This window comes from Pongo abelii, chromosome 8 (genome assembly GCF_028885655.2).
Source record: "Pongo abelii isolate AG06213 chromosome 8, NHGRI_mPonAbe1-v2.0_pri, whole genome shotgun sequence".
Lineage (NCBI taxonomy): Eukaryota > Metazoa > Chordata > Mammalia > Primates > Hominidae > Pongo > Pongo abelii.
Genome location: NC_071993.2, coordinates 4281438 through 4405168, shown reverse-complemented (window position 1 = coordinate 4405168; position 123731 = coordinate 4281438). Strand labels below are relative to the sequence as shown.

At 39.1% G+C, this 123731-nt stretch overlaps 6 long non-coding RNA genes across 8 annotated transcripts; 2 read left to right on the top strand and 4 right to left on the bottom strand.

Moving 5' to 3' along the window:
* Positions 1-13653: 13653 nt before the first annotated feature.
* LOC134762025 (uncharacterized) lies at positions 13654-16304 on the bottom strand. The gene is made up of 3 exons (XR_010141461.1): positions 15948-16304; positions 15096-15395; positions 13654-13887 (listed from the first exon to the last, which is right to left on the bottom strand). It is a non-coding gene; the product is annotated as an uncharacterized LOC134762025 (long non-coding RNA).
* LOC129048151 (uncharacterized) lies at positions 13840-26977 on the top strand. 2 transcript variants are annotated; one of them, XR_008510253.1, is made up of 4 exons: positions 13840-15458; positions 15570-15753; positions 17466-17686; positions 26846-26977. It is a non-coding gene; the product is annotated as an uncharacterized LOC129048151 (long non-coding RNA). The 2 variants fall into 2 exon arrangements; XR_008510252.1 differs by lacking the exon at positions 26846-26977 and adding an exon at positions 20149-20327.
* Positions 22700-34991, bottom strand: LOC129048150 (uncharacterized). Of its 2 annotated transcripts, XR_008510250.2 has the most exons (4): positions 33967-34991; positions 33730-33887; positions 31946-32096; positions 22700-24398 (listed from the first exon to the last, which is right to left on the bottom strand). It is a non-coding gene; the product is annotated as an uncharacterized LOC129048150 (long non-coding RNA). The 2 variants fall into 2 exon arrangements; XR_008510249.2 differs by lacking the exon at positions 33730-33887 and having other exon boundaries at positions 33967-34422.
* Positions 34992-35037: 46 nt separating this feature from the next.
* On the top strand, positions 35038-56816 carry LOC129048149 (uncharacterized). Its single transcript, XR_008510248.1, has 3 exons — positions 35038-35182; positions 48464-48571; positions 56320-56816. It is a non-coding gene; the product is annotated as an uncharacterized LOC129048149 (long non-coding RNA).
* On the bottom strand, positions 51688-72382 carry LOC129048152 (uncharacterized). The gene is made up of 3 exons (XR_008510254.1): positions 72078-72382; positions 54956-55062; positions 51688-52106 (listed from the first exon to the last, which is right to left on the bottom strand). It is a non-coding gene; the product is annotated as an uncharacterized LOC129048152 (long non-coding RNA).
* A 35623-nt stretch (positions 72383-108005) lies between these two features.
* Positions 108006-120842, bottom strand: LOC103891569 (uncharacterized). Its single transcript, XR_655823.3, has 3 exons — positions 120670-120842; positions 116326-116476; positions 108006-108139 (listed from the first exon to the last, which is right to left on the bottom strand). It is a non-coding gene; the product is annotated as an uncharacterized LOC103891569 (long non-coding RNA).
* Positions 120843-123731: the final 2889 nt, after the last annotated feature.

Genomic DNA, 123731 nt, shown 5'->3' with positions numbered 1-123731 from the left:
TAAAATTGGCCTAAGTTATCCTCAAAATCTATTAGAGGCTGGGCATGGTGGCTCATGCCTGTAATCCCAGCACTTTTGGAGACCAAGGTGGGAGATTTGCTTAAGTCCAGGAGTTTGAGACCAGCTTGAGCAACATAGACCCCATCTCCATAAAAAACTAAACAACAATAGCCACCACTGAGGAAGACTTGGTGTTGCTTGATTTTTTTTAAGTCCCAAGCTAGAGCTTGTAATATTATTGTATTTTGGGGGCATTATATTTGAATTTCATTGACTATTAATTATCCCAAGACTCTTAGTAAGAGGTCCATTTGTTTTTTAACCCATTTTTGTTTTTCTATAAAATTTCTCTTCTGGCCTTCTGCATCCTTTTCTACTAGGTTATTCTGTTTTTGTTTTCTAAAAGTGTAAAAACGTGTTCTTCATAGTCATGTCTTTAGTAGATCCAGAATTGATTTTTTTGGCAAGGTGTAAAATAGATGTCTAATACTCTCTACATTCAGGTAAGCAATCACCAGCTATTGTTGAATAGCTCATGTTTGCCTGGTGATCTTCAGGGCCAACAGGCCCAGGCCTCCCTTTATGCATTGGTCTGTTTCTGGCCTCTCTGTTTTTTATCATGGTGTATTTTTCTATCCTTTCATCCTTTCACTTTTCTAATATTGACAGCTTTCTTACAATTCTCCATACCTGATTTGATGAAGTACCCCCTCCCAATACCCCAACCTGATTCTTCTTCAAGGCTACTTTGACCTTTGTTTCCCACACAAATTGATAAACAGGTTATAAAATTCATTTTTAAATAGCTAGAATTTTAGTCAAAATTACATTGATTTTATGGGACAATTCGGAAATAACTGAAATTTATACAGAAATAAATTTATATAAGACCAGGATTAACTTATCCATAGACTGGGTATTTTCAAGGATTATTTTTTATTTAAAATAATTTTATAGTATCCTCCATAAATACCTCACACTTCTTTTAAAATAATTTACTTTTAAATATCTAATATATTTAGACTTTACTAAAGATACATTCTTAAAATTTTTATTTTGTATTTTTTGTTGTCCACATTGTTAATTGTTCATTTCCATGACTTAAAACACTGTTCCTGTGATTTACTAATTCTAATTATATGTTTGCATTTTAGGTTAAAACTATCATTTTATTCACAAGTAATGATCTATTTGTATTTTCCTTTATAGACCTTATAATTTTGATTTTTATAATAATCTTATGCTAGTTAAGACATCCAGGAAAATGTTGCATAGAAAAGCAAACACCCTTGTCTTGTTCCTGATTTAAAGGAAACATTTACATTTTCACCATCAAGCATGAAGATTGCTATAAATTTTGTTTTGTAAACAGTATTCACTGGATTAAAGAAGCTCTCTTCCATTCTCAATTTGCAAATATCTTTAACATGTATTCAATTCTATCCCATATTTTTCTGCATTAATAAGATGATCATTTCACTTATTTTTATCAGTTTATGGACATTGTAAATTATATTGATCATTTTTATGCCAGAAAACTTGCTGGGGTGATCCTGCATTTTCTTGATACATTTGTGAGATTAGACATCCATTTCCCTTCCTTACATTTATTTCTTCTGTTTGTGATAGCAAAGCATAATTTGTCTATAAAATATTTTTAAAATAATTTCTTTCTTCACATCTTCTCGAAAGAGTTCTGTAAGAGAAATTATATTTACTATATGTTGGGTAGACTTTGCAAAACTCCCTGAGTTTTTTTTTTTTTTTTTAGTGCAAATATTGTGAATGACTGAGATAATCTTTTAATGATCCTGGATTATCCATGCTTTTATTTCTTTCTTGAGATAGCATTTTGTCAGAATAATTTTTAATGTCCAATTGTTTGCTTATTTATATTCTTATTACTTCCTAACTACATTGTTTTTGTGTTCTGTAAGACGCAATTTTTTTCTAATTTATTTTAGAAGTGTCTATTGTTAAAGAGCATATGGCTGGGAATTTTTAATCCAGCTTGATAATCTTTGTTTTTAACTGAATGAATTCATTCTTTCCTCTTTATTGTGGTTACTGTATGTTTAGATTTATTTCTGCCATCTCCTGACGGCTTTTTCTACATTTTGCTTTCCTTTATCCAGCCATTGTATGAATCAGTTGAGTTCCTTTCTCAACCTGGTTCCATTTTTTTCTCTAATATTTTAAAAGTTATAAATTCTATTTGTGTAAGGTCACCACAGAAATTTTAACATGGCATTTTACTTAATGAAATTCAAACCTAAGCACAATTATTACCACACTCTCGAATAAGATGAGAACCTTAAGTTACTTTAACTGTGATCACTGTTTTGAAGCTATATATTTTCAACTAGTTTGGTTTTATCATTGTAACATCATAAATTAGACATCACTGTATTGCTGTTATACTAGCAATGCATTTTTTAATGATTTACATACATTCTCAACCTCTCCTTGCATTCATATTTGGAATGATTTTGCTTTTTCCTGAAGTGTATTCTCTAAAATATTCTTTAGTGAGGGTGTGTTGGTAGGAAACTGAGTTTGTGTTTGAAGGACAATGCATTTATTTTGTTCTCGGTCTTGAATATAAAACTCTAAGTTAATGGTTTTTGTTTTTTAGCATTTTGAAGAGACGATTCCACTGCATACTGGCCTTGGCTGTCATTGATGAGAGGTCTTCTACGTGGCTCATTGCCAGTCCTCTGTGGGCAACTGGTCTTCAGAATATTCTGCAATGTTGCATGCCATCATAGGCTTTGGTGCTGGCTGGTCTCACTGTGAGGTTTTATAGATAGTTCATCAGGCTCACTGAATTTGCATTTCAAAAATGTTTTGCAGTGGTGTCTTTGAATCTTGCAGCTTCCTCATGCTCTTGATTCCCTCCTTTTGATGTCCAATTTGACGTACGTTAAATATTCTCAGTGTATCATGCATGTCTCTGCATCTTGTTTTTATAATTTCTGCCTCTTTGTTTTTATGGTCTACACTCTAGGAAGTTTTTTTTCAGATATAGTCACCAGTTTACTAACGTTGCTTAAATTTATACAAACACTTGGTTTTAAAGTCAACTGATACAGTCCATTTTTAAACTCAGTGATTTCCTATTTGTAAAATTTTTCTAAGTTCTTTTTCAAGTCTGTTTGATCATTTTAGTAGCATCTTACTCTTTGCTCACATTTTTATTTTTTAGCATTTATTTATTTATTTATTTATTTTTGTTTTTTGAGACATAGTCTCTCTCTGTCACCTGGGCTGGAGTGCAATGGCCTGATCTCAGCTCACTGCAACCTCCGCCTCCCAGGTTCAACCGGTTCTCCTACCTCAGCCCCCTGATTATCTGAGATTACAGGTGTGTGCCATCACACCCGGCTAATTTTTTTCGAATTTTTAGTAGAGACGAGGTTTCACCATGTGGCCAGGCTGGTCTTGAACTCCTGACCTCAAGTGATCTGCCTGCCTCGACCTCCCAAAGTACTGAGATTACAGGCATGAGTCCCCTCGCCTGGCCTTGCCCACATTTTTAACATCCACATTTTCATGCCTTCTGATGTGCCTTTAGTATATTTATATCACAAATTTAAAATATTCTCAGTTTTTGGATGACTGATACTTTGCATCTCTTCATGTAGCTTGGAGGTCCTTCCATCAGGATTGAATTTGTGACTGCTGTTTTGAGGTGTCTATGCTATACACAGTTCTAAACCAGAACTATATTGCCTTGCATTTTCCATTTATCCACACATATGATGTGAATTCTAGCTCCTCCCGCAACTGAATCCCAGCTTGAGGTCATGGGCTTTTCCTCTGCGCCACTCAGAGCCAAGACTAAGAGAAGCAAACCTCCCAAAAGTCTCCATTTTCATTTCCCATGTTGTTTATCCACTCAAGATGTCACTTTTCAGGTGTCTCATATGTAATTGCTATGGGGGATGGTGGCGGGGTGGCACTGAATTCACTCCCCCTGGATATAAACCCTGGGCCATGTCTCTTGCCCTGGCCTGTCCCGTGCTGCTCTGGGTGACTGATGGCACTTTCATCAGCAGCTCTTGGCCTCAGTGCCTTCTACCTCTTGAAATTCATGGTCTGTCAACATTGTTGAGAGGACTGAAGACTGTTCTTAGTACCTGCTAACAGCGTGATACCTTAGAAGAGATTCTTTTTAAAAACACAATTCATTATATTCACCTTTCTTTTTCAAAAACATTTCTTCCTCCCTCCCATCCTGCCTTTCTTTTTCTCATTTATACATATACATAATGCACATCTATATACTCAATATTTAAGTATGTACTTCCTTTGAATCTTTCAGTGAACTTAAAATAAATTCAGCACATTTCAATAACATCCAGTGACATTTTTTTTAAATTCTCCTAAATATGATTTTTGCAGACCATAGTTATTGTGTAAAACAATATATTCATTACACACATCTGGATTTCATATTTCCTTATTCAGTTTTCAAAAAAATTTCTCCGGCACAAAATAGAAATGACAGTAGCTATTGCATGTGTTGAAACTACTACATGAACAGTCAGAGATCTTTGCAATTGCTATCACAGTAGATTATGATTTTACATTAAATTTACATCAAAATAATCTAGAAACTGTGTTCTAGATTATATTAGATAATAGCACCAGAGTATATATTAATAATAATATTAATATCAATAATCAGCACCAGAGTATATATTCTATTGCATGTGTTTCTCCATTACATGCACGTACAAGCTTATGTTTTATCTAATGTACTTATGTTATTCTACACTATATGGATATAAACCTTTCAGTTTTTTTTTTACAATTGCTGAAGCATTCTAAACATGCCAAAATTGCAGAAAATAATATCATCATGCTTATGTGTCACCCACTAAGATTGAACACTTGCCAACAGTTTGTGTCATTTCTCTCATGTGTGTGAAAACAGCCTCTTTCTGTCCATCTGTGTTTCTCTGTCTTTACGTCTTTTAACAAATAAACCTGAAAATATACAATTAAAGCTTTACTTGATCTTTTCATTCCTCATAATACCCCAAATAACTACCATTTTGAATTATACTTTTACCCCTACTCTATTTGTTTCTATACTTCTAAAACACAAATAAGCATCCATAGCTAATACACAATGCAGTTTCAAAACATTTGTATACATTGTGTTATCCTGTTATACTATGTTGCAGCTTTGTTTTCCTCACTAAACTTCACATTTCTGAGACTTAGATATGTAAATATCGGCTCAGTTCACTCATTTTAGCTGCTGTATGATATACCGCTATAAGAATAAACCAGGTAATTATGTATTCACCAACTGACAGTTAAATAAACCAGGTAATTATGTATTCACCAAGTGACAGTTAAATAAACCAGGTAATTATGTATTCACATTCTAAGTGACAGTTATGTTTTTCCAGTTTCCCACTACTTCAAACACCGCTACAAAAAAAAAATTTGTACACGTAAATCTGTGAACATGTATGAGATTATTCTCAAGGGTCTACAATTAGCCTGAAGAATGACTGATTTAGAATATATGCATTTCAGCTTTAGCTAGGTATTGCTAAATTTCTGTCCAAAGTTATTATACCAATTTACACTCCCTCAAACAATATACAACCCTATTTTCTCTATTTATGCCAATGTGTTGTTATCAGACTTATTCATCTGTGCCTATACGTTGGGTACTAAATTGTTTTTCATTATGGAAGCATTTGTACTTCTGTGATTGCTAATGAAGCTGACCGTCTTTTATGAGTTTACTAGAAATTTCATATTTTATTTTGTGAATTTCTTTTTCATCTATTTACCTGTTAATCAATAGTTGTGTCCCCTGTATATTTGTAGAAGTTCAATACATTCTGCAAAATAACATTTTCTTGCTTACATGAACTATAGGCATCTTTTCCTAGTATGTGATTTATTTTACTCAATTGTTCTGTTATACCTATATTTTCATGGAGAAGTTTTGATTTATAAAGAAATCAAATTTATCGAATTTGTTTTCTCCATAGAATTTGATTTTTAAGATTTGCCTGAAAAAAACAATTCTTCTTCCCTAAATGTCAAAGATGTTTTCCTACTTTTACCTCAAAATCATTAGAATTATGTTTGTATTGCAACCTTCAATCTACATAGATTTTATTTTTCTCTGCATTGTGGAGTACAGAGCATATTTGCCATGAATAGTCAGTTTTCTCTGACCACTGGTGAACAGTGGCTCTTTCAACCCCAACACACACTTCAGTGTTCATGCCAGGCAGGTTCCCAGTATTCATGCCAGGCAGGTTCCCAGGTTCGCCAGGTTGGAGTGCAGTGGCGCCATCTTGGCTCACTGCAATCTCTGCCTTCCAGGTTCAAGCTATTCCCAAGTAGCTGGAACTACTGGGATTTCATTCCTTAAACTTTTCAAGGGTTTGTCCATTTTTATTTAGCTCTATAAAGAAAAAAACTCTATTTTTTAATCTCTCTATTGATGTGTTTTCTATTTCATTACTTTTTTTGTATGTTAAACTTTCTGGGTTTAGGGGCTAATAGTAATTTTAAAACTATTTTGGAGGGAATTTGGTTTAATAATTTTTATTCCTACTTTCTAATATATGCATTTATGCCAATATTTTTTTATCTAAAACCAAATTTTATAGAATACACAAGAGTTTTTGAATGTAGTATTTACATAGCTTTGTAATATTATTTAATTATTGTTATGCTATACCATTTGGTCAACAAATTATTTAGAATTACGTTGCTTCTAAAAGATTATCACTTTTTTATTTCTTCTGTTAAGAAATGTATTTTTAGACTAGTAATTGTCCTTCTCTGGGTAATATGTTATTTTCTTTATCATTTTACTTTCCGTGAATAAATTCCCTTTGGCCTTGATGTTTGTTCCTATGATGACTTATTAAGAGTCATGGAGATGAATATGCTCAAATCTCATCGGTTCCGGAAATTCAGTAATTAGCGCTTCAAATTTTTCTTATTGCATTCTCTTCATTTAGTTTTCCAGAACTCCCACTGATTTATAAGTTGAATATTTTCACTGTATCCCAACTGCCCATCAACTCTTCTACTTGTGAGCTTCTAGGTTTTTTTTTTTTTTTTTGGAGTGTGTTTGTGTGTGTGTGTGTGTGTGTGTATGTGTACGTGTGGTGCGATTCTGTGCTGTTTTCCCTGGATATCTTTTTCTAATCTGTTTTTTAAATTTCATTGTGTTTATACTTGCTGTTAAATCCATCCACTAATTTTATAGTAGAGATTACATTTTTTATTTCTTTAAGTTCCACTGGGTTTCATTTATTCACTTTTTCAACATGTCTTATTGTTTTCTTAGGGATTTGATTATATTTATCCCTGGAAACATTGTAAATTTTTTAAAAAATACTTTTTCAGATTGCCATTTTATTATTTCAAATTGTTGGGCTGAGGATTAATTTTCATGGTAGATGCCAGCTCTCGTGAATGTTGTGTTGTGTAACTCCTGAGTGTGAGGCTCTTGTTTGGAGGATCCCTTGTGGTCTGGCTTGTGATCGCACCCCATGGAGGGTTTTTGTTTACTTCTGCTAAGAGCCTCTGACAAGTAATTGGCCTGGGAATAATTCCTTAGTTCATGGCTTAGCTTGCTGGTTCCTGGATCATGTAAGTAGTGCAAATACAAGTTCTCAAAATATATTCCAGGTGCACACTTATAGTTTCAAATTCTATCAACTTTCATTTCTATTTTTGCTCAGAGCTCAGGCTGAGACGGGCTTCAGTGTTACCTTCTATGTATACATTTCATATTATTTTAAATAAGTTAAATGTGTTCTCCTACATTTGTCCCTAATTTCATATTTCTTGCAAGCTGGTTTTCCCCTTATCAATATATCCACACTGCTGGACTTGGAGGCTGCATATGCATTTCTAACTAAATTAGAAGCTATAATTATTAAAACTACTAAAATAGCTGAAATGTTAATGATTTGCTTATCTCTACTATGTCCCTAATGACTAATGAAATTCTAAAAAGTTTTATGTTATTACACTCTTATTTCATTTACATTAGCATAATTGGTTAGCAAAATCTGTTGATTACCCTAACAATAATGTAATGTTTGGGGGTGCCTCATTTTATGCAATTATATATGCATGTCAGAGGCAGTAAGAACTAGTGAAAGACTTAACTACTCTACAGATACAAAGGATCATTTTATATTTAATTATTCATGCAATACTAGGATGCCCAAAACCTTTATTAAGATAAGCTAGAACAGAATTAATATATCATTACATATTTTAATTATTATATATGCAGCATATGAAAGTCAGGGTATACAACCACCAAATCCTAAAAAGACTGAATTTAGAAAATTACCTGTTTTCCTCATTCAACAAGCTATATTTTCACAACTGTATTACAGTATAGTGATATATAAAATAATACACTAGTTCACGTGCCTGAAAATACAAAAAAAAAATGGAGTGTATTTTTTTAAAATCCTGAGACCCATGCATTTTGGAAAGTGATGAAATCTTACTTATTAAGAAATGGATAGCTTTCTAAGTAAATATCTCCTTTCATCACCTTGAGATGTTATTTCTTGCCTTTGGCCAAGTCGGCCCTTACAATTTCTCCTTCAAATTTTTTGAGCTTGAAACCACACTAAGAAACATGTCTCAGAACTGGTGAAAGCTTAGCTTATATATCAGATTAAGTCTTAAGTGAGAATATGGTGCTGGGAAGAAGGAAGTGGTGTGTGGGAAACCTGCACAGCCCTGAAGCAGGCAGGGCAGGTGCCTGCTCTGCATGGGAGGATGTGTTGCCTGGAGAGGGCCACAGGCTCAGTGTGGCTTTGCCTCCACTTGTCTTTGCTAGTTTATCTCTTCCTTCTTTTTATTTTATTTTTCTAATTACCACAAAACTGTCTATATTTATGGGGTACATAGTGAGGTTTCCGTACATACAATGTATAGTGATCAGAGTAATCAGTCTATCATCTCAAACATTTATCATTTGTCTGTGTTGGGAACATTTAGCATCCTCCTTCTAGTGATCTGAAGCTATATACTATATTATTGTTAACTATAGTTATCCTACAATGCTATAGGATACCGAAGAATACTGGATACCTTGCTCATATCTTGCCCTTTTAGGATAAAGAAGGCTAGTAAGTCAGCTAAGGTTGGGGGGGGTCACTAAATTGTTGTCCATATTAGTATCTAGAAATAAATGGGTGGAAAAACAGCCCCAGGGTAGGCAGTGAGATCCAGGAAATTTTCTGTTATACTCTACTGAGCCTCTTTTTTAAAATTATTATTATACTTTAAGTTTTAGGGTACAAGCGCACAATGTGCAGGTTAGTTACATATGTATACATGTGCCATGTTGGTGTGCTACACCCATTAACTCATCATTTAGCATTAGGTATATCTCCTAATGTTATCCCTCCCCCCTCCCCTCTCCCCCCACCCCACAACAGTCCCCAGAGTGTGATGTTCCCTTTCCTGTGTCCATGTGTTCTCATTGTTCAATTCCCATCTATGAGTGAGAACATGTGGTGTTTGGTTTTTTGTCCTTGCGATAGTTTACTGAGAATGATGATTTCCAATTTCATCCATGTCCCTACAAAGGACATGAACTCATCATTTTTTATGGCTGCATAGTATTCCATGGTGTATATGTGCCACATTTTCTTAATCCAGTCTATCATTGTTGGACATTTGGGTTGGTTCCAAGTCTTTGGTATTGTGAATAGTGCCGCAATAAACATACATGTGCATGTGTCTTTATAGCAGCCTGATTTATAGTCCTTTGGGTATATACCCAGTAATGGGATGGTTGGGTCAAATGATATTTCTAGTTCTAGATCCCTGAGGAATCGCCACACTGACTTCCACAATGGTTGAACTAGTTTACAGTCCCACCAACAGTGTAAAAGTGTTCCTATTTCTCCACATCCTCTCCAGCACCTGTTGTTTTCTGACTTTTTAATGATTGCCATTCTAACTGGTGTGAGATGGTATCTCATTGTGGTTTTGATTTGCATTTCTCTGATGGCCAGTGATGATGAGCATTTTTTCATGTGTCTTTTGGCTGCATAAATGTCTTATCCACCATGATCAAGTGGGCTTCATCCCTGGGATGCAAGGCTGGTTCAATATACGCAAATCAATAAATGTAATCCAGCATATAAACAGAACCAAAGACAAAAACCACATGATTATCTCAATAGATGCAGAAAAGGCCTTTGACAAAATTCAACAACACTTCATGCTAAAAACTCTCAATAAATTAGGTATTGATGGGGCATATCTCAAAATAATAAGAGCTATCTATGACAAACCCACAGCCAATATTATACTGAATGGGCAAAAACTGGAAGCATTCCTTTTGAAAACTGGCACAAGACAGGGATGCCCTCTCTCACCACTCCTATTCAACATAGTGTTGGAAGTTCTGGCCAGGGCAGTCAGGCAGGAGAAAGAAATAGAAGGTATTCAATTAGGAAAAGAGGAAATCAAATTGTCCCTGTTTGCAGACGACATGATTGTATATCTAGAAAACCCCATTGTCTCAGCCCAAAATCTCCTTAAGCTGATAAGCAACTTCAGCAAAGTCTCAGGATACAAAATCAATGTACAAAAATCATAAGCATTCTTATACACCAATAGTAGACAAACAGAGAGCCAAATCATGAGTGAACTCCCATTCACAATTGCTTCAAAGAGAATAGAATACCTAGGAATCCAACTTACAAGGGACGTGAAGGACCTCTTCAAGGAGAACTATAAACCACTGCTCAATGAAATAAAAGAGGATACAAAGAAATGGAAGAACATTCCATGCTCATGGGTAGGAAGAATCAATATCATGAAAATGTCCATACTGCCCAAGGTAATTTATAGATTCAATGCCATCCCCATCAAGCTACCAATGACTTTCTTCACAGAATTGGAAAAAACTACTTTAAAGTTCATATGGAACCAAAAAACAGCCCGCATCACCAAGTCAATCTTAAGCCTACTGAGCCTTTTTAGTCCTTGCTATGCTATGTTTTCCTACTTCTTCTTCTTCTTTTTTTTTTTTTTTTTTTTGAGATGAAGTCTCACTCTGTCACCCAGGCTGGAGTGCAGTGGCACAATCTCTGCTCTCTGCAATCTCCGCTTCCCAAGTTCAAGTGATTCTCCTGCTTCAGCTTCTGAGTAGCTGGGACTACAGGCCCCTGCCACCATGCTCAGCTAATTTTTGTATCTTTAGTAGAGATGGGCTTTCACCACATTGGCCAAGATTGTCTCAAACTCTTGACCTCAAGTGATCCATCCACCTCAGCCTCCCAAAGTGCTTGGATTACAGGCGTGAGCCACCATACCCAGACTGTTTTCCTGCTTCTTTAAAGGTCTACTTTTGTACTTGAGCTTGATGTCTACTTCCTATCCAAAATCCAACATTGTAAAGTTCCCGTGACTCCAAGAGCTTCCACCTTTATGTGCATTAACTTCTAAAATCATGCTTCTTCTTTCATCATAAAAATGTGAATTATTGGTTTTCAATAAATGCTTTGATGTACCCAAAAGATTGTTCAACTTTTTCCCAACTTTCGTTAACTCCAATGACCAAGCACTTATCATTAAAAAATGTCCAAATCCTTGCTTCTCAATCACTAATTATGGTGGCCCATGAAAGAGATAGTCAAGGATCCACTGACCCAAGAACAAGGGTGGATACCAAGCCCAAGTACTCCACAAAATAACAAATTCTGTAAAAGCAATGCCAACATCTAATGAATTAGAGTTAGAGAATGAATAGAGTCCATGTATATATGTGTTTTGAGCCAACAAGATAAGGGCAATGAGAAGTGAGGGTAGAGTCCATGAGGGTTATTGCCGGATGGAAGAGTGTTGAGTCACTGAAGAAAGACAATAATGTACTGCATATTTCCATCCAATAATTTTGAGCCCAAAAGATAATATGCAGAGGGGAATTGGCCAATTTTTGAGACAAATATAGTTGAACCAGTTTGTGTTTTCAGACACAGCCCAAAATAAAATGCATTGTCACATTTAGCCAATACTGAAAATAAATTAAAATAATGAAATTTCCACAAATGATTGGTTTGAACACACGGTACAAGGCTGCCCTTTTTTCCTTCTGGTTTAACACAGATGTATATGATTTACTCATAATCCCTTCATGCATACATTTCCAGCTATGGTTTATTTGTTCATTGTAGTAACAATGAACAGTGTTTCTTCTGTTTCCAAGTTAGTGTTTCCTCAGTCCCATCCAATTTCCTTTACATGGAATTTAACCTCTCCTCTTATCCCCAAAGCAAAGTTTACTGGAATTGACAGTCCAATTCAATGAAAAAGAAAATTGCATGTCCTCAAATATGTAGCCAACCCATACTCAAAGAGCTACATCAAAATAAAGACTACAAACTTGTTTTTACTAAGTGGTTAGCTTGGTAAAATTTGTGAACTTGAGTAAGATAGGCAAATTATTTTGGCCTTCTTGTTAGTGTTTAAGACACTTCTAGTGTTTGGTGAACTTGGCATCTCACACACAGATACACAGAAAGTCACCAAAATAACTGTGGCCACTTTTTCGATTGTGAAATATAAGTCAAGTTAATAAAATGGACTTAATTCTTGATGATCCATGTTCATAGAGTTGATACTTCAAACGTTTGTAGGGTATAGGAACTGAAAACCTAGATTTGAGGTCTCTCCCAGTTACGGGGAGTATAGTGCTGACCTCACTTCATTTCAATGACCTGGTTAATAAAATGAGGATAGTAATGAAATCTTCCTCAATGATTGTTGGGAAACTTTCCCCAGATGAATGTACTGAGAGCTGAACTGAGATAGTCAGAAGCCACAACACACATACCGAATTCGACTTCTCTGTAGCCCTTATCAGAGGAGGACTCATTTAAGGTTCTTAAGAATTGTGAATGACATTGAGTTAACTTCCAATAAATATTAGTTGTAATTGCTGACTCACTGAAATAGAATGCCACCTGGTATTCCTTGAGTTTATGCTTCTTGTTCCTTGAATAAATGCATAATATGAATCATTAACAAAAAAGAGAAAAAAGTTGCTGTTTTGGTTTGAGTTCCCTGGAAAACATCCTGAGAAAAGGGTTGGATTGTAACCCAAGAGATGGGCTCTTCCTGACGTTCAGTTCTTGCTTGGAAAGTGGAGTTAATAAACGATTTCATTTTATTTTGTTTTCCATCCTGTATCATGAAAGAGTTGGAATAAGAATGTAATAGTACACAAAGACAGCGCTATTATCTTACAAATTACTTCATTAGACAGAGAAAGTATGCATGTTGGTGAGAATTTAAAAATGCAATTTGCCTGGATAGTGTACAATTCATAACAGGGACTTAATGTAAAGCATACAAAACAGGAACAAATATTGTAAAAATCACCTTTACTAATGCATATGAATTCTATCAGCTGCCAAGCATACTGTGAGCACAATTTACAAGTATTAATACATTTACTTCTCATTCAATGCTGTCAGGGAGCTACTAGAAATTCTCCCATTTTACAATTAGGGAAATTCAGGCTCAGAAACTTCTGCATCCTGCTTAGGATCATCTCCTGTCGTCTTGAATCAGTATTTGAAGGGGAATAGCCTGAGCTCATACTCCACACATGTGGCCACTACTCCATGCCACCTGTTCATTTATCTTTTGGGATGCCTTGTAATGATTGGCTTCATGTCCTCTCTACCTTCTCAGCTAACAGCTCAGTGACAGCAGGGTCCTTTGTACCTTATTCACCCTTACGCTGCCTGTGCCTCACACAGCGCCAGATACCAAGGAGGTGGAGAATAGATACTCGTCGATTGATTTGTCATAACATAGAGCTGCTCATTTCCACCTGTATTTCTGGTGAAAGAAAGAAAAGCTGAGGTCAGTTTTATGGGCCATTAAATGTTTTATGCTCCCGGCAAAGCTGACTCAGTCCCCAGGCAGGTTGTGTTCTGTGCTGCTATGTTTCGTCCACAAGAGCTGGGCTTATACTTCAAATAATACATCCATTCTAATCACAGAAAATGCCTTTTCAGTTCTAAATCAGTAACTGGTGTTATATTTGAGATATACTTTCCAAGTTCAAGCACATTTCCCTGTCACGGACAGGTTTGTATTTAAAAGAATCCAGATTCCCTTTGTTTCCACTGTGCTTTCTGCTAAAGAATTTGAGAACTCTTGTTAAACATAATGCTTTTGTTGGAGGTTAGAGGTTGTTTTGATTAGAAAATGTAAACAATATAGATTCACATTGTCCACAGAATCTGGAAATTACACCTTTACCAGTTATGGTGTTTATGCTGTTTTCTAGCCTTTTAGATAAAATTTATCAGAGGAAATAACTCAGCAATGAAAATATTATGTTGTCCAGGTGCCAGTGTTCTACAGGCTGGTGGTAGTGAAAACATTAGGTTGAGAGTAAATGTCCTTTAAATAAATTGTGTGTAACCTTGCCTATTCAGGAACAAAAATGAAAATCAAGAAGAAGAAGGAGGAACAAGAGGTGAGAGAAAGGGATAGTTGGTAGCGTATGTTGGAGTTTTATTTATAGTAACTAGCTAGTAAACCGTTAACATATCAGCATATTGATGGGTTTTTCCCCCTGTGTTTTCTTTGAAATCTCTCACTAGATTTTGTGATTAAGAGCCACTCTGTAGATGATAAAGTAAATGAGACTTCATAGTGAATATTAATATTGAAAAAATTGAAAACAGGATTATAAAAGGTTTGCTTTTTGTACAGCAACAAAGCAAATAGGATCTGTTTATAGACGTAGACATTAAAAGCAGTCTCCTACTAGCACCTTCTGAGAGATCTACAACCCTTACTTAACAGTTTATCTGTTTTCGTTTCTAACAGTGACTCCTAATTTGTCCATGTATTAAATATTTTCCTGGAAGGGTATGGCATAAACCTGCAAACATCCCAGTGGTTGGAGAGATGCTTAACAAACACAATTGGCTGCTGGTGATATCATAATTACCAGACCCGAGAAGCATCATTTTACATTTCTCAATCAGCCACTTATCTAAAGAGAATTCATATCTTTCCCCGATCCTCCCTACCTCCTCCTAGAAATCTCAGCCCTAGCCACGGACATGAGTTGAAGGTCTTTTCTTTCTCTTTGGCATTGTTATAGGAGGACAGTGTGAGCGCTGCAGCAGGTCTGAAGTGAGAGGAGAAACGAGAGACCTTTGCTCCATGGCTGGGCAGAGGCAATGCAGTCCACGCAGATGTCCCTGCTGGGCTATTGTGTTCTGAGATATGGAACTCGGCAGTGGTCGTGATGCCCCCAATCACAGTGGAATTTAATCGTTTCTTATCAAAGCATTGTCTCTTCCAGATATTTTTCTCATTCTAAACAGCTGGCAGGAAAAAAAGAAAATAAAAATAAGAGGAAGAAGGAAGCTGAGAATCTTTTGTGAAAGGTGAGGAGGTGAGACGGTGAGGAGGCACCAGCCACACTGAGGAAGGAAGGGCTGTTGCCAAGAAAAATGCTTCTCCGTCAGAACTTGTCTTTTCCTCTGCTTTTCCTCCAGCTCTTTTCCTCCTGAACACCACTTAGTGATTGGCACGAAGCACATTTTACCCCTCCCCAGAGGCAGCCGACCTGCAAGACCTGCAATAGTCACACTGTGATAAAGAGCATCTACGCGGGAGGTAGTGCTAACCTCAAGGGATTTTCAGAGGATCCAAGTCTGTGTGCATTTGGCAGGAACGCAGGTCTGTAAAGTGACAGCATAGCCATTTCATATTTACCCATCTGTAAGACATTTATCAAGAGCCTGGAAGCCTGATAACTTATCTCCCCTCTTGAAAGGGGTATCCTAGTCCAGAGGATCCCAAGACTTCTTGGCTCGCCAACCTCTTAATTCGGTCCCCAGGATGATTTCTTGATGTTTAGCAAAGCTACTCACCAGGCTCTGTGAGTGGAAAACTCTGGGAAGTGTTCCCTGAAAGTGCTCAGACCCTGGCAGAGAACAGGGTCTTTGTGCTGTGAACTCTGATCCTGTCCTGTGGGCCTGAACCTAACACATCCTATAGTGCCCACCAAGATTTGCATCAACCATGTCCAGGTCTTCTGCTGATCATCCTTGGGAATGCTCAGGCCTTTGGATGTGCTTTCATGTCTGGTCTTTGCTTTCTTCTTGTCTCTGGGTCTCCAGAGGGACTCCACTCTCTTGCTCAGCTCTCTAAGCCCAGAGTCTGCACAGTGCCTGAAAGAGAGCATGTGCTTAGTGAATATTTATTGTGTGGATAAATTGATGACTTACATGAATTAGAAACAACCACTCAGGCTTATAGGGTAGCTGTATGTGGTAGGCAGAATAATGTGCCTCCTCCCAAAGACATTGTAGCAGAGGAAAAAATATCTTTTTCTTACTCCAATCTTAAGTTCACTGATTGAGACCCTGCAAATTAGACTGATAAAATATAGATTAACAAGACAAAAACAATCAGGAGTTTACTAACACTCACATCCTACATACACACAAGAAAACCCAATGATGAGTCACTCTACTGGGTGGTTAGAACTTGGGCTTCTATAGCATCTTAACAAAAGAACAATTAATTATCAGAGTGATGACAAGAGAAAGAAAACGGACATTTAGTTTCCAGAGCAGCAAACTGGGAGATGGTAAACATATGAGGCAACAAGGCAAGGGCTAGTGAGTGAGGTTAGGTCGACTTCTGTGGCTCCTACAGGATGATAAGGGGCTAGAGTTTTTTCGGTGATTAACTCCTGTCCTTCTGGGTAGAAAGGGAGATACCTTTACAAATGATTCCCTGCCTTAGGCATATGGGGAGGGTTTGAAAGCTTTTCTTTTATTAGCATATTCTCAATTGTCTTTAGCCCAAAAGAATCCTTATGTCAAAGTGGCATATTTTGGGGTAGCATGTTCTGCACCTCCAAAGCTTGAATTGATTTTATTTCTTCTCTGGCTGTGCAAAGGCACTAAAATGCAAAGATGCAAATCAAACCTCAGGCTGTCTCTAAGACACAGGCCAAGGGACAGCTTTCTGAATAGTGAACTAAGGGGACATGTTAATAAAACAAACTGATACAAAAATGTATGTTCACAGATAATTTATGTGGTAGTTACATGACAGCCTCACAACACAAGATTAAGATAGAGAAACCAAACCAGGAACTAATAAGAAAATCAACAATTTTCAGGTTCAACCATTAACTCCAACAAGGATAAAATTGCCAAACAAGTTATTTAGCATTGTGTGAGTGAAATATGTAGATTTCCATATATCTTGTTATCTGCCTGACTGACTTGAAGTCATTTTAAATGAGTCAAGCCTAATCCATGCAGTTTTTTGGAAGTAGAATCCAATAGCCAGGGTAATGCTAGTTGCTATGACAAGCATCCATTCAACTATACAATGGCTCAGAAAAAAAAATGAGGTCTGTTTCTCATTCCAAGGTGATGGAGGTCTATTTATCATTCAAAGAATGTGCAGAAATTGGTGTTCCTAGTCAATGGATGGCTCTTTTTAAGGAAGTGACTCAGAGACCTAGGTGCTTACATCTTATGGTTCCACCAGCTTCAACACTTTCAAGGCTGCCATGCTCCTGTGCATTAAGGTGGTGAAGAAGAAGATAGCATTGGGAATTGTACATGACAGAGTTTTATGCCTGAAAATGGTGAGTGCCGCTTCAGTTCTCATTTTATAGGATAGATATATGTCACATTACCATTTAACTGCAAGAAACCCTAAGAAATATGGTTCTGCCATTTTTCCGGAATGAAGGGAAAATGAGTGAGTAGTTACCTGGTGTCTGGCACTAGAAATCAGGGAAGTATCTGTGATATACCATATCTGTGATATGCCCTGGGTGTTACCACCTCTCACAGTTGATTGCAGCCTTGAGCAATCGCATATCAGGAATATTTACAACTAAATGAATAATTGAAGTTTACCTATTTCAAACCTTCCTTCGCAGATAAAAACAAAGTCTAGAAAAGTGAAATTCGTCTTTGAAGACCATGCAACTTAGCTAATGACAAAACTAAAACAATTTTCAAGTCATAAATTTGTACCTAAATATTCTTTCAACCACAATTCATAATCCAGTATTTGATTTTTTATTCACAAGCTCTCTCTCTGAGAATTATTAAAGTGAGTAATCATAAATCACTAGAAGTTTGGGAAAAATGATAAAAACTTAGGGATTATGTCTATTAAAATATATTACAGGATAATGCCCATCAATCAACAAGTGAAAAAAGAAAAGGTGGTATATATTTATACCGTGGAATACTACTCAGCCATAAAAAGAAACAAAATAATAGCATTCACAGCAACCTGGTTAGGATTGGAGACTATTATTCTAAGTGAAGTAACTCAGGAATGGGAAACCAAACATCGTATATTCTCACTCTTAAGTGGGCGTTAAGCTATGAGGAAACAAAGGCATAAGAATGATATATTGGACTTTGGGGACTGAGGGGAAAGGGTGGGGGGTGGTGAAGAATAAAAGACTACACATTGGGTACACAGTACACTGCTCAGGTGATGGGCATGCTAAAATCTCAGAAATCACCACTACAGAATGTATTCATGTAACCAAACACCACCTGCTCCCTAAAAACCTATTGAAATTAAAAAAAATAAAAAACAAGAAAATTCCATATACATAATATAAATTCAAACATTTTTAAGTACACAGTGTTAAGTACATTCACATTCTTGTGCAAAAAAAAAACAGAAGTAATTAGATAATAACAAGTGTTGGTGAAGATGTGGAGCAATTCGTATCCTCATATACTGCTGTTGGGAAGGTGAAATGGTGTAGTAACTTTGGAAAACAGTCCAGCAGTTTCTCAAAAAATTAAATAAAGCAGTACCATATGACCCAGAAATTTCACTCCCAGGTATGTAGCCAAGATAAATGAAAACACGTGTCTACACAAAAACTCATACAAAAATGTCCTTAGCAGCATTGTTAATAATAGCCAAAAGATATGAACAAGCCAAATGTGCATCCACTAATGAATGGATAAATAAAATGTGATATTTTGATATAATGAAATATTATTCAACCATATAAAGGAACAAAAAACTAATACATGCTACAACATGAATGAATCTCTAAAATATTATACTAAGTAAAAGAAGTCAAACACAAAAGACCACATGTTATATGATTACATTTATATGAAATGTCCAGAGCAGGCAAAACTATTGGAGTCAGCAAGTAGACTAGTGGTTGCCTAGGGCTGCTGGGATTAGAGAAAAATGGGAGGGTAACTGCTAAAAGGTACTGGGTTTCTTTTTAAGTGATAATAATATTATTAAATTGATTGTGGTGATGATTGCACAACCTTGTGAATATAGTAAAACCACTGAATTGTATATTTTTTAAAAGGGTGAATTTGACATTTTAATTATATCTCAATAAAGCTGTTACCAAAAAGAATGTATTGCAGAAAATAAGTGAGCTGGTGAATAATTGTTATTTAAACAGCTTTGATTCTTTGGAAGGAGATTACTGTGGAGTACAGACAATCGTAATCTTAGCTTACTCACATTTTCAACACTTTGCAAAACTCATAGCAATGCCATTTATAAACATAAGAAACGAGAAGATAAGGACTTTTTTATGCAGTTAATATGGCCTTTTGATTCTGTATAAAGCATGCCTACAAGAAGTAAATGAAGTTAATGACCACTTATTGTCAGCAGGAAGTGTTCAATACTAATTATGTTAAAATAACAATGTCATTTTTTTTGGCAGACAATATTAGCATGGAAACAGAGAATATGAACCTCTATTTACCAGATTAAATCATTCAGTTAGCTTAGTTAAACTTTATAGCTAACATCCTATTAGATTCACTGGGATTTGGTACTATTTATTGATTGAAAAATATTTATTTTTTTAATATTTTATTTTATTTTATTTCAACAGTTTTTAGGAAACAGGTGGGTTTTGGGTACACAGATAAGTTCTTTGGTGGTGATTTCTGAGATTTTGTTGCACCCATCACCCTGAGACCCAATAATGTGTCAGAGAAAATAGTAAACACAAAGTTTAGGTTCAAAAGACTCGTGCTCTTCTGGAAATGTATTTTACTGTTTATTTGCTTCCTTGTTACATGTCAGAGGAGGAAGATTGATAATTCTTCCCACCTAATGAACTCAGAGCCAGTAAAGCATTGTTGCTTACATGGAATTACGTTGGAACATTTAACTGAAGACAAGCCACTTTCTTGGAAACATAGAACGTTTGTCTGGCTGCTGGAGGACCTGTAGTCTACTTGATAAAAAGTAAAGGTGACTGTCCCTGGAGGCAAATATATGGACCAGGAGGTGTCTATGTTTACAGCAAAATGCAAATACTACCAAGACTCTCTTCCTTTTTGTGGAATGTAGCTTGATCTCATTATGAAAGATAAAATGTGATTTTATGAAACTATAATATATTCCCACTTTGGTAAATGAAAAGTAAATTTGACAAGAAGAAAATCTTCCACAATCCACAATATTAAAAGTTGTGATATAGGAGTAGCAGAATTACAGGTGATTTTAAAATCCGTATAGCAGATTTTAGTTACTTTTCACATCCTCCCTTCTCTAGAACAATACCTGGGGAAGAGGAGGGAGGACATTTTCAAAGCCCCAGAGTTTCTCATTCATTCATTTATACATTGGCGCTTTTTGAGCAGGTTCTGCACCATGCACAATGACAGGCCCCAGACAGGCCACGGGGGGCACACTGGACATCAGTCTTCCTGTCACTTAATTTGGAGATTCTTTAATACACAGACTTCACCATTTTTACCTTATACAAAGTTCCAGCCACACAAGTGTGTTCTTGTCCTTGATTGCTCTGTGATAGGTGTGTGTGGGGCGGGAAAGGCAGAGTTGTCCAGGGGTTGAGAATCATTGAGTTCAGAAACACTTGAAACAGTAAGTTTCATGTTGTTCTTGACTTAAGGTATCATCGACTTACACAAGTATATTTAAAGATTTTCCTTCACATGCTTTCATTTACATGCAAAACCAACTTATCACATTGAATGCTATATTTTATGTATAAGATAAATATACATATTATATGTAATATGTATATATAAAGTATATGTATTACATATATACATTTACTCACATATGTAAATATATATGTTTTCTGTAATCATGAGCTGAAGAGTAGTAACTGGGAGAAAAATGTACATATCACACACTGACCATTCTGACAGTATGGCAAAATACCTTTTGTGTGTGTGTGTGTATATATGTGTGTGTGTGTGTACACACACACAGACACACACACAGAAGGGTGTATATATATACACACACACACACACACACTCTGCAGAAATATATATTTAATGGGAATTTTGAGTCAAAGAGATAGTGACTAAATTAAGCACACTGACAGTTTGAAAATAACACCTATGGCTGGGTGCGTTGACTCAAGCCTGTAATCCCAGCACTTTAGGAGGCCAAGGCGGTTGATCACCTGAGGTCAGGAGTTCAAGACCAGCCTGGCCAACACGGTGAAACCCCATCTCTACTAAAAATACAAAAACTAACTGGGCATAGTGGTGGGTGCCTGTAATCCCAGCTACTTGGGAGATTGAAGCAGGAGAATCACTTGAACCCAGGAGGTGGAGGTTACAGTGAGCCGATATCTGGCCACTGCACTCCAGCCTGGGTGACAAGAGCAAAACTCCATCTCAAAAAGTAATAATAATAATAACACCTATGAAAATTAAGAGTAAATATCCTTAAAGTTTATTTTATTCTTATACTGTTTGCATTTACATGTGAGCATCTGACTGTAACTTGAACATCAAAATCATGTTTGGAGAATTCACTTTACTAATGAATAGTTCTTAACGAATGACCATGTGGGACTCAACTCTAGCTCCAGCCTCCAGCTGCTTCTTCGCCAAATAGTTTTGAGTCTGGAAAGATGACTGGAAATTACATCAAAACAAGATTTTGCATGGATTATCTGATACATCCTTATTTTTGGCCAGACCAAAAATACTGTCAAAAGAGACTGCTATTTCTTCTTTTCACCCTGACAGAAACATGAAAACTATGATCAAAGTTTTCACTGAAGAGTCCTATGTAATGTTTTGTGCTTTGTTTTTCAGCAAAAGACTGCTTTATAGTAGTTTGAATTTAGGTTAACATTTGAGATCTGGTTCTCTTTCTTGGCTGAGATAGTTCAGCTATCCTTTGTTTGTTTAAAAGGAAACATCAACTTTCCAATTTACTCTCTAAAATTGGTTTTTGCAGCTCCCTGCTGGACTGGAAAGGCACCATCTGTTTTAATAATACTGAAGTGAAAGGGGGAAAGTTTGTGAAATGGAAGTCAACTGGGAGTGCTCTTAGTCATCACGGCTCCACTTGGAGAAGAATCCACTCTTAAGTTCATGAATTTACATTAAACCCTGGTCAACCCAGGTAGTGTAACAATCAACACAGACTTCCATGTTCTGGCAAGGGACAGTCAGTGAGAAAATTTTACATACCGGCAAACCAACAGCAAAAATAATCTAAATATCAGGCAGGGGGAAAAAAAAAACGTAAACATGTACGAAAAAAGCTTCAGCTGTGAAAGAAATACGATGTTTAAGTTGACTAAAATCTTTCTTTTTTCCTTTCTTTAATTCATAAACTTCACCATTTTTGCCCCTCCCTCCCTCACCCCCTCCCTTCCTTTCTTCCTTCCTCCCTTCCTTCCTTTCTTCATTCTTCCTTCCTCCTTCCTTTCTTCCTTCCTTCCTCCTTTCCTTCTTCCTTTCTCTCTTTTTTTGGACATTTACATATTATTAGATTTGTTCGGGTTTTGATCATTACTGGAAGATGAGAAATTCTTGCCACCAAGCCCAAGTAATGCTAACCATTATTCTCTGGACATTTGATAGCAGAATTTCCTTATCCTGACACTGAAACAAAGATTCTATTTCTCAGCATTGAAAGGTCTGCATACAACTCATCTGTTCATTAGTTGATGGATGGACTGATTTGTTCTTACCTGGAATTGATTATTTAGTAACTAAACTACACACATACAAACACACACACACAACAAATGCACATACATACAAACAAAAATAAAAAACCACACACACTTAAACACATACAACACACATGCATACATAACACACACAAATATACACACACGTATCTGGGAGGTCCCAACCTTCCAGGGGGAAACTGTCTCATGCTGCTTAAACCTTCCACAGGCCACACCTGCTGTTCCAATTTGCCCCTCTCTCCAGTGCTTTGAAAGGTAAGCTGCAAATAAATGAGCACTATGTGTAGCTGACCTTGCTTACAGTGGCATTTTAATGCATTTGACTACACCTGCCTCTAATTTCAGTGCTGACATTTTAATGCAATCCAACACATTTCTAGGATTGACTTTGCGAAATTTAACCAAGTATTGCAAGATGAGCTGGGAACAAGCAGGTGCTCTTCTGTAAAAATATACATGGGGCCGCTGCTGGCATTGATTTCCTTAGCATGTTATCAAATGCCCTGCTGTAGCAACAGTCTTTTTCTGTTTTCTTCTGCTGCTTAACTGGAGAATGATTCAATCGTAGACCAAGAAACCGTGGTTCAATTACAACATTCAAAACAGCCCGTGTGTAATGGCTCAGAGCTCCTTTGGATGGATCTTGCATCTCTAAGCTAAATGCAAGTTCACAGATTCCTAAAAATACCCCCTGATGTGAGTCATCCTGTTCCAAAGAGCTCTGAAGAATGTTTTCCACAGAAGTGGCGAGGCACAGCCCCAGGGTGTGGAGCTCTCGTCTGAGTTATGTAGGCAACTTGCGTCAGCCACATAGTATGTTATAGTCTCCATATTCCCTGGTGCTAAGCGTGGATAGCTGGAATGATTTGTTGAAATACAAACCTCTGCAGCAGCTTCAACTCTGCCTCCTATGCCGCTTCCCCAAACAAAATGGATCTGTGTCAAAGGAGAGTAGCACAGGTCACTCAAGATGTGCTTTCTATCAAAGGGTTTTTTTCAAGAAAGAAACCCAAAGCCAGAAATAAACATGGTAGCCTTGGGCTTTAAGGAAAAAACAAAACAGACAAACAAACAAACAAAAAAACCTGTCTTTCTTAAAGCGTCCCCATTTTCAGACTCTCACACTGAAAGTTGAGAGATAGTTTTGCCTCCTCCGTGAGGTAGGTGGAGGGTGCTGTGAGAGAGGGAAACTCAAGCTGGCCCAGATCAGCTGTGGAATAGATGCACTGAGAAGATGCTGAGGTTTCCACGTAGACGCCCACTTCTGTCACAAGTGCAGACTCTGAAGACGCAGTTGGCCTGGGCCCCATTGCTCTGCTGTCTCCAGGAATCATTAGTTGCACTTTATCAGAGGATCCTGGATGAAAGGAGAAATCAAGTCATTTTCTAAGAGTGGGACTTCAGGCATGTGAGCCTCTGTTTTAAGAGACAATAACTCTTTTAATGCTCCTGAAACCGCACAGCTAGAAGACTGCGGCTCAACGTACACATGCGGATAGCATAGTTGCCTTGGGTCTTTCTTCAAAATAATAGGATATAAATTATACACGAGGAAAACAAGAGAGGGTTGGTCCTGATTATCGGCTTGGACAATCAATCATACACTTTAAATTTGAAAATTTAATATTTAGAGGCACATGGCTTCATTGATTCTCTAATAAAAGTATTTTATCCTCTGATTCTCACAGAAAAAATAATCTCTAGAATCTTGCTCTTTTAAGAATTCATTATTCCCTTGTTTCCAAATAGGAGCTTACCAACTATATGATAATTTTTTAAAAACAATTTAAAAGTCATATGTAATTTAGAAATTTGTCAGATTACTACCTCTTAGTCTAAGCAGCAGTTACAAGGTTATCTAGAGACTGTTTCAGAATCTTTAGTTTTTGAGCCCTATTCAAAGAAACATATTCCTTACTTTATAAAGACATAAATGGTCAAGTAATTTTAAAAAGCAACCGATACTTTATTAAAATTCATACAAAAATTTGTCATCTTAACCATTTAAAGTGAACAACTCAGTGCCATTTAATGCAAGCACAGTGCCACACCAATGTCATCACTCTGGTTCCCGAATGTTTTCATCACTCCAGAAGGAAACTCCACACACATTAAGCTGTCACTCCCCATTCTCTCCTCTCTGCAGACTCTAGCAACTCTCAATTTGCTTTCTGTCTGTGTGGATTTGCCTATTCCTGCGATTTCATCTAAATGGAGTCAGACAGTGTGTGACTTCGTTTACTTAGCATGACGTTTTCCAAGTTCATCCATGTGGGAGCGCATGTTAGTGTTTTTCTCCTTTTTATGCCTAAATCATATTGCATTGTATGGGTGGACCATGTTGGGTTTATCCATTCAATCGTTGATGGGTATTTGGTTTATTTCTACCTTTTGGCTATTATGAATAATGCCGCTATGATGATTCATACACAAGCTTTTGTTTGAACACCTGTTTTCAGTTTTGGGGGGGGTATATACCTAGGGGTGGAATTGCTTCGTCATAGGGTAATTCTACCTTTAGCTTTCTGAGAAACCAACAATCGTTTTTTCACAGTGGATACAGTGGTTTCACCATATTCCTTTCCCACCAGCAATGTGTGAGGGTTCCAATTTTTCCTCATTTCCAGCAATATTTGTTATGTTCATTAAAAAAAATAGTTATTGTAGCCACCCTAGTGGTTATGGGGTGGAATCTCATTGTGGTAACTCATTGTTAAAATGCAATCTGAAGCAGCACCGGAATTACTGTGCACAGAGTGAGGTAAACAAGCAGGCTCATTCTATTTTCTATTTTTCTTTTTGTCCCATAAGAATATTTAGGCCTATTCTAACAAAATGGCCCGACTCTCCACTTTTTGCAGAGGCAGATGACATTTAATCTATAGCCATGTGTGTCTGATTGAAAACACCATCTCCCACTACTCTTGTAATGGCAGATTTCTTGGAAGGAGTGCTTATTTACATTCTGGTCCTCCCCATTCCCACCCCTGGCTATTTCTTGACTAACCCTGAAGGTCTACTTTATCTACACCAGAGAGACATTTCTTGCAAACGTCCTCATGCGACCTTGGTCTCTCCATCTAGTCTCCTATGTTGAGTCCTTTTGCTCCTTGGCCTGCACCGGGCTGACCCTGCTGGCCTCCAGTTCTCAGAACATGCACTTCTCTTAGCATTCATGGCCTGCTACTCTTCTGATTCTTGGGCGTTTTTTTCTTCTGATCCTTATGTGCCCATCCTGACCACTTATCAGATGTCCCTGCTACCCAGTGTCATCTTTCCTTCCCCTTCCCTAAGTGCAGGGATGATTGTTCTCCTTAATGCACACTCTCCTTAAAGAATCTTGTAGGCTTTTTTTGCTTTGTTGCTTTGGAGGTGTGTGTGTGCATATGTGTTTGTATGAGTGTGCACCCGTGTGTGTGCATGTTTGTGTGTACATGAGCATGAGTATGTGCATGTGTGTGCATGTGCATGTTTATGTGTGTACATGCATGTGGGTGTGGTGCATGTATGTATGTGTATATGTGTGTGTGTATGTGGTGCATGTATGTGTATATATGAGCATGATAAGTGTGTACATATATGTATGTGTGTGCATGAGCATGTTTATGTATGTACATTCATGGTGTGTGGGTGTGGCACATGTATGTATGAGTGTGTATATGTGTGTGAGTGTGTTTATGGGGTGTGTGTGATTAGTAATTCATCTACTTCTCAATATTGAGAAATTAGTGTCATCCTTTAGGCCTTTGTTTCCATCCCCAAATCTAATCAGTTTTCAAATTTTCTGATTCTGTTGCCTTTCAGATTCCAATTCTGCCTTTTCTGATTCTAAATGCCTCTCAGATCCTAGGAAATAGGAGGGAATCAAGTGATGGGGTGAAAAGAGTCAAGACATATTGAAAAAGATGTTAGGAAACAACAGGTAAGTTTTGTTACTCCCAGCGTTGTCAGTGGTCAGCATTTCTGTTCAGTGTGGTTGCGTGTTTGTAAAAATGACTGAAAATGTCTGTCTAGAATAAGAAAGTCAAGATTCCATACAATATTCGCAGTAAACATGATCTGTTTTATAAAACTATAGCTCACTCATTCCAGAAATTATTCATTCTTAGAGATTTATTTGCCTCCTAGATTTGTCTAAATGACAGAGAAATGTTGACTTGAAATTGTGAGATCATCAGGTCCAGGAAAGTTCCGAAAAGTGGGGCAGTTTCCACTACCTCATGCAGCAGTCTATTTCTCCTTCTACAAAATGAAAGAGATTAGAATAAAAGATCTCTAAGATATCAAAAAAGTGTAGTTCTTGAATGCAACCAAAAGAATCATAATCCCATTGCCCTAAGCAGAAAAGGAATTTGTTGAATGAATATTAACAGTTTACAGAAATGACAAGAAGTGTGGGGAATGAGGCTGGGGAAGAATGAGGACCCAGAGGAGGCCGGGCTTTGGGGAACGTGGCAGAGGCCACCAAGGGCCTGTCTGCCAGGCCAGAGGTTGTCTGCCTCAGCACCCGATCCCACCCCTCTGCCCCCACCCCCAGTGGGGGTGTAACCTGCATCACCTTCCCAAGCAACCGTCGACTGTCTCTGAGGCTCATGTCACTTCTTCAAAATTAAATTAAAAAATAATTTGACTTCAAGCATCCAATGGCCTAACACAGATCACATCCTCCTATTACATTGACTTGGGGGAAGAAGGAGGAAATACCTGCCCCTTTGGTTTCTAAGCAGTGGGGTGGGGATCCTGAGTCCTACAAAGTCTCACTTTTAGGGGAGATCCCCTACAACGGTAAGGGTTTTCATAAAGCTGGAAGAAAGAAGATAAATATTCACCATGTTATGACTGTGATGTTTGCAAAAGAGATTTTTCAACTTAGATTGCTCCAGGCTGTACTGAAAACCTGAATTACTGGGCTCCTTAAGATGCTGAAAGGCAGGAAAAAGGAGGGAGGAGGAGGAAGGAAGTCAGGAAAGCAAGCAGTGGGAAAGCTGGAAGAAATATAGTATACAGAGCAAGGACAAAAAGTTCTGGAGGAAAATATTAACTTTTCTCATTTGGAACTACATCAGGTTTTGTGGAACCTAAACTTTATACAATTCCTAGAACCATAAAAACAAAAAAAGAGCAGAATTATTAATACAAAAAATGATACAAAAGTAAATATTTGTTTAGGGAAGGAGAGGCATCCTAACGCATCACTGCAGCTCTGAAGACTCAGGCCTTGCCTAAAAAGATTTTGTGGCAGAGGTTAGATATGGGCAGAGATTAGTCTTTCTGGGCGACTTACAAGACAAGCTCACATGGAAAGGCTTCCTTACTCTCAACCTGGCCTCGCTCCATCAACAGCACTGTACAGCCCCCATCAACACCTTCTCTCACAGGTGTGGGAAGCTTCAAGGGATGCTCAGTGAATCTGCCTGGGCTCCTCTCTCTCCTCCCATCTGAGGGGTGGAAGCTGGCTGGTGGTGTATCCCTCCACACATTAACTCACAACACAGTTGCTGAGGATGTGCCTTGGGTCAGGTCTGGTGCTAAGATGGGGATCCATTTACAACCGAGCAAGACATGCGCATTGCCCTTGTGGTAATTAACACACAAGTAAAGAGAAAGAAATGTAAGAAAATTAAAAAGCTTCTGAAGTCATAAGTAATCCACCACCCGAGCAGAAAACAAACATGTCTTCCTGTTGCAGGCTTTGCTAGAATCAGGTGCACAGTTGTATATGAACCTTAAATACTTCAGACTTATAAACACTATTTTTGTATAATATTGATTCTCTTTATTAAATAAAGTGAAATTACAAATTGGAAGCTAACATGTAAGTTACTCTCTCTGTGTGAACATGGAGGAGGGAAAGTGGGAGGGACATGAGGGCAGGGTGAGGGCCAGGCAATGGTGTCAAAGGTCAGAGTGCAGTTTCAGAGAGAGTGATGATGCCCAAGGGAGACTTTGAGAATCGCTGGAATACCAGCATGCCACATAAGCTGGAACCTGCCAGAGCACCCCAAGGTCTATAAAGTCAATGACTTTTTGCAATACAACAACACAACTGAGAAAGCTCTCTTTAATTAACACCCAGGATAGGACACATGGCTTGAGATGTGTCACATGGCAGAGGAATGCAAGTCAATACAGAAATCAAATTCATGACCCTACAGTAAATGCCATTGGCAGGCAGGTGCCACTGACTGGAACAGCTTTTTCCCCAAACCACGTAGGCCATCTTCCTTGCTGCTGGAGATAAAGCATCCTTCACGAAAACTCAGAAATATGAATGTTCTGTGCAGCATGTGGGGGCTGGAGCCTCCATATGATGTATAGAGGCATAGAAATACATATACATAGAGATGTGTGTATCTCTCTATGTGTAGGTGAAAACGTGTAAGCATACTTTGTCATTCTTGGATTATGAATGAATAGCTGACCATGAGTACAAGGTTTGCTCACTCTCATTTCTGATGTCATCTTAAAATCTCAGATTGTGCATCACATGTGGTTTTGAGCTACATCTCAGACAAAGAAGCTCTTGAAAATTGCCACTTTTCTGAAATGTGGGCACAATTGTAAGTGAATTGAGCATGATGGGTAACTGGCTCCAGGGTGGACCAAGAGCTGAGAAACCTACTTGGTTGAGAAACGCAGAAGACAGAGGGTACTATGTAGCACTATCCTACTGGTCCCTTCTTTTAACCTTGAACACAGCGGCATTAACATTAATTTAAAATTAATCTGTTATGCAACCTTAAATCAGCTAATTGGAAAGGGCAGAACACTAATTACTTGACCAAATTGGCTTCAACTCATTCTTAACAACAAAATCTGCACAATTGCTGCCAGATATGAATCTGCAAAAAGTGATATACACAGAAATCTACACACAAGCACGCGCGCATGTGCGCACACACACACGCTACACTTTCCTAGTGAGTTTAGTGCATAGATTATGAAGCTCGGGTCTTCACAGTAGCTTTGTTTGTCCTGTGCTGCAAAGGGAATGGCAGCCCTTCTCAAATGACCCTACTGCCAAAATGTGATTTTAGAAACACATGAATATCAGTTGTTTCTGCAGCAGCCTGCCTATAGGTGCTTCATCTGAAAAATTTATGACGATAGGGATGGAGTCCAGAGAGCTTTTAGGGAAATAATTTGTATTCGTCCATGACACCATTTTAAGTGTTTAAAGGCTTTCCATCCTTTGAAACCTTATTTCCACTTAGACCCACCCCATCTGGACCCAGCTTCAGCTGTGCTCCATTGACCTGAACCTGCTCTCTGTCTGTGTCTGGCAGGTACTGACCTAAGTGTGCCTTCACATGTTTAGCTGCTTCATTATTTGATCCACATGCATGGGGATATTGCATTGTATTCATGCTCCAACCTGAGGAACAGAAGCTGCAACAAGGTACCACTGTCTCAAATACCACCTGCTTGCTGGGGGTCACCTTTAAGATGTGACAGTTTTAGTTTCACCATAAACAGAATAGAAATCAGTAGAAATATCTGTGGACGCCTGTGGGAACTTTATGGTGCCTTTGAACCTCACAGGGTAAAGTTCTTATGGCACACTGCTCAGTAATATGATCTTCCTTTTGGCCTCAGGGATCTCAGAAAGGGAAATCCTCTATTTTCAGTGGCCCAGCTACACAAACAGTGCAAGGAGGCAAGTTCCATATGAAGAATCCAGACACCCACCAGACCTGGCTGCCCTGGTTCCTGTTTTTTCCCCATCACCACCACATTGCTATGCTGTCAGCAGGACTCAAAAGGCAAATTGATTTAGCTCATTACAATTAGGATGAATTAAAAGCAATATTTTTACTTCACTCAAAAAGTCAGCAGGTCACAAAATATATTGCTCTGCATATATAGTAGGTAATGCCTCACATATGATTTACTGGAGAATGAGCTTGTTCATTTCCAGGAATCTTCTAGATAAATGAAGTTCACCACTAATATGTTAGAACTTTTTTTAAAAGTTAACTTTTATTTTCCTAGTAGCCATTTAAAAATATATTAATCTCCCCTCCCTGCCTTCTCCCTTAATCATGGCATTTATTGCTCAGGTTATTCCAAAATTTCTGCCGTAACATTAGCAATGAGAAGTTAATACATTAAGAAATCATAAAAATTCACAATCAAGCTAATTGAAGTTTATTGTTTTGCTAAGGCCTTTGAGATTTTATACCAAATGATAAAAGCTAGATGACATTTATGTCTGCAAAATCCAATATTGAGAAATTACTGTGTGTGTACATATACCTTCCCTTCATCCTCTTATTCACCCCACACTCATTCCAGGCTCTTACAGGAAAATATGCACCTGGCTGAATTCCATCTCCTACACCCAACACACACCTAGGTCATCAATGCATTGTATATTGACCTGCATAATTGCTTCTTTTGTTCTTACTGAGAACTTCCTAACCCCTTCCCATGTCTAACCCAGGCCACAAAAACTTTTCAGGATGGTTAGAATTGTAAGGTAAAATTTTATTTTCTTGTCTTTTCTTTTTTAAGCAAAAGGTATAGAGATTACCTGAATTTGAAAAAAAATTAGAGAAGGGGTGGTGGTGGTGAGTACCAGGAACTCTATATTTATTGATTTCATGATTTATCCATAATCAAGTTTATTGTTACCTACAAAAATTTTGTGTGGTTTAATGAAAGTGCCCTTGGAGTGACTGGCGTGTGCAGGAGAGTTTCCACTCTACCATAGTTGATGCATAAGTTACTACTGGACTGGCAGCTCTGACCCAATGGTAGTCCATGGCTAGAGTACTGTGTTGAGGGTTCTATCAGTGCATCTAGGCTTTTTAAATAGAGCAGGGTCTTCTTAGCAATGCCTACTTTGTGCACAGGATTGGGATTTGCAGTATACATCGCATGGATTTAACATGCTTATCTTACATGCAGCAGCTTCAACCGCTAAGACTGTTGAGCTCGTCTTCCTCTTTGTACCTGTCGAGTAACATCAAGTTTCAAGGTTGTCAATGCACCAAGATCTGTTAGGCATCTTACTTAGACTCTTTCCTCCTCCAAATTAATTGCTTCTAAATTTCTGTTGATGGAAAGTAAGATAAATCGACTGATTAAAACTGTATTTATAATAGATTGATTTCTAGACAGAAGAATGAAATAAGATAAATATGAAACAAAACAGATAATAAATGTTAATAATAAAATCCTGGTGGAGTGTACACAAGTGTTCACTCTGCAATTATTTCAGCTTTTATGTTAGAAATATTTTATGATAAGATTTTGGGAAGAATTGTGCTTATGGAAATCATTAATAATCAGTGATTGAGTACATAAGAGTATTGCCTAAAAATAAAAGTATGGACTTTCATGGAAATAATTTAAAACACTGTCATTGTTCCTCAGGTTCCATTTTTGTTCATTTCTACATTTCTACATTTTGTTTTCTGTTTAAAATAGTCAAGTAAATGGCATAGAGTGGGTCACTATTTCACATTTTTAAGATCCTTTGAATAATAGTATGGGGTGTTTTGCTACCTTGTTTGTTTTGTCTTGGCTTTATTCATTTTTAAATTTTGATTATATTGAGAAGGGAGAGACAAAATAGCAAGTATTATTTTTCCCTTAAAATACCAATCCAACATAAACCACTCTCCTCTTTGTCATCTAATCTGCTTGGCAGCAGTGTTGTGCCACCCACAATATATTACTCTAAAAAGCAAAGCTAGGCTAATTAATGTTGTATAAACCTAGGAGAAAATGTAAAATCGATGGGAGGCAGCTGGTAGGTATTTGAAGTTCCAACCTATCTCTAATGGTTGAATCATATTTTTAAAAAGGAATGCACTGCCCTCAAAACCCATGGTTACAACAGCTCCTAAAAAGCCCATCAAAGACATAGCATGTATAGAATCATGAGAAATCGATGGGTCAGTTTCCTTCTCCTTACTTGAAAGATCGTATGAGTTTCTCCAGCTTTCTTCATTTATTTACTTTGGAACAGAAGGAAATATTCTCACTAAATTTAAGTGGTTCACAGAAAATCAATCTTTATGAAAATATTCATAAATTAACTAAACTGAAATAAGCAGTGTAAGTCATTTGCTCTCTTATTTTGGGGCTCTGGAAACTTCCTGCTTGTGTCAGAAAGGAAAACAAAGAGAACATCTATATCAGCATAAGAGAGTGGATTAAAAATTGGCCACTGATGGAAACGGCAAGTACAGTTTGGCATGAGCTATCACAGCAGCTTACACCCAACAATGCCCAGATACCTGGCAACATTAACTGTGTGAAAACATGCCAGGAGAATTATGGGCCTTCAACTCCTTAAAATAACAGAATTCTGCTTAATAGATTGTTCTGCACTGCTCAGCAGACAATGACCACAGGCTGTCTTCAGTGGTTCGTGTTCTGACCACAAAATAAATGGAAGTTGCGACTACCATGAGGAGGAGCTCAGATGAGAGATTCACTGAAAAGAAAGCAAATGCCTGTGGACAGTCAAGGTTTTGAAAGAACATCAGGCCCTAATTCCCAAGCTTTCCTGGCTTACAGCAATGTGATGGAAAGCATAGCCTTGGCTTCTGTGATTTTTAATAGTTGAAGAAATCTAAGTCTAGTTTCTTAAGATCTAAAAATAAATCACCGCAGAGTGTCCCACAATCTGTACACTACAAGGTATTATGAAAAGATGAAAGTAAAAGCACACTAACAAAATATAGCAGGTAAAGGAGCTGGTCAGCCATGGGATGTTGAAGAGCAGATGCCAGCATTCTCATTGGGAATCTGTCAACCCAAACTTCATCTCTGCTAGTGGAGAACCAGCAGACTCTGTGTGACTTTCAACCTGTCCCCCAGAGGCACCTGATTGCTGGAGAGAAGTTGCAGAGTTGAGAACAAGACTGATGGTTTTATCTCTGTCTGAAGATAATCATGAGAACAGCACTTACTATTGATGAAGCCACAAGCACACTTGATGAGGCCTGCAAAGAAAGCTTGAACTCCAGGCAAGGTGGGGACCATTGAGGAAGTGAGATACAGAAAACGGAAGTGAGGTATAGAAAACAGAAGTAAGTCACAGGAAATGGAAGTGAGTTATGAAAAACAGAAGTGAGGTACAGAGGATAAAAATGAGGTAAGGGAAATGGAAGTGAAGTTCAGAAAATGGAAGTGAGGTACAGAAAACGGAAGTAAGTTAAGATCAACAGAAGTGAGGTAGTGAAAACATAAGGTACAGAAAACGTAAATGAGGTACAGAAAACAGAAATGAGGTAGAGAAAATGAAAGTAAGTCACAGGAAAAGGAAGTGAGTTATGAAAAACAGAAGTGAGGTAGTGAAAATGTAAGTAGGGTACAGAAGACTGAAGTAAGCTATAAAAAACAGAAGTGAGGTAGTAAAAACTGAAGTAAAATATAGAAAACGGAGGTGAGCTAGAGAAAACGGAAATGAGGTAGAGAAAATGGAAGTGAGGTACAGGAAACGGCAGTGAGTCATGAAAAACAGAAGTGAGGTAGTGAAAATGTAAGGTACAGAAAACGGAAATGAGGTACAGAAAACGGAAGTAAGTTACAGGACACGGAAATGAGTTATGAAAAACAGAAGTGAAGTAGAGAAAAAGATACAGAAGACAGAAATAAGGTATAAAAACGGAAGTGAAGTAGTGAAAACGGAAGTAAGGTACAGAAAACAGAAGTGAGGTAGAAAAAACGGAAGTGAGGTAGAGAAAATGGAAGTAAGTCACAAAAAACAGAAGTGAGTTATGAAAAACAGAAGTGAGGTACAGAAGATGCAAATGATGTTAGGAAAACAGAAGAGAGGTACGGAAAACGGAAGTGAAGTAGAGAAAACAAACGGAAGTGAGTCATGAAAACCGGAAGTGAGGTATGAAAAAGTAAGATATAGAAGACAAAAATAAGGTATAAAAAACGGAATTGAGGTAGTGAAAACGGACGTTACAGAAAACAGAAGTGAGGTACAGCAAACGGAAGTGAGGTAGAGAAAACGGAAGTAGTCACAGAAAGCGGAAGTCAGTTATAAAAAACAGAAGTGAGGTACAGAAGATGCTAATGATGTTAGGGAAACAGAAGTGAAGTACAGAAAACAGAAGTCACAGGAAACAGAAGAGTCATGAAAAACAGAAGTGATGTACAGAAGATGAAAATGAGGTAAGAAAACGGAAGGGAGGTCTAATAACCAGAAGTGAGGTAGGGAAAACAGAAATAAGTCACAGGAAATGGAAGTGAGATAGGAAAAACAGAAGTGAGGGAGTGAAAAGTAAGATACAGAAGACGGAAATAAGGTATAAAAAACGGAAGTGAGTCACTGAAAATTGAAGTAGGTACAGAAAACAGAAGTCAGGTAGAAAAAACGGAAGTGAGGTAGACAAAACGGAAGTGAGGTAGAGAAAACGGAAGTGAGTCACAGAAAACAGAAGTGAGTTATGAAAAACAAGTGAGGTACAGAAGATGGAAATGAGGTAAGGGAAACAGAAGTGAGACACAGAAAACGGAAATGAGGTAAGGAAAACAGAAGTGAAACAGAAAACGGAAGTGAGGTAGAGAAAACAAGGAAGCCACAGGAAACAGAATTGGTTTAGAAAAACAGAAATGAGGTAATGAAAACATAAGGTACAGAAATCACAAGTGAAGTACAGAAAATGGAAGTGAGCTACAGAAATCGCAAATAAGTCATAGAAAATGGAAGTGAGTCATGAAAAACAGAAGTAAGGTACAGAAGATGAAAATGAGGTAATGAAAACGGAAGTGAGGTATAGTAAATGGAAGTGAGGTAGAGAGAACCGAAGTACATCATAAGAAATGAAAGTGAGTTACGAAAAACAGAAGTGAGGTAGTGAAAAAGATACAGAAGATGCAAATAAGGTAGAACAAACGGAAGTGAGGTTGTGAAAATCGATGGGACAGAAAACGGAAGTGAGGTAGAGGAAACAGAAGTAAGTCTCAGGAAATGGAAGTGAGTTATGGAAAACATTAGTGAGGTACAGAAGATGGAAATCAGTTAAGGAAAACAGAAGTGAGGTACAGAAAACGAATGTGATGTGGAGAAAACGGAAGTAAGTTACAGGTAACGGAAGTCATCTATGAAATACAGAAGTGAGGTATAAAGATGAAAATAAGGTAAGGAAAATGGAAGTGAGGCATGGAAGACTGAAGAAGGCCTAGAAGATGACGGGGTACAGAAGATAGAGGTGAAGTACAGAAGGTGGAAATGAGTTAGAGAACATGGAAGTGATAGAAAACGGAAGTGTGATAGAGAAGAGGGAACAAGGTTCAGAAGTTTGTCATGAGGTACAGAAGACAGAAGTGAAGTACTGAAAATAGAAATGAGTTAAAGAAGATGGAAGTAAGGTACAGAAGACGGAAGTGACATGTAAAAACACCCAATTGGTTACAGCTCTGCGTTTGCTTTATTTGAGCCTGGTCTGGACAGTTGGCCACCTCTGATTGGCAGAAACTGATTGCTACAAGAGGAGGTGACAGTTGGTTCACATATCCAGTTAGGTTACAGCCCACTATGTATGGAGAAACCTTTCGGGCAAACTTAAAATATGTAAGGAGAACACTTTATTCCATGCTTAATTTAACAAAATCATAAAGAGTATTTATTAGCATCCTCTTTACAGAGAAGACAACCAAAGCTCTGAGAAGTGGCTTTGCCGGAGGTTTCCAGGCTGGTAAAAATGCAGAGCCTTTATTTGACGCCAGTGAGGCTGGCAGCCGAAGCGACCAGCTATCCTGGAGCTCTCCCTGTACATCCAGGATTAGGGAAATTCTTCCATCCTGGGCAAATGGGAGCAGTCTAGTTGGTCACCCTAGTTCTGCTTTCAACCTTGTTGCTTCCCACTACACCATGGCGGACATTATTCTCTCCATTGTTTTCATCGTTTTCTTCTATTTTGTGCCATGTAAAATAATTCATGATACAAAAGGTACAAAAATGCTTTGGGACAAAGCCGTATTAAAACATATACATTCAAGTTCCTGGTAGACTTCCTTTAACACACAGTTTTAACAAAGAGAGCCTCAGAACTACGCCATTCAGGACTACACAACCCTGCTTTTTTTAATTAAAAAATTCTTTATTTTTATTCATATATTGGGGAGGGGGATAAAAACTTACTGCCATGTATTTTTATGGCAAAAAAATCCTGAGTAATAAGAATATATGTTATTAAAAGTTACATCACTAAGAGTTGAGCTTGTCAGCTATTCAAAAGCTGCAGTTGGGGGTATGAATCATTAGGAAATGGCACAAAGGTTAGAGATACAACCTGTGACTATTTAAAGACATCACAGCCTGGTTCCCACCCTCAGGGCACAGGGAGCAGAAACAATGTGTTCATTTTGTCTTAAAAGTCCCATCAGGAGGTCGACAGGGCCAGTCAACACAGACATGTTCTAAATATTTGCCTTACGGGTGGACAAAATTACTTAAAATACAAATTTAGGCTGCTAAAAATTTCAGTATACTATTATCCTGAGTTCTAGCTTCAACCTGTACCTGTATATATGGCTGCAGAATAAGGTTTTGATAGCTCACTTCTACAAAAAAGGAGAACAACATCTGTGAAAACACACAAAAGCCTAACGAGGTTATGCTTTCATTCCATGGAAAAAATGTGGCATTGATTCATTCTCAAGCTGGAATATATTTCCACAATAAAATAAAATTTGCCTTCAATTTTAGAGGGAGTTTTTATTATGAGATAAACACAGTCAAAAGGGAAAAAAAAAATTTTTCACTAGGCATGTGAAAAGCCATCAAGCGGCGTAACAGATATTGGGCAAAATGCCACAATCTCTGGCGGAAAGTGCTGTCTTGGAAATAGTGTCCATTTTGACCGACACCAATGAAACCTAATGATGACCCCTATCTGACAATGATTTAGTGTGTTAACAAACTTAAATAGAATTTGACTAGCGCTAGGAAAATATAATGTGTTTCCTATATATTATTATGAGAAAAATAAACACATATATGATAAACTATCAAAGTGAAGAATGGAAAGTTATGAAATGGTATTATTTCTGTCATCTTCTCTTGATAACAAATCAACTTTTTAAAAGCAAAGGAAAAATTGTAGCATGTATTAAATGCTTCCTGGCTTTCATTCTCTGGGTTTATCATGTCATGTCAAATCTTGTTGATTCTCCAAACAGTACCTGAGTTGTGAGCAACACCACTCTCGTTTGCCAGTGAGGAATCCAGGCTTAGAGAGTAATTGTACTCCCTGAACAACCAGCCTTGACATTACCCGGGCACTCATTAAAATGCTCAGTGTCAGACTCTATTTTGTCCTGCTAATTATCTGCCTGAAACAAGATCTGAGACAATTAAAGTTGGAGATTCTCTGCCCTGTGCCATATGACTACAATAGGCCTTATTTCACCTCTTGAGGCTTTAAGGCAGAAAGGTGTTATACCATCCCCTACCTATTAGAAGGGTGACAGTGAATGCTCCTGTAACAAAAGACAGGTAAACAAGAGAAAAGTATAACAAAATTATTAATCAAACTTTACATGACACAGAATAATGCAGAAATGAAGAGCCAAAGTCTCAAGGAAAATTATTTTTATGCCTACATTCTATAAAGAATGGACAGCTGTGTAGAAATGTGATTGGACAAAAGGCTGTGATCTAATAGTGATAGAGTGAGGGGGAATTCCAGCAAGTCCTGCCTGTTCAGGTTCTTCTTGGATTCTCTGTATGCATTCCTTCCTTCCAGGTATAGGGCAGGACTCCTGTGGAACAAGGATCTTCAAGGGAGAAGAGAGAGAATGACCTTTCCAGGTTTCATGGCTTGCTTTGGAAGAGAAGGGTTCTAGTGTCTATGACCTGTGTTGGGGAAGAGGAATTCTCTTTCCTATGAATTGGTTAGGGAGTTGGAAGATGAGGGTTGAGGAAAGACACCAGGATGGGAGAAAGCCAGAGAGACCTTGCTTCTGAGCCTTTCCATCCCCTCAGCCTGGCAGAGCACCATATGTGGGGGTGTAGTGTTCGGAACCCCAGCTAAGTGTTTTATCAAGTACTCAAGATTGTATTCAATCTTCTGGAATGTGCCTGGAGTCTGGGAACCAGTGTCAGAAAGGTGCAGGTCTGTAAGGCCTTTTATTTTAAAAACTGAGCAAATCACTGGGCTGCTCCTGTATCTACGTACTATAAATATTCACTCAAATGTAGAGACCCAGCCAAAATCTCAGCTGTTCTAAAGTTCACTGAAAGTTAATGAAAGTACAACCTTGCCTCAGACATGATTCTAATAGCTGGATAGTAGCAAATATTCTTTGCTTGATCAAACTGTACTGCAGCTCCCTGAACCTTTTCCAAGGCCTCTCTGCATGCTTTCTTGTAAAATCCCTGCAAAGTCAGTTTAGCAAGAACCCCCCACCTCCAATATTTGATCATCTTGAATATCTGTTCAGGTTCCTTTTCCTCCACCATCCACCAAGGTGGTAACTGATCACCTTGGCCTGTCTTCAGCAAGAAACCATTAGGTCTGTGTAGCCAGCATTCCCTTGGCCTTGACACTCACCCCCACCCTGCTCCTTGGCTATGAATTCCCACTTGCCCGCACTGCATTCAAAGTGGAGCCCAATCTCTACCCCACTGCCACACCCCAGAGCAGTGTCTCTGTGCCTATTTAAATGGTCCTGAATAAAGTCTTCCTGATCATACTTTAGCAAGTCTCCTCGCATACGTTTTTTTTTTAATAGTAGGCATGGAAGTGTTTGTTGTTTCTATTCAGCACAAGAGGATTCAGCATATAGAGGGTAACATCAGCCCTTTTAACTTCTTATGATAGAAAGAATAATAAAATAAAAGTTACAACATCTTTCCTAGATTAGTCCTTTATAGGAGGTGTGAATAATATAAGTAGCTTCCTATTTAATTATTCTATATCAGAATCACTACCTTCATATTTCTTTACTTTGCAGGGTTGGGCTTTTCCTTCTTGACTTAGAAAGTTGGCCTCTAATGTATTTTATTTTATTTTTTTGAGATGGAGTCTCGCTCTGTCACCCAGGCTAGAGTGTGGTAGTGTCTACACAGCTCACTGTATCCTCAAACTCCTGGGCTCAAGCAATCCTCTGGCCTCAATCTCCCGAGTAGCTGGGAATACAGGTGTGCCACCAAACCTGGCTAATTTTTAATTTTTTTTGCGGGGGGACAGACTATCTGTATGTTGCCTAGGCTATAGGGTACTTTTTAATAAACAGTTTTGGGGCACAGATGAAGGTTTATATAATCAGAAACAACTAATTAAGTCAGTTAGTATTTAAAACATTGCTTTAATCTTTAAAAATTTATATTGAATTTAATACAATACAATTTAAAATGCATATTCACTGAATAAATTTTAATTATTAAAATTGGTTTGGGTAGAATTTGTTCTTTTTCTAGTCTTTACTTTCTAAACTGTGCTATAACTTTATTTCTTTTTTTTTCTTTTTTCCTTTTATCTTTTTTTTTTTTTGAGACAGAGTCTTGCTCTGTCGCCCAGGCTGGAGGGCAGTGGCACTATCTCAGCTCACTGCAACCTCTGCCTCCTGGGTTCATGCCATTCTCCAGCCTCAGCCTCCTGAGTAGCTGGGACTACAGGCACCTGTCACCATGCCTGGCTATTTTTTTATATTTTTAATAGAGACAGGGTTTCACCGTGTTAGCCAGGATGGTCTCGATCTACTGACCTCGTGATCTGCCCACCTCAGCCTCCCAAAGTGCTGGGATTACAGGCGTGAGCCATCGTGCCTGGCCTATAACTTTATTTCTAATACAAAATGACCTAATAAAATATTCCCAAACTGTGATAAACTATTTCTAGTTTCTGGTATGTTATTATGAAAGCATTAATTATTGCTGAGAAGTTTTCTTGTGATCAAAATCCATAATACATTCAAATACAAGCATTATCTTAACCACCAAATTTGTATGAGGGTTTTTCTTTCTGTTACTGGAGAGTAAATAAAGCATATATCTTTTCCTAGGAATGCAATAAAATCAGTCACTCTCTCATCTAGCAGTTCTGACATCTTAATACTTAAAATCCATCAGATTATGGCATGAAAATACATTAAAGTCAAACTATGTGATCACATGTTCTTAGAAAGGTTCAAAAAAAGTACAAAAAGAAAAAGAGCACCTGTGGTCAATTATCACACTTAATCCTGGAGCTGCAGAATCACTATGTGCCTTTTCTCTCTGTTGGACATACATAGCTATGTTGTGATACTATAGGAGATTAGAAAATACAATCTGCATTTTTTTCGGCTGTTAATGGATATTTGATTTAAACTATGTTCCAAAGAGATCAGATGTCTAGGGGAGGCCAGGTATCTATGGAAGAATTTTAATAGACAATGAGCTATCCTTTCCCTATTTTCTGTTATCAAATACTTAAAAATTTTCACATTATCTCAGAAAAACTTATAATAAAATATCAATAAATGGCTGAAAATCAACAGTCATTCTTAACTTTTATGGAGGCACTAAGTATTAATTTATCATAAAGAACAGAATTTAACAGAGCCAAGAGCAGTGTTCAAGTTGGGGGTATGGTCTTCCCATTGCAAACTCCCAGTGAAAAGAGGTAGAAAGCAGTTCTTTTTGGCAAATCATGGCCTTGATTCTCCTAATGGACCACTACTTCCCAGCCACAGGAATTCACAGTGGACTTCAAAGCCCTTTGGGTCCCAGAGCTGCAAGACCCTCTAGCAGTGCAGCACCTGGGGTGACTTTGATCCTGCAGTGTAGTCACAAATGCTTTGAAGTAAGAAGAGGAAGCAAGTTAGAAAGTGGGTCCCTTTGTTTTCCCAGCTAGGGGATCTTCTGCAGATCACAGCCCTGGGCACTCATCAGCAGCTCTCACGTCAGCAGCTCTCACGTCAGCAGCTGGTCATAATCTCCTGGGCAGAGTCCAAAGCATGCTGGCCCCCACTAATGTAATTTTCTAGGGTTCTGCAATTTTTTAAAAAGCCCTCAAATGATGCTTATGAGCAGCTAGGGTTCAGAATCCTTGTGCTGGAGCTTCTTGTTTGGAATAATACGCATCTCCAAGGGCCTCATAAATAGTAAACATCTCCAAGGGCCTTATTTATTTATCCATTTGGGGGAAATTGATATTAATCCATTTGGAGAAATAGATATCCATTTTGGGGAAAAATAAGGAGAGGAATTCACTACATCTCATGATGAGGTGTTAAAATCCAAACAATAAAAAAAAAAAACATCAAAATCACTCTGTCATGAGAGAGAGAGAGAGAGACAGATGCGGGGGTGGGGGAGGTGAAGGGAGAGAAAGGAGAGAGAAACGGAGGCCTTTTATGGTTTAATTTTGAGATGGAAAACTCTGACATGTTAGTGATATTATTAAGTAGACCAGACAAATGGAGTGAGTTAATCCTGCTAGAGCACTCACACCAGAGCCATTTCCACCAAAGACATGGCTGTCCACCAAAAAGCGACAACAAGGACTTTGAGGAATGACTTCTTCAAACCTATCCTAAAATGAACAAGAGGAATGGATGTAACATGGTCTAGAGAAACACCAACATTCCCTAAAGGAATAGCTGGAAGAAAACTATGAAAAGCAGACACTTTATCCATGTAATTATCGGTGTACACATCACAATTTGATTCTTAGAAATCTGTGTAACATCATGTTGTTGCAAGTTGATGCAGTTGCTTGAAATAATAACTATGTGTTGAAAGTTCCCATAGAAAAGCCCTACCCAATATTATTTTTAAAATATGTTATCTCAGACAAATCCTAATGACCTTCAAGTCATTCTTGAGGTATTTCTGAGAGGTGGCTACTTGGCTGGCATTCCTAAAAGAATGGCTTTACGCCATTCTTGGGTGTAGTGGAAATCACACCCAAATGGACACCATTGCAAAATCAGAAAACCAAGCTCATCGATGTACTATACAAACCTATACAATTGGTAAATTTCCTTAAAACAAACAAAAATACCCACATTAGTGTGCCATAAGTGTCATCACTTATGGCATACTAATGTGCCATCACTATTTCCAGACAAAGGTAACCAGAGAACTTCCACTCTGATTGTTAATACTCATTGTCATTTAGCTCTCAAATTCTATCTTGCATGAGGACCTTCATTATTACCCTATTGAGTGGGACAGGGAGATGACTTCAATTGATTTCTGTAATTCAAATTTATAGACAACTAGACAAGCAGAACTATTTTTGGACATCTGATATCAATGGGTACAACAAAAGAGATACCAAAAACCAAAACTAAAACATGTATGCAATTCTTCCTTGTTTACTATCTACCTTAATTTTTTTGTTTTGCATTTGTAAATTGCATCCCTTCAGCCAATCTGGAAAAGTAGGCCACTCCAGAGAAGCCCACCATAGATCCCCGGGAGCCAGATTCACCATAGACACAGTGGCACGTGCTTCCATTGCAAGTGGGAACTTGAACACTTGCAGGAGGTGAAGTAGAAACGAGGCAGGGCAGTGCCCTCAGTCTCACAAAGAATGCACAAGCTGTCCTAGAAATCACATGGTCAGAGATTGCCAAGGCTGCTTATATTTGCTTAGGACAGAAACAGTCCTTTCTCTCTACATTCCCCTTGCTCTTTAAATAACCCACAGAGTTGATGCTGATGAGGGGCAGAGGACACTTAGTGTTTCTCAAATCATAGTGGTAAAACAGATTAGAGCAAGTTATCTAGGTGTGTTGAGAGGCCTTTTTGATTTCAAGGAAGAGGAACTTTCTCAAGACATCATTGAAGAAATGGTGGTAAATTATAATAAAAGGGAATTCAAAATCTCTGGAGTCAGAAGCAGCCGGAATGGCAGACCACCCTCCACCTCACTCCCTCTCAAGAGCATCTCCGCTTGTCCCTGCCTTCTTCCTCTTCATGCTCCCTGGCTCCCTCAGTCATTCCCATCTTGGGCCCCTGCCGATATCACGCCCTCTTATGGTAAATAAGATCCCACTTTCAGGGACATAAGCCACAATCTATGGAGAAAATGAATCAGTGCTGTGGCGTGACATATTGGCTTTATATTCTCTACCCAATGTGTTTGGCTACAGGAATATCACACTCTGGAGAATGTGGCTTACAGGATATGCTCCCAGTGATGGAGTCTACTCCTTAGTTTCACAACTTCTCTGATTTCATACTTTTCCTTCTCCTTCTCTACATTAAAACTTTTTGATTTCTTAAGATATCTTGGAGTGCTTACCAAAGTTAGGGTCACAGATAAAAGCTTCCCAATCTAATGTTATAATCTTACTCAGTTCTGTAAAATAACCTGAGAAGAGAAAACGTTTTGGGTCAAATTCAAAATAAATATCATCTCATTTTGAATTCCCATTCAGTGCTAAATACAGAACAAAGGTGAAAAATATAAGAAATATGCATAGGCACCAATCTACCACTAACTCTATGTGTTTTGCCCCTTTATTGCTTTCAGAAGGATCTCCACATTGTTTTCGGTTGTCTCTTGACTTATTTGCTTATTTCCAGACCTTGCTTTTGCCTATGGTCCCTGGCTCAATCACTATCTCATGTCTCTACCAATCTAGGAAAATAATCCCACTTCCCATAGGATGACCACAAGTCCAGACCCTTTTAGAAAGCCATTATTAACTGTTCTGGACAACCCAAAAACTGCCTTCTCCACTGCTCTTTGTTACTTATTTTCTCAAAGAATCGTACACTATTTGCATTAGCAGTTAAACAACTCTCAGGAGCATATTTTGTAAATTACTGGATGATGTTTTACCATATAACTAACAGTATGGGGCATATACAAATCACTTAATAAAAGTATGTCAAATAAATTTATATTTGCTGTTAAAATGTGTGTGTGTGTGTGTGTGTGTGTGTGTGTGTGTCATTGCCAAGTAAAAACAAAACTAAAGCGAGGAGAGAATTATTTGGAAGGGCTACTAGAAAAGGAGGACCCTTCTACCTCAGTATCTTCAAGCATCTCAAAATCAAACAAGAAAAGGCTTCATTATCTTAGGGAGGAGCAGGCATGGCTACCAGGATTTTGTGGGGCAGTCTAATAAGACTCCATGGAAACAAACACTCTATTTTAAAATAACATAGCAAAACAACTTGATAAACAGCATGTGGTTCCATATACCAACCCATCATTCAGCCAAAGCCTGTCACAATGTTATTTCAAAATCCTTAATAACATGTGGATAATTTTTAATATGTTATGATATATTTCTAAATTATTATAAATATTTAAGATAATCTAATTTATATATCTGTATAATACAATCTATTTTAGTGTTATAATTATGCTTAGTATTTTTGAAGCATTAGCAAATTTTTCAATGTTAAATTATGGGCAAGTGACTTCTAAAAAATTAATCTATGTCTATATAGAATATTAAGTCATTTTAGTAACTCTCACTACAATAGATTTAGTCAGCATGAAAATACATGTTGTAGAAAAGACCATTGTTTGTGTTACTCATCAACCTCCTCCATCCTCCTATCAAAAGTAACTGACTTTTGGTTGGGCTTGGTGGCTCACGCCTGTAATCCCAGCACTTTGGGAGGTCGAGGCGGGTGGATCACCTGAGGTCAGGAGTTCGAGACCAGCCTGGCCAACATGGTGAAACCCTGTCTCTACTAAAAAAAAATAAAAATTAGCCAGGTATGGTGGCGTGCACCTGTAGTCCCAGCTACTCGGGAGACTGAGACAGGAGAATCGCTTGAACCCAGGAGGCAGAGGTTGCAGTGAGCCAAGATCATGCCACTGCACTCCAGCCTGGGAGACAGAGCAAGAATCCATCTCAAAAAAAAAAAAAATGTAACTGACTTTTTTTTTTTTTTTTGCATTTTTTGTAGAGATAGGATCTTTGCTATGTTGCACAGGCTGGTCTCAAACTCCTCACTTCAAGTCATCCTCCTGCTTCAGCCTCCCAAAGTGTTGGGACTATAGGTATGACCCACCATGCCTGGCTTGCAGCTGATCTTTTGAATAAAATATTTTTCCTTTAACATTACCCAGTGTTTTGAACTATAGACTTGGCCTGAAAGAAATAGAAGATATAGTATGTAAAACTATGCATTTATACGAATATTTGTATATTTACTTTAAGAAAAGGACATCATCAGGCCCTGGATGACAATTATTCTTAAAAAGTATGCCAATCTGTTCTGCTTTTCTGAATACATTAGCTTCTCTGTCGTTTCAAATAAGTTTCTTTTCTATGTAGATAGAATTCAGCTCGTGCCAGTGTTTCTTAAGCTATGCTTTATGTTAGCAAAATGTTGAAAGTGGTTTTAATCAGATATCTAAAATAGTTTTTTATGTTAAAAATCGCTTCAAAGATAAAAAGGCCCATGGTCAAATATGTTTTAGTTTCTAAACTCCAATTTAGAAAAAGTTCACTGCCCCTGCTGTTCTACAACACATGGAGAAGCTGTGGTATGATGAATTATACAATTATTTCAAAAAATTATTTAATTTTGCCAAATGTAGTAAGTGTGAGAACTTAATAATCTTTTATAATGAGCCTGAATTACTACACTTACAATTGAGAAAACCCCAAAATATAATTAAAAGTAACTTTAGGACATTATTTCAAACCATCTTATGAGTAGATGAGTATAAATATAAGCTGAGTTTCAATAATATGCAACAAATATTTCTTATCAATAATGTCCAAATCAAAGTTAGGCAGCTCTTCAAAAAGAACAAGGAGCCGGGTGTGGTGGCTTACGCCTAATCCCAGCACTTTGGGAGGCCGAGACGGGCAGATCACGAGGTCAGGAGATCGAGACCATCCTGGCTAACACGGTGAAACCCCATCTCTACTAGAAATACAAAAAAATTAGCCGGGTGTGGTGGTGGGAGCCTGTAGGGCCAGCTACTCAGGAGGCTGAGGCAGGAGAATGGCATGAACCCGGGAGGTGGAGCTTGCAGTGAGCCGAGATAGCGCCACTGCCCTCCAGCCTGGGCAACAGAGCAAGACACTGTCTCAACAACAACAAAAAAAGTGAACAAGGAATTTTCAAAGAACAGAAAATTTCCTCAGGTATAGAAACCTAGATGCCTCCAGGATCTTAAAAGAGCAGCTTTCTGGACACATATTCCCCCTGTGCCTGAGTGTCACCTTGTCCAGGAATCATTCTGGTTCTCACTCCCAGTACTACAGCCACCTTGCTCCCCAAAGCACAGGTTAACATGAAAGAGACTTCGGATGCCATGATCTGTTATTTCTTTCCAATTCTCTCTACCATAAAACTTTTATTGTAAGAAGAGAAGCCTGTTTTTTGCTGGGAGCACAGAAGCCTGCAGTGTTTTAGGAGCCCTAGTGAGAATGAGTGAAGCCCTCTAGAGTAGTTCCGAAACTGCGTGATGCAGTCCTGAGCGGAACTTCCAGCAAAGGGACTCTGCCTTTCCTCCTGCAACCCCTCCCAAGACCCCACTCGAGAGTGCTGGAACACAGAAAAAGGAACTGGGGATGAGGCAGTCATCTCAGCCCCCTACAATGGGCTGAATTTTGTCCTCCAAAATTTATATTGGGATTCTAATCCCCAGGACCTCAGCATGTGACTGCATTTGGAGGCGGGGTCGTTACAGAGAAAATCAAGCTAAAATAAGGCCATCAAGGAGCCCTAATCCAATAGAACTAGTTTCCTTATAAGAAGAGATCAGGACACAGACACGCACAGAGGGACCACCCCATGAGGACACAGAGAGAAGACGCCTTCTACATGCCAAAGAAAGAAGCCTCAGGAGGAACCAACCCAGCCGGCACTTTGACCTTGACTTTGAACAGTGAGAGAAAAAATCTTTGCCGTTTAGGCAGCCTGGTCTGGTTTGTGGTCCTTACTACAGTATCCCTGAGGATTCATGCACCTGCCCCACCCCTGGACTCCCCAGTGCTAGGGCAGGCAGAGGAGGGAAATGGGAGCAGCTACTCTTCTCCTGAAACTCTTGGGCATGTCTTCCCTGTGTTCCAGGAAGATGAGAGGGTGGCAAGGGGAGTGAGGTGAAAATCACATCTGACATAGGATCTTGCAAATCAAACCTTTTAGCATTACCAGGAAACTGCTTAAGAGTGCTAAAAAAAATGATTTAGCAAAATATAGTAGAAAACCGTCATTGGAAAAATTATAGCTATCTGTGGTCCAAGACTGCAAAATAAACCATACTAATAGGTTATTTTAATACATCAAAGAAAAGATTAAAAATGAAAACGTGTGATGATTTGTGTGCTTCTTAGGGCCTGAACTATCAGAGGTGCAGGGTCTACACACCAGACTCTAATCCTAAATCCTAATCCTGGAGGACTTGTGTCCATCAAGAGAATCCCATTGGATTTCTTATTGTAAGGTCCTCAGTCTTTTCATGCATACTGAGGTTTGATTTGCTTAGGTTTTTCTTTTGTTTTTAAGGTTTTTGGTGTTTTTGTTTTCAGCATGTACAGGATGTGGGCCAGCTCACTCCTGCAGGTTCTTCTCCGGCTCCTCTTGTGGCTGTTACAGCTCAGATGTTCTGGAAGTGAAAATATAGTGGCCTGAGTCAGGTGGGTAGCGCTGTCTGTGTCCAGGGCCCTGGAAGACCGGCCTTCGCTGCATCCTTCCTCCTGCACTCCCTGTTCCTCGGAGTCCTTGCTCTCCTTGCCTCTGTAGGGCACCCGCCCTTTGTTCTGTTTTCACAGTGCTCTTTCTTAATTAGACCTAACATGATATTAAAACATCGTTCACAACTATGCTCCCTGCGCTCACTCACATGATGAGTTGGCCCTTCCTTCAGTAATCTGTTTGTGTTCTGTGTTTCTTTTCTTTTATCCTCTCTACATAGTTAGTCAACAGCTTGTTTACTCCATTACAAATTTTTAGAATTCAATTGATTTATTGTCAAATTCATCAGTGGTTCAGGGTAGAAGAAAGTATATACTCTCCACCGTAGATGTGTTGCTATGCTGCTCAGTGTGTGCAGTGAGGGTTGCTTTGGACATTCTAAGATATTGCTAATCATTCAGCCCTCAGACACTGTTTCTACACCACCTATTTTTCCAAGGAGCCTTCATGGGTATTTTCCTGAAAAAAAAAATGCATAAGGGGTGTTCATAGGGGCACTGGTGGCTTGTGGAGCAATTTGTTTCTTTTCAGGGGAAACTCTGTATATCCCCCTCTGCTTGTAGGCCTGAGCAGGGCTCTCTGACCCAACCTTTCTATACAAGTTTTGCCAAATTCAATTTGTTGTAGAGTCATTTACTATTCTAAGCATACATATTAGCAAATTGTGGGGTAAAGGTACACTTTCATCACATTTGCCAAGAATATGTTTATAACATGAAGTTTCTGTCTTCATCTCCACCAAGAAAGGCCTTCAGGTAAAACCTACCTTTTGTATCTGGAACCAATTTAATACTAAATGTGGAACTGAAACTCACATCTCTTAGTTTACCCAGTTAGCTTTTCATTCTAACAACATAAATCTATTATTATCCTAATTTAAGACCAAAATGAATTCTCAAGTGGTATCTGATGACTACTAATCCCTTAAAGACATAACTATGTTTTTGCCAAATTTTAGGTCAAACAAATACACTTAGCCATGTAAACAATTAAAAAAAGCAATGCTGGGGAAGTCTGTAATTGGAGCAGATTCAAGGATTTTTTAAACAAACTCATATTCATGGGGAAAAGTTAAAATATACTGAGGAAATACAGGGTCCGAGCAATTGATAGTAGGGAGGAAAAAATATCTTTTGTGAATAAATGCATTTTGAAAATAATCTGCTATTCTACGCCTTTTACTTGGTGTTTCTTCTAATAAAGAGACTTAGGATACGAGAAGCAAGAAACACAAATTTTACATCATTTTCTTCCTTTCTTTGGAAGAATTTTTTAAGACATAAAAACAGATAAACACTCATTCTTCTCTTTTCCCTGTTTATATTTTTATCTGGCTCTTTACTGTTCCATTGCACAAGTAAATTCTGCGTCACAGAACAAGATACTCTAACTATCCATGGTTTTCCTGCTGATAATTTGGAATTTAGCCTCTGCCTCTTTTTAAGCATAAATGCCTCTTTTTAAGCATAAATGTGGAGTCTTGAGTGCACTCACTGATTTGGAGGGAGAAATTTATTGATAGTAAACAAAAGGGAAACTTAATATAGGGAAACAATATCATTATTCAGCTCACAAAGTATCAGCTTCATACATAGATATCTAACAATTGTCTTCTCGGGATTAATTCTTTTATTGTTGAATTACATATCTTATATGACTTGAATCCAAAATCAGAATTATGCAATCACCATCAGGTCCAACCCCTTTTAATGGTTCCCAGGTTGCATCGTAATGGATACATCAAGAATCAGAAGTTGATGGAGGCTGCCTAAGCTTTATGTTTGGGGCTGGTCTGAAAAAACGAAAATTTCTCTGATGTTTAAATCATAGAGAATGACTTTATGGAGTGGGATGAGCTAAAATTTAGTGAACTACTTGTTGACATATGTTTATTGCTTTAAAATTGTTAAATAATTTGTGTTTGCATCTTCCTGTTTGCTTTGTTTGTGGCATTTCTCGAGTTAATTTTATTAAATCAGTTTCAACACAAAATTTCTAGGAGAGATCTAATCTTGGGCTCAATATTTTACCATTAGAGATCAATTTATTTTAGGCAGGATATTAGAAGGTAAATCACCATTGACTCACTGACAAGAATGGCAAATATAGAAAAAGTAGACAATACCAAGTGTGGGCAAAGTTGTGGAGCTCCTGGCATTCTCATATATGGGTGGTAGGACTGTAGAAAGTTATTTAGCCATATGTACCGAGGTGACTTAAGTGTAACATTCCACTTTTAGGTGTAGATTTGTGTGCAACTGAAATGTGTGCATTTGTTCACCATAAAACAACCATGAGAATGTGCATAGCTACACTATAATATTCAAAGACAGTAAACAGCCCAAATGTATTATATTCATATAATACTCTATAACCATGAGAATGAATAAACACAGACCACAACACAGAGAACTTTATGAACATTCTGTTGAGAAAAGAAAGCCAGGCGCAAAAGAGTACATGGGCTAGATAGGATTCCACTCATGTGAAGTTCAAAAGCAAGCAGAATCAATCCATGGTAGTGAAGTCAGGATACAGCCTGGAGTTAATGACTGGGAGGGAAACAAAAGGGCTTCGAAAGTGTTGTTAATATTTTATATCTTAACATGGGTGCTAATTAATGCTGTGTGTTTACTTCGCAAAAATTTATTCAACCATGACCTATATTGTATTTCCTTTCAGGGTGTACCTCATAACCTCAATGAAAATTTTCATTTTAAAAAAGTGTTTCTTGGGGAACATATGTATTAAGCAAATTCTGTATTGTGTAGAAGTATAACTGTGAAGGCTCTGAAGATTTGATGTATAAATGAGGAAAGCTTTGAAATGGGTATAAAAGGGAAAGGAGAGGCACTGGAGAAAGTATATTCAACGGAACATGCCAGAGCTTTAGATGCAGCCATAGTTATCTCTCTGAGAACCACCTGGTTGTCTGAACGAGGAGAGATGGCGCTTAGGCAGAGGAAAAGCTCTAAAGGGAAATGTGACTTTTATTTCTAGGCTCCTCTCTTTGGGCATTAATAGCTTTCCCCAACAAATACCTGTCCACAATTCTATATTCACAGCAAGATGGAGTCCCCCTCTAGTTTTGTGTAATTCCTATGCTAATATTGGCAGCCAAGAAAAACAAAAGGACAGCACTCTTAAAGTTATTCACAAAAAAGGCATCAGGGTCTCTAAAAGTGTCATCCTACCACCCACTTATTATTTCAATGCTATTATTTTTTAAGCCCTGAAATAAATGCCCAATTTTGAGGCTCCTGTTGGAAATCAAACAAATCTTTTTGCGGGCTACTCTCTGGCCCATTCCTTCCCTTCAGGCCTGCTGAGGGTGATGTCATCTGGACACATGGAAACTTGCTGTTCCAATAAGACTCTCTGAAGTGCCCTTTGTTCTGCCAGGCCCACTGACTCAGAAGCACAGGGTGATCAGATGACGATGGCATTCCGCGGCTGGACCACTTCCCCCAGTGCCTGCTTTGATAGAAACACATCCACAGAACACTGTTGGTCAGGAGCCTCCTGCATGACACGGAGTCACTAGTTTCTGTTTGGTTCTATTCCCATCAATATTACATGCACCAATATTATAACAAATATCTTTTTTTTTTTTTCCTTCGCCCACTCACCCTTTCCAAATAGCCACGTACTGGCTGCACTATCTAATCCTCTGAGAACAAAGAGAGTCTGTTTGGGTGCAGACATAGCTTAGGTCCTTTCCACGACACACTTTCATCAGCTGCCCGATAGATGCCGCCTTCTCTTAGATTGACCGCAGCTGTTTAAAGATTTTTGCAAAGACATAATGTGTTTCTTACAAAATTCTCCTTAGATTCAGAAAGATAGTGTTCTGATAATTCTCTTTTAGCAGGGGTCACAGAAAAGAGAAACCTATAGATCTTAAGTATAATAACTGCAGACAAAATATTTTATATTTTCAAGGAACATAAGAAATAATGACAGACATTGAGAGATAGGTGTTAATATCCTTCAATGAGGTACAAAAAGTTAAGTGGCTTACAGAGATTAAAGCATCTCCTGCTAACCCATCACTCAAAACACTCACACGATAAAATGACGGCACACAAAACCTTCAGATGTAAAAGGGATTTTCATTGTTTCTCATTATGATTGTTTTTGCTTTTATTCTTTCAACTAGAAAATTATTCCCATGAAAATTTTCAATCATTGCACATAAAAAGATGTTTATCAAGGACTGTTCGGTACTTGGAAGCTGTGAAAATCTACTTATGCTCTCAAAACATCTGTAGCCTCCAGTGGAGTTTTGGCTCTCTCCACTGTACTTGCCTTCCAGTAAAAACACAGGAGAGTGGCAATTTCCCTTCAATGCTGCAGTGAAAAGCTATAATCTTGGGAAGCAATGAGTAAACACATTACTGAACAGCGGTGTGGAAGAAGAGACACAACTGCCTGATTGTTTCAGTAAAAGACACAGGGATTAGTTGACTGTGTTCTTGTAGATGTCAGTTTATGCACCCCCTATGCACACTCTTTCTCTCTTTCTCTTAGTCTCTTTTTCCCCCTCTTTCTCTCTCAACTGTCTCCCCCATATCTCTGTTTGTCTCACACACATACTACACACATTATCAAGGCCCAACTATAGAGTGGCTCTAAGCATCTGATCAATAGATAGAAACAAACCAAACAAAAGCACACTTTAGACTTTATGATAATCATGATTAGTGCATACATCCTAAACTTCCCATTAACTTGTTAGAAATAATGGAGCTAAAGAGAAAATAATATTTATCAAGCTTGTAATGTACCAGACACAAAGATTATCTCTTTTAACGCTTTAGTCTCTACAGACATGCACAGATAGTAATTGTATTGGTATCTCTGGGTTTGTTTTTGTTTTTCTTTTGAGGCATGGTCTTACTCTGTTGCCTGGGCTAGAATGCAGTGGCCTGATCCTAGCTCACTGCAGCTGTGAACTCTTGGGCTCAAGTGATCCTCCTAACTCAGCCTCCTAAGTAGCTGGAACTGCAGGCATAAGCCATTGTGCCTAGCTATGTAATTTTTTTTTTTTTTGTAGAGACAGGGTCTCACTGTGGTGTCCAGGCAGGTGTATAACTCCTGGACTCAAGTGATTCTCCTGCCGCAGCCTCCCAAAGTGCTGGATTACAAGTGTGAGCCACAGCCCTAGCCAGTATCTTTGTTTTTATGGAGGAAAAATTGTTAGTCTGAAAGAAGTGAAGAAGGGAGTAACTTGTCCAAGGTTTTACACATTTATGTATGTATGCATATGTATGTGTGTGTGTGTGCATGCATGTGTGTGTATATATTATATATGTGTCGTGTGTGTATACATATGTTACATATATATATAAAATATTGTTATATTGGTATATCTACATTTAGTACATCTTTATGAGATGGACAGAGATTCAAATTCAGGCATGTCTTATTGCTAAATTTACATATTTTATGTCTCAAAGCACTAATAACATTTGGCTCTCATATGATGACTATCCAACCTTCCGTTCTTTTTTTTTTTTGCTTCCATTCCTTATAATTTACCAGTCAGTACATTCAATGAAAAATACTATTTTAATAAGCCCTGTCATATTTAAAATACTATATTTTCTAGATGTTTTACTGTAGCCATGTATTTATAATTTTAAAATATTTTAAAACATCACTTGTTAGATAATGGCTATTCATCTTATATCTACTAATTTGACATCTTTTCATTAATAAGGTACTTCTGCAGTTAGCTCATTTTATGACCTTTTACGCTTGGAAAAATCTTAATTTTACCACATAATAAGGGTGAAGCTCATATACTATCCTTGTTCAGGAATGAGTAACACAAGGATTAAAAAGGGCTAATTGCAGGTTGAGATCACATACATTTGATTACCCTTTTAATAATCTGCCTAAACAAAAACTTAATATTGGTTCAATCTCATGGTTTTGTATGCTATGACTAAAGCCAATCACTGCTTCAAGGTTTCAACAAACGAAGAGATCCTGGGCTGAACTGTACTGAAAGAGACAACTGTGAATCTCTCAGATTCTGTGTACTCTGACAGATTAAATTATTAAAAAGGAGATTCCTTCAAGGGCATCTGAAATCTATACTGTGGAAACATTCAGAACTCATCATAAGGGAAATGTTTCTTGTGAGGAAACATTGGGAACTCATAGCAAAGGAAAGGTTTCATGTGATGATATAAGGAGCCGTGGAAGACTGGAGGGAGGATAAAGAGAAAGGAGGGTGAGCTGACATACAACGCATGGAAGGAAACTGTCCCCTCGTCCCAGGAGCTGGAAACTGTGATGACGAGGAACAGTCATCCTACCTGTCCCGTGGCTTTTTTGTCAATTCTCTTTCTCATCTTCTATCTGGGGCCATCACGCTGCAACCAGGTCCTTCTTCTCAACAAAATGGTCCAGGGGTCTAATTGACCTTGGGATGAAACAGGAGAGAATACACACGTACTCACTGGCGGCCCCTTTGGTAGCAGACATTTTCATATATATCATCACATTTAGCAACAAAACACACCTGTGATATTCCATCTCCCTACTTTACAAAGGAGCCAGCTAAGACAGATGCCTTTTGAAAACTTCCTTTAAATTTCCATCAAGTAGGCACTAGGAAAAAGCTTTTGGAACAGACTCTATCTTTCCTCTAATGTTTCAGCTCCTTCCACCATAGCACCCAATTAAAGACAAATAATTTAATTCAGAATGGTTTAGCAAGAGTCAGCTGGAGAGAACAATTCTGAACCAGATGAAAAGCATTTTTCAGAATGAAATTTCAGTCTTTATGACAACCATCTGGTTTGGAAGAACTTCTTGGACATCAAAGATTTCAAAGCACTTCTCATATATACCATATGGCTATCGTCTCCTTGGCATATGCCAACAGTTCTCAAAATACGTGAACTTGAAATTCCTTTACATGCTTTAAACTTATGGAGGACCCCCCAAAATGTTTTGTTAATATGAGTTACACTTATCTTTGTGTAATCTGTTAGAAATTAAAACTGAGGATTTAAAAATATTTGATATTTTAAAGTAACCATTATAAAAATATTACAGATTAATGTAAATGATATTTTCAATAAAAATAGTTATTTTCCAACACGTGCATGCATTATTAAGAATAACACTTGTATGCTTGCAAAACTCTTGATTAATGAAAGACTGCTGGAGTTTCATGTATGCATCAGCATTCAACCTGTTCGATGCTTTGTTTCTGTTGAAGTATCCGAAGAAAATCCTGACCCCCAAGACATGTAGTTGGAAATGCAAGAAGTATTTTAATAGCTAATACATACAGTTGTGGATATTCTTCTCTGATACTACACCAGAACTCAACAACTGGTCATTTCTTTAAGACTAGTTGTGATGCAAAACTGAAATTATATTAATGAATCAATGAACTTTTTTTATAATCTTGGTTGCATGATATCATGCTTTTGTCATCTACAAAATATCTGTCCTTTGACTTATAAAGATCTTTCAAATATTGAAATGTTTAATTTTATAGTTTCAAAAAGATTATGTTTGTTAATATAAACATTGACTTTGTCAAAAAGTCTTTAAGTATCAGAAATCTCTCAAGTTCATGATAGCAGATATAAGTTTTTAAAAATTTAATTTTCACTTTAAAGTTCCGATTATGTCACTGCCAGTTTTGTTGTGTTTTGTTTTGTAGTGAAAGGCTCACTTTCAAAAAAATGTCTACCAAATACCCAAGCCTGGATATCTGCACTTTTGACTGTTAGTTGTTCTTCAAGTAAAAACAAGTTCCCATGGAAAGAGAGCTGGTTGACTTTGGAACTCTGCCCAATAGGTGATTTTCCTCAGGATATTGTGTCTTAGTAAAGCTGAAATACTTGACTGCACTTCCTATTTTGTCACTCAAAATAATGAAAAGAAATGTACTCAAGGGTCAAGACTTAATAAAATCATTTTTACTGCTTCATCAGGGCCATCCTTAGCAGGCATTTCCCCCTTTCTCTGAGTGCAGAGCAGAGGGGAATCCAGTGGCTGCCAGCTGCTGTGTAGAGCCACTGCCTTGGTTTGTACTAAGAGGCCAGCAGGTTTACTGACTATAGCTTTTGAATTTTGGTGACAACTTATAAAACACACTGTGGCCAGTGTGGTCAAAAATCACTATTTGTTTAAGTGAATAAAAGAATGAATGAATAGAAACCACTTCTGCAGGTATTTCTTCCCGTGGTCTCACAGAGCTGGAACATTGAGTAAAACATCTATTTATACATGGCAAAACCATACACAAGCATGAAATCAAAAGCATCTAGTCCATTTCAGTCTTCTTTCAGTGATATTTGAAAAACACTTGGAGTCTAAAGTATTCCATCGGATGCCCTCTATTGGCTTTCTACTTGCTCCCTTATGCCCTCTGCAGTTTCATCCTGGCCCGTCAAGTTGAAGTAGCTACTGATGCCATAACTTGTTTTGGGCACTGAATGAATTTACAACTAGGAAGGGTCTCTTGCGATGCCACACTATACAAGTCCTTCTGGATTCATTCATGGAATGCAAAATATTGTGTGATCTTAATGGTGATGAAGAATGAAGTTCAAGTTAAAAAAGTTGGATAAAAGGACTCATGAAAGACAAGGTGTTTGAACTGAGAGTTCAAGAATGATACTAACAAAGGCACAGAGGTGTGCTCCTATCATATAGTGAGTAGCACTGTAGGATGTAGGTTTTTATGGGTGAGTACACCTAGGTAGTGTGAATCAATAGAAAACTTACATTGAGAAGTATAGGCAGATTTTACATGGCATTTGCTGTGGAGCGGTTATGAAGAGGTGATAATATGATCCAACCTCTCTGTCATAATGCTTATTCCAGTGGCAGTGGGGATGAGAGATTAGAGACATTTGACCAGAGGGGATTACAGAAAGTATTTCTCTTAAGGCCTAAGTAACTTTTAAAAAAATTGAAGTATTTTAGGCAGAAAAATGATTATTGTAGACCATTTAAAAAAAGAAATACTGCCTGGGCACAGTGGCTCACTCCCGTAATCCCAGCACTTTGGGAGGCCGAAGTGGGTGCATCACCTGAGGTCAGGAGTTTGAGACCAGCCCGGCCAACATGTCGAAACCCCGTCTTTACTAAAAATAACAAAAATTAGCTGGGCGTGGTGGCAGGTGCCTGTAATCCCAGCGACTAGGGAGGCTGAGGCAGGAGAATCGCTTGAACCCAGGAGGCGGAGGTTGCACTGAGCTGAGATTGCACCATTGCACTCCAGCCTGGGCAACAAAAGTGAAACTCCATCTGAAAAAAAAAAAAAGAAGAAGAAAAGGAAAAAAATATTACCATAATATCATTTTTAGTGATATAATAACTAGTACCTTTAGGGTATTATTGGACTTTTGGGGCCACTCTACACATTTGGACACAGCTCGGATGGTCTTTTTCAGGAGGGAAGCCGAGGAAACAGAAGTGAACAGTTTCTGGTCACAGAGGACAGATTTTCCTACCAGGCCAATGATCTGGAAACCCTGTTTCTTTTTCAGCAGTCACTTCAATTTTATCCACCAGCAACTGAGACATGCATCCCACCCCTGTTCTAAACTACCACAAATAGCAGCAACAATAATTTCAAGATGTGAGGCTACATACTGTGGGCTCTTAATTCATGCTTGTTGTTAGCCTAAAGTGATATCTCATTGGACTGAGAGCTCTCCTGATTAGCATAACCCTGCACTGCAAGTCTTCAGAGCACCGTCAGGTTCAGAGTAATTGCAGCAGCTATTTTTAGAGTGCTATAATTAAAAATAGTCTTGCAATAGAGCTACTGATTGTTCTAATGCTTTTCCTTTTTAAGGATCCATCAATATTGCTGTTAAGATCACATATATAGTGCACTCATGATTATAATATTTGAAATATCTAATTTTTATTATTTGGTAGGCATCAAGCACTGGGGTAAAGAGTTTAAACCCATTATCTTAAAACATTTTGATTTTCATACGAACCCTAGGAGGCCACAGATGAGAAAAGTATTATATATAGGGAGATTTGATAGCGTACCTGACGTGACAACTACACTCAGATTTCTGTGATTACAGCGATCATGTGTGCCCTTCTTAAAGGACATTTCTACCATCTATAACCATGGACATTGCAGATTAAATGATGTTTAAATTTCAAGAGTATGGAATAGATATTTTAACATAATTTTATCATAAAATTAATAATTGCACTTACTTTTATTTACCGGTCTAGGTCAGTACCATTGATAATAAAAAGAGATTAGACAGTTATGAGGACATGCCCTGTACTAGGCACAGTGAGAAGTGACTACTTTGTCCTCTTCCATTTCACTCAATACATTTACAGTAGAAATCATTGTCAATAGTTTGTAAAGAAGACGATCTGTGTGACCCTAGTTAGTGCACAAGGCACTTGTTAATAACACCTGTTATTCTGTGCATGACCAGCATGACAAGAAGAGTAAGAATTATTGGAGTCCCCATCAGTGATGCAGCAATGATGATTGACATGTTCCTTCCTGGATCCTGAGAAATAAAAATACAATCCGAAGCCCCCAGCTAACTGAACAGACCCCCTCTTGGCCAAGGGGACTCCAGAAAACCTTAAAAATGGAGATACCAGCTCTGATGGGATGGGAAGTGGGAAATGCCTTGTCATACCCCCTCCCTCGTTGAACGTCTTTAGGCTTTTTTTCAATAGGCCCTTTGCAAAGAGTTGACCAGAAACCAGCCCTTTGCAAAGACTCCACTACTGATTTCAACAACTCAGGAGTGCCTTTTGTGGCTTCTACACAACTGCCCAGCACACCTTCCTGATGAGAGAGCACTGATGACAGGGAGTTCTTGTGTCCTCTGTTTCACCCTTTAGAAATCGGTGGGCTGAAAACTCTACCCTCAGCTCATGTTAATGCTGCCATGTTTTGAACATATGACCCATGAAGAGGCACGAAGCTCAATTGTTCATGCATGTTTCTCCTTTCATAAATATTCATGCTCTTCCCATGGCTTACTGAAGATGGATATTGGGCCACCCTGTTCAACATAAAACCCTGTCTTATTCTTCCTACCCTGGATGTGCCTGTTTCTGGCTTCTGACCCAAGGCTACTCTTCTCAGCCTTATAGGCTGCCCTGTAAGATGAAAGCCTTCATGGGAAATAAAGCTCTCCTCTCTAAATTTATGAACCTCATCATTTTTCCCTTGACAATCCGTGTAACTTCCAGAGCCTGGTTGTTGTCTCTTTTCACCCAATCTTAGGGCTTCCTTATGTCCCTCTAACAAAATATCTGCTTGTAGATGTGAACTGGTGTGCTGTGTGCCAGGCAGAATTTTTTATTTTCTCTTTCTTCAGAGACAGGGTCTCACTCCATCTCCCAGGCTGCAGTGCAACAGCAAGATCCTAACTTACTGTAGCCTCAAACTCCTGGGCTCAGTGATCCTCCTGCCTCAGCCTCCCAAGTAGCTAGTACTACAGGCATCCACTACCATGCCAGGCTGATTTTTTATTTTTTGTAGATATAGGGTCTTGCTTGTTGCTCAAGCTGTTGTGGAACTCCTGGGCTCAAGTGCTCCTCTTGTCTCAATCTCCTAAAGTACTGGGATTACAGGCATGAACCACTGCACACAGCCAAATGCAGTATTCTAAAGATGACCCAACCCCAGGTAAAGATTCTGTCTGCTGGTTATTCAATCAAACACCAATCTGCATCCTGCTAGGCTTGGGGGGTGGTTTAAAGGTCCTAGAAAGTCCCACATCAAGTACCTTGAGATAAGGAGAGCCAGTAGGTGGGGATGGCCTAATTACAGAAGAAGTAGAGAGGTTTCCCTGGCTGGCAGCAGGCATACAGGAAGCAATTGACAGCATAAGGGGACTCCCTTGATGAAGGGGGCCATGTGCCAAGGAATGTGGAGTGGGAGGGGGGCACCAGGAGCTGAGCACAGCCTCCTTCTGGCAACCAGCAAAAAAAAAAAAAAAAAAAAAAAAAAAAATACAAGAGCTCAGTCCAACAACCACAAGGACCTGAATCCTGCCAACAACAGAATGCATTTGGAAATGGATCTTCCCCTGGGCTGTAAGGGAAGAGCCCAGTCTGGCCAACACATTGAGCTCAGCTTTGTAAAATCCTGTGTAGATAACTCGGTAGACTCCACCCAGATTTCTAATCTATACAACTGAGAATTAATAAATGGTTATCTTGTTTAGCTGCCATGTTTGTGGTATTTTGTTACGGGGCAATAGGAAGCCAATAGGAATAGTTTTCAATCCTACCATAATGAATGTTGAATTCAACAGTTAAAGCATTGCTTTCACAGCTAACTTTTAAAAAGTTACCATATTACAATTCAATATACTAATATTCTAATTTATTTAGGGATAAATAGCCAGTGGCCTGAACATAACACTTACCTATAGGGTCTCTTTAATATCCCAAAGTTTCAGTCCAATAAGGTTTGTGTTGTGACCATTTAGACTATCTATTATGCTAATTTCTCAAGAACTCGAATCCAAAGCATGAAAGACTGCGCACGAGGCCAGTGTTTGTGGCGTGGGATCTGTTTATGGTGCTTGACTTTAACAGACAGATCTCCATAAAAAATGAAAACTTGAGGAGCTGGGGGCTCATATCAGTATCCTGAAATCCTTCCACTGCAAATTCATTCAATGCTAATGTTGTTTATTTTGCATTCTAATCCTTAATAATGTGGTTCCTCTTTACAATAAAATAATTATTTTCCCAACTGTTTGAGTAAAGTTAATGTTCTCGAACAAAGCACCTTTTTATTCTGTGATTTATCATATTCCTGCCTCACCAATTCCTTTCTTACCTGTTTGTACTTGCAAGGAGAATGTTGCCCAAGTTGGGAAAACACAGAAAAGTGATTTGCCAGGCATGGTCTGGACTGTTCTCAGGCTGGGTTATGAGCACAGGTAAGCACAGAGGCCCCGCCTTTCTGGAACTTACTGTGCAGCGGCTGTTTTTAGCTCTATTTCATGGAATAAGGCACTGCCCCAGTACATGTTACCATGCTACCAGATTTGCTGAAGGTCATACTTGATAAAAAATCAACAGAAAAATCTTGTGGGGATGAGGCTTTTAGACTCATTTTTTTCCCTCTTCTCTCTAGGGCTTTTAAGAATGTTCTCAGAGCATTATCAGAGGAAATTCATATTTTTTTTCCAAAAGAGAAAATGTTTATGCAGAAAGTCAGGAATCTACAAAGACATATGTTCTCATTCTCAAAGCTAAGCAAAGGAATAGATTCATATTTTCAAGGATGTTTGTTATTATCAAACACTTCATGCAATATGCTAACATCCTATTTTTTTCTGACACCTTCAGGGTAAAGCAGGAACTTTACAACTCCAAAAAGAGCTGAATGAATCCACTTTGTTTTCTATGTAAATCTTCCAATGGGCAGATTATGCTGGCTCTCTATAGGCAGTATAATCAGTCCTTATTTCTGGAACCATCTTAATCTGCCTCAAAAATTGTGACCATATAGACTTGGCTGTGTACACTATCAGAACTGAAGAACTTCCTTTCTAAACATAAAAAAGTTTATTGATGAGAAAGTCAATTGTGTAAAAGAGAAGAGTCCTTTTAAGGCCAGGGCAGGAGACACAGTAGGATTCTCCCGTGGGTTTGTACAGCTGGACTTTACCAATGTGGTTCAAATGATCCATGTCTTTGGTAGGGGGAAATAGTAGCTAACTTTAATGATCACTATATGCATGGAATAAGCATTCCTAACTATAATCTTCTGTAGTAAATAAATAATTTCGTCCAATTTTCAGTTGAGAAAAAGCTAACAAATTAAGACTAAGTAACTCACTGGGCACCCAGTGATAGGAGACCCCTGAAATGACAAAAAGATACTGAAAATGGACCCCATGATTTTCTTTGCAGATGCTTCCCATTTGATTCACCAGAATATAAAAAGTTAACATTAAATATTACAAATAAGTGAAGTGCACTGAGCTTTTCAGGAAGAAGGCCAAGAATGAGAGATCTCTTCCCATTGGTTAAATTATAAGTTTTGACACTAGTTATAGGAGTTGGTGTCTATCTCTTTTCCTATCAGACACCTCCCTCTTGTCTAAAAGAGGGAAGTGGATTGGATAAAATGGTTTTGTCCCAAAGCTTCGGCCACAGCTGTAAGTGTCCAAGAAAGTAATCAGCATGAGGTGGGACAGTGGCAGCGCAAGGGACTCACCGTGGCTATGCATGGGGCATTCATTCCTTTGAAGCTGTTTTTTTATACCATACATCCATTTTATTGTTAACAGGGCCCTGAATTCCCATTGGATTGGAGAAGTATCTTATGTCAAATTTTGTTTCATATATTCAATACATTATGTATACTCCTATTTTCAGAAAATAAATTACTTGCATTTTGCTGCCCTCTTTTATCTACACTAAAAATATTCTCAGACTCAGGTGTCCTCTCAATAGAGAGGCTTTGTTCAGGGGATACACAGCCATTGAGAATTATTCTACTCCATCCTGGACGTCAGCATGAAGACCTTCTCCTATCCTGCATTGATTACAAAACAAGTACTGTCTCCCTCAATATTTGGATCTTTGTGATAATACATTTCTCTAAATAAATAAACATTTCTTATACAGTTCTGTATTGTCTATGACTCACCTGAAAGCCTACACTGAGGAGCAACATTTTATGGGAATTATAGGAGAATAGAAATTGTAATTATTTAAGTTTTCAGTCTTGAGTAATTAATTCACTCAACACATGCTGGTAAATACTAGAATCTGGGGACAGTATGATGAGGCAGCAAACCAGATCCTGGTCCTCCTGGAACTTACATTCTATTGGTGAAGACAAGTATCAAACAGTAAATTCCACATTTACTTACTTATAATTGTTGTAAGTTTTCTAGGAAGATAAAGTGTCCTTTATGAGCATATAAAAGAGAGGATGACCACAGGGAAGCCATTGACAATGTGTCAATAAAGCGATAATTGGTCTGAGACATGAAATAGGAATAGATATTTACTAAGACGAAGGAAAAATGAGAGATAATGGGGAGGGGTGTGTTCCTGATTGAATAAGTAACTCATACAAGGCTACAAAGGCTAGAAGTGCACTGCGCTTTCCAAGAAAAGAACCAAAGTATTCTTGGAGGTTGGCTACAGATGACGACTTGTGTCTCCCCAAGTTCATATGATGAAACAGAATCCCTGGGGTGATGGTACTAGGAGATGGGGCTTTGCAGAGGAAAGGAGGTCATGAAAACGAAGCCCTCACGAATGGATCCGAGCCCATCTAAGAAGGCAGGAGGGTGCCTGCTTCCTCTCTCTGTTCTCTGCCACGTGAGGGCACGAAGAAGAAAGGAGCCACCGCCAGATACCGGATCTGCAGGTACTTTGATCTTGGCTTTCCCAGCCTCCAGAAGTGTGAGAAACAAATGTTTGTTGTTTAAGCTGCCAATCTGTGGTATATTTGCTGTAACAGCCTGATCTGACTACAACAAGGTCAGACACATAGCGGGTAGACAAGGCAGTAAGTCTAGTAAGGCAAGCCTAGAAATCGGCCATGAGATTTTCATCTTTATCTAGAGACAGTTGAATTCTCATTCAGTTTTCTCAGCTAAAGAGAGACATGGCTTAATTAAAAAAGAAAACTCGCTGTGGTTATAAGTGGAGATTAAGTTAGTGGGAAGTGAGAGTGGATGTAGGAGTGTGGGAGAGCAATTGAGGTTGTGCACATGAGAGATGGCTTAAGTGATTTGGACAGACTTGGAAATTATGAAGTAAAATTGGCAGGATTTGGTGAGCAAATGGACAGAGGAGAGAGCCAGGGACTTGTCAAGGATGAGGCTCAGACACTTGACTTGTAAAATTGAGTGGATACCAGTGCCATTCATTAGAAAAGAACTGAGAGGTTTATTTAAAGAAAAGTGCAAGGAAGAGCTAATGATCTTTAGAAAAGAGAAGCTTCATGTGCTTATGAAAATGTATCAGGAAAAACAAGTCCAGAACAGTGCCATTAGAATATTCAATACTGTGCTTTTAAGAACAAAGTAGAATTCAGTTGAATGTCAACCAATATGAGACTCTTTCATAGATACAAAAAGCCATATCAATGAAATACGTGATGCCTATGTTGTCAATGAAAGATAAAACCAAGCCTGGGGATAATACAAATAAACCTAATATCTATTTTTTCAATATTTATTTTTCATTAAACGGATCTGGATGGCCACATTCATTAGTGTTGGATAATACTCCTAATACAAATTATGCTTTTTAAATGAATGAGAATAATGTGTCACTTTCTTAAACAGTCATTTGATAGAATGTGACCCTGTTATGGTTTGAGTTGTGTCCTCTCAAAAGACACGTAGAAGTCCTAGCCCTTGTAAACGTGAATGTGATCTTTTTTTTTTTCTTTTCTGCCCAGCAACCATCTGTCCAACCTTGGACTTGTAATTCACTTATTTATTTATTTTTTGAGACTAAGTCTCACTCTGTTGCCCAGGCTGGAGTGCAGTGGTGCAATCATAGCTCATTGCAGCTTCGAATGCTGGGGCCCAAGGGATCCTCCCACCTCAGCCTCCCGAGTAGCTGAAATCACAGGTTGGCACCCCCACACTTAGCTAAATATCTATTTCTAGCTTTTATTTTAGGTTCAGGGGTACATGTGCAGGTTTGTTATACAGGTAAACTTGTGTCACAGAAGTTTGTTGTACAGATTATTTTGTCACCCAGGTATTAAGCCTGGTACCCACTGGTTACACAAATAGGATCTTCACAGCATGTGATCAAGTTAAGACGAGGTCAACGGGGTGGACCCTAATCCAGTATGGCTCATGTCCTAGTAAATAAGGGAAATGCCAAGTCAGAGACACAGGGAGACAGCATGTGATGATGGAGGCAGAGATTACAGTGATGCAGCCTCAAACCAAGGACTGATGGCCAGCAGTGAGGAGGAGGCAAGGACAGATTCAACACAGCACCGGGAAGCACGTGACACTGCTGACACCCTGATTCCAGGCTTCCGGCTTCCAGAATTGTGAGGGAATACACCACTGCTGTTCTCAGCCACCCAGTTGGTGGTAATTTGCTATGGCAAATTGTATATGTATATGTATAAGTCATTGGAGACTAATACAGCCCATCTCACTGGGACAAGGGAGTTTAACTTCTGACTCTACTTTGGAGTACTCGAAAGGAATCATAAAAGAAAAGGAAAAAGAAAAGACATAGCTCAGGGAAGTCTTAAACAAGAATTCATAAAAAATACAAAACTACACAGCTCAATTCCTGACATTTTGTAACCAAGCCATGTTGAACATTATTGAAGTGACCTGCCATCTGTCACTTTCTAACATCCCATCAGACGAGACTTGAAAATATTGAATTTTATCCTCCTTTCCTTACCAAGTCAGGAAAATCCTTAGAAAAAAGGAGATATTTTAAACATGCTGAAAGCCTTAATTGGCATCCTTTAGAAGTAGCATCTGAAAGCTTCAGAGTACAGAATGATTGAAGAGTGAGCTTCTATTTAACTCAAATGATTATCCTTCTAAAGGAAAATATCACTGGTAAGGGATTCGTGTCAATTCAGTAAAATATCCAAATATATTTGTGAGAATCTACTGGATATTAAAATAAAACTGTACTATTTTAATAGGATGTATTTTATGTAACAGGTAGAAAACACACGTAAGTATTCTAAAGAATGTCTAGACTATGATGCACTTTTCTCTAAAAAGTTCACATTTACAACTTTTTTTTTTTTTTTTTTTTTTTTTTGATGGAGTCTCGCTCTGTCGCCCAGGCTGGAGTGCAGTGGCGCTATCTTAGCTCACTGCAAGTTCCGCCTCCCGGGTTCATGCCATTCTCCTGCCTCAGCCTCCTGAGTAGCTGGAACTACAGGCACCCGCCACTGTGCCCGGCTAATTTTTTGTATTTTTAATAGAGACAGGGTTTCACCCTGTTAGCCAAGATGGTCTCGATCTCCTGACCTCGTGATCCACCCGCCTCGGCCTCCCAAAATGCTAGGATTACAGGTGTGAGCCACCGCACCCGGCCACAACTCTTAATTAAACACTATGAGCTGTTTAAATAGCTAACTGTTTCCCTTGAACTAAAGGCTAGTATACTAATGAAAAAAATTTATAAGAATTCTGTGTTCTGTCTCCTAAGGCATCCAACCATGTGTTTTACATTCAGCGTTAAATCATTCCATTTAAAATGAACTAAATATAGCTATTACTAAAGAAAGAAAACGGGACTGGGGATATTTATTACATAAATCATTTTCTAAAACAAATCACAGTTGTTGTTATTGTTGTATGTTAGATTCCTAGCCACCCGCCAGAAACTGAGGCAGCTCTCTCAGCAAAAATCTCTTTCTAGGAGTAAAGTGCTGTCTCTTTAACACTTCTTCATTCTTGTATCTTCATTTATTATTTATTAAGTGTAAAATTTATCAGGGCAACCTGAGCCAGAACGTGCAATTTATTTGCATGAAAGTAGGCTCTTTTATAACTTGATTCCTTCTGAGAAAATTATAGGAAAAAAGTCCCTCAGAAATGAAGTAGCTGACACATCACATTTATTAAAGCTGTGAAGCCTTCAAAGTGGATGACTTACGATTTTTCATCCTCAACAACGATTTTGCCAGAATGCTGCTAGACTTGGGAAGGATGATTAACAGAGCAGATACTCACATTTAATGACAGCACACTACTAATTCATTCCAAAATAAGTTCACCTTCACAAGCAGGAGGAAAGAATACAACAATGAGACAGTTTTCAAGTTATCTTTTTCTAAGTCATCCATTTTCAATGTAAGTCCGAAAGCTTATATGATTACTAAGTAATTCCCAAAGGATATCGTGTAAGTACTGACAGAACAAAAAATATGTTTTCTCATGAGTCTACGACACTTTCAAATACAGAATTCTTCATTCTCAACCAAGTTGATAATCAATAAGTAAGTCAAAGCAAGTAAAAAAATAAGGGTTTGGTATGTATAATTACACCTCATTTTAATAGGTCATTTTAAACTCCTAGTTTAAAAAGACAAACAAGAAAATAATTAAAACTGCACCAATCATGTTAACATGAAACGATTGAAATACTATCTGTGCTGGAGAGCTGATACCCCTTTCTAAAACACAGACCATGATGAATGGGACAAATTTTGCTAATGATAATGCTGAAATTGGCTCTATTGACCTCAGGAAAAAAAGAAAACTATTCAATGACAATGTTGTGCAAGTGAGGCTGCTCTAAGGACAATTCTGGAGGAAACAAGTCAGCAACAAAGTTGCCGGAAAAACATGCTATATGCAAATACGGTCTGTTTCTCAGCCACCTGTGCCTAAGCTGGGGAGAACAAAATTAAGGGTTTAAAAACTCATAGATGCAGGCAATATCATCAGTAATATAGGCTTTAGTTAGAGGTAAAAAATTGAGTCCTAGAATAAATTTAATATTAAATCAGCTGAACGATTCCACTTTTGGCAAAGATGGAGTAACAGGGACCAGACTTGCCTCAGTTTCCAGAAACAACTTAAAAACCTAACAGCATACATGAATGCTGGACATTAGTAAAACAAATGAAAATGTTCCCTGAAAGAGAGAAGCAGATCCGGTGAGCTCTGAGGTTGGCCTGGTTTCTTCACGGGGTTCGTCTCTTGGCCACAGAGCAGTGCAGGGGAATCAAAGCGGAGCTCAGCCACGTCCCTGCATTGGGGATATAGGGCTGAGGTTCCAGGAGGCCTGAAGTCTGTAGGGCACAGTCATGAAGAGGAGAGAGCAGTTCACAAGACGCTGTAAGATCGGCAGAGGCTCCCTTGTGTCTTTACATGAGTGCTGATGAGCTCGTTAATGTGAGAAAACTACACAAAAGAAGGCAGAGACCCAACTAAAGGGAGCAAAAAAAAAAAAAAAAAAAAAAAAAAGGAAGCTCTGGGGCTAACACAGTCTCAGGAATAGATTGCGTTCCCGCCAGCCAGAGCAGAAAGCTTCCTACTCCATGGACTTCAGAAAAAGCTTTCAGAAACGTATGGCCTCAGCAGCAGAGTGAAATTTTACTAGACTAACAGTTGCCTCATCCCATATCATAGAGCCTGGAATAAGACCACAAAAGGATCCAACTGTTTCCATGTAACTGATGTGCATTCTAGAACAACAGTCAAGGATACTATAAGAATAAATATATAGCACCCAATAAAGTAAAGTTCACAATGCCTGACATCCAGTGAAAAATACTGGTCATGCAAAGAACGAGGACAATCTGGCCCATATTGAGGAGAAAAATCTATCAATAGATATATATGTAGAAATGACACTGAAGATAGGCTATTAAAACAATATATGACCATAATTGTATTCCACGTGCTCATGAAGCTGGAGAAAAGAGTGAGGATGCTAACTAGAGACATACAAAATATAAAAAAGCATCACACTGATTATCTGGAGATTGAAACCAAGAGTCTGAAGCCAAACAAAAAACACTCTAAGGAAATAAAACTATTGATCAATGTCTTTCATCAATTATAAATACAAAAATTCTTAACCAAATCTAGTCAATTAAATTGAAATATAATGCAAAACGGATAATGCATGATAATCAAATGGGATTTATCATAAGAATTCAAATTGGCTGAACATTTGAATAAATCAATCTATATGTCACTATATGAACAGACTAATAAAGAAAAAACATAGGATCATCTGACTAGATTCAAAACCAGTATTGATAAAAATTCTCAGCAAACTAGCAATAGGAAGAAACTTCAAAAATGGGCAAAAAGTTTGAATAGCTATTTCACCAAAGAAGACATGGTCAATAAGCACATGAAAAGCTGTTCAACATCACTAATCACTAGAGAAATGCAAATCAAAACCACAGTGGGATACCAGTTCACATCCAAGAGGATGACTATTATATAAAAAATACATAAATAAAAAAATAAAAATTATTGGTATGGATCTGGATCTGGGTCTGGAGAAATTGGAACCCTTGTGTAATATTGGTGGGAATGATCACGGTCCAGCCACTATGGAAAACAGTGTGGTGGTGTATTAGCCCATTCTTGCATTGCTATAAACAACTACCTGAGGCTGGGGAATTTAACTGGCTCATGGTTCCACAGGCTGTACAAGAAGCGTGGGTTGGGAGGCCTCAGGAAACTTCCAATCATGGTGGAAGGCAAAGAGAACACAGGCACATCCTACATGGCTGGAGCAGGAGGAACAAGGTGAAGGGGGAGGTGCTACACACTTTTAAACACCCAAATCTCATGAGAACTTTCTCATTATCATGAGAACAGCAAGTGGAAAATCTGCCCCCATGATCCAATCACCCCCCACTAGGCCCCTCCTCCTCCAACACTGGGGATTACAATTCAGCATGAGATTTGAGTGAAGACAAAAATCCAAACCATATCAGATGGTTTCCCAAAATATTAAAAATAGATTTACCATATGATTCAGAAATTACACTTTTGGGTATAGACCCAAAAGAATAGAAAGTTGGATCTCAAAGATATGTTTGTACACACATGCTCAGAGCAGCATTATTCACAGTAGCTAAAACTTGGAAGTAACCCAAGGATAGATGAATAATTAAGCAAAATGTGACACACACACAATAGGCTGTAACTCAACATTAAATAGGAAGGATGTATCGACACATGCTATAACATGGATGAACCTTAAGGACATTATGCTAAGTGAAATAAGCTACACATAAAAAGATAAATGTTGTATTATCCACTTATAAGAGGTACTTAGTGTAGTTAAAATCATAGAAACAAGGAAGAATAGTGGTTGTCAGGGGCTGAAAAGAAGGAGAATGCAAAGTTATGGTTTAATGAGTGCAGCATTTCAGCTTTGGAAAATGAAAAAAGTCCTGGAGATAAATGGGGATGATAGTTGCACAACAGTATGAATGTACTTGATTCCACAGAACTATACACAAAAATGAATAAGATGGTAAAGTTTATGTTATGTGTATTTTACCACAATAAAAATATTGAAAAAATCTATTGTATTTCCAAATTCCAAATACTAGGAGTAAACTTTCAGAAATGGAAATTCTAAAAACAATTTCATGACAGTAGAATCAAAACTATGGATCACTTAGATATAAATCTAATAATAGATATATGAGCCCTGTATCCTGAAGCTCGCAAAGCACTGCTGAAATATTAAAGAAGACCTAAATAAATCGATAGACACACTGTGTTCATAGACTGAAAGACTTAATATTGTTAAGATATCAATTCTCCCAAAATTCACCTATAGATTCAATGCAATCTCAATCAAAATTTCTGCAGGGATTTTTTTAATGTTTTGGTAGAGATTGACAAACTGATTTTCAAATACATGTAAAAATGCAAAGGGCTTAGAATAGTCAGAACAATTTTGAAAAAGACAAAGAAGAAAAGTGAACTCAAAAATTATTATACAGCTATTGTACTCAAGACATTACAAGAAAAAAAAACAGATTTTTCAGAGGATAGGCTAATAGATCAATGAATCAGAGCACAGAGTCCAAAAACAGATCTACACAGATATGGTGAATTTAATATTGACAAAAGTACAAAAGTAATATAGCAGGAAAATGACAGTGTCTTTAACAAATGATGTTGTAGCAATTGAATATCCATATGGAGGAAAAAAGAAATTTTAAAAAATCATAGAGTAATTCAAAATATGTCATAGGCCTACGTAAACCTAGAACTGTAAAATTTCTAGACTACAACATAAAAGGAAATCAAGGTTTTCTTAGGGTAGGCAAAAATTTATTAGATGTTAGATCAAAAGCAGGCTGGGTGTGGTATCTCACAACTGCAATCCCAGCACTTTGGGAGGCCAAAGCAGGAGTATTGCTTAAGGCCCAGAATTCAAGTCCAGGCTGGGCAATATCATGAGACTCTTTCTCAACAAAAAATAAATAAATAAAATATTAAATCAAAAGCATAATCCACAAAAATATTTAAAAAATGATAAATTAGACTTCAGCAGAACTAAGAACTTAGGTTCTTGGAAAGACACTGTTAAGATGGCAAATAGGCACATAAAAAGACACACAACATTAATAGTCATTAGAGAGATGAAAATTAAAACTACAATGAGATTTCGCTATATATCCATTAGAAGGAATTCTTTAATATTCTTTAGTAATAGAATGGGAGGCAGATACATGGATAATATCCTAGTAATTAGGTGTATATGGTGGTATGAACTTCTGGGTGTTCTACTTTGTGTCTTTATTTTAGTCTTTTAAAATGTTGTTTTTTTCTATTGAAATAGAAAACAAGGAATTAGTTTAGACTGGGAAATAAGGCGCTTAGTGTTTGGATAGAAAGAAAAAATTTATCAAATGTTGGATAGAAGAGTGAGAGATTGAATGCACTCAGGAAACATACGATAATCATTGGGCAACCTTCTGTATACCTGCAGTTTATGGTCATGAATTTGAGACGAGATCACTTGGCCAGGATGCAGATTTTTCTCCAGCTGTATTAAATGCCTGGGTGCAGATGCAAAGTGAGTAGGGAGCAGACTTGAAGCAGGGTGGTTTTCATCCAGCAAACATGTTGAAGGAGAGTGGCAGGAGGGCTTAGGCTGGATGCAGAGGTGTGACTACAAGGACTTGGTACGGAATTCAAGCAGGATGAGGAAGGAGATGAAGACATGCGTGGCAAGGAGAGGAGGACCACAAACGTGGTAACATAAAGAGAGTGAGGTCTTTGAAAGACAAAGGATGACTGTTGCCATGGAGACACTAGAGAGGAATGAGCTAAAGAATCGGCAGTCAAGGAATTGGGATGCCGAAACCAAAGACTGTGGAGGGGCTGGAATTATCGTTAATGACAGGCCTAGGATATAAACTTAGAGGCGAATGGGTGGAGGAGGTGGAGGATGGATATCTTTGAGGAAAGAAGTTTTAAAAAATTAGAGGTCCGGGTTTTGCTAAGATTATTTCTATGTGTGTAGAAATCAACAGTAATCAGGACTTGAATAGTATTGAAGACAGTGAAAGGAAGCCAGAGCTTAAAAATAGGAAGATCTGAGGTAGAGTTCCAAGCTGGTGAATGGTAGGCAGTAGAAAGGTGGATAAGCGGTCTGGCGCAGTGGCTCACGCCTGTAATCCCAGCACTTTGGGAGGCCGAGGCAGGCGGATCACAAGGTCAGGAGATCGAGGCCATCCTGGCTAACACAGTGAAACCCCGTCTTTACTAAAAATACAAACAATTAACCGGGCGTGGTGGCGAGCGCCTGTAGTCCCAGCTACTCCGGAGGCTGAGGCAGGAGAATGGCGTGAACCCGGGAGGCGGAGCTTGCAGTGAGTCGAGATCGTGCCACTGCACCCCAGCCTGGGCGACAGAGCGAGACTCCGTCTGAAAAAAAAAATAAATAAATAAAGAGGTGGATAAGTATAAAACTTAGAGTGTGTGTACATATGCGTGTGCATGTGTGTGTGCATGTGTGTGTGCGTGCTTATGTGCGTGTGTCCGTGCGTGCATGTGTGTGCGTGTGTGCATGTCCCTGTGCATGTGCGTGTGTGTGTGTGTGCCTGTGTGTGTGTGCATGTATGTGCTTACTTAAGGGGATTGGATGATTCTAGGGCCAAAGTAGAGAACATTGCAGACAAAAAAGTGTCCTCGTGAATTTACATTTCACAATTGAAACGTTAACACACAAATAAGCACATTTTAATAAGTAACCAGTTTTATTTATACCTGAATACTTGCTTTAACCTCATGGGTTTAAAACATGAGGCCAATATGTAATTTATTCCAAAATCTGGGGAAATAATTGATGGCACCTGAAAGTGTTGAAATGCTGTATCTGCAGCATGGACTCTGATGTTGCAATCCATTTGCAGGGTTTATCATATACTTTATTAGTTCTTGACAAATAAGGAGGACTCAAACCTAGCTTCAGTGCACCAAACAACTGGCTTCCTGACTGTTACATTTGGAAGAGAATTTCACTGGCAGTGATTGGTTAGAATCCCCCTCACCACCAAAAACAGATATCATGAAATTGACAGCCAAGTATATGCTCAGCCAATGTGTTAGATGATCACGAAGCAAATCTTAAAAGTGGCATTCTTGCCTTGAATAATGAACAGATGTCCCCAAATACAGTTGCTCATATTTTTACTCCAGCTTGGAGTGTCCTATCTGCCCTATAGAAAACCTATTTATAAAGTGGAACTAAGCCCCATCTACCCTAAGAAGCTTCCCTCCTGGCTGTTGCACTGCTCTCCCCCACTGCCACACTGCTGGTCTTTTTTTCTTTTTTGTTTTCTTTTCTTTTGTTTTCTCTTCTTTTCCCCTCTCCTTTCTTCTCCTCTCCTCTCCTCTCTTCTTGAGACAAGATCTCACTCTGTCCCCCAGGCTGGAGTGCAGTCGTGCAATCACAGATCACTGCTGCCTGAACCTCCCAGGCTCAAGCAATCCTCCCTATCTCAGCCTCTCAAGTACCTCCAAGTACCTGGGACTACAGGTGTGCACCATCACGCCTGGCTAATTTTTAATTTTTGTATTTTCTGTATAGATGGGGCCTCACTGTGTTGCCCAGGCTGATCTTGAACTCTTGGGCTCAAGCAGTCCACTCACTTCAGCCTCCCAGAGTGCTGGCACTTCAGGCATGTGCCACCATGCCCCGCCAACATGCTGCTCTCTATGTAAATATCTGCATAATTTATTGTCTACTTTTTTTCATTTTGAAAATTAATTGTAGTATGACTCATTTATTATAGAAACCACTTATTGATACTTATATTTACTGGGCACTTACTACACACTAGGTCTTGCTCTAAACACTCTACATAATTTTGTCACTTACTACATGCCAGGCCTTGCTCTAAACACTTTACATAATTTTATTTAATTATTTACTTCTCACAATAAACATGTTATTCTTTTTTTTTTTGAGACGGAGTCTCGCTGTGTCCCCCAGGCTGGAGTGCAGTGGCGCGATGTTATTCTTACCATTGTTTCTAATTTCCAGAAGTGCCAATTTCTTTGTAAGTTAACTCAGTTAAAATTGTTCACGACCAGGATTCCAGGATGTGAGATTAATTTTTAAAACTGGCAATACCAAAAGTGTGCAAAGATGTGGAACAATGAACACTTTCACACACCAATGAAGGGAACGCAAACTGGCATAGTCACTGGAGAAAACATCTGGTTACTATCTAGAACTAATAAGATTCACTCTTGCCCAATCACTCTTGCCCAAGAGATTCCATCCTTGGTTTGGACCCTAGACACACTCTTGACCTTGTGCAGCCAGATACACGCAGAAGAGCATTTGCATCAGCAAGGCTAATGCTCAACAACCCTTGATGTACAAACATTGTGGAATAAATACATAAATTACAGAAGATTAAAATAGTGAAATACTACACAGCAATAATAATGGAGCAGGCAGCGGCCTGGTTGAAAGTGACAAACATAATATGGAGTGACAGAATCAAAATATAAAGGGGCACATACCATATAATTCCACTTATATAAAGGTAAAAAACAGGCAAAAATAAGGAATGCTTATACAGGCAGGCAAGCTAAGGTAAAGCCAGGGAGATGTCTTCATAATGTAATGAGGTGTTCCGGTAACCAGGGAAAAGAAGCAGGGTAGGAGTCCTGGTGCTGTTGCAACCTATCTTGAGCAGGTTACACAGGAGCTTGCTTTGCAACTCTTATCCTGTCCCCATTTTGCCCATGTCTCTGCACATTATATTTCACAAACAAAGTTGTAACTTGAATACAAGCTCATGCAGTGGGTGAGACAATGCAAAATATTCATTCAACATCTGGTTGATTTGACTAAAGACAAATTGGTGATGATCAGTGGCTCATCGCAAAGGCAAAGCTGATGGTGAAATAAAAACTACAAGTTTAGAATGTTAGCTTTGAAGGGTGGCTTTCTACTTCCTGGTTGCATTTGTACTGTAACAAATTCCCCTCTACAAATATCCTTTACCAGACATTGTAAAACTTAATGGGAACATGACAAACTCATTTGTAAGTGAAGCTTCATTTTGGAACTGAGCTAATATCTACAGAATATCCTTGTTTATGTTATATTAGTTACTTCCCTATAATTTCTTCACGTTATAAGGATAGTGTGATAGGAAGGTATAAATTATTCCCAAGACACAGAAAGAAAAGTTTTTAAATTAATAAATAAATGGAAATTTTACTTTGACATTATTTATCCCCTTACTTTAAATTTGGGCAACAGAATGTGTCTAGAATGTGGAACGTTGTATGGGAAAACATTGAAATCAGGTGATAATTTCCTGCTTTTAAGAAGACAAATAAGATAGGTCTTTTGTCCTAACACTACGCTATAGATTGAATGTTTATGTCCATCCCAAATTCCTATGTCGAAACCTTATTCCCTAATTTGATGGTATTAGGAGGTAGGGCCTTTGAGAGCCAATTAGGTCATAAAGCTGGGGCTCTCATGAATAGGTTTAGTGCCCTTGTAAGAAGAGACAGAGAGATAAATGATCTCTCTCCTCCGTGTGAGGACACAGCTAGAAGGTGGCCATCTGCAATGTAGAAAGAGAGCCCTTCACAGGGAACCAAATCTGCCTGCACCTTGAACTCGGACTTTCTAGTGTTGAGAACAGTGAGAAGTAACTGCTTGTTGTATAAGCCACACAATCTATGGTATTTTGTTACAGCAATTTGACTAAGACTCACTGAAGGGCATGATGGGAAATGAAAAGGCAGCTAATGCCATGGTTGAAGTTGACTATCACCACAAGAGAATAAGTCGCTGGTACACAAGTGTGAGTCTGAAATTGCATCATCCCAAAATAATTACCGTTGCAATTTCATAATAATTTTGTACCCAAATTTCCAAAGTTAGATATTTTAGTTCAAGAAGGATAATTCCCCAGCCCTGTCAGCTGCAGAATTGCTCGCGCCGACACGCTTCTCACATTTGCAACCCCAAATAGAGGCTCAGTTCCAACTGGCACATGTATTGATATTATAAGACTTTTGGTGCACAGCTGAATATAATTCAGGCAAAGATTTTCAGAAGTATTTTTTAGAAGAAACTTTGTGCTGAGGATGTACTGCTTGAACCATTATAAAAAGCACTTTACTAAAAATGATTTGGCATCCATAGCAGTAATTTAAAACTTATTTCATAAACTTAAAATTATAAAAATAATTCTTCTTAGAATAACTTTAATGTCTTTAAAAGAAGATTGATTGAGAGAATAAAATATGTTCCCTTTTCTCTTTCTCTGCCATATCTTCTTTTCTTTATATTTTTATAAGTATGTATTCCTTATAACAATGTTATTTATTACTTGAGACTGACTTATCATGAATACTAAAAATAATTTTGGAATTTTACCTCATTGATGAAAATTTGATGTGTCACAGTTGATATGTTTTTAACTCATCCTCATACAATGTAAAACATCCTTTGAAGAAGGTTTTTTTAAAAAACATCCATATTAAATACGTAGAATTCAATATATTTAGTAAAAGTTATTTTGTTTTCTGCTATAAATTCCAATATACCAAATATTTTAAAGAGATTAGAATTCTGATTTAACTCAATATTTATTTTTCAATGTTGCATTATTATTTTCATTTAAATTTTTTTGTAAACATTGTAACTTGGCAAGTTAAAATGGCCTTATTAAAGGAATATACCATACAGACTTAATATTTAAATTGCTTTAACTATTTTCCTACTTAACTATATAAAAGTTCTTAAAATTGCACATATATACAATTAATAGTTTTTACATACATTATTATAAGCACATGTTTTCATGTAGCAGTAATACATATTTATACTTCAAGTGCTCAAAGGGGTTTTTGTGTATAAAATACATGGAAGATTTTTTTCTGGAGGTTACAGTTGCATTTGGTAGTTAATATTTAGATATTAACAGTAAGTCAGAATAGCATGCCTTTGTCTAAATGACTGATGTTTGCCCTGTTTAGATCAGATGGAAACCTAGAGTCTCACAACCATCACTCAAGTTCATGTTCAGAGATGCTAGACTGACCATGGGGATGCTTTCTGTTTGGCCTCCCAAAAGCCAATGAGGACAGGAAGACCTTGGCAGAACATTGAGGCTGGCGGTAGACATTGATACTTCTGTACTTTCAATATTTTAACATACATATGGGCTCAATGACAAAAACATCTCCGAAAATACATATACCATGCAGATTTTGTTCTTAAATTTTTCTGAAAGTGTCTCACATTGAAAAAAGAAATTCTAAAATACAGAAGATAGTCTGTCTGCCTCCAGATTGTACCAAGACTGGAGTGCCTACTAACTTAAATGGAAAGAATGATTTTATAAAGACTTTATTTAAAATAATTATTGATTATTTTTCCCGTAGAATCAACACTTATTAAGCCATCACCTTTGTAGCTACTGCATTCAGTCTAGAGACTATAAGTCTAGATCAACAGAGCACTCAATCCCTTTCTTTTTTTTTTTTTTTTTGTTCTGAGACAGAGTCTCTCCTTGTCGCTCAGGCTGGAGTGCAGTGGCGCGATCTCGGCTCACTGCAAGCTCCACCTCCTGCGTTCACGCCATTCTCCTGCCTCAGCCTCCTGAGTAGCTGGGACTACAGGTGCCCGCCACCATGCCCGGCTAATTTTTTGTATTTTTAATAGAGACGGGGTTTCATCATGTTAGCCAGGATGGTCTCAATCTCCTGACCTCGTAATCCACCAGTCTTGGCCTCCCAAATTGCTGAGATTACAAGCGTGGGCCACCGCACCCGGCCTCAATCCCTCTCTTTAAGGAACTTTCAGAATGGCAAAGAAATTAGAGACAGTATTTGGTGTTTTGAAAGAATAAACTACAACCTCAGCATTCCATTAGTTCTATATTTCATTTATAGTTGAATCTGAAACACATCTAATACATGCACATACATGCACATAGGCTAACATATGTGCAACACATCTGATAGCCATTCAACATCCCTAGATATGCCTGTTTCAGTAGTTTCTGTCAGTGGCTGTTCTGAAAGTCTAATACCTGAGTTGATCAGTTGTCTAACATTTTAATAGCATTCCTGCAGATGCATATAAACATGCATTAAAAAAATAAATTGCTTTCAGGATTCTTTTGAAATATGCAAATAAACCTTTTTGTTGGCAGTCACAGACACAACAATTTTCCATAAAAATAAAACAGATTTTAGGAACTGATTTAGAATTCATTGTATACAATGACTCAAAATTGGGCATCCCATTCCATGGTTGTTCGAAAGCAAAATAGCACAAAAAAGACAGGGAGAAAGGGACAGAGAAGACATGCACGTGTGAGCTACAACTTTGAATCTACCTTTACATTCTGTGTTTTAGTTTTATCTGTTTATGTTTGTTCCATGTTATTTTACCTGGCTTGGGAGATATGTCACATTGTCTGTGGAGCCCCACACTGAAGATCAACTTGAAACTCGTTAGTAAAATGGGTGTGCACATGCACAAAATGAGGATGCCCGTCAGAAACAAAGAGCAAGACACAGTTATCCAATGATCCTAATGCTATTCCAGGAATTGTTTCTCTCTTTAAAACTCTGATCGCTTCGTCTTTTAACTTCGAATAGAAAGAAAAATAGCCATTCATTCCCACATATATCCATTTTCTAGGGCTGCCATAGCAAGATACCGTAAACTGAGTGTCTTAAAACAACAGAAACATATTATCTCACAGTTCTGGAAGCCAAGAGTCCTAAATCAAGATTTGTACAAGGTTGGCTCCTTCTTGATTGCTCAGAAGTTTGAACTGCTCCTGACCCATCTCCTAGCTGCTGGTGGTTTGCTGGCAATCTGGCATTCTTTGGCTTACAGCTGCATCGTTCCAACCTTTACCTCTGCCTACTTCTCTGTATTTCTGTGTCTCTTCTCCTTTTAGAAGGATATCAGTTATACTGGATTGATTATAAGCCCATCCTACTTCCTGTATGACCTCCTCTTAATTTGATTACATCTACAATGATCAGTTTCCAAAAAGGTCAGATTCACAGGTGCAGGTAGGATTTCAACATATCATTTTGGGGACACGATTCAACCCACTTCGTCACTGCAACCCTACCACAGCACACATATTTTAAAAATATGTGTTATCAGATGAAAGCATCCATTGAAGCTCAGGTAGTTAAGACCACAGTGCAGTAGGCAAGCCCTTCAAAGTCAAAGACAACCACCATCAGCCATGGAGCTGGACAAGGCAAACGTTCCGTGAGGATGCATGATACGGAACATGAGGACGCTGAAGGACTGTGGCTCCTTCAAAGACACACCCATACTTTATGCAGCCAGCAGACAAACTAAAGTCACCTTGTTTGGTTTTATATTTCTACTATAGAATTTGTAAGATTAGTTCTTTGTTTGGGTACAGCTGATAAGAACATGATAAATAGCCTGAGGTATTTCAATAACCTGCCATAGTCTAGAGGTTCATGCACAGGGAATTATGAATGAATCATTTTTGATACCACTTAACATGGGAAAACAGTGATATTGGAGAATCAATTTCCCTTTGTTTGCAGAGGACATCGTGAAACAGGGAGCACCTTCCCTCAGATAAACTAAGCATTGAACTCATTCAGAAAAAGCTGGGGAAGTGGTTTGGAATCCCTTTGTTCAAGGTAGGCCTTAAATGTCAGGAAAATTGCTTTAGCTAACCAATTGTTCCTTAGATGTATCTCCATTGAAAGCAGTTGATTTTTTTTCTCTTAGCATCTGTGTTTTTCTTGCCAAATTTTACAAAAAGATCACTATCTCAAACACCTTGAAAGATAATACACATTTTAAAAATGGTATTCATATTTTAGTAATTTCTTTTCAGAAAAAGAAATGATCATTTAGGAAAATAATATCTGTTAAGACAAGAATAGTTAATGATGGCACTTTCAAAAAGTTAACTATCATTTTTGTTAGTGTTTCCAGCTTCCATGGCTAATGTTTTTCACTATGGGCTCAGACTGAATTCCTGGGAGGAAATCCTGCCATCCGGTACATCCTTTTGCCCTGAAAGTTGGAAGTTACAAGACAGCCTGGAGGTTGCTGCCTGGGATCATGAGCTCTCCCTGATCCCACATACGTAGCAATTATGGGTAGCTCTGGGCATCTCTCTTGGCAGAACCAGGCAGGCACCTGGATGGACACGTCTAGGATAAAAAGAGTCAGTGCTCCTGTTTGTTTTTGAAGGATATTTTTAAAGATTTACTCCATACCTTTCTCTGGGGTGGAATATAGATTCTTGTTTACTGTATTCAGGCACCATGCACACGCTAAGTGCCCTAGAGATGGTAGCTGTGGCCACTCAGGTGTGGTGGTAAGGGCAGGCATACTGTCAAAGAAGGACTTCAAGAACACATTTCACACAGTGCCTGTGATAAAACCCAGGGGCAGGATGCTCCCAGCATGGGCTTTTTCCTTCTTAACCATGGATAAGGAAGGACATGTTCTTTATAATCTTAGGAGGAAAAAGCAGAACAAGGAGCAGAAGCATTTGAACACATGAAAAGGCAATAATTACACTTTATGTATGAGATACACATGTAGTCTAGCTATGACAGCAGAGTGGCTGCACTGTCATAATGGGAGAAAACTTCAGTTGTATAGAGTAGTAATGCTATGTAAGGAGACTCCAATACATGCAAGGAAAAGAGGTATCATTTTAGTCCTCTTTGCCATGAAGGAGGCAGGGGTCGGAAAAAGAAGAATGCAATCCTTGTATCTCTCAGATTCCCTTCCTTGTCAGAGAGAGAAGTGTCCCCTACATAAGCATGGCCTTTGTTTGAAACCGGAGGCGTTTAAGAATAGTGATGTGGTTACACCACGGGGCAAAGCAGGAACCCAGGCAGCTCTGTGAAGAGGGAGTCTGTGACCTGGTCCTCCAGAGGGTATGCAAATGGGGGTGAGAGCCCCTGAGGTCAGGAGTTCGAGACCAGCCTGGCCAACATGGTGAAACCCCGTCTTTACTAAAAATACAAAACTTAGCCAAGTGTGGTGGCGGATGCCTGTAATCTCAGCTACTCAGGAGGGTGAAGCAAGAGAATCGCTTAAACCCAGGAGGCAGAGTTTGCAGTGAGCTGAGATCGTGTCATTGCACTCCAGCATGGGCAACAGAGCAAGTCTCTGTTTCAAAAAAAAAAAAAAAAAAAAACGCCTAAAAAGAACTCAAGTCAGAGAGCGATTAAACAAGAATCCTAGTGAGGAACATTTTCCTTGAGGCCACACCTTGTTGGAAACAAGGGAACAGCAAAGCCAGCTTGCCACCAGGGTTGCCTGAAACGATCCCACTGGGGAGGGAAAGCAAGCGTGAGCCCCCAACGCTGTTCCCAAGCTGATGGAGGTGGTAGGACTAAAGGAGAAATACTTTTTTTGTGTGCTGGATTTCCATTTCCTTTCTCTCTGCTTTTAACATCACCACTGTCTTTGCTTCAGTAATGTCTTTTCCTGACCCTTTGGGAGTGGCCAGTGCCGAGGAGGGAGATTCTGTCTGAGTGCGGATTGAGCATTGGCCTGAGCAGGAGAGACTCGTCCTGTGCTCATAGTAGCATGGCCTGACATCCAGCCATGGCATAAATAAAATGGTAGACATGTCTAATTTTGAAAGTTTTTTACCCTTTCCAATTATAAAAGGGATTGAGTTAGTTCATAAGTGAAAATGCAGTGCAAAACAACTAAACATGTATTTGGAGATTTGCAAAGGGCTAAGACATTATCTAGAAGCAGCTGAAGGATAAGAGTCCTACCTGTGATGAATGTGGGAGACTCAAATATGTGTAGGATTCTTGGCCTGAAGACAATTAGGAAGAGGCAGATGCAGAAAGGTTCTCAGCCCTCCGTCTATTTGCCTAAAAGCTGGACGTACATTTATGACAACAAAAGGTATCCTGGCTCTAGACCCCACACCCCAACCATGCTACCAAGGAAAACAAAGTTAACCACTGAAGACCACTTTATACCCTGTGGACCTGGAGATAGTTCAAGAAGAATCTACATGGACAAGCTTCACTAACCAGCCTTTATCTGCCACTTGTTTTCCTCCCCACAAGTTGCTGCCCTAGAGACTCAATGTCCTTCTCCTTTGTCTCATCGCCCCTCTAAAAAGTTACTGTTCTGTGTTGAAGATGCTATGTAAGCTGGAACCTAAAGCCGTCTCTTTGATTGCTCGTTATCTGGGTGTCTCCCATGTACATATAAAATATAAATGTTCTTGTGTATGGAGTTCTCCTTTTTTATTTTAATACCCTTAGGGGTACAAGTGGTTTTTGGTTACATGGGTGAATTGTATAGTGGTGGTTTTCTCTTGTTAACCTATTTTTTATTACTGAGGTTCATTCCCTACTAAGAACCTAAGGGGTTTATTCTTTCCCTACATGAGATAATATTAGAGATTACAATTGTGCCTTCAATTTGGTTCGATGATTTAGAATCAACTTTTTTCCAAAGTCCTTTTCCACAAGTATTTTTTTTTTTCCTAATGAGAGAAAGCTTCAAATGTGCTGAGAGACCTGTGCTCTTCTGGATTAAATTTAAGGAGGAAATTATTTTACTGATTTGAGAAAATTGTCACTGCCTTATAGTGTGTGCAAATCACAGGTGGCAGCACTGACTGGGCTGGGGCTGATGGTCAGCACGGTTCTGCCCAACATTGAACATAATTCTGCTGCCACAACGCCGTGCTCATCACAAAAACCACATAATGTGCGGTTAGCATCTCAAAGCTCTTCTCTCCTTTGTAGTCATAAAGACAGCGTGTGTGAGTCCAGGATGTTTATTAACAGACATGCAAACTACATGTGTCACCCGGCACAGTGGGTCTCTCCTGTAATCCCAGCACTTTGGGAGGCCGAGATGGGTGGATTATTTGAGGTCAGGAGTTCAAGAGCAGCCTGGCCAACACGGTGAATCCCTGCCTCTACTAAAAATACAAAAATTAGCTGGACATGGTGGTGCGTGCCTCTAGTCCCAGCTATTCAGGAGGCTGAGGCAGGAAAATCATTTGAACCTGAGAGACGGAGATTGCAGTGAGCCAAGATTGTACCACTGCACTCCAGCCTGGGTGACAGAGCGAAACTCTGTCTCAAAACAAAACAAAACAAAAACAAACAAACAATAACAACAAAAAAGCAAAGTGCATGTGTCACAATAAGTTAACGGTAATGATTCAACCTAGAACTAAGTTTATATTAATATATGTTTAAACCTGAAAATGTGAATAACTCCCTGACTATGTACAATGGAACTACACCACCAGTTCATCATGGCAAAGGACTGACTGGCAGAATCGTTAGGCCTAGAATAAACTGCTTGTTATGTTAGTGGAAAGATCATTGATATTCAGTTGCTCACATCAAGGCAGTAAGAATTTTTTAGATGCCCAGTGTTTGCTTACAAAGCTAATACATATAACTAACTGGTAGGTATGGTGATAAGATGGTGTGGAGAATGGAATGGGAATGCTAAGGCCTGACAGTGTTGTATTTGTGGTGGACTCAATTCTGATGAGAAAGAGAAAGCAGTGAAACAGAAAGAACTATCAAGATTTTTAGAAAATGTACGTTTATTTTGAGCTTGTAATTTGAGAATTGGTAACATATTTTGTTACCCTGGGGGACATTTCTGTATTGTTGCCCAATACCAAAGAATTAAGGAATCCACAGCCCAGTGAAAATACACTAGTGCTTTGTGCAAATGTGGTTTTAGAAAGACAACTTTACAGAGATACTCTCATTTCTGTATCCTAATGTGGTGATGAATGGGGATTTTCTTGTGGACATTTTTAACCTGGTTAATTCACTCATTTGGTGAACACCATTTTTCCTACTGGAAAATCTGGGCTTCCCCCATCAATGGTGTGTCACTGGGGCTAGGCTCTGTGTGTGACACAGGCTGTGGCTGCTGACCAGCTGCGTGGAACCTGAATGGCCATGCTAGGGTGTGCTGGTTGTGGGTCACCAGCCGCATGCGGTAATTAGAAACACTTACTCCCTCGGCGCAATCGGGTCGAGGGCAGAGTTCTCGCAAGCTATTTATAATACTGCAGGAATTCTCTGTTCTCAACATTACCAAGGTTTATATAAATGGTCATTAGGAAAAATTGACTGTGCTGAAGAAAAGGACATTCTGTACTTAGAAGTGTTTTTCCGTGGATTCCAAAAGGGATGAGAGGAAGGGGAAGGGAAGAGAGGGAGAGTCTCACATTTTTGGAAAATCTCACATACATAAGGCTTCCATTAAAGTAAAAGAAAAAAATCTGAACTGTAATTAATATTTCCAAGTTGTACACACCCAGTGTAGGACACTGAGTCTTCCATACCCCAAATCTGAGAATATGAAAACATCAATGTCCCAGGAAGAGATTTTGACCAATCTGAGGTTTTAAACAAAGGATATGTTACACCCACATTCTGTTTTTGTACAACCTTACAGACTTCTCTGTTTATAATGTTGTTTGTAGTTTTAGCAATATTTAAATTAAAATACAGTAAAAATCCATTGTATGTAGTTGAAGGCCTAAGTATACCTGTAATATAGTAATGCCTTCATTTTAGTGAAAGGCAACAGGGTCATAAAATCTAGCACTGAAGTTTTATCTTCTCTTCAAACTGCTCGGAAATGTCCCAGTGGAACTGCACTCTAACACCACTTGGACTCTCATTGGAACCTCTGGTGACGCTCTTTTTCTTTTTCAAAGGGTTTAGTAATTGAAAGGGAGTTTAGTAATTAAACTCCCTTGGATAGTACTTTAAAGAAGTCTTATTCTTTATACTAAAGTCTACATCTAACTTGAAATCTTTGGTGCTTCCATGAGGTCTAGTGCATCCAATAATGTTAAAATAGTGGTTAATATTTACTTGCTTCTCTAGACACTAATAAAAAAAACAAATTGTAGATTTGCCATAGAAAACTGAAAGCCACTGGACAGCATCATTGTGATGCATGGTGAAGTGCTGTCTTCTATTATCACAAAGCGTGGGTGCTTTACCCAGGGAAATTGGGTCCCTTGAGCAGAAGGGCCCTGCCTTTGGCCCTCAAAGTGCTGCAGTTGCCTTTTTTATTGTTGTGTGTTTGTTTGAGATGATGGATCTTTTATTTTTTTAATTTTTAATTTTTGTGGGTACATAGAAGGTGTATACATTTATGGGATAAACAAGGTGTTTTGATACAGGCATGCAATGTAGAACAGTCACATCAGGGTAAATGGGGCATCCATCGCCTCATACACTTGCATCTTGAAAATCTTGCTGATCGTGCCCACTGCTCATTGGCCTGCGGACTTACCCATGATAGAAAAAGATCCCTAAAACAAGGTGCAGTAATAAGGAGCCACCGTTGCCTGTTTCTCCTCAGGCTTCTGGCCTGTTTTCTCTGCTTGCAGGCACATTGGGTCCCCAGATCCCTGAGCCAGATGTGATCATGGGTTCTGCCTCTGCAAAAGTTAATGCCTGCCACAACCTGAAGATCCAGTTAAAACTGGAAATAATATTTCTGAAGGAAGAGTGTTCCCTAAGGAAGGAGGACAAGTATTCCTACAGGATAAATTTGCATCTTAGGGCCAGGAAAGTGGGGGAGATGCTGTGACGTTCGTTTGGTCTAGACCAAGGGTAGAGCTTAAAGGAGATGGCAGAAGGGTCAGGGTCAGCCCAACGCCTGACGCCCTGACATAGGGAGGAGGTTTCACCATTGGGACTATGGGAGGCAGGGCAGGGGGTTCAGTAAGGGAATAAAAACATAAAATGTACATTTAAAAGAGAACATACTGCTTGCAGAAATAATAAACTTAACAGAGCAACAAATCAAAAGAGGGTAACATTTTAGACAGGAAGAGCCAAACTGTGAGTGTTGGGGTGAGTCGGATCACCTATGAGGAGAAGCCGAACAGACACAGTAAGGCTGGAGAACAGAAAGGCGGTTGATGAAAACACGGAGTCAGAATTAAGGGAAATGTGAATATTATTGGGAAGGATGGAAAGAGGCAGGGGGAGGAATGGAAACCAACCATGGAATGTGGACTTGGGGGTCCTGGGCTTCCTCTTAAAGGAGGAGGAGTGCTCTGTGGGACTTTGGAAGGACGGTGAGCTCTGCTTGGATGCTAGGACTATCTCTGGTAGGATTCACTGCTCCAAAGCTCAAGAAAGAGGTGAATTCCCTGTAGAGTTAAAAACACGGGAGGAGAAGCAATCACGTGGCAGAACTAGAAGAGAAGACATGCAGGGAAGGAATCCTAAGGGAAAAACTACAGCTAAAGGGAAGAGAAGAAAGAGAACAATTTCAAAGAAAACAGAGGAGGCAAACAGAAGGATGGGAAAAGCCCAGGAGCAGAAATGAAGTTAAAGACAAAAGAAAGACCAATTTTGGTAGGAAGCGCTCCTGTCCTTGAATTCCCCAGTGATGAGTGGAGCCCCTGAGATGTGGAACCCTGCTGAGCAGGAGGAGTGCACAGTGAGATGGGGGGAAGAGACAAGGAGAGTGACAGCCAGCAGGACTCACCGCCCAAATGTGCTGCTTTGACAGAAGGGTTACTGTGAGCTGAAGATGGTTAAGAAGAAGCAGACACTAGAAAAGCCCTCTGCCTTCCTGCTATTTGCTAAGGCAGGACTTGCATTTGTAAAGGTGTCTCCCCTCCTCCAAACCAGGAGGGTGAGGAGTCAGTTACCTGAGATTGCTCTAAAACTTTATCAGCCTAGAGGAGCCAGAGGAATCTACCCAACAAATCTTACTCACTAGCCCTCATCTTCCATTGACTTGCTTAAATATTTACATATATGCAATTTCCCTCCCCTGAAAACTCAAAGCCCTTTTCCTTTGTCTTGTCGCTTTTTCAGAAAAGTGTTATTGGTCTGTGTCTAAGATGCTCCAGAAGCCCAAGTTCTAACCACCCCTCAGAGTTCCTCATTCCTGAGTTATCCTGCATGCATGCAGGATGCACTGGCCAATAAACTTGTTTGCTTTACCCTTACTAATCTTGTTAATCTGTCTTCTGTCAGTCTCATTTACAGGGCCCAAGAGAGGAGGGTGGAGAGAAAATGAGTCTTTTCCTCCCGTACAATATCCATGGGCATAGAAGCGGGTGAGAACCACAGCAGAGCCAAGTGTTGGGGCTTCGCGGTCAGTCCGGGTTGGGGCGCAGGTGGTGGGAGGGAGTTGTTCCTCATCCTCCTGGGTCCTGGAGGGCCACTGGAGTGAGATGGGTTAGTGGGTGAAGACAGGGTGTCCCGTCAGAAGGAGCGCATGCAAAAGCCAGAGTTTCAGGTCAGGAAATAGAGCCGGAATCTGCAATCCAGGTTAGGATGAGTCATGCAATCAAATGTGTTATTGTTTTAAAATATGGGACTATTTACTTAGTACTATTGCATGCCAGCGTCGCAAGCAAAGGAGGGTGAATATTGACAGAACACACATCAGACTGTTGGAACTTAGAAAATAATACCCCAAAATGGAGGCCTCAGAAGCAAACATTTTTCTTCTGACCTTCTCCTGCCCTGCTGTCTCTCAGCCCTGTTCTCCCCAGAGGCTGGCCACAGAAACTAGAATCCCTTTCTTCAAGGTAAGTCATGGAAATTAGAATCCCTTTTCCCCAAAGCCAGCCATAAAACCTTAAAATATTATTCTAACTGCCACCCCCTACTCCCTGCATTTCTGTGTAAAACCTGACCATAAAGAAATTGTCTGACCTACCCTGTTTGATTATAGGTCATGAGAACCCCATTTCCAGAGAGACTCCTGCCCCACACCCAGGAGAAAGAAATGCATGCTCAGAGAGTCCATGAATGACCTAGACAGACAGGACTCACTGGGTTTCTCTACGGCATCCATCAGCGTTGGATCAGGCCCCTTTTTTCAATTATATTTCTACATGGCTGTCCTTGACACTGAGTCCAAAGCTCGTACTACTCAGCACATGAACAGGCAATATGTTAAAGAAACAAGGAGTTGAGGCAAGGAACATGACATGATTTTGGAAAGTCAGCAAACTGAGAAGATTTCACACTAATGTCCTAAAGAAGAACCATCTTAAAAGGCCTGAATCTCAAGCGTGTTTTTCTACTGGGGAAGGGGGAACAAGAAGTGGGTTTAGGTCAGGAGGTGACTGCTGACACAGACATCTGGACATCAGCAGGAGTTTGAGGAGGTTTCAGAACCTCTTTGTCCTTGGCCAGGTCACAGTGCTCCTATACATTGTCAACCAAACATTGCTACTTGTGTGTACACCCTGTTTATGTCCTCGAGTTAATTTTGGCAAGGGACTACTATTATCCTTGCCTGAAAGTTTAACTGTAAACTAAATTCCTCCCATACTTAGCTTGGCCTGCATAAAGGAATGAGCACTGGCAGTTAGCTTGTGAAGTCAGAAGCAACATGAAGTTGGCTATGTTAGCTTTCTCTCACATTCGTAGTTTGTTGAACCTAAACATAAAAATAGACTATTCCCCCTGTATCTCGGGGATTTCATTCTTAAAGCTCCCATATCACACACAACCGTGATCAAATAAGTTTGTGTGCCTTTTCTCCTATGAATGCAACTGTTGTCTGTGATTTTTCAGTGAACACTCAGAGGATTAACGGGAAGTTTTTCCCTTCACTCCTTCAAGACCTTCCAGAACAGTGCTTATTGGGGGAGGTTCGCGGAGTGTGGTTCTGCTTTACCCTCAGGACTGCAGGTGTCACTGCCTGGCGCCATGGTCCTGGGCACTCAGGATGAATGATGGGGAAAAACCAGCTTTTCCTCTTAAATACTCAGGAACTGCCATTCCAGCAGTGGGTCGTAACAGAACCTCAATATCCTACCCTAATCCCCAGAGTGCGTCTGCTGGGGGAATCCTGGCCTCCTTTCTGGCATGACTGGGGCCAGGATCTAAGTCTCGATGTTTCAGGTCTACGTCCAGGAGATGAGTGCGTCCAGCCCCATCCATCAGCTCAACACTCTATGAAGACAGACTGTCTTAGCACCAGTTATAGCAGGTTTCCCTGAAACTCTTCTGGAGGCCAATCTAAATCACACATTTTAAGTTAATAGCCCAGACCCTTAAGCCTCTGATTTCTCTTTTAATTCTCAGAGCAAATCAACAAAGTAGGATTTATTTTATCTGATTTTTATAAGTGACAACATTGAGGCATAAAGATGTAAAGATTCTCAAGTTTCCAGCACTCTTAGTACAGCTGAATCCAAATCCTCCTGGCCCCAGAACCGGGCCCTCAACACCGCTATCTAGAAAGCTGGGCAGGAGCAGAATCAAGTAGGGCATTGAGCTTCACCCTGAAAGCAAATGAAAGCCACTGATGAGTGTTAACTCATGAAAGATCCAATTTGTGTTTTAGAAACATCACTAGAGATAGAATTTCGAGGATGGATGTACTGGAGAGACCAGTTAGTCGCTCAATGGAGCCACAAAGCAGATGAGAAGAAGGCCTCCGAAATTCATCTGAGAACCTCCGAGTATGGCAAGAGATACACAGAGCCATGAAACACTGAGTATTTCAGAACACCCACCCTGTCTCATTGAACAGCTGGTCAGTAAACTTTTAGATTTTATGCATTAAAGAGTGGATTATAGTAAGAACTCCCCAGCCGCATAGCTAGCTAGCACAATCGCTCATCACCAGTGAAAAATCCCACTCCTTTTCTCAGGATCCTTGCCACCCCCATTTCCCAGCTGTGCCTGATACTGCGGCTGCCTTGAGAAGAACTTAGAGGAAAGGCTTTTGTAGGTCATGAGATGTCAAAGCTCCTCATCAGTGTTTAAGTGCTGTGGACATTTACGGCTATGACTATTCCCTTGTCATGAATATTATCTCATTATGTAGAAATGCTTTATACCCTTGATAGAAAGACAAAGCAGACTGAAAATCCAAATGACTATTATTGCCATTATTATTATTATTAAAGTATTTGCAGAATTGTCTCATTAAAAGGCAGTTTGTTACAAGTTAACTGTCTTGCCTTTCTCTTTTCGAGTCTTTCCAGGGTTTTTGATTCCTTTTATAATCTCTTAGTTGTTCTTAGTAACGAAGAAAAGAATCTATTAAACACATGCTCATAGAATATAAAGATATGTTTATTTTCAGTAATCCCTTTTTTAATAAGCCTATTTCTTACAACAACTGAAGAAGAACATGTAGTTAATGTAGTTAATTTTCTTTCTAAACGTCTATCTACATATTTATCTAAATCAGGTCATATTTATGAAGGGTCCTCATTTGTTAACAAATGGAATATTCAAGAAAGAAAGAAACAATATTCAAGAAAGAAAGAGACAATCTAGATAATTGATAATATACCCTTAGACAGGAGATTTGTTTGTGCATTTAAACCCCTTTCTAACACAGCATATTTAAATATGAAGACTCTATGCTAGTGGCTATTAATTTTAGGCAAGTTAAATGCCACTAAATATACGCATATTTTCTTTTATGCATTTTTTACACAATTTCAAAGCATTTTTGAGACTCCTTAAATCTATTCATGAAACCCCCAGGTTCTGGAGCTCCAATTACAGAGCAATTATTGTTAGCTGACCAACATCCACTCTTTCACAACTGGTAACAAAAGAAATCCAAATTTCTTTAGGAAAACCACTCCTCCTTTTCAGTTTGGGGGGAATAGACCCCAGAATTATCTCCACGCATGGAATCAATTGGATTAAATTGAACCTCTGTGTATCTCATCTCCCTCAAACCTAGTGATGGGCTTTGAAACTGTCAGGTAATCCAATGAGAGTCAAACAAATGTAAGAAAATGGTTGCTGGAGCTCAAGAAAAGAGAAAGCTTTCTTTCTTCCTCTGGACCTAGTGGTGTGGGAGTGGGAGACATCAGATGGTACAAGAAACACTAGCTCGAAGGACGATACAATAGAACCTTTGGTACTATCATTTGTTTAAGGCCTGAATATTGTCAAACTCCAAACAGGTCTCCCTGTAGACATCTCTGTTACAGAAACCAAGACTTTTCTGGTTTTTCTTCAACTAATTTGAGTTGGGTTTGTCGTCACATCTGGTGCAGTCCTAAATGATGTGCATGAGTCTGAGGTCACTGGCCCTCGCCTAAAGAGAAGCTTTTACTTCTTAAACTTGCCAACATTTTAGCACTGGACCATGTCTTATTCAAACAAGGTATGATTGGGGATTTTCTGCAAATTATTCATGTTTTTATCCTTCAATGATAATTGAAAAGTTAAGAAGAAATTACAGCAAATCAGGTACATCCTGAACTTTTATAAAAGTATTCAACCCTAAAAATAGGAGAAATGAAGCAAAACAAAATCATGAAAGAGATAAGCTATTAGAAAAATTATTGGGCCAATTGATAATAGGCAGACAAAGAAGTAGAGGTATTTAGAGGGTTGATTTTTTTCCCCTAAGAACTAAACATGGCTAGAGTTTAGTTTAGGATTCAAGGTGAACTTCTTGTTTCCATGCCACACGTGTAGTTGAGAAGTAAACGTTGAAACAGCTTTAGGTTGAGTACATTTCTGAGCCCAAATGCAGGGATGGAGAATGCTATTTCCTGAGTTTTTCATCATAATTCCTTGCAGGGGAGAGGGCATAAGACTTCTCATTGTGCACTGCGCACTTCTAATGTGAGGTCTAATGCAGAGTCCTGGATGAGCAGGGGAGAGAAAAAGAGAGAAGCCGTGGAATCTGACTGCTGTGGGCCTGGCGCTCTAAGTGCACACTCCACACGTGAGAGCCACAGCCACGTGCAGGTCACACAGTCCTCTGAGCAGCAGCCTCCTCCCCTATCAAACGGGGATCACAAGTGCAGACTTTTCACAGGATGATCATGGTGACAAAATGAGGATGCATGGGAAACAACTCTAAGGACAATACTGCTCCATAAAATTCATTGAGTATTGTTATTGCTCCTGTTGTTTTTCACCTGCAACCTCTGGCACCCAAATTGTAGCATCCTCTTCAGCTGTGAGCTGCCCCATTTACTCACTTATCTCCTTTATGCTGAAGAGTATTGAAAGTGTTTTTCAGGGTAGGCAGGTTTAAGGCAGGGACAAAAGTACATACCCTTCTTCTTTGAACTCTCTAAAACATATCTGCTTTATATGAATTAGTAATTGAGTACCATAGTCCTGCCTTATCCACAGTTTCACTTTTCACAGTTTTAGTTATTGGTGGTACAGTGAAATAAGAGAGACCAAATTCAGATAACCTTTTATTATAATATATTGCTATAATTGTTCAATTTTATTATTAGTTATCATTGTTAATTTCTTACTCTGCCTAATTTATACATCAAACTTTGTCATAGATTTGTAGGTATAGGAAAGAACATGGAGTATGTGGGGCTTGGTAGCATTGGAGGTTTCAGGCATACACCCGGGGTGTTGGAACGTATCCCCCATGGATAAGGTGAGAACTATTGTTAACATTAGGCTAAGAATCTTAATCCTTACTATTTCAATATCATTTTCATTTTCAGACAATTGATAGAGGTAAAAGTGATGTGACTGAAATTTTTCAATTCACAAGATAATAGAAAATAAAATAATATCCCAAGATTTAAAGAATGAACAGATATTGTATGTTGATATTTTATAGGTTATATATAATCTCAGTGTTTTTTTTTCTAAATACAGTAAGAAAGTAGCCTAGGTTGATTATTTAAAACTAATTATCACAGAAGTTTTGACTCAATGTAGAAATTGTCAAAATTGTATTCTCTCAAAAAAACAATTTTGATAATGTTATCAAGTTTCCTAACTAGAAAATGTTGATTATTGACAAGATCATATTATAATGGATGTCCTTGAAGGAAAAGGGGGAACACAGTACATTAGTTTTTAAAGTTGTTTAAGATATACATGACTACAAGTTACACTTTTTAAATTTTTTTTTAATTTTAAGCTCTGGGGTACATGTGCAGGAAGTGCAGGTTCATTACATAGGTAAACATGTGCCATGGTGGTTTGCTGCACGTATCAACTCATTACCTAGGTATGGAGCCCAGCATGCATTAGCTGTTTATCCTGATGATCTCGCTCCCCCCATCCCCCAACAGGCCCCAGTGTATGTTGTTCTCCTCCCTGTGTCCATTCTCATCATTCGGCTCCCACTTATAAGTGAGAACATGCAGTGTTTGGTTTTCTGTTCCTGCATTAGTTTGCTGAGGATAATGGCTTCCATCTCCATCCATGTGCCTACATAGAACATGGTCTCATTCTTTTTCATAGCTGTATAGTATTCCATGGTATATGTGTACCACATTTTCTTTATCCAGTTTATCACTGATGGGGATTTGGGTTGGTTCCATGTCTTTGCTACTGTGAATAGTGCTGCAATAAACATACTCATGCATGTATCTTTGTAATAGAATTATTTATATTCCTTTGGGTATATACCCAGTGATGAGATTGCTGGGTCAACAGAGTGGGAGAAAATTTTTACAATCGGTCCATCTGACAAAGGTCTAATGTCAAGCATCTATAAGGAACTTAAACAAATTTACAAAAAGAAACAAACAACTCCATTTAAAAGTGGGCTAAGGAAATGAACAGACACTTCTCAAAAGAAGACATTCATGTAGCCAACAAACATGTGAAATAAAGCTCAACATCACTGATCATTAGAGAGATTCAAATCAAAACCACAGTGGGATATCATCTCACTCCTGTCATAATGGCAATCATCAATAAATCAGAAAACAACAGACGCTGGGGAGGTTGTGGAGAAATAGGAATGCTTTTACACTCTTGGTGAGAATGTAAATTAGTTCTACCATTGTGGAAGACGGTGTGGCTATTCCTCAGAGACATTACACTTCTTACTCAGTCTTTACTTTTTAAAATTTTGCTTACTTCGTTATAGACTAAAAGTCTATTATGTACTAAGATGAGGTAATATTTGTGTTCTCATCTAAAGTTGTCCTGGACATTTCAAAAGTGCATAGTCTGCAGGTTTTGGCTGTTAAAATTGTATGACTTTTGTGTTGGTCAGAGTTTTCCAGAGAAATAGAAACCACAGGATGTTTCCATATGTAGATGTATACGTAGAATAAGGAATTGGCTCACATGACTATAGAGGCTAAGTCCCATGATCTGCCATCTTCAAGCTGGAGACACAGGAAAGTCAGTGGTGTAAATTCCAGTCCGAGTCTCACAGCCTGAAAATTAGCAGAGCCAACACAAGTTTCAGTGCAAGGGCCAGAGAAGACCAGGGTTTCAGCTCAATCAGTCAGACAGGGGAGAGAGCTTGCCCTCCTCTGTTTTTTGCTCCACTGGGGCCGTCCCTGGGTTGGATGACAGCCACCAACACTGGGGAGGCAAACCTGTTTTACTTGGTCCATCCATTCAAAGGCTAGCCTCCTCCAGATACGCTCTCACAGGCACACTCAGGCACAATGTTTAGCTAAATATCTTGGCACCCTGTGTCCCAGTCAAACTGACACATAAAAGTAACCATTACAGCTCTGCAGAAAGTCTTCATCTAAGTAGAAAAGTACAGGTATAACTGTAATACTGTTAGAGTAATTCTTTTTTTCATTATGGATTTACTGTAGTGCACCCTTTTCTCAATAGAATTTAAATTTTTTTGTTATACATATTCTATGAAAGCACAAATGTCTTTGCTAGTAAATATTCTTTAAAAACACAATCTCCAGTTTCATAGCAACCAAGATTATGGTTAAATATGCAGACATTTGGGTTTATATAGTAGTCAACAAAATACATTTCCAACAAGATCCAAACAAAAAGCAAAACTAACAAAATCTCACTTTTCCTCTTGTAATTTTCTACAATAATTAACAAATATAATTTCTTCCATTTCTCCAGATAAAGTTCAGTACATACTAATATAGTTAACAAAAATTTAAATTGTTTTTTAGTAGTAAGCTTGCCTGATGGAAATGGTACTCCATTTGAGTGCCTTAGTATTAGAGTTTGATGAAATAGCTTTGACGTGTTTATGTATGTTTATCTCAGAGCAAGAGAATAATGATAGATGTTTCTGATTTGGTATAACTGAGAAATCTAGATTAAAAATGTAATCCTCTTTTATTTTGAAATAACACAAATTATTTCATCATCTTCTTTCAAAATGGCCATTAATGATTTTTCTCAAGGAAGTTAAATTTTATTCACCATATTAATTAGTTCTAGTCATTCAAATGAATGTACTAGTCTTATAAAGTATTTATGTCATAAAACTGTCCCTTTGAAATGTCAATAAACCTATTTCTACTTTCCCATCAGAATATTTGTTAATATAGATGTCACATTCTACAAGGACAAAAAGCCACAAACAACTGTAGATTGAAATAAGTTGTTGTAACACAGAATGTTTCCATTTATATTCTTGAATAAATAGGTCTATCCAGTTTACAAGTAAGAGTAAAATACAAAATCTTTTGCAGAACAACATTCATACATTTCAAAAGATCTAAAAAATAAAGAATTCTACAAACAAAAGCAAAACAAATTGTGTTAATTCTGTACCCTGTTTATGTTTGCAAGGTAAAAAAAATATATATATAATAAATCTAAAACAAAAACTTCTATTAAAAAATCCATGAAAAAAGAATGCACTTTTAATGCAACAATACAGCAGTCAAGAACCACTCAAAACTCAGAATACTTTAAGCGGGTGGTTACTGATGAAATTAAATTTCCAAAGCTTGTCCCCTGAGACCTAAGAAAGTTAGACAAGTAGAAGGTGGTGCCATGTTTTATCTTGGTCACTGAATGTTAAAAACCCGGGTGGGTGGGTGACATAAATGCTCATTCTCTGCTCATGACACTAAATTGGCATAGGCCCTTCAAGAGCAATTTGGTGGCATTAAGTAAAACTGAAGAGAGACATGCAATTTTACCAAGTAATCACATTTGTAGACACCTGAAGGAAGCCTCAAACTTACATTAAATGGGATAATGAGGCAAAGTGTAAAAAAAGAAAAAATGAAAAATATTAGAAAACAACTTAAAAAAATCTCACTTAAAACAATCTGTACTATCCATAAACATATGATAAAATATAACCTTCTTGAAATAATAAAAAAATGAAGAAAAGATAAAAGAAACATTCAGATAGCCAAGAAATAGGATTTGGTGTGAAATACAATGAGAAGGAAATATCCTAGAACCTAGAAAGTAGAACAAAGGAAATGAGGGGTTAGGTCAAGGGCGAGAACTATCAGATTTTGGGAATAGGTAATCAGCACTGAGGAAAACAGAAGGGAGTTTCCAGGATGACAACCGAGAGAAGCCCTGGGCTGGCCACTGGGAACGAGTGCTGGAGCCACCTTCAGATTGCAGCAGACACAGAGGCCCCAGGGGACACAAGTAAATGTCCCTTTGGTTGCTGCTCTGTTGCAGAAATCTTTTTATTTCCCTAGGGGAAAATTTCATTCTTCCCTAAATTCTGACTGAACACATTAAAATATTGTCAATTCATTAAGCACACTGACTTAAAAAAATCAAATGGAACATACATCCGATTGCTTTCTGAAAAAAAAGAGAACTTTTTTTTTTGAGATCTCACATGTATGACACTGGTGACTGCCTCCTCACTTTTGTCAGGTTTAATTGGAAGCTGCAGCAACAAATAGCTCCTGCATTTCAGCGGCTTGTGGCCCCTACATGTTGTTGCTGGTGTTCTGCAGGGTGTGCTGGAGACTACAGCTCCCTACACTCCTCCTGTCTTCTTCTTCTGGGACCAAGGCTGGATAAGTGTGGTACCCTGCAGCAGCTCAGTGTGTCTGTGCCTGCCAAACGAACTGCAAAAGGAGCCGCATGCCACCAGCAAATCCTAGACACATGCTCCTAAAATAGACTAGCAAAAAAAAAATAAAATAAAAGATCCTTCACTGCCTGCACTGTTATTAGAATCAGTCTTAAAGAGCATAACAGAAGAAAAGAAAAATAACTGCAATATTGACACCACAGAATACTACAAAACAGTTAACAAGTTTGCTCGGGTAACAGAATAAATTCTCCAAAAACTTTGTGACAAAAATATGTAAAAAATGGAATGTGCAGTGTGAGACACTTAAATTTTAAAATAGGCAAAGCAACTGCATGAAAAATTCATGAATATGCATATATAAAGGTAGCATAAAATATGAATAGGGTGATAGACAACAAATTAAGGGTAACTGGTTATCTCAAAAGGGGAGAAAAGGGGGTATTTCAGGGCTCAATAAGGGACCTCATATTTAGTTTAATTTCTTTGAAAAGTGTGAAATGCATATGCCAAAATATGAAGATTTAAGAAAGCTGGCGGTTCATTATGTTATTCCCTATACCTTTTTTTATTCTTCATAATAAATTCTAAAATCTCCGACACTATGTAAAATGTAAATGCCCCTCTTATTGTCATCATTGGTGCAACTTGTGCAGCCCTAGGCAAGTACCCTCTGAGTGCCTGGAGGTAAGGCTGATTACCTGCTTCATCTACTGGCATAAAATGAAAACTTAAAAAAAAAGAATCAAAATTATGACCTCAGCAAAACTGGAGACTAAAATTAACATCCCTTCCCTAAACTCACTGTATCACCTAGTACCAAACTGACAAGTCATTGTGCTTAGATATTCATGTGAGTTCTTGCTAACTGACAGTTTCCCTTATAAAACTTTTTGCCTATTGTCTATCATCTGCCTAATGCTTATCCTTCCCCAAATGTTCTCCAGGCTGAGGAAGAACACAGACACACGTGTAGTAGCCGAGTTGACATCACAGCTCCAAGATTCACCTCCTGTGGCTGTCTGTTTTCTCTTACTGTGACGGTCACGGGCAGCCGGTGAGCAGGTCCTGCCCTGTAGTCCCGAATCTCAAACCCCTAAGGCGAAAGGCACAGGAATTTAGCAAACATGCAACAAAGGAATGTAAAGGAAACAAACACATTACACAGTCCCTGTTTGCTCTCTTCCCATTTCTCTCTCAGGCATTTCTAACAGTTTTACAAAGTATAGTTAAAACAGGGAAAACATGCAGACTTTTTCTAAAGCTAGGGTGGCGCAAGCCTAAGGGAAAAGAAATGTAAAATATCTGTTTGCCTGGGATCATCACAGAACCACCACAAATCAATTTGTATTTTTTTTAAAGCAATAGAAATTTCATTGCCAAAAAAAAAAAAATCCTATGCTAACCTCTAAATTTTTATTTATGTATTTATTTACTTATTTATTTATTTATTTTGAGCCGGGGACTCACTCTGTCACCCAGGCTGGAGTGCAGTGGCACAATCATGGCTCACTGCAGCTTCAAACTGTTCAGTTCAAGTGATTTTTCTGCCTCAGCCTCCCCAGTAGCTGGGACTACAGGTGTGCGCCACTACGCCTGGCTATTTTTTTTTTTAATTTTTTGTAGAGAAAGGGTCTCACTTTGTTGCCCAGGTTGGTCTTGAACTCCTGGCCTCAAGAAATCCTCCTGCCTCTGTCTCCCAAATTGTTAGGATTGTAGGCATGAGCCACTATGCCTGGCTCACATGCTCATTTTAGCCAGGGATCATTAGCAATAGAGGTTATAGAGGCAAATCTGTGTTTGTGATTTTTAGATATTTTATTGCCTGGAAGGTAAGAATTAATTGATTTTTTTAAGTTTGCTTGTGATTATATTATGTTCCTGAGCCATGAATATCATGCAAACCTTGCAATATCTTGCTGTGTTTGGCACTCAGAGTGTGGCTCTTGCTGACATGAAGTGAAGACTGCATTGGCTCTGACTTAGTCACATGTGGAATCTGAAATCCGATGAGTCCAGGTCTAAATCTTGGGTCACCTTTAGCCTTACCTTTGAATTGTTTTCTTCACTTTCTTCCCGGGGAGAAAGCTCATCGCTAAAGACCTATGATAGCTTCAACATTTGAGTGAATTTTCATGGTATAAAATGATATGGGTTATTTTAAAACAAAATAGTACAAAATAATTTATCATTCATAACATTTTTCTATATCCATTTGTTCAAGCATGAGTTAGAATCCTCTTAAACCAAGGAAATGAAATTTCCTACAGTGTTCTCCAGCATGAAAGTAGCACTCATTGTGCATCTCCTAAATTTCCTCTTTACACCACCTCCCCTAAGGAAGGAGCTTGAACTCCCGTGCAGAGTTTTCATCTCTCCTCATGTTACCCTTCTTCAAGTGGATGGCCAGTCCCAAGCCACTTTGTTTTTCCTATCTGTCTAGTCTTATCTCTTTTCCCGTCCCTGTGTCCATGGCAAAGCCTGTGGCAAGTATAGGTAGGTAGAAATAATTAATGCTGTGATATGGTTTGGCTGTGTCCCTACCCAAATCTCAACTTGAGTTGTATCTCCTAGAATTCCCACGTGTTGAGGGAGGGACCCAGGGGGAGGTAATTGAATCACGGGGGCCAGTCTTTCCCGTGCTATTCTCATGATAGTGAATAAATCTCACGAGATCTGATGGGTGTATCAGGGGTTTCTGCTTTTGCTTCTTCCTCATTTTATCTTGCTGCCACCATTTAAGAAGTGCCTTTTGCCTCTCACCATGATTCTGAAGTCTCCCCAGCCATGTGGAACTGTAAGTCCAATTAAAACTCTTTTTCTTCCCAGTCTTGGGTATGTTTTTATCAGCAGTGTGAAAACAGACAAAAACATGCTGAGACCCATGGCGTGGTGAGGGTGGAGCCACAGATTTTATCAGGCTCCAGGTCTAGGTACAGCTGTGATGGGCATTGTGTTACTGTCTGTTTGAAAACTCAATTTACCATCTTAACCTCAGCCTTGAGGTAAGAAGCATGTTATGTTTCTTAGACTCTACTTATTGAGTACAAGTAACAATGTGTATTCCCTGAGCTGGGTTTGCCTTTGGAATTGCTCTGAAGTTTCAAATCCAGTAAGTCACGCCAGATCTTCCCACGGCTTAAAAATGCTTTAAACGTCACTCAGGATTCCTGAAATCTTGCACATACCTCTTGATCATTTCAATAAAGTGGAATCAAGTTTATCTGTCTAATCTAATGAAGGCTTTTCCATAGGAAGTCCTAGTAAAACACTGAGTCTTTTGATCCTGAACACTCAGTCTCCATTGTATTTTCTCAGTGTCTCATTGTGTAACTTTATTTTGTTTTAGTAAGCTTATTTTTTCTTCGTTTTTCTTATTTTGTTTAAATTTTTACCATCAGACATTTGGCTGAAATCCAAGCTGATTAAGATAGCAACTTTCCCCAAAAGTTAAATTTCACCGGGACCTTCATATTTATTGCCCTCATAGATAATACCACTTCTTAGCAAAGACTCATAATCCATTATCTCGCAGTACTGAAAATCTTTTTTGTTTTTTGAATTTTTACTCTTTAGAGCAAGGATCTTCCAGTTTCGTATTTTTCTTTCTTACATTCCTGAAATAGCGAAATGGAACAGCTACCACTTTTTATTTGAGTAGCACAGAGAACAGAATACACGTAACTCATCATCACAGGGGCTGCCATCATAAACACAGTTTGTAAAAGGAGATAGGATCCTTGGAAATGTTTCCAGCAGGTGGAGCACATCATGGCTCCAATCCATGTGCGGCTCCCCTTTATTGTTTACTAAGGATGCATATTTCATGTCCTTTAAAAAAATAATAAAATCACACACATGACAGCAAGATTTAATGAGAGAGTCTCAAGCCGAAGAGTAACACCTAGTGCCAACTTGGATATTTTCTGGGGCATAGGATTGAGAAATTCCAGGAAACCTCTGAAAAAATACACATACAAATCCCCAAAATAAAAGCTCCAGAACACCTGGTGCTCCTCCCTGGGCCTCTGCATCTGGCCATGCCTAGGACACAGGAGAAGGTGTGGGAGAAGTGCAAGGCTCAAAGTCCACTCGTAATCCCTGCAAGACGCCCACGCATATTCCAGGAAGATGAGAAGGAATTCATTTTAATGCAGCATTCATACATTCATAGTTTAACTAAATACATGACAAAACCCACCAATCAAAAAAATAAAAATAAAAAGCAAAACCCCATTTGTTTAAAACTGGGCAACAATTCCAGAAACTAATCAGTAAGCTCTTTCTACTCAACACACAAATTTGTCATCAACCTAATCATCGTCCTTAGCACACAATTACTAAGTTCCCACATCTGCAGGAAGCCGTGCCAAACACTCTTGAAAACAAGTTACTCTGTCCCCGCAGGACTTGAGTCTTGAATACAGATGCATAAAGCAGGGCATTTGGATTGTACAATATGAACACACACACACAAGCATGTCCATTCACACACACTCACATACGTGCACATATACACACACACATGCATACCCACTCACACACCCTCATGTGTGTGCATGCACACACTCGTGCACACACACACAATCTAATTATTAAATATATATATTGCAACCAACTGGGACACCCTCAGCTCTACTAAACAAAGAGGAACTTTATTGTGTGCCATTGTATTGCATAATGTTTATGAATTAAAAGCAAAAGCCTTAGTGTGCTTGGCAGAGAACATAGATGCATACATCCTGTTTTCCTTCTTAGAGGAACAAATTGTATTTTAACTGCTTCACAGAAAATCATTACATGTAGTACTCTCACATAGAATCTTTTAGTTATGCAATAAATACTTGTTGAATATAAATGATTACTTTCTAATCTATCTGTATTGTGAGAATGATTTTTTCCTCTATTTCTATATTAGCTGTTATTAAGAAGATTCATGCCTAAGTTCTTCTTTGCTGTCAATCTCTAAAACCCAGTAGTCTGGTACTCCCTCAGATGAATCTATAACTTATTAAAAAGCTCCTATGAGAATAACACAAATTCTATTATTTGTTGCCATTTTCTAGTCTACCACTGGGATATGATGGAAACACAGGTTGAGTGCCACCTCAAAAGCAATCATCTGTGTACATAGACTGACTCCCTTTTACTCTGTTGGCTGCTAAGGGAAAGTACCTGATGTGCCATAATTAACATTTGACTGATGCCACTGGAATTCACAGAATTTCAGTGTTTCTTGTTCCTCCTCGGCTTGTTGCAGCCTCAGAACCTTCACCCACTGTGTCTCTGCCTGAAACACACTTCCTGAAGATGCTTGCCTGGACTGCTTCCTTGCTTTATTTAAATCTTTGCTTAAAAGCTTATTGCCACCACCGCCAAGCTTCCCCACCAAGTCCAGTCTCTCTCACTTTTGCCAACCCATCGACCTTCCGAGTGTTCATTTATTGTTTCTCTCAGTCAACTAGAATATCAAACAAGAAGGCAAAATATATCTGCGTTTGGTCACTTCTGTGCTCCCAATGTCTAGACCAGGGCCTAGCACATATAAAGTGCTAATTAAAGATTTCTTGAATTAATAAATCATTGAGTTAAATGTCTCACAAGATACATATTTTTTTAAAAAATTAAATGTGACATCCATTCTTCTGCATCTTCTGTTTCTTTGTTTGCTTGTTTTTTGATACAGGGTTGTGCCTTGTCACCCAGGCTAGAGTACAGTGGTATGATCACAGCTCATTGTAGCCTTGACATTTCAGGCTCAAGTAATCATCTCGCCTCAACCTCCCAAGTAGCTGGGACTACAGGAGCTCATCACCACATCCACCTAATTTCCTATATATGTAGAGTTGGGGTCTAACTTTGTTGCCCAAACTGGTCTTGAACTCCTGGGCTCAAGTGATCCTCCTGCCTCGGCCTCCCAAAGTGCTGGGATTACAGGCATGAACCACCTTGCCTGGTCCATTCTTCTGCATATTCTATCACACACCTTTGCCAAATGGTGAAAGGTCATAAGGATTAACTTGTTCCATTCACTTCTGCTTTCTGCATCCCCTACTCCCAGAAAAAGCAAGGAAGTGGACATTCCAGTGCCTGATCTCCAGGGAAATGTCCTCACCAGGCTGCACTCCCTGGGCAACCACCTGAGCTCCTCAGGGTTTATCGAGGGTGCTTGTGCTTTTACCAGCTCCACCTGGGGAAGTAAATCTCCTCGCTGAGATAGAAAAGGACCACACTCTTCATAATGCATGCTCCTTTCCTAATGGTCATGCCCAGGCACCCTGGGAAAGCTTTTAGGCATCTCAAAAATTGGCCATCAGGCACTACCACTGTTCGCTCTTCACAGGTACATGCCCTCATAAATTCCTGCAGCCACCAGCCCTGCTGGCCCCAGGAGCCAGGGCAAAAAGGATAGGCCGAGAAGCTGAGGGTCAGCAGAGACAATGACGCAGCTTGCGGAAATGGGGACATAAGAATTCGGTGAAGAGAGACAGGATCTTCCTCTTCGGGAACAAGTTTCTCATGCCCCCAGCAGCCAGCAGCACCTGCCTTCCCTGCATGCCATCATGGCAGCCAAGGTGTGGCAGTGAAGGGTGCAAATGAAGCTGCTGTTTCCATAGAGAGTGCAACGTACTGGAGGAAACCAATATTCACATAAACAAAGGATGCATAATTACAGATAGTAATAAGTCTTATCAAGGGAATAAACACAGAAGATATAAAACATGTAGCCCAGGCTGGAGGCAGTGTCCCCAATCCCAGGAACCCCATGCTTGGGATCCTGGGGGGCCCTGGACTTGAAACGAATGCTAGGTCCCTGAATGGGCTGTCTTTGTCAGAAGGGGGTTGGAGGTGGCTTTGGAGCTGCCATTTGTCTTGCCTCAGACTTCCCAGAGGTACATGCTGAGATGAGGACTTACCTGTAAGCGATTGATTAAAGAACTGCTTCCAGGAGAAGCCAATCTGGCAATGCAAGGGTCAAGAGAGGGAAGCGGGAGATGCCAGGCGGGGACAGCTTCTCAGGGGGTCTCAGCCTCAGCCTGTGTGCTCAGATGCTTGGTGATGATGATACCTCTGCAGTTTGCTTTGGAGGGAAGGGGGCTGGGCTTCACACACCCACCTGGCAGTCATCTCCCTTGTGGGAGGCCTATAAGCCCCAGGAAGACGCCCTGAGCCAGGATGCAACTCTCCAGAAGCTGAGCAGAGCCCACAGAGCTGGTTAAGGGGTCTGTGGGAGGTTAGGCAGAGCCCCAGCAGTGCTAGAAGGAGCCAGCTTGCAGAGACCAGCCCCAGGGAGTGGCCATCTCAGGCTGAAGAAACGGAAGGAGCCTGTGTCCTAAGGCTGGCAGGAAGCCAGTGGGGTCTAGGGTAGGAGCTTAGTGAGCTGGGGTGGGTGGCGGGCAGTCATGGCGTAGGAGCTGGGAGAGGCAGGCTGTAGCCGGGAGTTTAGATTTTGTTCTAAGTGTGATGCCAGCCCTTTCGAAGCCCTAAAACATTTGTATTTTATTTTTAAATCACTTTGGCTACTATAGGAAAGATAGTTTGCAAGAGGGCAAAGGTGAATGTCGGGAAATAACAAACATACACACAGGATTTAAAACATCTCAAACATTTTATTTTTATATGCATCTGGATATAATTAGGAATCAAGATGTGACAATATATGACAATTTAGGTACTTTAAATGTCCATATAGCTATCATCTGTCTGTATAGCTGCTATGTATCATCTATCATCCATCTACCAATCCACACACCCTCACACACACAAATACACACATTATTTTATTCTGATAGTTATCTATGGCATTCCACTTTAAATCAAACTAAATTTACGTTTCAAATTAAAGGAGACAAATAAGAACATCTTTGTTTCTCAAATGCTAGCCATCTCAGACATACTGTGTCATAGAATATAAGATAACCTTTTATAAACATTTTGATTTAATATCTCTTGCAATTCAAATGGCCCAGAGATTATGTAATCAGACTCATAAACAGCAAATGACTTATTTTCTAAAAATTCTAGAAAATAGCTCACTAAAGCTCCATTGAAGATTAAGCTAAATTACATTATTAAAACAAGCTGATTTCCATTACAGCTTAATGTTCGGAAATAAAGAAATATATAACTACACATTATCTGTGTTCTCTAAAAAGAAAATAAATGTGTGTGTGTGTTTGTATTTTTCTATGGAAATATGGAAATCTTTGGGTTAACTGCTGCTCCTTCATGCCTGCCATATCCCAGATCATTTTGACAGGAGCCCCTGTCTCTCTTGAGGTCTGCTGCCACCCATTATATGAGAAAGGTCAGAAGGTGTTCCCATGACGCATACTATCTGATAGTCATCTGTGACACGCTGGACATCACTACTGCTGGTCATCTGTGATGGGCTGGACATCACTACTGCTTTGTGACATTTGTCCATTACAAATACTGTGTCATATCAAATATTCACACCTAAGGAGTATTTAATTGCTCTAATTAGTACCAAATTATATGCAAACATTATTTTTAACATGGCTGAACATTATACCTTTCTCCTACTATTTATCTTCTATACCTCTTTTTTTTAACAGGTTTCTGTCTTAGAGTTAATATTCTTATTCTCCATTTAAAATAGGTGTATCTATTTTAAAACCAGAGACATTTGTACTAGTCCGCTTTCTTAAAGATTACAGTACAGATTGATATTCTTACGGGGTTGAAATAAAGGCCAGGCGTGGTGGCTCATACCTGTAATCCCAGCACGTTGGGAGGCCGAAGCAGGTGGATCACAAGAGGCCAGGATTTCAAGACCAGCCTGGTTAAGATGGCGAAACCCCATCTCTACTAAAAATACAAAAATTAGCCGGGTGTGGTGGTGCGTGCCTGTAATCCCAGCTACTTGGGAGACTGAGGCAGGAGAATCGCTTGAACCCAGGAGGTGGAGGTTACAGTAAGCGGAGATCATGCCACCGCACTCCAGCCTGGGGAAGAGTGAGACTCCATCTCAAAAAACAAAAACAAAAACAAAAAAAGAAAGAAAGAAAGAAGGAAAGAAAAAAAATAAAGAAAGAAAGAGAGAGAAAGAGAGAGAGAAAGAAAGAAAGAAAAACCCATCATTTCTTCTGCCATAATTTTCAAAAGTTGCTTATGTCTTTAACTTCAATGAAAATAGATTCTAAAGAGAAGAAAAAGTACCAACGACTGCCTTATAAGCAGCCACCTTGGTTCCAACCCCTGCATTTAAAGCTGCACCTTGACAGATTTCCAACCTTGTTCTGAACTTGAATCATGCCTGTTGCATTTGAAAATAGAACTCATGCAAATAAAGATTTAAATCTCACCAAAGTGGCCCTCTTCCCTTGAGTTCTTATGTCTGCTAGATTGTACTTTTTCTATACAGGCAAAAATAGACAACCTTTCCAAGGTGTGATGATCACAGCCCCAAAATGAAAATGTAGGAAACTAACTCAGTCCTACATTCTAGTAATAGCAACCATCCCCATCCTCTTCACTCTTTATTTTTGTCAGAGAATTTGTCAGGCTTTTAAAAATTACAGTAGATTTAAATTTTCTATTTTTATTTCCTTAATTATCTTTTTCTTCTTACGATTTAAAAATCTAGTTTTGTCAAAAAATGTTTAATTGAAACTTTTCGGAAAGCACACTTGTTACTGAAAAATTAATCAGCAAAATCAGTGAGCTAATTTTAATGATGATTACTATTTTAATGGGTGAATATTTTTAGCTCTATCTCAAATGCAAAAATGCTCTCTGACTTGGTGAGATTTAAAGTGAGTACAAACCGCGTTATGCCATATCTAACAAGCACAGATAGCGCATTATCTTAATTCAAATTAGAAAGACATTTATAGAATAGATGAAGATGCTGCAATATAGGTAATGAATAAATGATGCTAGAGGAGCTGAAATCCCGATAAGTGGGTAATGACACTGCCCCAGCCCTGGCTGTAGCCAGTTAAATGTCCTGCTGAGAACTGCAGTAATTTTACTTACCCCATTTTTCTTGTTTTATGAAGAAAAAAATATATCTGTCAATTTAGGTTAGAGCTGTAAACCACTGTATTATACCTGGTAGGATATGTTTATGACTCTCATTAATCAAAAATGAGTGCTGTGTGTCTACTATTTAGTTGGAGTGGAGAATGGAATTTTCCACAGCACACCATGTTATGAATTGCTATGACTCATAATATGTTCCCATAAATAAGCCCTCCATGAAATGTGTAATAGTTGCCATGTGGAATATCTGTACCGATAGTTTTTGACCTCAGTATCTGTTATGTGAACTACATTTTCTGTCTTTTGTTTTCACAGTTGAAGCATTAGATGAAACCATAATATTTACTGCTGCACATTTGCTCACTGTCAGTATAATATATTTCGAAGCAGCATCCTGCTATGATGGCGAGGGGAAGGGAGAAACCAGGAAGAGAAAGTGTCAAGGTTTATTCGGTGTGTCAGCTAAAAAGGGCAACAAGCATCTCACTTGTTTCTAGAATACCCTTGTGAGGGAAGTAAATTACACTGAAACTTGTTTTGAAATAAAGAAATTGCTGCTTGAGAAAGCAGCCTCATGGCACTGGGAACAAATACTAATATAATAATAGTCATGATGACAACCATGACAATAACAGCCAGGTGGCTGTGCTTACCTGCTCTCGGGTATCTTACTGCAGTGGTCATGCTGTCTCTTCTGGGCATGCATCATTGTCAAGGACAATGACCCCTGCGAGAGAAGGCCTCTCTCTCTTCCCATTCAGCCCTTTTCCTCACCCAGAAGACTGTGGATAAATGAACAATTAGAATTTTGACTTCAGTAGCAACTGGCCTGAAACTAAAAATATTTCATATTTGGCTACTGGCATCCATCAAACTGTGGAAGACAAAGAGATGCTTCCACTATTTACCACTCTACCCCCAGCCCAGAGACAGTCCCTGGAATCAACCCAGTGGATCCCAGCCTTCCCTCCTGTCACAAAAAGGAATAAAATTAAATTGGAAAGAATGATTTTCCTTTCTCTGAGAGATGATTTTTTTTTAGTGATGTCCCTAGTGAAAACGTTTACTTAACCTTTGATAATAAATGAAATAACCACCTTATCAGATAGATACCCAATTCTATTTTTAGAGTGAAGATTTTAAATATTCAAAAGTATCTAACCATTTGCAGAAATACCATATGGCCACTGCTCTGAAGGGGTTCTTTTTACATGCCTAGGATCACACCATCGTACCCACTAGATGTTATATATACCACACACCAACACACTCACATCCACCTGCGTGGACCTCCTTTCCCATCACTTGAAAGATAGAGCTTACTTTCATTCACCTTAAAAGAGAGATTTTATTCTTTCTAAATATATACCTAGCAGCAAATTGCTATTTCTATATGTCAGAATGGGAATTTGGTTGAAATCAGAGGTAGATTTCAGTCCTTGTGAAACTAAACAGGAAGGAATATAAGGCCAGGTGCCGTGGCTCACACCTGTAATCCCAGCATTTTGGGAGGCCAAGGCAGGAGAATCACTTGAGGCCAGGAGCTTGAGACCAGCCTGGGCAATACAGTGAGACTCTCATCTCTACAAAAAAGGTAAAAACAAACAAACAAACAACAACAACAAAAAACCAGCAGGTTATGGTGGCATGCACTTGCAGTCCAAGCTACTGAGCCTAGTACTCGAGCCCAGGAGGCCAAGGCTACAGTGAACCATGATTGTGCCATTGCATTCCATCCTGGGCAATAGCATGAAACCTTATCTCAAAAAAACAAAAAGAAAAAAGAAAAGAATAAGGAATATAATGACTTTTCTCCCTTCTCATTCCCCTATAAAGGCATATTATTTTTCCAGCACAACAGAAACAAAAATTAATAGAAAATAAAGTGAGATTCTATGACCATTCTTACTGAGCTCTCCTGTAGTTGACTTTTCTTGTACACCTTCTATGTGCAAGCATTGCCAAAAACAAACGAACATAAATATTTACACAATAAAAAATCCTCTCACCTTAGAAAACTCTATTGTGAAAAATATAGACACCCAGCCACTCACCTCGCAACCTGAAGCCTTTGATAATACACTGCATTTGCATGATTTAATTCTCTTCCTTCTGTTTTACTGTTCTCTCATAAGATTTTTACCTAGGGAGCTCATAATTTGCTGAAACCCATTTGTGGTTCTAAAGATCTTCCTCAAGGATTTTGACCTTGGGCTCTGCTAGACACTGCTCATATGATCAGGTCATCAGAATTAAGTCCCCATCCATCCCAGGTCCACACCCAATCTACTGAGCATGGTATCATAGAGAAGTTCTCATTTTTAAGATTTTCAGACGTTCATCTGCCTTCTTTTTGTGAATTTCTCATATTGCCTCTCCTTCTCAATTGCATTAAATTTGTGCCCCTACATTTCTTTCTTTCCTTAGACTCTGTCTGTACATTTCCATCTTAGGTCGAGTTCTCCCAGAAGCAAACTTTGAGACGAGGGTTTGGGTGCAAGTGTTTGTGAAATAAATTCTTCCAGGAGAAACCAACTGGCCAGGAAGTGAGGATACTCAACAGCGGGAGGTTCAAGCGCAACCACAGACTCAGCCTAAGCTTGCAGGGAGACCAGGACAGCAACTCACACTGTGTGGTTGGCTCCTCCTGGAGTCAAGAGCTCAGTCCTAGGAGGGAAGCAGAACAGCCCTCCTGGAGGAGGCGATCCTCTGACAAAGGCCCTTTAGCAGCAGAGCACAGGGCGGAAAATGCACACGTTGCTGGCGGAAGCTGAGGGCAGGATGGGTGAGAGCAGCACCTGCTACAGCTCTGCTCTTCCAGGTTCCCGAGTTGACTGATTAATTCGTTCACTTTCTGCCCTTTTATTAAATCAATGCATTCGTGATAGTGTATTTTACTGTGTACAGCAGTGATGTGTGAGAACTCTTTCGGAGTATCTCACATTTAACACATGCCATTCATGAGGGAAGCTTGAGTTTGCAGCACCTTTTAAATGAAGATTTGCCTCCAGAAATGTGTAGTGACAATTGGAAAAATAAGAAAAGAAAGGAAGAAAAGTTCTGTTTACATTACCTCAGCCACACCACTATAATAAATTAATGCCACAAATTAAAGTTGAATTTGAGTACTTTCTTTAAAACAAAAGAAAAAAAATAATTAGTTGGTTGTAGGTTTTTATAATTTGATATTTGTGGTTAACTTAATAACTCTTATTCAGGAGATGCAAGAAAATGAGTAAGAACTTACTCATTTGTTATTTATGATGGAAATAATATAAATTTAAAAGTGCAGCTGCCATTTTAAAAGTAGAAAGGAGGAAAATAGACATTGAGTGACAGAAAAATACTACTTAGAAAGTGAGTCTTTGAAATCTGTTATTTCATCCCTAATTTACTAAAAAATTTAACCAGAGACCTAAAACTATCTTTATTTCTGTGGAATATTTAAATGATATTAGGCTCTCCATTTAAAATAATGTGTTTTTACTGTAAACTATGACAAACATTAAGTCATGATTGAAAATTGCATTACACAGTTACAAGTTGCATACATTTCCATTCACTTGCACATTCCTTCAACAAATTATTAGGCATTTACTATGTTTTCTGGGGACTTGGGATAAAAAGATGATTCAGCATAACCTCTAGCATCAAATGAGCTTATTATCTAGTAATTGGAGTCAAAGAAGTTCACTAAAATGCTGTAGGATCAGATGAAAGATGTGCTTTGTACCATAGGAACATGAACAATAGAATGGCCAATTCCACATGGAAGGCCCAGGAAGGGCTTCATAAAGAAGATTCTGTTTAATCAAATACTTTAAAATTAATAGGTTGACTTCAGCTACAGAGGAAAAAAAAGAGAACACTCTAGGAAAGGGAACCAGAAAAAGTAAATCAATAAAATTCAAATGTGTGCATCAGCATGGTTTTTTAACCTAAATATAAGTGGAAATTCCTGTGACCTGGGATATCTGGATGTATATTCAAAGAAAAAACAAGCCAACTAAATATATAAGCTAAAGAATTTAATTAATTATAAAACATTGGAGAGACTGTCCAAAGATAAGATGACCATATTTTCTTTTTTGTGTTTATTAAACTATTCATTGAAGAAAAAAATACCTACTGAAAAGGCAACACATTATGTGAATGATTTGTTGAATTGTCACAAAGGGAACACCCCTGCATAACTACCACCCAGGTCAACACAGAAACCTACAGCATCTCAACCCCAGGTCTTCAGAGAGAATAGATTTTCCTTGCATTGAGAATCTACCCCATCCTCTCCTCTAGTGTAGAATGTCGTTGCCACTTCCAGCTCCTTCATTCCGTACTCTGCAACCTTCACCTACTTTGTTCCTCTGTCTCTGTTTTCTTTAGTTTTCTACACCTAGAATTCTCTATATTCACTTAAGACTGATAGATACTTGAAATCCTCAGTTGACCTCTCTTTTCTGGGCATACAGTTACACTAAGTCTCCCTGCTTCCCTCTAAAATAGAGGTGGTTGTGTGAGTAAATTCCTACCAAGGGAATAGCAGCTGGTATGATAGGCATCACTTGGGTTATGCCTTTACAGAAAATGGCTTTCTAAGTTCCTTTATCAACTTCACCAACAACATGTACAAGACAGGGCAGAGCCATGAGGAACAAAATGAGGTCCCTGAGTCATCATGCGGAGGGGAGCTTCCTGCCAACCAGGAATGTAGTCTGAAATTTTTCATGAGGAAGAATAAAACTCTAGTTGTAGGAAGCCACTGGAACGTTGGTGTACGCTTGTTACAGCAGCCAGTGCTACTCATACACCAGCCAGCAGCAAACCCAATGGGCAGGAAGCATTCACTCTGTAGAAAAGAAAATGCATTCGTGTGAGGGATTTTAATGTGCATGCATGATGGAAATATGAACTGTTGGGAGAAAGGAAAGGGGATTGAGGATACAGGCCCTGAGAGAGAGGAGACAAGAAGAAAGCAGTTTGCAGAAACGTGAGCTCATGCATGTCCTCTGTCACTGTGAAGTCTTAGCTTATTGCTGGAGCAAGAGGGATAATGACAATCACTGGGTAGGAAAGAGATATGATGGCATTGTGTTTCCAAATGATCACCATATATGCAACTAGACTAAAAGGTGGAGGCAACGAGAGCAGCCTCTAGTCTCTTCTCCAGCCAGGCTCCAAGACCATGAGGTGAGACAATAGCAAAAGAGAAGTGGATGGGCGAGAGAGAGGGGTAAAAGAGTCATCACTCATGAAAACAGAATTCACCAGATCTGGTTGTAAGTGAAAAGAAAATGGAAGGCAAAACACAGAGACAACATGTTCAGTGGTTGATTGGATGTGGAGAGAGAGAGGGAAGGTTGAACAGGTGGAGCACTGGATATTATCAGGGCAAGGAATCAACACTGTGTGATGCTGCAACAGAGGACGCATTTATCAAAATCCATAGAATGTGCAAAAGTGGACCCCAGCATCAACTATCGACTTTAGTTAATAATGACATATCATCGATAATATTGGCTCATCCATTGTAACAAATACACCACATTAATGGAAGGAGTCCATTATAGTGGAGGCTGGAGCAGGAGATAGGAAGTGTCTGGGAACCCTGAGTACTTTCCATTCCAATTTTCTCTAAATCTAAACCTGCTCTAATAAATAAAAGCTAATAACTACGGAAAAAAATGGATGCTTACAAGTTATAATTTGGATACATGTTTTAAGATATGACTGTACATTCCTAACCTGGTTTATGTCTTCCTTTGTGTAGATCTTACGTCATGCTCGTCCTGGAGAGTGGGAAGAGGGGGCCCTTCTATGTTACTTTGCTGTGTCATCACTTATAAGATTAGAACTTGCCATCATTGCTTAAACATGCAACCACTAGCTTTAAACACTTTAAGCTAAGTTAAAAAAAAAATCACCACAAGTTCAGTTTTAAAAAATCGTTTTCCATTTTACAGTTACTCAAACAAAAGAAATGAAAATTTGAGTGACTTAATTTTGATCTCCTTCCAAGGGTGAGCAGAGGCTGGCAATGAAGTCATTACTAAGCTCCAGAATTTTCCCTGTTGTGGGATCAAGCTGGGGCCTCAGGCCAGGAGGAAGGACTCACTGATTCGAGTTTCTGTGTGTCCCATTTGACCGCCTGGCTTCATGAAGGCCAGACAGCGGGAGTCACGGAGTCAGTGGCCCTGAAAACACAGGCCACTTGATATTTCCTTCTTTGATTTTCCGTAGCTACTGACAGAAGAGAATTCAAGCCTCCAGCACCACCTTCAGAAGGTACCACTGGAGTGAGCCACTCCAGACCACAGCCCCAGATCCAGTTTCAGACAAATGTTTTCTCTCTGTAACCACTGCTGCAGATCCCAGGGCTGAGGAAGATGAAACGTGATCGCTAGTCTACAGGATGCACATCTAGGAACAGCTTCTCTCAGTATCATATTCCCGCCCGAGACGTGAGCCTCTCTCAGCTGCACATGGGTGGCTTAGCCACCCTGGGGATCCTCGAACCCAAGAAGGGACAAAAACAGGTCACCAGGACCTGCCCTTCCACTGAACTGGGGCCACAGGCTCTCGCATCATGTGTGGGATGGCACCAGAGTTGGGAGGGTCTTTACTGAAGGGACATGGGCAAAAACCAAGTGGAAGACAGGTTCTGACAAGATTCTTCCACTTGAAAGAAACTTATCAGGGTTCAGAACAGGGTCGCTCCACCTCCCAGGTGACTATTGGTTTTTTGTTTTGTTTTGTTTTCTTTTTTTTTTTTTCTTTTTGAAATGGAATCTCTCTCCTGTCGCACACGCTGGAGTGCGATGGTGCGATCTCGGCTCACCACAACCTCCACCTCCCAAGTTCAAGCGATTCTCCTTCCTAAGCCTCCCGAGTAGCTGGGATTACAGGCTTGCACCACCACGCCCAGCTAATTTTTATATTTTTAGTAGAGACAGGGTTTCATCATGTTGGCCAGGCTGGTCTCAAATTCCTGACCTCAGGTCATCCACCTGCCTTGGCCTCCCAAACCAAAGTACTGGGATTATAGGCATGAGCCACTGCATCTGGCCCCCAGGTGACTATTAATACTTTTAGATCTTATCATTCTTTGTCGTGGAGGGCTACCCTCTTCACTGTAGGATGTTTAGCAGCATCCCTGGCCCTGACCCACTAGATACCAGCAGCAATGTCCCAGTTGAGACCATCAAAAAAAGTCTCCAGACATTGCCAGATGTTCCCTGGTGAGGAAAGAAGGGTCACAAAAATCACCCCACAGTGAGAACGACTGGTATAGGAGATGCCCTTAATGTTACAGAGACTGGTGTTGGACAGGGCAATAACTCTTACCTACTTTTCAACTTTTTAACTAGTTGCTGCTATGCAGTGCCCAAAGAAATAATCCACTGGATTCATAGTTCAGTAAATTATCTCTCCATTTTCAAAGAAAAGGAGGGCTGAGAGCTGTCTATGCATCCGTTCAACACATAGCAGGTGAGGCTGAGTTTTAGCAAGCGATTCCACGAACAGAGCCTCCCAAGGTACTAAATCCCACAACAGAGAGGCTGCTTCTAATACAAAATGTGTCTTTGTGGGGAAAATTGCATCAAAATAGTTCATATGAAAAGGCCAAACTGCATGATTCATTTTGGAAGAGTATTTCTAAAAGTGAGCCCTATTTTAAAAATTCACATTTTTATTTTTATCCAGGACTCTGATAGTTCCACTAGAGATCAATGATTCCTTCTCAGAGGGGAAATAAGAAGCAGTTGAATCTTGGTCTTCTATTGCTTGAAACCATTCCACTTCTGTGAACTCATTTCATATTTTAAGTTCCCAAAAAAGACTAAAGAATTTAACAAACTCCCATGTGACCACATATTGCTAACAGAACAACTTATACTTTTTAAAATGCCCACCTTTCTGAAAAGATACTTAGTGGATACTCAGTATCATCTGCCATAGGATAGATTGCAGTGCAGTTCTGTCCCAATTTTAATCTCATCCAAAGCGTTCATATATATGTATTAATTTATCTAAAATATTTTTATTGAGACTACTTTATTCCAGAAATTATCCTAAGCATTGGGAATGATTCTTCGGCTAAAAGGCATGACAAAGCCTACATAAGACTGACAGTTCCATGGAAGATACATTCAGCTAACTGGAAACTGAAATCTTATGCTACAAGGGCAATGGCGGGGAGTGCAGGGTGCTTCTGTGTGGAAAGCACATAACCTAGACCTAGGGCCATGCAAGGATCCCCATGAGCACAAGAAAACCCTGGCAAGATAACAGCAAGGAAGACTGTGCTACGCAGAGGCACATGCAAGCCCCACATCATGAAGGAATTGCTACTCTGTGGTCTCACAGGTAACTACAGTACTGGCATGCCTGGTGTATTAGCCTGGAAGATTCACCCCTGTCCTAGGGGAAACACAGAAGGGAGGAGCATGTTCGATAAGGATGGAGGTCAGAATGACCCCCTCCTGGCTCAGGTGCAGGTGAGTCCCTCTTCCCTCAGATGCTTCACAGCCCTTCAGATTGGACTCAAGTTCTCTCCTCCTGGAAGCCTCTACTCCAGCTTTGATATCTCCCTTCTCAAGTTGGCTCTGACTTTCTAGAATGTCCTAAGTAGGCTTCCTGTTAGGGTTCCAGAACCCTAACTGCCAATACTATTCAAATAGGCACTTATTATATACTTTATTATTTATGTGTTTCCTGTACAAATTCTTTTGACTTTTTAGAAAAAAAATTGCATAAATTCTTTAGGCATGGAGAATGCATACCATAAGATTTGCTATGTTGTTTTGTTTTGTACCCCTGCCCTGTGAGCCTTACTCAGTTCTACAAATAAATGGCATTTCGATCTGCAAAGAAGTGACTCAAGCAAGTGTAAAACAAGAAACAAACAAGCACATATGAGTAGAAAGAAATACTACTCTAACAAATTGACCTCAAATTCAATGGTTCATACCACAAAGAAATTTCCTTCTCCGTCCAGTGGTAGTCTAGGGTGGATAGGCAGGTCCATCCAGAAGGTATCAAATCCAGAACCAGGTGACCTGGGCAGCTCACCATCCTCAAAACACATTATCCTGAGATGCTCCAATCTTTGCAACTTACATCTAGCAGGAAGGAAAGAGGTCTTTTAGATTCAAGTTGAGCATATCATGGGTGCTCATGGTCTCCTGATGAGAACTGGATCCCATGGTCATGAGGGAGCTGGGAATTACAGTCTTCCTGGACACCTCTGACCAGGAAGAATGAGGAACTGATGTGTGCAGAGAAATGAGTGTCTCCTCCACCAAGCTCACCTCTTTGATACTCTCAAGCCTATTTGCTAGCTCCCATCAATCCATTATAAGCCCTTCCTTTTGCATCTCTACCATAGGTAGAAGTACAGAAAACATTCTAAGAAAATTTTACTTCCAAAACTGTCTAAGAATAATTATCTGGGATTTGTATATCTGCAGTAGAATAGGAAACTACTCCACTATCCCTGTACCCCCACCATGGACCACAGAAAAACAATGGTTTAACTTTTTGAGCTAAAATAAAAGAATCATGATGAAAGAGCTATTTACAAATATGACATTCTTTTATGTACTTTTAGATAGAAGACATTTATCAGCAATGGTATCTAAAAACTGCAAAAGTAATTTATTGCTGAGCAGGGACAATGCACATTAAATTAATTTTTAATTTTAGGACTTTCAAAATATGACAAAGGAAGAACAACGGAAAACTCGCATAACCCAATTAAAAGTAGGTAAAGGATTTGAATAGATATCTCCCTAAATAAGGCATAAAATAAGCCAATAAACCCATGAAAATTGTTCAGCATCACTAATCACTATGGAAATGCAAATTAACACCACAGTGAGATATTGCCTCACATGCGTTAGGATGACTACTATTAAAAACAAGAGAAGAAAATAAAACAGAAAGTAACATGAGTTGGCCAGGTGTAAAGCCGTTGGAAACCTTGCATACTGTTGGTAGGAACATAAAATAATGACGTAGCCACTATGAGAAACTGTATGGTGGTTCCTCAAGAGTTAAAAATAGAATTATTATATCATTCAGCAATTCCACTTATGGGCATATATACTTGAAAGAAGTGAAAACAGAATATTGAAGAGATATTTGTACACCCATATTCATGGCAACATTATTCACAATAGCCAAGAAGTGGAAGCAACCCAAATGTTCTTTGGTAAATGAATAAACACAATGTGGTGTCTACATGCAATGGAATATTCCTTGGCCTCCAAGAGGGAGGACATGTTGACACATGCTACACAGATATTTAAAGACCGAGGTGTAGATCCTGCAGGGAAGTAGAGCAATGCAGGCCAAGGAAGACAAAAGACTGAGTGAGACCAAATGGCAACGAGTATCTACCCTGAGGATATGATATTTGAGCTCAGGTTTGAAGGGTGAGTAGCAGTTAGCCAGAGAAAAAGAGACTCTGAGGGATGTGGCAGTGGGAATAAGACTGAGATCTTATGTACAAAAGTCCCTGGCAGGATAAAAACTGGCACATTGTAGGACCCAATGTCTCTGAAACACAAAAAGCAAAGGGACAGCAGAGGGACACAGCTACACGAGACAAGAGGTAGCCCACGGAGAGGTCATGAGTAGGCTTTTGCTTTTTAAGAGACAAGGGAGAGGCCAGGCACAGTGGCTCATGCCTATAATCCCAGCACTTTGGGAGGCCGAGGCTGGTGGATTACTTGAGGTCAGGTGTTTGAGACCAGCCTGGCCAACATGGTGAAACCCTGCCTCTCCTAAAAATACAAAAATTAGCCAGGCATGGTTTTGGGCACCTGTAATCCCAGCTACTCAGGAGGCTGAGGCAGGAGAGCCGCTTGAACCTGGGAGGCGGAGATTGCAGTGAGCTGAGACTGCCACTGCATTCCAGCATGGGTGACGGAACGAGCTGTCTCAAGAAAAAGAAAAAAAGGAAAGGGGGAGATAAAAACAAAAGGATTTTAAAATAGTGGAGAGGGTCATGTAAAAAACATTTTTGTCTTGAAAAACCCTTCTTACTGCAGCATGGAGAAGTTCTTAGAGGACTCTTAGAATGGGTGCAAAGATAATGACTAATAGCTTTCTCAGTATCTGGGGCAACAGATGATGGCAGATTGGGCCAAGGTATGGTAACTGAGATGGGAATGACCCAGTGGCATCACGGGGAGATTGTAGGTGTACAGTAGGATACGGGTTTTCCAATTTCAGCAGAGCTGTAGCGCTCCTTTGATATTTTAGGGTTTCACTGATGTTGAGTTGACAATGGGAATTGTGGGAGTGAATAGGAAGAGAGTCTAGAGTGAATATGAAGATGACCTGCACTTAAGTAACTCCAACACAGATTGTTCTATGTTTAGAGGTGACACTGAAAAAAATAAAAATAAAAAAGACTGAGAAGGCTAAGTCACTGATGTCAGACAAAAATCAGTTCAGGTCGTCTACTTGAAACCGAAAACATAAGTGTTTCACAAAGTGGGGAGAAATCAGTAGTACAAATGCTCTTTCACGGTTAAGGAAGATGCATGGAAGTTGTCATTAGATTTACTGGCCTGGGAATCATTGGTGATCAGGAGTATATCAGTGGAGTTAAGGGGGTGGCAGTCAGGCTGATGGGTTAAGATGTGAGAAGTTGGTCAGAAAACGGCGGCAAAATATAGTCTATATTCTTGAGACACTTCCCTGGTACAGGGGAAAGATGGGTCTATAAGTAGGGAGGGATTTTGTTTGCCTGTTGTTTTTTCAAATGACCTAATAGAGATATGTTTTAAAAATATTAAACTAATATATTTTCCTATATATTCTCAATGAAACATGTTCTCTGGCACTGTTCAATCACCACAGCTCTAGGAAAGAGGGAGAGCAGAAGCTGCCAGAGGACGGGAGGAGTTAAGAAATAGGATAACACCTGGACAGAAAGGTGGAAGCATGAGAGATGGAGACAGAAGGGGGCAATGTTGGGGCACATATTCTCCCACCCTCTTTCAGAAGGGGAAGGATTTTGAGCAGCAGCTAAGAGGAAAGCCTGTCTCTCTGGGATGAGAGAGAAGACTGATGAACAGGGTGCCCACTTACCTACTTATGATGCTGCTGTCATTACCTACAATGCAGTATCTGTGAGCATGCAGCTTGGTGAGGTGGGGAGAGCCTGGGGTGATCTTTCCTGAGGCATCCTTAGGGTGTCTGCAATATGATAGCAATGCAGTTGTTTTCCTTTGCCCAAAGGATTAGGAGGGTTCTGAGTACAGAGCCAAGGAGGTTTTCTGAAGGTGCTTCAACAAACCAGCCAAAGCCTGCAGGGAGAGCTGCACTGGCTGAGGACTGAATGGGGTCAGATCCAGATACCAGGGTGTACATACTGACCACAAGGCCTGACATTAGATGGATAGAGTCCAGCTAAACCACCAAGTCATGAGAATACACTGAACTCACCACTCAGAGAACTGGAATCAAGTGTCACTAGGGCGTCCAGCAACCAGAATGACAACATCTTCAGGGACACACAAGGAGCGTGAACCAGGAGAAGGAGCTATGCACGGGGCCCAGGCAATTCCCCCTTGCTCAGGAACCCGGAGGAAATCTGAGTTGATGAATAAGACCATGTTTCCTGAACACACCTTAACATTTAGAATCAGTCTTAACTCTCTGGATTGGGTATTAAGGGGAAGTTTGAATCAGCTTTAAATTAATAAATAAGTTTCTGTTCTTTGTATGTGATGTACTCTTTGAAAGTGATGTGCAGAATTTGAGAGCCTCACTAAATGGAGAAGATGTGGGTGCATTGATTAATGAGGATGGTCCAGGTAAGAGTGAGCTGATGAGTGTAAGAGAGAGAGGTTTTCATCATAGGATACGAAGGTGCTGAACGTTAGAAAGTTAAAATGTTTCATCCAAACTTTTTTCATGCCACCCCACAAAATCATCTTCTAAACAATTAGTTTGGGACTTTCTGGGTGGGCCCCCTTTTTTTTTTTAATTTCAACACCATCACCTTTTGCCTTTCCCTAAACCAATACACTAAAGTCCTGCTGACATAATCTGCTTCCGGAGAAGAGGTTCTGCATTGTGTCTGCAAAGTTTCCGTCAAGTGAAAGTTGGCAACATAAATCCGTATGAAATTGTACCTCCATAGAAGCAGATTTTTGAATACCTTTTCTTCATCAAAATGCTAGCAGCGAGAAGTAATCCTGATCCCACTGTATTTTCTTGTCGATCCTGAATAAGCAACACTGCATTTTTATTCAATCATAACTTAGACAATTGCTCCATGCCCTCTCCCATGCCTTACCCTTGTGTGTGTTCATCCTCAAAGCAGGACCAGTGTCAGGGAAAACCCAGGGTACATGGAGCCGTGTTTGCCCAGCTTCTTTCTTTCTTAGGTTTCTTTTCCTCCCATACCTTCAATGGGAAGCCAGAGCTTCTCTAACCTCAAATTTCATTATTTCTTTGCTCTCCCAATCCCAAGCCAGTAAAGCACTGACAACCAAAATTAAACAAAAAATTAAACTACGTTGGTGCAGTGATTCATCTCATCCTCTTGTGTTACTCATCACATAGTGAGTACCCCTGAGATTAGAACAGGAAACAGACAAGGATCCCTAAATTACTTATTTGACAATGAAATCGTATTCATCACAGAAGGTCAGTAGAGAAATTTAGATGTGCCGCTCATGGCCGCGTGTGCCATGTTTTACTTAACAATGATGTTGTTGAGGATGGTGATGATAAGATAAAGAAATTTCTGCAAACCTTTGTGGAAGAGCAAGTGGAATTTGATAGCAGTGTGCTGGTTTTTAAGAATGCCTCTAGAGGACTTAAAAATAGCCATTAAGCAGTTTTGCTGAAGCAATTAGAAAACCTTAGAAGAAAGTCCTCAGACATTTAATCAACGTTCCCTATAGCTGCATCCTAAAAATAAATGTGAAGAAAAACAAGAATATACTCTGCATTGCAGTAGGAAAGTTTAGAAGGCAGAGAAAGATAAAAAGTTGCAAAAGAAAATGGAAAATAAAAGCAAAGTGATGTGATAACTTTGTAAGGTCGCACCTAGGCTCGAATGAACTACATTCTCAAGGACTGTCTTCCCTATGTTTCTTAATGTTTGTAGCCACTGTTGCGGAAGATTTAGCCTGGGGAAATGGAGGAGCAGCCTTTCCTCTAAAAAAACAAGTTAATATAGGGTCTTGCTTTGTTGCCTTGGCTGGATTGCAGCAGTGCAATCTCAGTTCACTGCAGTCTCTGCCTCCTGGGCTCGAGTGATCCTCCTACCTCAGCCTCCTGAGTAACTGGGATCACAGGCATGCATTGCCATGCTCAGCTAATTTTTAAATTTTTGTAGAGATGAGATTTTACTGTATTGTCCAGATTGCCTTTAAAAAAAAATCTTACATACATTGTCACTTATCTGCAGATATTGATGGGAGGCACCAGCTGAACTTGCAGCTCCCTCCTTTTGAAGCTTCTTTGATTCCTGGGCTAGGTGTGTGTGTGTTTAGCTCCACGACACAGAGTCCCATCCTCTGCACCCACATAAGCAGAGGCGGAGGTGACGAGAACTGACATGGGCTCAGTCTGTCATTTGGGCTTCAACCTGTGCTTCTGGGGCCCAGCTCACCATTCCTCCTCCACCCTATACCCATGTTTTCTTCCCAGGTGTCTCGTCTATGGAGTTCAAGGTCCAGCGTTAGACACAAAGGCAACTCTGCAGAGATGGTTTAACCAGCTCCCAATGTTGTGTAAGGTCAAATACCTGAAGACAAATCTGTAGAGTTGCTATGTTTCTGGTTTAAACCTGACTTACACAGAATTTGGTACTAAGGGTGGTTTCAAAGGAATGGAATCTTAAGAGTACAGTTTTTGAGTTGTTTATGTGTGTGTGTGTGCGTGCGTGTGTGTGTGTTTGGAATTGGTTTTCTGATCTGATTAGATTTAAAAGCAGTAAGTACCCTATCCACAGTGGTAAAAGAGGGGTAAGTAGTTCCTAGCATCAAATGGAGAGAAGGTCAGAAAAAAAGAAACAAAGAGAGATAGAGAGACAGAGAGAAAGAGAGAGAGGAAAGAAAGAAACAAAGAAAGAAAGAAAGAGAGACTCAAATTATCACCTTTACACATCTTTTATTAAGTGCCCATCTGTGTGACCAAGAATTTATTGAATTTGACCATTTTAATGAAAATGAGGAATATAATTGTGTTGGTTGGCTAATTCTAACTACACTGGAGAAATTCAGGGCTTTAAATACCAAGATCAAGTTGTATATAAGGATCCTGAAAGCTTCTAGATTGGTCCTGAAAGAAATCCTGTCTCCTATAGCCAGAGAGCCAAGGTTTTTGAACAGGAAACCAAAAGTCTCATCCTGTGGGTGGCTGAATTATAGCCAAAATTGAATTCCAAACCTCATAGAGTCTCTTTTATTAAATTTAGGACATTTACTGGGAAGGAGTGGGATTCTGAGGTTTGGGAAGGGAATATATGAGCAAATTCTAATTAATCTGGAAACCTAGAGCCCTTAATTCTAGCAGCTTTCCTTGCCTTCTCGACCAGTAGAAGCAGTCCACAGCCGTGCCTGAGGAAGTTAGTCTCCCTTTTCTTGAAGAATCTCTAATGCCCTTCACCGCCCATTAGTACTTGCATTGAGAGCCCTACTAATCTTCATTAAGTTTTACTCCCACTCCTTTTTCTTCCTTTTAGACCTAGAGTTGACTCAAGTCTCAAACCTGTGATGGGATATGATACACATCCAAAGAGTTGCATGATCTGCCAATTAATATCAACAAACCCTGGGAAATAAGAATGACAATGTATCTTAAGGGTGTGGGATTAAGATGGAAATCATATACAATTGTATCATGGTATATGTTTTGATGCGGATTTATTGATTCAGTGTCTTAGCTTGAGGGGCTAAGAATGGCACTAATAATTTTCTCAAATGGTTAGCTGAATCATGGACCCAGAGCGACTTGAGGTTAAAATGTGAGAACGTTCTTGGTATAACATCGAGAAACATACCCAAAGGCTCAGGGAAGTTAGAATGCAAGAGCGAGTTCCTGTAGCAGACCTGCTCACCCACCTGGATGTGTCTTTCCCTCAGCTGAGCCACAGTGCAGACTTCATACTCAATTGTAAGCCATGGCATTACCAGTCAACGTGAGCCATCAGGAACCCGCCATTATCTGATATACTTTTCCAAGGATTTTATTGTATGTTATTGCAACTCAGGAAGATAGGCAAGATTTATTCTATTGCTACTTTTCTGAGTTGAGAAAATTGAAGTTCACTTAACATTATGCATTTTGAATATTGATAAAAATAGTACATGTATCTGTGTAGCTATCAATTTGAATAGGTGAACA